Here is a 140,000-nt window from a genome sequence, read left to right on the forward strand (position 1 = left end):
CTTTAATAATTTTGCTTTTTTTGAACTCTATTTCTTTCATTGTTCTTAATATGTCTGTCCATATGTATTAAATCAAAAAACTCTTCTCTTAGATCAGTTTCTTCTAAACTGGGGGCACATTCTTTGTTTTCCATTTCCTGCAGGCTTCTACAGAAACTTCCAAAGCATCTTCCTATGCCACATTCTCTTCAGTTTCATCCTGTGTCATCAGTTGCACTTTCATATAGGAACTCACTGGCCTGTCACTCCACAGCACTGATTGTGTTAGAGTTGCCACTGTTTCCTGCACTTCCCTTGTTGTGCAACTCCAGCTGAACTTTTGTACTTGTTTGCTGTGGAAGGTTCCAAAGTATCTTCAAATGGCAACTGATCAGATGTTTCCTGCTCCACTGGTTTCTCCTTAATTTGGGGATCCATTGCTCTATCCTGCTGTGGTGTTATCAGAGTTAGATTTTTTGTCACTAAATCCTTTGCTTTGCAGGCAATCCATAACCTCAATTTCTATTTCTTTAATATTTCCATTACCAATCCTCTTTTCTACCCTTCCTCTTTGTTTTCTAACGTTTTGCATTATAAAATTTTCCATACCTGGATGTCTTTGTCTGTATTTCTTTTCAAATATCTTTGCCACTGCACTTTTTGTATTGATTAATTTGGCTTCCTCCTTTGTGTAAATATGACACCATATCAGCTCTGTTTATCTTTCCCATGTCCATATTTCTTTGTTGTACCGTCCCAAAATCTCTAGATTTTTATTTATATTTTCAAATTTCGTCAGTCACTTATTTTTCCAAACAATAGCTATATATATATATATATATATATATATATATATATATATATATATATATATATATAGGTTCATGTCATTTGATCGACGGTTCATTTCACTGACAGTTCATTTCACTGACAGTTCATTACATCGACAAGCATTTCCCCAATGTTGTGCGACCCTGGAGTTGATATATATAGTTAGGGGGGGTGTGGGGGCACAGCCCCCCACATTGGGGGGTGCATGGGGCGAAGCCCCCCACCTAAAATGCTTGTCAATGTAATAAACTGTCTGTGAAATGAACTGTCGATCAAATGACATGAACCCACATATATATATATATATATATATATATATATATATATAATGTTTTTCATAAATGTTTTGTATTAATGAACACAAATTTGCAGTTGAAGTTTTTCTTAGTTTATTTATTTAACATTTGTTAACTGAGAAAGTCCAACTTGGAATGAAGCCAATTTCAGCAGAGGCCCAGGGAGAAATGCTCCAGACACATGTCTTTGTAACATGGGAAGAAACCAGAGAACCTAGAGGAAACTCACACAAATGCAGGGAGGACATGCTGACCCCAGACAGAAGGTACCCCAGCTGAGAATTGAACTGGAGAACCTCTTGTTGTGAGGTGACAACACTGCTGCTGCACCACTGCACCGTCATTTTTTGTGCAAGTATTTTTCTTTCCTCTAAACTCTCTCAATCTTTTTGCATATATTCTGTATGGAAATTCTGGGCCTCTTGCATAATAGTAACAATACGTAATTTCTTTCTTATTCTAATTGTCCACTCTATCTTTATGGTTCTTTTTTGGCCTGTCAGTTTTTGTGATTTTTGAGGACTTCTTACTACAAGGGGGGGGGGGGCATCCTCCCCCTGAGCCTGGCCTAACCCCATTGTAGGAATGTTTCTGTGTCCTGAGGATTCTGTAATTTTTTCCAGTCCAGGCAACAGTGCACCTACCAGGATTGGGCACTTTTTTATCCAGGGACTTGTGCACCCAGCTATCTTTTTTTATTTTTTAACCTATTTCTGTCCATGATATATGCTATATAAATTAGTCTAAATATCAGTGTCAACTTGGTGAGATTTTCTAAAATAAAACAGGGTAAACCTCATTAATGTAGTCAACAAGACTTGAGGATGAATTCAATTCCAGCAATACTACTCTCCTTTGCTTGTTGACTTTATCATCTCTCCAACTGGAAACCCTTGAGGATGAATTTGCATAAATATTGCACCATATTATATAGATGTACAACAATGTATGTATTTTATTTCTTTCTACTGCCTTTCTCTCTACTTTCTTCACTTACTTTTCACACTACCCACTCTCTCTCCATTTGCTCCTCAACTTCCCCCACCTTCTTCTTACCAGCCTATCTCCTTACCTCCTCTGTGCATTTTTTTTCTTCATGTACATTTTTATCAGTGCCTCTTCTTCATCCTTCTCTGAGTTGCAGCTACCCACCGATCTCACCTATATATTTTCTCTCATCTCTTACCTCTAAATCCTCTCTCTCTCTATCAGCTCAATTAGGTATTTCTGTTTGATATTTACTATAAATCTTTTGGCTCTGTAACATACATATAACCTATCATAACTAATTATTAACTTAAAATCTTCTATTCATTCACTTGCTCTTTTTGTCCCGTTCACTTTTCCATATTTGTAACTCTACCTTAAAACTGCATTATAATGCCTTTCCTCATAATGTTTTTATTTTATTTTTTGCAAACCTACCTTTTGAATATTATAATTTTATATATTATATTTTGTTTAAAACTGTTCGTTGACTAGAAAAGTGTTGAAATGTAAAGCTTTTCTCCCTGGGCCTCGGCTGAAATTGGGCTCTTTTTTGCCTGGTTAACAAATGGCAAATAAAAAAATAAGAAAATAAATAGATATGGATAAAATAGATAGCTGTAGATATATATTCAGAGATAGAGATAGAGAGATTGATATATCTCTAAAAGATTCAGACACTCACTTTAATGACATCAAAGTGATTGAATACAAAACTGAAAACAGCTGAAAGAATAAGACTGACAAAAAGAAGCTGAACCTGCAAAAATAATTAAAAAATGTTTTTGCAGGAGGCACATGTCCTTTGCACTCCTACATTCCATGCTACTTATATATACCAACTCTTAAGATCACACAGCAGTGTGGGAAAAGGACAACTCCCTTAACTCCACTGTGAACTCATATTGAACTAACTTTGGTCCCACAACATCAGTTTTTTTGCAGAGTTGTAAATTAAACGCATTAGCCAGCTGACTCACATTTCTTGAAAAAGGTATGTCTGTAAAAGCAGTCTAAATTATACACACACACACACACACACACACACACACACACACACACACACATATATATATATATATATCATTTAGTTTTCTATAGTATAGCTAAGTAGGAGTGTGCAGAAACATTAATGTCTGAATGAAGTGCTGGTTATGAGTATGTGCAAGTGCTTGTGGGTTAAGGTTAGAGTAAGGGGATAGAGTTAGAGCTGTGCATGTTTTGTGTTGTTTAAGTTGTGTGTCCTTTTGTCTTGTGTAGTGATACTTTAAGGTTTTTTAGTAATGTAATGTGTAGTGTTAGTCTTTGGCCAGGGGTAGGGTTTAGGTTATGGTTCGGGTTACATACATGACTAAGGTTGTGCAGGATGGTGGGTGTTGGTGAGGTTCTGAATAAGTCTGAGTGAAAGGCATTATTGAAAGAAATAATCGTGCATAGAATGAGATGCAGTGTTGAAAATGGACAGTGAAGTAGGAGTACAAGGAAGAAGGGGAAGGGAGGGAGTGCAAGGGAAATGTTTTTGTAGGAAGCATTTAACAAAAAGAGAGTATTTTAAACATTTGGTAGTGTTACAAATTTCTGAATTTGGTGGTTGAAGCTGTAAGGAGTAGAATTATTTGCAGTTATACTTTTCAAATGGGGTGGACTGCTCCCTATGGTATTTCAGTAGTGAAGAGAGAACGACTAAATTATAAATCTGATTGTAATGACATTTATGTTTGCACCTTTAGGTGAGCAGTCCTTTGTTAAGATTACAAGGAATGGCACTGAGTGTTGCCTGGGGGTGGATGGATGGGGAATTTGGGGCTGGAATGGAGTGACATATTTAATAGCTGCCAGTATCATCATCTTCTTTTGGCTGCTCCCATTACGGGTCGCCACAGCAGATCAACTGTTTCCATTTCTTGCTGTCCTCTGCATCTTGCTCTGTCACACCAACCACCTGCATGCCCACTCTCACCACATCCATAAACCTTATCTTAGGCCTTCCTCTTTTCCTGTTACCTGGCAGCTTCATCCTTAGCATCTTTTTCCCAATATACTCTGCATCCCTCCTCAGCACATGTCCAAACCAAGTTAATCTTGCCTCTCTGGCTTTGTCTCCAAACCTTCCAACCTGGGCTGACCCTCTAATATACTTATTCCTAATCCTGTCCATCCTTGTCACACCCAGTGCAAATCTTAACATCTTCAACTCTGCCACGTCAAGCTCTGACTCCTGCCTTTTTGTCAGTGCCACTGTCTCCAACCCATATAACATAGCTGGTCTTACTACCCTCTTGTAGACCTTCCCTTTCACTCTTACTGGTACTCGTCTGTCACAAATCACTCCTGACACTCTTCTCCACCCACTCCATCCTTCCTCTACTCTCTTCTTAGCCTCTCTTCCACACTCACCATTACTCTGAATTGTTGATCCCAAGTACTTAAACTCATTCACCTTCGCCACCTTCTACTCCCTGCATCCTCACCATTCCTCTATCCTCCCTCTCATTCACACACATATATTCTGTCTTAGTAATACTGACCTTCATTCCTCTTCTCTCTGGAGCATATCTCCACCTCTCCAGGGTCTCCTCCACCTGTTCCCTACTCTCACTACAGATCACAATGTCATCTGCAAACATCATAGTCCACGGGGACTCCTGTCTGGTCTCGTCTGTCAACCTGTCCATCACCATTGCAAATAAGAAAGGGCTCAGAGCTGATCCTTGATGTAATCCCACCTCCACCTTAAACGCATCCATCATTCCCACCGCAGACTTCACCGCTGTCACACTACCCTCGTACATATCCTGTACCACTCTTACATACTTCTCTGACACTCCCGACTTCCTCATACAATACCACAACTCCTTTCTAGGCACCCTGTCATATGCTTTCTCTAAATCCATAAAGACACAATGCAACTCCTTCTGACCTTCTCTGTACTTCTCCTTCAACAGTCTCAGAGCAAACGTCGCATCTGTAGTGCTCTTTCATGGCACAAAACCATACTGCTGATCACTAATCATCACCTCCCTTCTTAACCTAGCTTCCACTACTCTTTCCCATAACTTCATGCTGTGACTGATCAGTTTAATCCCTCTGTAGTTACTACAGCTCTGCACATCACCCTTATTCTTAAAAATTGGTACCAAAACACTTTTTCTCCATTCCTCAGGCATCCTCTCACTTTCCAAGATTTCATTAAAAATCTAGTTAAAAACTCCACTACCATTTCACCTAAATACCTCCATGCTTCCACAGGTATGTCATCTGGACCAACAGCTTTTCCATTCTTCATCCTCTTCATAGCTATCCTTACTTCCTCCTTGTTACTCCACTGCACTTCATGATTCACTATCGGCACATCATCTAACCTTCTCTCCCTCTCATTCTCATCAACCCATCTAAGCATGCACAGAATGATCAGTGCCTCAAAAAAAAAATTAAATAGATAATATCAAGTTTGCTATGAATGAATCCTCTGAACTGATAAATGAATTGACTGTTAATTTGCTGCAGTGCTTATTTTATTGTTTATTTTTTATACAGTCTAGAGATGGGCCTATAATAAGCTACACAATTAATTGTGCTTGGGGCTGCAAATGTCTGCATAAAGCTGGGATGTTTGTTATCATCTGAAGAAGAGAACCTGCTCAAAATAATAATCAAGTAGTATGCAATTGGAAGTATTTTTACTTTATTGCAAGACTTTAGTACTGCAAAATGCTTGTGTTCCTTCATCTTATAGGGTGGAGACAAATTTAAGCATATTCAACAAGGACAGTTTTATGTGGTGAAGTTCAAGCACTCAGGTCAGATAAAATAGCAACTGCAACTAACAGTGGTCATCAAGATTATATAACCTGCCTAGTATGTTTGTGAATCAGTGGATGGAAAAAGTAGATTCCTTTTTCATTTTTAAAAAGAAGAAGAGTAGATCTGTCTCACAGGACTGTACATTTTGGGACTTTAGGAAGTTTTTCCGTGAAAAAGATTGTGTAAAGAAATTATGTTTAGTGCAAGCAGATGAGAAGTATTATTCTATTTAAAAATAAATGAGCTAAGCAGACAATGGGGGCTAATTGAGGCTACTCTTGGTGGAACTGCAATAGTTAAACAATAGCAAAAGTTCTGGAGAAGTATAAACTCAGAGCAACATTTAGAGCTTAGAAGCATAACAGTGGATTCTGCATTGTAAGTGTACTAAATTGCTTAAACAAGAGGTACAGTGTTACATAACTCTAAACACTGAGTAATGTTAGCAGCTTACAGCATCAACAGTAGGCTATATATGCCAATACCACTTAAAAAGACATGTTACCAAATAAAACAGGCAGATATGGCTGATCTTGGTCTTCCACAAGTACAGAATGAGACCCTTCTACTCTGACAAGCCAACTTAACAATAAGTCAAAAAAGGTATGATCACACAACTGTTATCTGTATCATCACATTAAATAATTACAAAAAGATTATCCAGACTTATTTATATCTGCAGAGCTGTGTGCTTGGACTACTGATGAAGGAAAGGGTTGGTTGTAGAGGACATAACGTTATAAAAACAATTCAACATATGTGAAAATGAGGATGTGGTATACAGTCAAAGCCAGTGATTTCAATTGCCAAACTACATGTAAGATAAGCTGTAATGATGTATGTCAAAGAATAACATACCCCCACAAGTGGCAGCCAGTTAGTCTGAGCAAGCCCAGAATGATCATTGCTTTAGAACTTTGAAATGAGCTGGTAATTTAATTGGTTGAAATTTCTATGCAGTGCTTGTTGTATTGTTTATTTTTATGCAGCTTACAGATTTGCCTACAGTAAGTTACCTTGTTAACTGTGCTTGAGGTTGCACATGTTTGCTGAATCGTGGTATGTTTCTTGGCAGCTGGGGAAAGGAACCTGCTAACAAATTCTGCCTACTTTGAGCTTTGAGAAGTGCTTTTTTTTTGCTGCGATGCAGCCATTCATTGTTCTTTCCAATATCCCAGTATCTCATCTATGATAAATGCAATGGCAGTCCACGGTCTTTGGAGTTTTCTTTCTTTATTTTGAAAAGTTACCTACTGATGCTTGCATTTAAATTGTTCACATCTAGATGGCTCATGCACAATATACCAGTAAACAGAATACCAATAAATATGCTTTCCATTAGTGTATTTGTTCAACTTGTTTGGAATGTTTATATGCAACATATCTGAAAATAGGACAGGAACGTGATTTATTAGAGTATTTGTTTTACTATGCCCACCATAAACAGAGTTTCAGTCTTATCTATACATAAAGGCATCTCATGTTACATTCATTTTTGAAAATATTTCTTTGTGCCAATCCCTCTAGCTTTCCTTTTTTGCCAGAATTTTATATTCTGCTCCTCTATATTAATTAAGTAGGACATTTAGAACACTTTATAAAGGGAAACTGAGTTAAAACATTTTATTTAAAGGTATGCATAAACAAACCTTCTTAGTATGTTGTCAAATGTCTGTTTGCATATTTTGTTGCGTACACATGCATTTTCATATTCTGTTGAGGATATGCCTTCTGGATTATATATAATATTTCAACAACTGTTTAATTCAAAAGAATATTCTGATTCACTTTTAGAGCAGTCACAAAAACGAGGTTTAAAAACTGTGGTCAAAATCTGAACACAATATAGTAATGGTTCCATGTATTAGCATATTGCATGAACTTTGTAGGATTCAATTTCATCAGCAAGATATTGTTGTGAATGCACTGTCAAAGCAAAGTTATTTGTATAGTTGTCATGCTCATAACTCTGAATTGTAAATCAATTGTCAGAAATCTGAGATCAAAAATATGTGATGACATTATCAATCTCTGAAGCACTGTGAAAAAGGCACATGATGAGGCTTTTGTTGCCCTAGATTAGTTCCTTGCTTGGTGGAAGAGTTGGTCTGGGAATGAACAGTGGTCAGCAATTTGTCCATCTTGAAGGGAGGGTACTGAGTTGGTCAAACACATGGGAAAATCCAAAAGGGAAGTTTCACACATGGGAACAAGAGCAACAATCCCAGTGATAGTCAATGTTCTCTACCTGCATTTTCATGTATAGAAAACATGCATCGGATCATAGCAAAGAGTGAACCATGGTAACCAGCCAACATGTGGAGAAGTATGAGAAAACTCTAAGCCACTATGGAGGGTTGCGCATGTCTAATGGACTCTGCCCCACCCAGTGGGACAAGCTACAGGTGGACAAAATGGAGAAAAGGATTCAGTGTTGATGGAGAGATAGTCACTGTGAGGAAGAATAAAATAATTAGTATTAGTAGCCATTAAAATAAATTAAATATTGCTCATTAGCCTGTTGTCTTTCACAGCTAAAACTTAAAAATATTAAAATGCTTATTCTAAGGAAAACTAAATTTCCTTTGAGTTATTTATAAACATGCAATGCAAATATATGCAGACAATACTATACACAGTAGTTATGGAAGCAAACACTTTGGTTGCTGTGCAAATTATCCATAACTGATGCCACATTTATCAATATTAATACATTTACATTACTTGCATTTGCCAGCTTCTGTAACTTTTCTAATTTGCTTAATGGTGCTCACTACATAGAAGGAGAAGGATATTATAGACTGAAAAATCACAAGAGACTGTATTTTGTGAAGGAAAATATTCCCACATACTCAAAACAGAGTTTCTTTAATAATGAAATCTTGTCATTTGAGTTCTGCTGTGTGAATAGTAAAAAAAATAATCCTTTATTACTTTTATGTAGTGCCTATAAAAAGAAATGTCAGTGCCATCAGAGCATTATTTTCATCTGTTGGCATTAATATTCCATTTGCATCAGGACTATGCAAGCAGTGTTATTGCCCAAGGGAATATAACTTATTCTGTGTGTTCTGTGGGAAGGAATAGTAGGTTTTATGAAAAAAGGTCAATAAATATTGCATGTGACAGATGTTTATGAAAATAGCATTCAAATTTCCCTGGAACATAGCATTAAGCAGCAGAAAACAACATTTACATAAATACATACATATATATTACAAGTACATGTGTATAAATATGTGTGTATATATATATATATATATATATATATATATATATATGTGTGTGTGTGTGTGTGTGTGTGTGTGTGTGTGTGTGTGTGTGTGTGTGTGTGTGTGTGTGTATATATATATATATATATAAATATATATATATATACATATATATATATATATATATATATATATATATATATATGAGTATATGTGTGTGTTTGTGTATGTATATATACATATACACACACAAAATAGGATATTGAAATAATATAACAACTGTAATGACTCTGTGTAAGTTCTATAATCTGCAGACACAGTCAGAGAGAATATGATAGCAGGCAACAATGACTTTGCCAACCTCGTTGGTCCAGCTGCCATAGATGATGTAACAGGTCTTAATATTTTATTACTTTAATAGTTCATATATGATTAGAATGTCATATCTTTTTAGATATAGGTGCAAAATATTTTTGGATGATATTCTTCATTGTTTTTCAAAACATACTGGGAAGAATCATTAATTTAGAGCACAGTATGCAGACATTATAATGATCTGAACATTAATTACCAACCTTCCAGATCAGTAAAATTCACATAACCACTGAGAATGTATAGAAGCATGAAGGCTTTGTAAATGTTTTAACATACAAGGATTATTATCTAGAAGGAAACAAATGATTCTTCCTGAAGATCTGTTAGTGGTGATATACATTTTGTTTTATTCATGCCTGAAGTACATGCTTTACCTTTAATTATGCACCCCTGAATTTGGGCAGGTCAGAAAGAACACCACATTGTGGTTCTCACTGCCATGATTTGTACTGGCTTTCTGTTTATTCAAGTACTGCATTCAATACTTTGATGTTGATGTTTCTAGTACTATATGATTTGGGTCACTCCTGTTCATTTCTTACCAACAATCCCACTTTCTTCCTTCTGCTCCTGAATAACAGCTAGTAGTTCCTGATGTCTGACTGGAAATACATGGAGTCAGATCTTTTCTATACTATGTGCTGTACATTTAAAATGTACTACTACAGGGACTTTGGCAGTGCCTCATTTTCACTGTCTTTAAGAGATAATTTAAGCCATACTGTTTTGAACAGATCTGTTAGGAGAATGATACTTATCTACTTTATTTTCTCACTTTTTTCCTCATGCACAGTGTAGCTGTGGTTGTTCAAAGTATGCTCAGTCTTAGTTCTTATTCTTATGTACTTATAACTTCTTATTTACCTGTCATAACTAGTTGTGACGCACAATAATAAATGTGATGGTAAAGATAAAGAAAAAAGAAGTGAAGGGAATTGACTGGGAAGTAGGAAGGTTGGGAGTACCAACTTAAAAGTTTCATTGATAGTCAAAAAGAAGCAAGAATATGTACTATAATAACATATTCAAAAAGGACTCTGTTCTGGAGAAAATGCAATCTTTTTTTTCATAGACTATGACATAGGCTAGTAGATAGACAAATAGAAAGACTACAAAAAAGGCTTGGAATCAAAAGTTATGAAAACTTTGACAATGCATTTTGCTGTCATACCCAGAATGATGCCTCTGTACAAACAGAAAATGATTGACTTTAACAACTGGCTTAGTTTCTGGAGTCATTCCAGGGGGATCCAGTGCCTGACAGCCTGGGAAGACATGATCGACAGACTGATTCTTTGTCAGAGATGGCCTGCATCTGTTTCACTTGGGCTTCAGGCTTCTGGCAAAGGTTCTTGAATCCCCCATAGTGCCTTTTTAGGAAAAGTGATGAGGTTAAAACTACCAACATAAAAATTAAAAAAAAAATGTAAATTAAAAAAGTCATGCTGCTAAACGCTAGGAGTCTAAACATGAAAAAGCAATCATTGCAAGCATTCTTAACCCTGGAAAATGCTGACATCTGCGCAATCACAGAAACCTTGTTCAAAGCTACAAAGAGTTCCCCAGCCTTACCTGGTTACTCATCCTATCATACAATCAGACCCCAAACTGTGGACAATAAAGCCAAAGGAGATGGAGTTTCAATATATATATTAAAGACACACACACCTCCAGGCTGGTGAAACAGTATGATGCACAGGAGACACTCCAGGTGCAGTTTACCATTGACAAGACCTCTATACAAATCATAGCAACTACCAGCACCCAGATCTGACTCAAGATGCCAAATCCACCTATCTGGACTTCTTCAAATCTATCAAGACTCAACCTTTTACCCTAATCATGGGTGACATTAACTAACCAAACATAGACTTGAAGAACTATTAACCAACATGAGTATCCACTGCAAAATCCCTGCAGTATCATCCTCCGTGGTAAGATCCCACCATAAAGTGGTCACTTTCGAAGTCACAATCTCCCCCAACTGCCCCACCCAGCTAGGGTCTAACAAAAAAACTTCTCCAAAGCTGATTACAGCCTCCTGAGGGATGGTATAAACAGCTTCACAGCCCCCTCCCACTCTCTAGGAACTGGCACCAGTATCCAAAACTATACCATAGCACTACATGTGCATTTATATAGATACATGGAATCAGGAATACCTGACAGGACTAAATCATCCTCTGCAAGGAAGAGTAAACCTGTCTGGTGGACAGCTGCAGTAAATAAACTCTATAACAAAAGGAAAAAATTGCTTTCTAGGACCAAAAAGGAGCAGGTGCCCAATTGGGACCAATCTCTCCTTAGCCTGAACAAGCAAGTAAGAGCACTAATGAAATCCTCCAAAGCCAACTTTGCGTCCACACTGGCCACATCTACTAGAGACAATTGTAAGGCCTTCTTCACATATGTCTGCAATCTCAAAGGAAGCACCCAGATCTGTTTAGAACTGGTAGTCAAGGACACCACATATACAAATGCCATAGATATAGCAAACTTGTTGGCTGACAGATTCAGTGAAAACTTCAACTCTCTGTCCCCCACATCATTAAATCAGAACATCCCCAGTACCTTCCCCTTCACCTTATATCTAGGGAACAAGTCATCACTACTCTCTCAAATGCAAAAAATACAGCTTCCATGGGACCCAATAACATCCCAGGCTGCATCCTACATGAACTCAGGCATGAACTTGCAGCACCATAAGGTGCCCTTTTCAACCAAAACCTGAGTACCGGCTTTGTCCCAGCTGAGTGGAGGACTGCCACTGTCATCCCTTTGCACAAAGGTGGAGCATCCACAGATACAGGAAATTATAGATCCATCAGTCTAACTAGCCTGGTCTGCAAGGCCATGGAACGGATTATCATGGACCTCATTAACAGGGACATTGGCAACCTCCAAACACTCAATCCCACACAGTTTGTCTTCATCAATGGGAGGTCAGGTCTGTTAAATTTGGTTGACTTCTTTGTGACAATCAACAAAGCCATGGATGAGGGGAAGATGGAGTACACTGGCTACCGTGACCTGAAGAAAGCGTAAGACACTATTCCTCACTCGGGCATAATAGATAAACTCTCTCAACTAGGCATCAATACATATGTTACCAGACTGGTAGTTAACTGGCTCACTGATAGAACTCACCAAGTCAAAATAGCCACCTCAAGCAGTAGACACATAATGAGTGGCATATCCCAGGGTTCAGTCTTGGGGCCTGTGTTATTTGGGATACACTTTTCTGAGGTGCAGGTCAAACCCAGTAGGCTATGGCTGATGAGGTTTGCAGATGACTGCAAGCTGGGCACTGTCATCAATCCCCCTAGTGATGTGGACATTCTCCAAGAGGGTCTCACCCAAACAAATGACTGGTGCCAGAAGCATGGCCTCAAGCTGAATACCAAAAAATGCATCATCATCCCCTTTGGGGAGAGTGATGTCCCCACAAATTATCACATTAATAATAATATCCTAAGCATACAATCAGTCGTGAAGGATTTGGGCACCCAGGTTGACAGCAACCTGACTTTTGACCACCATGTGGCTTCCAATCTATGGAAAGATTTCTACATGGCCCACCTCATAAGTAAGGGTATCTCATCCAGGGACAATGATGTCATAGAATCCCTGTATTCTGCACTTATAAGGCTCAACATTGAGTACAACACCCCATTCAGCATGTACCTTGCAAAGCACGTGCAGCAGATGGAGAGACCACAGAGGTTCCTCATCAAGAGAATCCAGGGCATCAAAAATCTACCATACACAAATAGGTTAAAAGCCCTATCCCTTGATTTAGTTTCATACAGACTCCTCAGAGGTGACATTTGTCTGGCATACAAGATGATCTCGGACCCCACCTTCATGGGAATGTTGCATATCTGCAAGTCAAGCTCCACTTGAGTAACCTGCACGTGCAGCCTCAACCTGGTATGTGATGTCAATAGGACTTGTTGGTGGGGCATATTTGTGACCCAGAGACTCCCGCTTCTGTGGACCAGACTCCCTCTCCAAATCAAGCACAGTACCTCTTTACCCCTTTTTAATGCAATCTGGATAACTGGATGGGAAACAGAAAATATATCGCTGGGATTCCATCCATGTCCCTGCTGGACAGGGGCATCGGGTGCTGACTTGTCTAAACATGTGCTAAACTCTTGGCTTGACTTATAAGGGCCTCAGGGCCAATAGTCTAGTAACTTCCTATGATCCTATAAGATGTATTCAGTGGGACTGAAAATCATTGATAACATGAAGTATGTGGAAAAGATTATATTTCTGTATTATATATTGTGGCTTTCCTGTCTATTAATTGCTCTTTAATCATAGCTGGGGTCAGTGTTAAATAACTTATCTTTAAAAGTTGGCTATGGCTGTATTATTTTTCTTCTTTTCTTTTCTTTTTCTTTTCCTGTCCATTTCAAGAAACTAACCCTTTTTTTTTTTTATATGAGACCCTAAAAATGCAACACAGAGAGAGAGAGAGAGAGAGAGAGAGTTACATTTGTTGGAGCAGTAGAAGTTTCAAAGGGTGGCCTCTGGTCTTGATTGTTCATAGTCCAGATGTTCAAAGTAGGGTTGTCACCTATCTTTTTTTTTTTTTTTAACAAATCCCAAGAAATAAAATGAATTGTCCAGTTTAACAGAAAACACCCTTCAAACTCAGCAGATTTACTATGCCTTTCTGCAATAAAAGGCACTATAAACCAGGAAAGGGGGTTGTTCCTCCTCCTCCTCCTGACATGACTGTGACATCACGGAATGGGTGAAAATTGGTTAGGGAGAGGGGGACTAGATGGGTGGAGTTAGGGGAGGTGAAGGGATATGGCCTTGATCCAGCTTCTATTTCAAAGTAGGATTGCCACCTTTCATTGCGGCTGAAAATGGACCAAGGCCACACCCAATGCAACCTCCCCAACCCCACCGATCCCCGCCACTCTCCATATCCACTCTCTGCCCATTATGTAACGTACAGAAAAGCATAGTAAATCTGCTGAAAAAAATTATGTTAAATCTGCCGATACCAGAGCTTGATCAGTGTTTTCCAAACTACTGGATAATCGGCTTGATTTCTGAGTAGTCCAGAAAATGGATATGTGGCAACCATAGTTCAAAGCATGCAGGATATGTCCTGTAGACACTTCTTAGAATGCTGCACTAATTGCAACTAAATACACAATCATCCATTTTTTTTTTTTTAATATTAAACGGTTCCTTTACAAGGTATATGCCCATTGTGCTGGCCTCTCTTTACCCCGGGCAAATAATTAAGGAACCTCAATCCTCACCAGTGACACTGGTGAGAGACAATCACTAAGAACAGGAATGGATTTACACAGTATTTTTAGATGCAGCTGTCTGCATAAAGCACAGTTTTCCCCAGGTGAACACAGGAAACATGCTCCTGACCTGGGACTGGACTATTTCTCCAGATCCCAAATAAAACTCACTCTGGAGCACTGCATCCCAGTTCCAAGTTGCTGACACATCCATTCTTGGGTATCTGATTTTCACACACACTCCTAGGAATTGCTGGCACAGATTTATTAGCTGTACCCCCTCTGCCCAGGGTATAAGGTCACTATGCTACCACCAGTCAACCACTTTCAGGCTCTTACAAGGATATCAAATTATGTTGAGTTAAAACAATATTAAAATAAATGGTAGAGTGTAACCAAAGTAGCCAGATTTTTCGGAGTGGCCAAGGCATCATTAAAATAAACACAAGTACTCTCAAGATATTAAAAGTATTCTCTAAAAGTCCAGCCACAATGAAAAGTATAAAAATATTTAATATTAAATGATAAAATAGAAAACAGGAGAATACTAAATATCTAAGTACAATAAACACCAGAGTTTCAATCACAGGTGAAATAAAAATAACATAGTTGGACAGATTCAAACAGATGCAGAAAAACAATACTCAGCTAATCTCACTATATTTCCTGACTGTCTAAAGAATAACTGTTCTCTAGCTAACTTAATTAATACAGCAAGGCAAGATTAAATGCTGAGATGCTTATTTCCACAAGGCAAGGTGATGAGCTTCTAACAGACTAAACTGAACAACTGAACTAACTCAACCAACTGACTGTGATAACTGACATAGATATTTATATCAGGTTCCAAAGAAAACAAAACAAGACAAACTGCTGTGAGATTTCCATCCTGTCAGTGCTGGTTATAGAATGATATCACATTTGATCACCTAACTCTGACACAATACTCAATCAATGTTTTCCTAAGAGCTGTTGAAATATTTGAAAATTATAGGACAATTTCAAAAACTTCTACTTTTCTCTTCCAGAATTATTGTTTAAGCATAAACATTAATCAGTTAGAATAATACTGTTGATACATTTTTAACAAATGCATGTGTACAAGTCAGTGTGACAGTCAAATGACACAAAACCACCCACAAAACTCCAGCTAACTATGCTGGCATATGTTATACATGCACTGCCCTATTCTCTCTAGCATGGATGGCAACACCTCACATCATCGCACCCATTTCAAGCTCCACTGCTATTGGTTCATGGAACATGAAGTGAATTGCTTAAGTCTACTTTCTTACTTCAACGTGAAAGCTTAATTTCAGTTAAAGAGACAGTAACAGAGTTTAGACAAACATTCTATTATAATCAAAGTGACCAAAAGTGATCTAAGTGGCACAAAGGTGGCAGAAGGATTAAATATCAAGTGCAATGTTTTTTTTTCACTATTTTTTGTTATAATTATGTCTTATACTTTAAAGTGGGCTTTCCTATTCTACAATGTGTCATTTTTACTTTAGTTACTTCAATGGACCTATATTTAATAAGTTTAATGAGCTGTTGTTGAGAGGAACTGTCCAATTACTTCCAGATTATGTATCATCCAGCCCCATATTCTGATGATGTATGGGGAGGGCAGTTCTGTAGTGGGTCAGCAAGTTTTCCATAGTCTGCAGCAGATTTTATTACAAGTAATTGGACAGCACTGTTATCACTTCTTAGTAACACCAATTTTCATAGGAATAAAGGCAGCCTGGACTCAACTATTTTTCTTGACCTGTCTAAAGCATTTAATATTCTATCTCATCAGAAGCAACTACAAAAACATATACAACTTGGATTCTCTAATTCTGTCACTGCTTGGCTCATATGCTACCTAAGCAATAGGTTTCAGTCTGAGAAATGACATTTCTCATACTTGTCTTTCATATCAGTGTTTGCAGGTGATCCTCAAGGCTCAGTACTTGGCACTCAGTTATGCAATACATTTAGTAATGATCTCTCAGAAGCCACCAAACAAGCTACAGTGGTAAACCATTATGTTGATGATTTCACCCTGATTTGTTCAGTGTCAACTGACTGCCAAAAAATAATTCTGGATTCCTTCTCCTCAACAGAATCTTTGCTCTCAAACTATCAGCTATTTCTGAATCTTAACAACAACAAAAAAGTGTAAACACGGATCTAAAAATAAAAACCTTTTCACAGTTACATCAATGATCAAAATCAAAATAAAGTTATTTACCAGAACTAAACTGATCACTATAGATGAGAACTTCACCTTCACATTTGATATTTATTTTCAAAGTGCTATTGGAAGAACACAAAGACCACATCACAAACGTGGTCTTCTGTACAGTGGGCATGTATAGCCTGTGTGCAAGATGGACAACTGGTGCCTAATTCCCTGTCCTAGCTGAATTTTATCATCATTTTAAAGTTCTCAGCAGTGATATTGATGTGTCTTTTTCTGCATTAAACTGTGTTTGATATAGAAAGGATGGATAATACATGGCTTAATCACTTTAAAGAAGCCAGCCTGTAAGGAAAGTTACTTAATTTTATTCCAGAAATCTTATTTACAATTGTGTGGCCTTCCACTAAATGGCCTTGTAGTTGTAAGCTACTGTCACTAATATGAAGATTTGGTTGGCAGCACAAAATGGACACTCTCAGGAGCAGCAAAAGCAAATGAATGCCCTTACTGAAAAGTCAGCGTTAATGGAGAAACAGTGTGAGCAACTCAGAAAAAAAGTGCATGACCTTGAAAATAGGTCTAAGTGCCAAAACATCTGGATACTTGGAATCCCAGAGTCAGTACCTGCTGACAAGTTTGCTATGTGGGTGATCAGTCTGATCAAGACCAAAATGATCCCCTGCCAAATTATTTTTCATGATTGCTAGAATTCATAGAGTGAGAATAAAAACAGTAAATGCAGCCTCCACCCCAGGCAGGTTTTGATAGTGTTCGAATTAGACAGTGCTAAAGAATTACTAGTAAGTTTTGTCCGTGGACATAGGGGAAATCTCAGGGCAGAATGGGCAGACAAAGTTAATGGATGATTTCTCATCTATCCTCTGTAAAAAAGGAAAGACTGGGAAATAGTTAAAAAACGTTTAATGCACATGGGTATCTTACATCTATTCTATATCCAGCTGTTCTTTCTGTAGCACTAGCAAGGAGGGTTTGGAAGTTTTTGGACAAAATAGAAGCCTGAATTTTTTTAAGGGAGGAACTGCAGCAAAAACAGATGATACATAGGGAGCGCTTGAGAACACAATCGGTACTATGAAAATTGAGTGGGGGACATCAAAAATGAAAATGAGATTAGAAATACAGATTTGAATATTCCCTTCGGTCCAGCAAAAAATATAGAGTTGACAGCAGGGAATCTTGCCAGCTAGATAAACCTGTTAAGGAAAATGCAATGGAGCATAAGGACCCATCTGTGGATGCCAGACCACAGGCTGCTTTTGACTTTGACTGAACATTGTTCCCTAGAAAGGAGAAAAAGCATGTAAATAATCAGGAGAAACTGCCCTCATCACAATAATACTGCTGGCGGGATAGACAGACAGGTTAGGAATAAATAATGCTAGAAAAGAGAATACATTTACAATTCTAACTTCCACAACAAATATTGCTGGTCAGTGTCTGGAGAGACTGAACAGACATTTTTTTTCTAATTGTGTTGATTTTCCGTCATCTAGAATACAGTAGAATGATGACTCAATTAAGATAATTTTGTGGAATAAATGACTATAAGCTGATTGACTGTTTTCTCTTTTTCTTCCTCTTCCACTAATTGAGTATTTCTTTTTTTGGGTACATAATGAACTGTAGCTCAGATGAAAACATAAATTGCCATATTTATCCCTCAAACTAGTTTTTAGATTGTCATATTTATCCCTCAAACTAGATTTCTCTTATCACTGCTTACAGTTTGTTTACCGTTTGGTTGCACCTTTTTATATATTTGTGCACTCGGTGTGACTAGGATGGATAGGATTAGGAATCAGTATATTAGAGGGTCAGCTCATGTTGGACAGTTTGGAGACAAAGCAAGAGAGACGAGATTGCATTGGTTTGGACATGTGCTGAGGAGGGATGATGGGTATATTGGGAAAAAGATGCCAAGGATGGAGCTGCCAGGTAAGAGAAAAAGAGGAAGGCCTAAGATAAGGTTTATGGACGTGGTGAGAGAGGACATGCAGGCGGCTGGTGTGACAGAGCAAGATGCAGAGGATAGGAAGAAATGGAAATAGATGATCTGCTGTGGCGACCCCTAACGGGAAAAGCTGAAAAATGATGATGATGTTCTTGTGTCCAAAGGTAAGAAGAAGGAATGTTGTTGAAGACACTGGAATGCACCACATGATGAAACTATTAATATGTCACTGCATTGCCTACTGTCTGTGGTTAAGACTGTAGGAAAGTGGTAAACACGTTATTGCTGTAGTTTTTATTTGATTATATTGGGGAAATGGTAAGTATTTGTATAGTATGAAATGCAAGCATACCCCCACCATCTTTTTTTGCTGCTGTTGTTTTTCAAGGTCTGTTAAAGGTAATGAATCTCTATGGATTATATACAGGATTTATTTTATTCATCCATTGTTGACCAAGGTATTAGTAGTTTATTTTCATGGGAGACCTGATGTGGTATTTAATTTTCTAGAGGAAATTTGGGCAGGGCATCAGAGAACTTCTACTACTTTTTTCAATAGATGCCATGTAATCTTCTACATCAACTTGAGCTACAACAAACTCAAGCAGATGGGGCCTCAGTTTAACATCTCATCTGAAGGACAGTGCACTCTTCAGTGCAGCATTCCCCATTATGCTGCACTTCAGTGTTAGCAATTGATCTACCTGGTGTGGGACTAGAACCCACAGCCTTCTGCATCAAAGATGAGTGTGCTACCTATTGTTCCACTGACAAAGTACAATGAGTGGGCACAGAATATGCATAGCACCGCCTTTACTGGTGGCAGTTGTGTAATGCCTGTCATACTCCAGCTTTACAGGACAGATCAACATAGCAGTCCAGTAGGGTGGTATAGGGACAGATTGCATCATGTCATGCAACTTGTCAGGAGCCTACACTTATATCTAAAGCACAGCCATCATGTGCTACTCCACACCTAGTATCAGTTATCCACTGTGTTTTTTTTTATTTATAATTACCTGTTTACACTAGAAGAAATCCAAAGAGAAACAAGGAAAGATCCATTTTTGCAAACCAAAACGGACAAATAAAGTGAAGGAAACAAAAGAACTACCCAGGCAAACAGTTGCTATAAAGGCCCTCATTGTTCAAATCTGATGAAACTGGCTTTGCCTGACATGCCTTGAAATGTGCAAAGTGAGCATACGGTTCCTATAAAGATATCAAAATTGCCAGCATGCACCTGAACTCAGATGCTATGTTTGGGGAGCCCACTTCAACAAGTAATCAGTTCAAGGCAGCTGGCCTTAACAGCAGAAGTCAGTTCTTGCTAACATAAAAGAAATAAAGACAGTTCACATAGCCTTGAGAGCCATCCTTATTTTGGTTAGGACTCTTACAAATCAACACGGACTATAGTCTTATGATATATAAACAAACAAGGAGGAAGTAAAGTTTTTCATTTTCCAGTCACAATTCAGTTTTCAACATGAATTCTGCACCAATCACCTGCTACTACCAACTCATGCTCCAAGTCTTCAGAATCAGTTGGTAATGATCTCCCAGGGATTCAGTAGACTCCATGCAGTCTTCCCAGGAAGCCTACGTGGAGCTTACATTTTAGTGAGATGAGTAGCAGCACTAATCACATATTCATGCTACTCATCATGCTTACATGAACACAAGCATGGTTTGCGGACCAGCAAGAGCAGTATGAGACATAAAGAAGAAGCATTCAAGTTTGTCTACAGGCAAACCTGCTCCGCGAGAGCACATGTACAGCCACAATGACAACCAGGGTTCATAAGTCTGAAATAACAGAGTAATAACACAGTAAAGAAATGTGTGCTGAGTACAATGTATATGAAGATACTTATTTGCTGAATGAAATAGTGGAGAGGGAGGGTAAATGGCAAGGGCAACAAAAGGAAAGGTACACTGGGCAGGGGAAGTATGCCAATAAAAATGTGCACAGACATGAATGATAAGAATGAATAAAGAGGAACAGGGCATGGTAAATATGGCAATGTCCCCAAGATAGGATATGTCATTGTATGACTTTCAGCAGCATAACATTAAGCACATATGTAGATAGCACAGGACATATTGCTGTTTATACCTCCTGAGAAAGCATACTATGATATGATCACACATGATAGTATATATGAGATGGTCACACAAGGTTAAATGTCAAAGCAGGTGAATGGTTGTGATATAAACATCACCGACATGATCACTGGGGAGGACATTAGCAAGAATGGTATATACAATGGGGATATGTGCATATTCTGAAGATCTGCAAAATGAGTTGCTGGAATATGACTCACATGTCAACATAGCTCTCAACCAACCAGGGACACATAGCAAAACACTCTGAAACAATTGTCAAAAGAAACAGACCCAATCATGGACACTTTTAAAATATTATGACCATTAACCTGCAGCATTGACAAAATATGTGATTGTAACATATAATGTATGTTCTTCCGTAACAGATGTGGTCAGTTGTACTGATTGCCAATATTTTATAAGGGGAATTCACCACCCCTTCCCCAAAAGTGACCAATTTTGAAGGGATTAAGAGGGATAGTGTTATAAGGGGAATTCACCACCCCTTCCCCAAAAGTGACCAATTTTGAAGGGATTAAGAGGGATAGTGTTAAACCTGGAGTCGAAATCAGGGGCACTCCTGGTGAGTTGAGAGGCTTTCATGACACATAAGCCACAACCCCTCCCTCAAAAAAATCAAACTCATGCCATTAATGTTGTCACTGAGCCGTATATTTACGGGTCTATATTTTAACATCTAAGTTTTTAAACATCGGATGTTATAATATTAAACCCGTAATGTCGAACGCTGAAAAAAGTGAAGGTGCAGGACATCAAATTCTTTCCCAGGCAAAGAATTTGATGGGCCATTGCTGTGGCTTTGCTGTTTTCAGTGCTCGATATGTTGGAATGTTACAGGTCAGGTTCAGGTAAGTGTGCGATTGTGTGTAGGTTAGGGTTAGGGGGCAGGTTAGGTGAGTTAGGTTTAGCGAGCGGGTCAAGTAGATGTACGGTTGTGTGGACGTTAGGGTTAGGGGGCGGGTTAGGTGAGTGTGTGATAGTGACGGACCTTAGAGTTAGGGTTGGGTTAAGATAAGTGGATAGCTACTAGTGTATGCAAAGTTTAGTTTAGGTTTAGGTGTAGGATTTTAAGTGTATGTGTGTGGATTGCTGTTTTTTGTGCGGGTTTGTGTTGTGTGTATGTTTCTCAGAATAGCGATTTTTTTCCCTGGGAAAAAGTTTGCTGTTCTGACTGTTCGATGTTTTCAGATTTCGGTGTTTGGGGTTCGATATTATAACATTCTATGTTTAAAAACTTCAATGTTATAATATAAACCCATATTTACTGGGTGCAACACAGAAAGATGCATCACACGTTCATCTAGTAACAAACCTTGAAGGGAAGTCTGCAGTGTCAAATCCTAATGAGTATGCATCCCAATAAACAGTTCTGTATGACCTGCCAGATGTGGGGCTAACTGTGCCATATGTGATATATGTGACTAAAGCATCCCTACCTGACAAAGGTATTGGCCATATGGATAACAACACATAAAACACCACACTATTATGAGTGAATTCCCTACACACAGCTGGGTATTGCATGCATCTACCACATGTCATAACAATGGATATTGTCTGAAGCATCTACAGTTGATGTGTCAATTAGAAATTGATCCATGATAATGAATGGTACAGCACTACATGAGACTGATAGCAATGCATCAGCTATGCCCATGTGCACAGAAATTACAGCAGTGCAAATTCAAGTGTCAGTGATTGAGGAAACTGTCACTGTAATATTGTACACACACCAAACAGTACATGGAGTACCCTCTATAAGTACATGTCAAACCTCAGCACATGTGCCACATGATCACTGTCTTCCTGACATTGCCAGTAAAAATGTTATACTGCCATGAAATCCTAAAATGTATCTATATGTGTTCATGCAAACTATCACATGGTAATAATGATGTGATGTAGTGGAACATCCATGACACAGTACAGTCACACTATAGCTGTACCTATGCTACAACTGGACTTCAAGCTCTACATCACCTCCAAACAAAACCTTGGGTATGAATCACATGTGACACAGTGTAACTGTTAACACAGTTATACAACTCTACTAATTTCACGTCATTACATCAGTTGCACATCATATTCCTTTATGTTTTCAGTAGAAATGTGTGGGTGAAGGCCTTGTTCCCATATATGGACACATTACAAATGAAGTGAATATGGTTTATGTAGAGCAGTTAATGGCACAAATGCTGACAGTCACATAGCGCTGCTGGAGAACACCTGTATAATGTTTGTGCATTCAACGACTTTACCAAGGCTGGAAGAAAATCACAAAATGTCATACATTTGCTTGTCTAACAGTATTACAACATGTTAATGAACCCAGGATTATGTGTCCATGTAATCACTATGACATAATAATGTTGTATGTCAAATAACATTTCCAGATGCTAGGCATACACATGAACATTTGCACCATACTGCAGCTGTCACTGTGATGGTTAAATGATAACTGTGCAGAATGTGGATATTCTCCACTATCAGAATACATAACAATACACATAGCATCATCCCATGTTAACAGTCCTCATGAGGCATATTACTACAGCTGTTAAGGAAGGAACATGTATCGAAATGGCAGCAATGGTTATCAGTACAATAGCTCAAATCCCAGATTGGAATATAGATTGTAGGACTACAGTACATCCACACCTTAACATAGCACATGTGGGTGTCAACAACAACAACATGTGCAATGTTCATGGGGTCATAGGAGATTACTAGGCTAAAGGCCAAGAGCCCATACAATCCTAGCTATTATTATCCCATTTAACCCAAATCGCTATCTTTAGGTAAGGGAACATAGTAGGGGTGCGTGCATATGTGTTTGATCCATATGTGACATGTGCATGGCTCCATGACAGAATTAGCAAGCACACATCCAGTGGTCCGCAGATGGCTTATAGATTCACAAGTTCATAGACGTTTAATAGGCTAATGACCACAAAGCCTTTTTAAGCCTAGCAATGCATCCCACATTTCTGGCAAGTTCTAATACCCTTGATAAGTGTAAGCAGGGGCCTGAGAGAACTGCTTCACAATGTGTGTGTACATCTTTGAGATGATGACATCATCAGTGCTCTGCAGAAAGTATGTTATGTGGACAGAGGTGAGCAGGGGATGTTGGATTCAGGGGGCTATGGAAAAGGTTCTCTGGAGTGGGAGTCAAATGAAATCATATTCAAAACATCATACAGTGAACATAATATCCTACCAACCCACACAAGTTGATTGATGTCAGTTGAACACCATACCTGTCTAGATATACAAGCTGGATTCTATACAACATGAGATTAGTGCTACTGCAGAAGTCTAAGTTACACTCTGCCATCATCAGTTTATACTGTGACGAAGATATTGGGAGGAGTGTCTGACATAGCTGTGGACTTGCATCCAGATGTAAAATTGTCTCCAGACTGATAGTTAAAGGAAGATGTGCACACACACACACACACACACACACACACACACACACACACACACACACACACACACACACACACACACACACACAGAGTTGTGAGATTAGAACTTCTACCTATCTAGCTACACAAGGTGAAGAACACAATACTTAACACTAGGGCCACCACAGACATCTAACTTTAATGCTGAGTGCAGTTTATAGAGGTTGACATCATCAGTGTATGCTGAAACGAGGATGTTGGGATGGCTTTATGAAATTACTGTGGAGTCATGTACCACTGTAAAAGTATCTCCTGAATGTTACTTGAGTGAGGTCAGCAATACCTGGACTCAAACTCATCTGACTACGCATACACCCTCTCAGACATGATGCATACATTGATTGCTGTGAGATTCTAACACTGATCAATCTACTTGTACAAGTTACAGAAGACAGTACTTAACACTGGCAATGCCACAGAAGTCTGATTTTAAGAGTGACAGAGTGCACTTTATAGAGGATGACATCATCATAGTCTTGTAAGTAGCATATACTGTTATAAGACTTATGTGCAAAGCCAGGACTTGTGATATGATTGTGTGAGCTCAATATGCAAAATTACATATAAAAACATCCTGACAACCTAGATCAAATAAGCTGTCGTGAATACATATTGCAGATGTTAGAAAGACATGTACTTGTTTTTCAAGATGTGTAGATGAGACAGACACACACACACACACACACACACACACACACACACAGTTGGGAAACACCAGCAGTGCAGTGATGGAGTTATGTGCCATTGTATTTGGATGAAGGCATGTCCACATTAATACAAGTTACTGACAATATCAACGGGATCTGATCAGGCCTGACCAATGTCCACTGTCATTATAAAACCATACCAAATGTTGCAATGCAGTTAGGCTATGCACTTCTGGAGGCCATTTGTCAATGGCCCAAGTACTGATATATAATTTGCAAGTGCACTGCTCCAAGGCACATGAGTATCCGAAACTATCTGTTAAGTCAAGCACGTTGCTGCCCTTCTCTTGTGTTTATGGATGCATTTCCATGTAGTAGAGAATTATAGCCCAGTAACCAGAGTTAGACATTTTATACACCTGTTCACAAAGCGCATCACCGAGAAGCTGATTTGAATATCTGATAGTAAAGTATTAGTGCATGCATGATTTGAATTTCAGGAATTCAAGTTGAAGTTGGGAAGTAGAAGTGTCAACTGGTGCTCATTGTCAAACTGTGTGTAAATAGTGACATACAATAACTGACTCAATTGGGGTTAACTACAAAATACATCTGTTTATTGTGAATGTTTCATGTGTCAGGCTTGCAAGATACTGTACGTTATGGGAGAAATTGTTGGCAGCTACTATGATGTGCAGGCTGTGGTCTGGTTTTGAAATGATGGGGCCAAAGTTTTATTACATAAATATTTGTTGGCCTTGCCTTCCCTGTTAGTTTGAGGGTAAGTGCCAGTCACATGTTGTTCTCTGCTTAAGAAAAACTGTGAAAAAGTTAATGGAGTATGCTTCACTTTGCGCAAACAGACTCAGCATTGATGCATCACCATCAGTACTCTGGACAGTACTGAATGTGGAAAATACACCTGCTGCCTAGCTTTCTATGAGGCACCAGGTGCAAGTGCAGTAAGCTCCAGGTCAAAGCACAGGTGAACTATTATTCAAATCCCAATAAATCTTTTTTTTGCAAATGGCGTCAGGATGTCATTAGCAAAGTAAATGAGATCAGGACTGAAAATGTGACTATCAATGACTACACTAACTTTTGTATCTTTCCCAAATTGTATCAGAAATGCCTACCACAATACATTTCTACAGGTAGTAGCAGTTTTGCAGACCTCATTGCAAATCACAGGTTAGTTGTGTGTACGGCTTGATAGAAATGGTATATATTTTGAAATGACTAGTATGACTCAACAGATATGCTATTTGTGTTGGGGTGGATATTCTGAAAAGTGTGTGCAGCATGTTTCTTCACGGTAAGGACAGTTTCCACAGCATTAGATGAACTTTTCATCCATCATCCTACTGAGTATGCTACAGTATGTTCTGATGAGACCGAGGAGGTGATGACAGACACAGAGCTGTACAGGATGTAGAAGGTACTGTCTTGGCATGTTCATGAACATCCTATTCGTTTGTTGGCATCACATGATTTCTCAATTGGAATATGTCCTGATCTGTAGCATGAATTGCATGAGATAAGGACAGAGGAGATATAGAGTGACAATAATTACTACATCCATATACATCTGCCTGAAGAAGATGTGGGACATCTGAAATATAATGATGCCATGTGGGGTTTGGTTTTTGACAGTTATATCAATTGTGGCCCATCTTACAGTTTACTTGATAGGTAGACGTATTATAATCATGTAGTAGAAGGGATAAACAGATAGATAGGCAACAGATACACAGGAAAGAGACCTCTAAAAACAGGCCTTAAGAGCATCCCCTACTGATTGGTTATAAGCCTTGTCAAGATGGAAACATGCATTTATACATCTTATCATCACCTGAACATGACAGAAAGGGAATCTTACAGCAGATTTTGAAACCTTGTACACTACAGGAGCACTGATGGTCTTGTTTTGGCTTCTCCCTTAAGGGGTCTTCACAGCGGATCAAAAGGTCTGCAGCTTGACAGTGGAGTTTTTACAGTGTTGAGTTGCCAGCCCGGTGGCCAACTTACACAGAAGGCACATGCACCTACCTGCCTTTAAAACTCACTTGCCTGCAGGGGGAACATGCAGACTCTGCAGAAAAGGTGTTCCAGCTGAGAATTGAACTGGAAAACATCTTGCTGTGAGGCGACAATGCTAACCGCTGCACCACTGCGGCCAACCACTACATGAGCACTGATAAACTATTGAATCAAGATAACATATTGGTATTATCCATCAGCAGAATCATGACAGTATGCAGAAACTATGACATGACCTATACATCCATCAGTTTAATAGATGCACATATGAAAAGAAGGGTGGGAGTGAAGGGGTGAATACAAAGAGAGACGGATACACACATAATATATGATGTAATGGAACATTCCTGAACATGTTTTCATTGTGTTCTCATTATTAACTTGCCATGCTCTGCAGCAGAAGGTGACTGATATAGGGAGTAAAGAAGGGTTAGGAGATGGACAACAAGCTTATGACAAGCACAAGGTTGGATAAATATTTCATAGTCATGTCGATGGATGTCACTTCAAATACTCTTTTTTGACCAGTATTCAATATATCCCCATGACAACTCATCACTGTGGCAAATGTTAAAATGTGGGTGATTACACATATCATAGACAAATAACATCACCCTAAGCAATGATGTGAGATGCATCTGGAATTGAACCGTTGATATTATGGGCAAAAACAATCTTTAAGTCAAGTGACTTATGTGCACTTTGTTACATCCAGCCATCTAAGAACTGTCAAAGTAACTGTTTCAAAGTAGTGCCTTTACTCTGCTTTAACTCTGTGTTCCTCTAATGCAATGAATTTAAGCAGTATTGGGTAGAAATAACCAGACTAGCGTGGCCAATGGCAAAAACTCACCAGGTTTTGGCATAGGACATTAACAGCCATTTCACTGTTGCATGGCATTGGTGTGCAATGCCAAAATCTGCACAAATGCAGAGGACAAACCATAGATATCTACTTCTTCACCACATTAATGTACACAGGTAGACAAAATCTGATGAAATTTGACTGCCACCAAAACATGGATGGGTGACAATTGAATGATGTTGTATAGCTAATTGGACCAAATCAAGTGTGTTGAGAAAACACATATGTGAAATGGAGAGTTATGTATGGGACAATTTATTTCAAAAGGAGAGGAATGCTGAGGAAGGGACCTAGGAATATGAGGTCAGGTAGGTAGGTTATGTGAGGAAGCAGGTGCAGACAAACAGAACATACAAGACAGACACAGGAATGGTGCTTGAAAGAAAAATTTTGGGGAGACACCATGACTGGCAATAGGTAGGGGGCATTGGAGGCACATGCCCACGAAGCATGGGAGCAGTGAGAATCTAGTTCTCCACTAAGAACTTTCGTCACTGTCCCCTTCCTCAGTTGTCTGTGAGACCACTTGACTTGGAAGTCTTTTTTTTTTTATTTTTAAGAACATCTACTGCACTTGCTGATGCTGGCACCAAGGCCACTCTCTATGAGGTCTTTCAGCATTCCTGGCAGCTCCTGGCTGATGACATAATTACTGCCTCCACCAGTATTCCCAGACGGTACCACTGCACCACCAGCTGGGGCACTGCTACCTGATGAGGATAGATCAGGAAAGGCAGGAGTTGTGAAGGTAATACTGCCATATTGCTTCCAGATCTGCTGGGTGTTGGTGCGACAGCTAGTGGAGGGTTGTCAGGCTGAGTCACAGAGGTTGGTCAACCTCCCTGTGCTGAAATGCATTTTTTTTTTATTTGGCAGAAAGGTATGACATCAGAACAGTAAGATTCCAGGTAACCAAAAATAGAGATAAGAGTTAGTAATTGACAAAAAAGAAAGGAAATAATTAGAACCATGACATGTCACATTCATTCTTTATTACAATAAATAACCATTTATTATTAACCTAGCAATAGAGTTTTCACACTCCCAAAAATGATTGGGAATTGTTACAGGTAATCCTTGGAATATGCAAATATCTCATAGATGCTTTCAAAGATACTAGAAAGTAAGTTAACAACATGGCATTAAAGCCAATATCTCAGCACTTCAGCTGTAGACATAGCACTTGTTGAATGTGAATCTATAGGTAAGTTCTGGGTATTGAAACTACACAATCTGAATATACAATTATACTTGCCTAATACAATCACCAAGAGCTACAGATGAAAGCATGCATGCTTGCTGTTATAGTCAAAGTATGCATGCTACTGATCTATGGAATCACAATAAAAATACAGAGTTATTTGTGCTGAAGACATACCCTTTGCCTCTCTGAGTCTTGCTAATCTCTCTGCATACACCTCACTGTTCACTGTGATTTCAACTGCTCCTGTAAACAGAAAATGAGAGAAGAGGAGACATGAAATCATTATTCATATCAGTCTTGGCTATCTACACCATTCCAAATCATTTCAAGTTGCTTTATCTGTATAGTTACACAACTGGGGTGGGGGCGGGGGGGTGTTAGCAGTTCTAAACGTATCTATCCACAGGCCAAGTTGTGCCTCTTAAGGTCACTGTAGTGGTGCCTACACTGAGCCCTAGTGCAGGATATGCCAGTTGCACTGGCGGCAGCCTTGGTTAGTTTGTTCCATACCTCAGCCTCATACTGTGAACCATTGTAGCCCCCCTGCAGCAGCCTCCAGCTTTAGCCCTTCACGAGGAGTACGACAAAGATTTTGGCTTCCTCCTTACCCCATTTCTGTGCCCTGAATTTGGCACCATTGTCTTAATTTCCTGCCATGTCTGTAGAGGTCCTCCAACAGTAGCAATGGTTTGGCACCAAACTGTGATCTAACATTTTAAGACCAGTGTGCAAACATGCACATGCATGCCAACTGCATTTGTGTGATGATGAGCAAAGAGAGACATTGCCAATCAAAGAGGAAGAGGGTTCATGAAACAGCAATGATGATGTGAAACTTGTTAGTTATCTTTGGCATGTATGATGCTATTCCTGGTCACACTTCGTCCAGTGGTCAACACTGAAATATTCCATGGCTTGGCTTTTAAGCCTCGACTTTGCAGGGATCAGTGTAAGGACTTGAACATATTTTGTTGGTACTTGCACACTGTTAAAAGTAATTTGCACAAGGATGGATTCAAAAATATGTTAAAAAAAGGCATACATTTCCAGAGGGGTGATTATTCTCATTATCACAGAAGAAGTGTTTGTCAACCATGGTCACTGAAGATGTACAGCTTAATGAGTGACTGTTGCTATACTTCAACTAGGGTTTTATGTTTGTGACATTAAAAGGTCCTGGTCCATGCATTCTCAGCTGTGGTGCAGTGCTAATGTCTGACAACATATTGGAAATGGATAGATTTGCATGACTTTAATAAAAGAGTTTGGAGTTATGATACATGTCTCAATACATATTGTTTTGCAGTTTTAACTGGGTTATGGGAAGGGTCTAGATGATTGTCAGTAAACGATTGTGTCCGTCAGACATATGCAAATCATTAGATAATCATCATTGTCATGCTAAACCAGTTACACACAATCAACTGGGGCTTGTATGTCAGTCATTAATGAGCTATGATACCTACAAAAGTATGTGTATGCAAGCAGTAATGATACCTTTCTGTCAGTCATGCTACTATACATAGCTATTGGTATAATCAAAGTTTTGGGAGCAATAACAGTGTGACACCCTTACTAAAATGTAGAGACTGCTGGATTTGAATTCTAGTTCACCTGTGTTCTGGCCGTGAAATCATTACACTTACACCTGGTGCCACAGGGAAAGTTAAGTAGCAAGTGTATTTTCTCCACTCAGTACTGTCCAAGAGTACTAATGGCTGCACATCTTGTTTGTGCTGAAAAAGGCACATCAAATTAAAATTTTCACTTTTTTCCTTAAGCAGGGAACCATGTTTGCACCTAGGTAGGCAATGCACAAATGGAAAGGCAATAGCAAACAGATATTACTTGTGTAAGTACTCATTATGATGTCCCTCATTAAAAATATCTACTGTGGAGCTCCAATCCTACTTTACCTCTGTCCCCTCATTTTGAGCTCCATGCTCGAGAGACAGCAATCTAACAGGTGTTATTTCTACAGTCATTGCAATCCATGGTGCTGACCGCTGTGCTATGCCACTAAACATGTTCATACTCTATAAGGTGATTGAAATGAAATGTTTCGCTTTTTCCTTAAGCACTGAACTGTATTTGTGCTCTGCTATGTGCCACACATACATGGAAAAGGCAAGACAAAAAAGGAAAAAGAAAAAAATATTAAAAAACATTAACCAATTAGACAGCTCTAGATTTGAACCACCACACTATTGCAGTTACACAACACAGTTGTAGTAGGTTTTCTCTCCTTGCTATAGACACAGCTTGGAAACAGCAATCAAAGAATGTTAGTTTGCAGCAAGGACAATAAAATGAAATAAGCACATTTAACATAGCACTGCAATTGTTACACAAATACAGTTTGCGAGGGTAGGTACACTTCATGCACATATTATAGTGAGAGAGAAGTATAAAAAGCTAAGTAAAAAGTTAAGAAATGACAACATAAAATCACAAATTCAGTACAGTAGAATATGTTTTAGTACGCTGCAGTTATTTAAGCTCTGGACCAGGTCAGCTGTACTATGTAAGTATACTGTACGGAGTATGCTTCTGAATAAAATCTTAATTAATACATACCAAGCTATACAAGTTTAACATCATTAATTCTGTAAAAGGTCTGAGCAAGAGGAATGCATATATCAATTTTCATAAAAATGAGCAGCTTGTTTAAATACACAGTAGTGAGATATATTGCTTAGAGTGACACAGCTGTAGGCCGCAGACACATGTAATTACATCTAAGGTATAGATAACACTGATACAGACAGATTATCAGGATTTTCACAAAGTATAACTAATTTAGAAAAAAAAAAAGTATTCAACACTATATTGGTGTGCACAGCAAGCAGAGGAGCTGGATGTGGTGTGTTGTGAAGGTTTGGAGTTAAACAGTTTAGGATTAGGGGATGCAACTTCTTAATGTAGACTAGTGAGGGGGGTTAGGGAGATGGAGGAAATGAGTAACAGGGTTAAAAGCAGGCAGGAACTGGATAGTGCAGGTAATGGAAAATCAAGTAGATCACCCCTGCAGGGCTGAGGTGGAAAATCAACTTGCTTGCCCCTGCAGGGCTGAGAGTGAAAACTAGCAGTGGAGGACTAAGGAAAGGTATGTGGAATCAAGCATTTAACTTTATTGAGTGGGGTTATCAACAATACACTTATGGGGGTGATTGTGCACTAAACCTAATTAATAGGGCTGGGTAGCTATTTTAATAAGTTTGCAGTAATTATTTAACTGGGATAAATAAGTTACTGTAAAATATTAGTAGGCTGAAATATAGGTAGGCAGAGCCATGTAGTCATGACTATGAGGAATTTACTTTAACCAGATATTGACCAGAGTTTAGACTGAGGTCAATTTTGGGAGCCCTACCTGTCGTGCACACTGTAGAATTAGAGGAAAAAATGCTCTAATCTCTGATTATGTATATAACAGTATTCACCTATGTGAAAAGCTTCAAATGGTAGATTTGTTCCTTTTCTTTTAGTGCGAGTCCTGTCCCATAACAAGTTAGCAGTCAAAATCTATTTTTGTTTATGTCCTGGAGGGGGGACTTCTAGGAGAAAATACCCCGTAATTACCTAGAAAAGACAAAACAGTAAGGTTATGAGTAGGAAAGAGGTAATACAGTAAAAGGTACAGAGAATACATAAGACGAGATACATAGTACAAGAAACTGGTATTCAAGCAGAAATAATACTTAACAGAATAAAGTCGTATTTTAAAGTGTGTGTGTGTATGTATATATATATATATATATATATATATATATATATATATATTCAGGTTGCATCCTAGCAATACAATTCAGTAAGCATTAATCTTGGTTACACAAGCAAAGCTTATGGTAGCACTACACAGTTTAAATAATAAATGCACCACTGATGCCACTCCTATTCCTATGAAGCCCTTGTACTGGCTTAGGACTCACAAAGTGCATCTGTCTTAGTAGACACAATATTAGCAGAAAAGTGAACCAATAACTCAGTTATATGCAATCATATCAAGATGCATGTAAAACAAACTGACTTTTGAACTAACTCTGCATCTATATCAACAGAATTATTAGTTTGCAGCAAAGACAATAAAATAAAAAAAACATATTTAACATAGCATTGCAATTGTTACACAAATACAGTTTGCGAGGATAGGTACACTTCATGCACATATTATAGTGAGAGAGGAGTATAAAAAGCTAGGTAACAAGTTAAAAAATGGCAACATAAAATCACAAATTCAGTACAGCAGAATATGTTTTAGTAAGCTGCAGTTATTTAAGGTCTAGACCAAGTCAGCTGTACTATGTAAGTATACTGTACGCAGTATGCTTCTGAATAAAATCTTAATTAATACATGCCAAGGTATACAAGTTTAACATCATTACTTCTGTAAGAGGCCTGAGCAAGAGGACTGCATATATCAATCATCATAAAAATGAGCAGCTTGTTTTAAATACACAGTAGTGAGATATATTGCTTAGAGTGACACAGCTGTAGGCCGCAAACACATGTAATTACATCTAAGGTATAGGTTACACTGATACAGACAGATTGCAACTTCCAAATGTAGACTAGTGGGGGTTGAGGAGTAAAAGGGTTAAAGCAGGCAGGAACTGGATAGTGCACCTAATGGAAACTCAAGTAGATCGCCACTGCAGGGCTGAGATGGAAAATCAACTTGCTTGCCCCTGCAGGGTAGAGAGTGAAAACTACCAGTGGAGGACTACAGAAAGGTATGTGGAATCAAACATTTAACTTTATTGAATGGGGTTATAAATGATACACTTATGGGGTTGACTGTGTACTAAACCTAATTAATAGGGTTGGGTAGTTATTTTAATACGATTTCAGCAATTATTTAACTCCAAGAAAACAGTCAAGTCCAAACAAGCTGTGCTAACTTTTATTCCATAAAAACAGGTAAAATGGTGATAAAACTGTGAGTGCTTTAAGGATAATCCTTCATCAAGCAGTGAAACAGCATTCATGACATCTATTTAAATAAATTTAGAAACATAACCACCAATCATCTCACTGCCCTCCTTTTCTTAAGGGCTGGTCTTAAAGGTATACATGTATTCAACCCTAGTGGATGACTTGCTGATAGCTCTATAATCCAGTGTAGTTCATTACACTCAGTGACATTCGCTATGTCACCCCCCCCCCTTTAATCACGAGTAACCTGTATAACCATAAATTTAAAGGTGTGTGTTGGAGTCTTAGAAGTATGCACATACAGAGCATTATGTTCATCTTTCTGTCTAATACTGTACAAGTGATGTATTCTAATTTTCAGTTTACAGTTGGTTTTCCGGGTCTATATTACATTGTCTAATCCCAGTAATGTTGAACACCAGAAGACCGACATGTAAAGCGTGAATGATGGTAATGGCAAATGTACAAAACCGCGAAACACAAAATGTTGAAGTGTGATGGTTGGCCCATCTATGGTATAGCTCTGTAAGGTAAGTGTGCGATAGTTACAGACCTTAGGGTTAGGGTGTGGGGTAAGGTAAGTGCATACATAGGTAATGTATGTAAGGTTTAGTGTAGGGTTAGAAGTAGGGTTTTGTTAAGTGTAGGTGTGTGGATTATTTGTTTTGTTTGGGTATATGTCTGTAGGGTAAGTGTGCAACAGTTACAGACCTTAGGGTTAGGGTGTGGGTTAAGGTAAGTGCATAGATAGTAATGTATGTAAGGTTTAGTGTAGTGTTAGAAGTAGGGTTTGGTTTGTGTATGTATATGTTTTATTTATTATGTTTGAGTATGTAGTATGTAGCACACGGTGGTGTTGGCCGACTGACGGTTCGAGATTTGAAAATTTGCGGTTTAGGGGTTTTGACGTATTAGCTGTTCCGGCTTTGTGTGTTGGTGTTATGGTGTCCAATGTTATCGGGATTCGGTAATGTAATATAGACCTGGTTTTCCCTACATAGTAACTGGGGCATGATTGACACATTGCGAAATTTACCACATTTTCCATGTGGCAGACTGCATACAGTTTAATATATATTCCTTTTTATTTATAGGGTGAACAAATCTATTTTTATCACTAATCATGAAGCAAGTCTTAGAGTGCCTGCAAGGAAAAGTACCTATTCTATCTGATGTTAACCTAGTTCTATTTCTCATTCCTGGTACTTTACACAACATGACTTTCATGTTACTGTTGCATCTAAAACCAAAACTTGCTTCTTTATCCACTATATTTTTGAATCTAGCCTCATTTATAGGATTTTCCAGTTTTGTTTAATTATTTCACAAACCCCATTGATATTGTTCCTGTATTGTAGCATAAGCCTATGTTTATTACTTTTTTGTGTCATTGTGTTGTTCTCATGGCTTTGTGTCTCATTGGCTTTCAACCATGGTCTAGACTTTCCCTTTCTACCTCTCTTCACTAGTACTAACCCCTCTTGCATCAAGTAGTTTGTAGAACCCCTTTGTACCATATGGTTCGGTAAACTCTCCAGCTCTTTTTCAAAGTTAGCTTCTTCCATGCATAATCTTGATGTATGTAAACCCTATCCCACTACTATGTTTTTAAAAGTACATCTAGGATGCATACTTGAAAATTCCAAGTAGTGATTGCTCCAACAATTTTTCTTGTATAAAGAGGTTGACATACCAGTCCCTACATCTTATAGGTTCATAGGTAGGTACAAGGCTATTGGCCCTAGGGCCTATATAAGCCTAGCCAAATGGTACCCTGGCTTTTGCCACCCAAGAAAATTATTTTCCTCTGCCATTGTCAAGCAGAGCCACATAAGTGATCCCCGGGGAGAATTTCCTATCTCCCATCCAATCATCCAGATTTTTCTTGAAGAGTGCTAATGAGGAGCTTTGTTTGATATAGATAAGTAATGTGTTCCAGAGTATGGGAAGTCTCTGGGACAGGACGCCATCCCTCCAGCATGTTCTGTTTAATGTGGTGACAAGATTTAGGTCCCTATAGTGTGTAGCTTGGAGGAATTGGGATTTCTTTAAGTGCAGCATGTCCAACAGCTCTGGGTTTGACATAGCTTTGTATGTTAGGCAGAGATCGCCTCTGAGTAGGCGATATGCAACAGAGTAAAGCTGGAGTTTTTTGAGACGGTCTGCGTAGGGCATCTGTTTGAGGCCGGTAATCCTCTTTGTGAGGTATTTCTGTGGCCTTTCCAGTTTCTGTAGCTGTATTGTGAGGTACATACCAAAAGGGGCATTGTACTCTATAATGGGTCTAATGAGTGATGAGTAGAGGGGAACAATAAGCTCTTTTTTCCTGGATGAGAAACCTTTTGTGATGAGGTGTGCCATGTAGAAGGATTTCCTGACTACTGTGGCGATGTGATTATCAAAGGAGAGACTACTGTACACCTGTGTCCCAAGGTCTCTTATCACACTTTCAGTGTTAAGTAGATTACTGCCTATGTGGTAGTTCATGGGTACAGAGTTTTTACCAAAAGGGATGACAATGCACTTTTTGGCATTGAGCTTTAGGCCATGGCTTTGACACCAGGCATCTGTCTCAGTGATGTCCTTTTGTAGGGTCCACATCATTAGGACTTTTGATTATGGCTCCTAGTTTGCAGTCATCTTCAAACTTTGTTAATAAAGATCTTCTGTGTTAGCCTGTACTTCAGAGAAGTAGATACCAAACAGGAGAGGACCTAGGACTGAACCCTGTGGTACTCCATTTTTCACTGGTCTGAAGTTGAATTTAGAGTCTGCTACTTTCACAGTGTGGGCTCTCTCAGTGAGTCAGTTGACAAGCCATCTTGGGACATAGGGATTTATACCTAGTTTAGTGAGTTTATCTATAATTCCAGAGTAGGGGATGGTGTCAAAAGCCTTGGCGAGATCTAGATAGGCTGTGTGAACCACCTTACCTTAATCTACGGCTTTGTTGACCGCTTCAAAGAAGTCTATCAGGTTTAGGAGACATGATCATTTGTTTTAGGTTTTGTTTTTAAAAATTTTTTTTAGAATGTAATTAAGCCTTTTACATTTATCAAATGTAATTATATAATTGATTGATTGGGTTTAGATGGGTGGGTATAAATATGGTGACATTCTGTGTATGTGTGTTATCTGATGAAGTCGCTTTCTAAGACGAAAACGTGTGTGCTATTTGTTGCCTATTTTGCACGTTAATAAATTTGTATTCAGTGCTTTTGTGAGTTCGTGCCAAAACTTGTATCCAGTACCTTATTGTGAGTTCGTATTTTGCCCTGGTGATATCGGTCTGGTTTGGCTGCTTTCTTTGGCGATATGCAACAGAGTAAAGCTGGAGTTTTTTGAGACAGTCTGCGTAGTGCATCTGTTTGAGGCCGGTAATCCTCTTTGTGAGGTATTTCTGTGGCCTTTCCAGTTGCTGTAGATGTATTGTGAGGTACATACCAAAAGGGGCATTGTACTCTATAATGGGTCTAATGAGTGATGAGTAGAGGGGAACAATAAGCTCTTTTTTCCTGGCTGAGAAACCTTTTGTGATGAGGTGTGCCATGTAGAAGGATTTCCTGACTACTGTGGCGATGTGATTATCAAAGGAGAGACTACTGTACACCTGTGTTCCAAGGTCTCTTATCACACTTTCAGTGTTAAGTAGATTACTGCCTATGTGGTAGTTCATGGGTACAGAGTTTGTACCAAAAGGGATGACAATGCACTTTTTGGCATTGAGCTTTAGGCCATGGCTTTGACACCAGGCATCTGTCTCAGTGATGTCCTTTTGTAGGGTCCACATCATTAGGACTTTTGATTATGGCTCCTAGTTTGCAGTCATCTGCGAACTTTGTTAGCCAAAGATCTTCTGTGTTAGCCTATACTTCAGAGAAGTAGATACCAAACAGGAGAGGACCTAGGACTGAACCCTGTGGTACTCCATTTTTCACTGGTCTGAAGTTGAATTTAGAGTCTGCTACTTTCACAGTGTGGGCTCTCTCAGTGAGTCAGTTGACAAGCCATCTTGGGACATAGGGATTTATACCTAGTTTAGTGAGTTTATCTATAATTCCAGAGTAGGGGATGGTGTCAAAAGCCTTGGCGAGATCTAGATAGGCTGTGTGAACCACCTTACCTTAATCTACGGCTTTGTTGACCGCTTCAAAGAAGTCTATCAGGTTTAGGAGACATGATCTGCCTTTTACAAACCTGAATTGTGTAGGTTCCAGGGTTTGGAGATTACCAATGTCATTGTATATAAGTTCCATGATGATACGTTCCATAGCTTTGCAGACCAGGCTCGTCAGGCTAATGGGGCGGTAGTTCCTGGGGTCCATGGTGGCTCTCTCTATGTGGAGTGGGATAACCATTGCTGTGCACCATTCAGTGGGTATAAAGCCTGATGTGAGGCTATGATTGAACACGGTACTTAGATGGGGTGCCAGTTTGTTCTGTAGTTCATGTAGAATGCAGCCTGGGATGTTGTCAGGTCCCATGGATGCTGTGTTCTTGGCTTTGGAGAGTGTGTTTTTCACCTGTGCAGCTGTGATTACAAGAACTTTGCATTCTTCCGGTATAGAGATGGGCCCTTTAGGAGGTGAGAGAGGGATAAAGTTAGCACTGAACCTATCTGCCAGGATGTTGGCAATATCAGTTGGTTCTGTATATTTAGTGCCATTGTGCTGTAACTCAGAGCAGATCTGAGTTTTGCCATTGAGTTTCTTGATATAGCTATAGAATGCTTTGTGGTTGTCTTTAGAATCAGTGGCAATTTTGTTTTCATAACTAGCTTTGCAGGATTTTATGAGGGATCTCAGCTTCTTACTGAGGCTGACCACGGAGTTCCTGCAATCATGGGATTTTACTCTTTTTTGCAACAGTTTCCTTCTTTTGCTGTAGAGTTTGTTTATGGCAGGGGACCACTAGATTTGCTTAATTTTTTGGGAGGATTACATATTGGTTCTGTTAGGGATTGCATGATCCATGCACTCATATAAGTGCTTATAAAGTGCATTTGTATAGGATTCAGCAGTCATACCTCTATTGTCCATCAGCATGGATGTTGTGAAATTTGCCACTTCTGTCTTAAGAAATGTGAAGTTGCCTTTGTAGAAATTTTTTTACAGTGGTTTTCTTAATGGGGGTGGGGTGGAGGTGGGATGTGGATGTCTAGAGTGATTTGCTTGTGGTCGGATCTCACTAACGAGGAATTGACCTCTGGTGTGGGACACCAGTTGTGCATGTTGGTAATGACCAGGTGTAGGATATTGCTGCCCCTGGTGGGGGTGTGGATAAGTTGATCCAAGGCATTGCAATTTATGAATTCCAGAAAATGTTGAGCACAAGAGTTGGTACATAAGTAGTTTTCCCAGTTAATGGTGGGGTAGTTGAAATCACCGATTATTAGGGTGTTAGGTTGTACTCTAATATCTTTCAGTGTATCAAGAAATGAGGAGTGGGAATCCTGGGGCATGGTGGGGGATCTGTAGCAAGCTACAATTTGGATTGCGGTCTTGCCCAGAGTTAGTTGCACTTGGATAATCTCGGATGCATTATGCTGAGCAACTAGCCTGGAGGTGTGGACATCTTTAATGAATATGGACACGCCTCCGCCTTTAGTGCTTCGGTCCAGATTAGGTGGCCGAAAGGTGTGGTATGAATTATAGCCTGGTAATGCAGGGGTGATCTCTGGGGCCTTGTACCATGTCTCTGTCACTGCACAGATGTTGATGTTCTCCATTTAAAGGAGTGCCTCGAGTGAGTGAATTTTGAGGTTTAGACTTCTAGCATTAAGTAGCATTCCCCTCAGATTTTGCTTGCTTGTACCTGCTATGGTGGTGAATTTGTCATTTGAATCTTGCCTAAAAAAGTTACTATAGGGGTGGCAAGAGCCTTAGTCAGTATCCAGAATCCCAAAGGTGACAGGTGCAGGCCATCTCTTGCAAAGCATCATGGTTTGTCAATCATGTTATCCAAGGCAGACAGATACTGGATCCCCTTAGAATGACACCAGAAGCTTAAAGTCAATCATTTTGTCCTTGTACTGTGGTATCATTCTGGGTGATGTCAGAATGCAACTCAGGGCTAGGTCATACCTGACTGGGCTACAAGATCGGACAGCTCCTCCATTTCTCTTTTTATATAGTCCAGGGAGGTACATCTCAGGTCATTTACACCAACATGGATAATGACAGAGTCATATTTGTACTTGTTGTGGAGTGATCCTGGCACCTGACAGGCAGCTGACAGAAACTTTCTCCTTGTTTAGCCTGGTGAGTGGAACATCAATTTGCTTGACTATACAGTCACCTATGACTAGAGTATTGGGTACGTTGTTATAACTTATGGGCTGTGGTTGAGTGGCACACTGAGTTTGTGGGCTATGTGTCATTTGGGCTGTGTTGGGGGGTGGAAGTTGCTTGCGTTTCTGCTTTGGAGGTTCCTGTTGCTTGGGTAGATATTTTTTGAGAGCCTCCATGAATGTAGGTGTGTGTTTTGTGTTTCTATGTGTGTGTTTTGGTGGTGTAGGTTTTGAGAGGCTATGTGATGAGTGTGGTGTGGTGCAAGTGTTTACCTTCTCCTCTTGACTGTCTATTCCAGTCTTGGGTGAAGAGAGCTTTGCTTCCAGTTTGGCTATATAAGTGCATCTCTCACAGGTTGTAGTGTTGGGCGGTAGGAGGAGAGGGTTGTCTGTGTACATGAGGCAATTGCTGCATTGACCCAAGATGCCCAGATTCATCCAAGCCCTAGTCCAGGTAACGCCAATCAGCCAATGACTATAAACAATTCACTCTCACTGAAATGCTATACTGGCTTTGGCTAAACTACGATGGCCTGGAACATGTGCTCAGACACATAGCCTCTACTAACAAACAACTAGGCTCAAAACACAAGTCTGAATATGAATAATGCTACACTACCAACACTAGTTAGGTAGAGAAAAAACTGAAGAAATGTTTAGACAGATAAAGGATCAAGGAGAATCTAGAAAATGCTTTTAACTGCAAAAAAGTTATATGATACACTCCTTAGCAGTAAATCAGAACAAAGAAATCCAACCAAATGCTTAACAATTGTAGAAAATTTATCGTTAATATCTCACACACAGTGAAACTAGCTAGAAAAGTATATGCAGACAATAAAAGTGCTATAAATAACTCATAAATAAGCAAAAAAGGATACTTAATGTTACATATCAGAGATTAGTTGCCTCAGAGCCCTTCCTCTGGCATCCTCAGATTAGCTCAGTGTGAAATGGCAGAAACACTCTCAAGTTAACTTCTTAAGTAACAAAGTTGAAACCTGAAACAACTTTGAAAAAAAGCTTGAAAGAACCAATGAGGTGCTTACTCAAAGCCATAGTCCAGGTAACCCCAATCAGCCAATGATCAGAAACAATTCACTCTCACTGAAATGCTATACTGGCTTTGGCTAAACTACGATGGCCTGGAACATGTGTTCAGACACACAGCCTCTACTAAAAATCTACTAAAAAACAACTAGGTCCAAAACACAAGTCTGAATATGGACAATGCTACACTACCAACACTACTTAGGTAGAGAAAAAAATGCAGAAATGTTTAAACAGATAAAAGATCAAGGAGACTCTTGAGAATGCTTTTAACTGCAAACAAGTTATATGATACACTCATTAGCAGGAAATCAGAACAAAATTTCCAACCAGATGCTTAACAATTGTAGAATATTTCTAGCTAATATCTCACACACAGTGAAATTAGCTAGAAAAGAATATGAAGACAATATAAGTGCTATAAATAACTGCAAATAAGCAAAAAAAAGGATACTTAATGTTATATAACACAGATTAGTTGGCTTAGAGCCCTTTCTCCGATTTCCCCCAATTAGCTCATTGTGAAATGATAGAAACACTCACAAGTTAACTTCTTAAGTAACAAAGTTGAAACCTGAAACAACTTTAAAAAAAGCTTGAAAGAACCAATGAGGTGCTTACTCCAAGCCGTAGTCAAGGTAACCCCAATCAGCCAATGACCATAAACAATTTACTCTCACTGAAATGCTGTACTGGCTTTGGCTAAACTACGATGCCATGGAACATGTGCTCAGACACACAGCCTCTAATAACAAACAACTAGGCCCAAAACACAAGTCTGAATATGAACAATGCTACACTACCAACACTACTTAGGTAGAAAAAAACCTGCAGAAATGTTTAAACAGATAAAGGATCAAGGAGACTCTAGAAAATGCTTTTAACTGCAAATAAAGTTATATGATACACTCCTTAGTATATAATAAGACAAAAAAAAAAACAACCATATGCTTAACAAATGTAGAAAAAATTCTAGTTAATACCTCACACACAGTGAAACTAGCTAGAAAAGTATATGCAGACAATAACAGTGCTATAAATAACTAAAAAATAAGCAAAACACATGATACTTCATGTTGTATATCACAAATTAGTTGGCTCAAAGCCACTCCTCCGACTTCTTCCAATTAGCTCAGTGTGAAATGGCAGAAATACTCACAAGTTAACTTCTTAAGTAACAAAGTTGAAACCTGAAACAACTTTAAAAAAAAGATTGAAAGAACCAATGAGGTGCTTGTTCCAAACAATAGTCCAGGTAACCCCAATCAGCCAATGACCAGAAAATTCACTCTCACTGAAATGTTATACTGGCTTTGGCTCAACTACAATGGCCTGGAACATGTGTTCAGACACAGAGCCTCTACTAACAAACCACTAGGCCAAAAACACAAGTCTGAATATGGGCAATGCTACACTGCCAACACTACTTAGGTAGAGAAAAAATGCAGAAATGTTTAAACAGATAAAGATCAAGGAAAGTCTTGAGAATGGTTTTAACTGCAAACAAGTTATATGATACACTCTTTAGCAGGAAATCAGAACAAAGATTTCCAACCAGATGCTTAACAATTGTAGAAAATTTCTAGCTAATACATCACACACAGTGAAACTAGCTAGAAAAGTATATGCAGACAATAAAAGTGCTATAAATAAGTCATAACTAAGCAAAAAAAGGATACTTAATGTTACATATCACAGATTAGTTGGCTCAGAGCCCTTCCTCTGACTTCCTCTGATTAGCTCAGTGTGAAATAACAGACTCAGAAGTTAACTTCTTAAGTAACAAAGTTGAAACCTGAAACAACTTAAAAAAAAAGGTTGAAAAAAACAAAGAGGTGTTTACTCTAAGCCGTAGTCCAGATAACCCCAATCAGCCAATGACCATAAACAATTCACTCTCACTGAAATGCTATACTGGCTTTGGCTAAACTATGATGGCCTGGAACATCTGCTTAGACACACAGCCTCTACTGACAAACAATTAGGCCCAAACCACAAGTCTAAATATGGACAATGCTACACTACCAACACTACTTAGGTAGAAAAAAATTGAAGAAATATTTAAACAGATAAAGGATCACGGAGACTGTAAAGAATGCTTTTAACTGCAAACAAGTTATATGATACACTCCTTAGCAGTAAATCAGAACAAACAAACCCAACCAGATACTTAACAATTGTAGAAAATTTCTAGTTAATACCTCACAATTAGTAAAACTATCTAGAAAAGTATATGCAGACAATAAAAGTTCTATAAATAACTCAAAAATAAGCAAAAGGCAGGATACTTATTGTTATATATCACAGATTACTTGGCTCAGAACCCTTCCTCCTACTTCCTCTGATTAGCTCAGTGTGAAATGGCAGAAACAATCACAAGTTAACTTCTTAAGTAACAAAGTTGAAACCCGAAACAACTTTAAAAAAAGCTTGAAAGAACCAATGAGGTGCTTACTCCAAGCCGTAGTCCAGGTATTCCCAATCAGCCAATGACCATAAACAATTCACTCTCACTGAAATGCTGTACTGGCTTTGCCAAAACTATGATGGCTTGGAACATGTGCTCAGACATACAGCCTCTACTAACAAACAACTAGGCCCAAAACACAAGTCAGAATATGGACAATGCTACACTACCAACACTACTTAGGTAGAAAGAAACTGCAGAAATGTTTAAACAGATAAAGGATCAATGAGACTGTAAAGAATGCTTTTAACTGCAAACAAGTTATATGATACACTCCTTAGCAGTAAATCAGAGCAAACAAACCCAACCAGATGTTTAATAATTGTAGAAAATTTCTAGTTAATACCTCGCACAAAGTAAAACTAGCTAGAAAAGTATATGCAGACAATAAAATTTCTATAAATAACTCAAAAATAAGCAAAAAGCAGGATACTTATTGTTATATATAACAGATTAGTTGGCTCGGACCCCTTCCTCTGACTTCCTCTGATTAGCTCAGTGTGAAATGGCAGAAACAATCACAAGTTAACTTTTTAAGTAACAAAGTTGAAACCTGAAACAACTTTAAAAATCATGAAAAAAATAATGAGGTGCTTACTCCAAGTCGTAGTCCAGGTAATCCCAATCAGCCAATGACCATAAACAATTCACTCTCACTGAAATGCTGTACTGGCATTGGCAAAACTATGATGGCTTGGAACATGTGCTCAGACATACAGCCTCTACTAACAAACAACTAGGCCCAAAACACAAGTCAAAATATGGACAATGCTACACTACCAACACTACTTAGGTAGAAAGAAACTGCAGAAATGTTTAAACAGATAAAGGATCAAGGAGACTCTAGAAAATGGTTTTAGCTGCAAACAAGTTATATGATATACTCCAAAGCAGAAAATCAGAACAAACAAATCCAACCAGATACTTAACAATTGTAGAAAATTTCTAGTTAATACCTCACGCACAGTGAAACTAGCTAGAAAAGTATATGCAGACAATAAAAGTTCTATAAATAACTCAAAAATAAGCAAAAGAAACAGAATACTTAATGTTGTATATCACAGATTAGTTGGCTCAGGGCCCTTCCCCTGACTTCCTTTGATTAGATCAGTGTGAAATGGCAGAAATACTCACAAGTTAACTTCTTAAGTAACAAAGTTGAAACCTGAAACAACTTTAAAAAAAAGCTTGAAAAAAATAATGAGGTGCTTACTCCAAGCCGTAGTCCAGGTAATCCCAATCAGCCAATGACCATAAACAATTCACTCTCACTAAAATGCTACACTGGTTTTGGCTAAACTACGATGGCCTGGAACATGTGCTCAGACACACAGCCTCTATTAACACATAACCAGTCCCAAAACAAAAGTCTGAATATGGACAATGGTACACTACCAACACTACTTAGGTAGAAAAAAAATGCAGGAATGTTTAAACAGATAAAGGATCAAGGAGACTCTAGAGAATGATTTTAACTACAAAAAAGTTATACGATACACTCCTTAGCAGGAAATCAGAACAAAGAAACCCAACCAGATGCTTAACAATTGTAGAAAATTTCTAGTTAATACCTCACACACAGTGAAACTAGCTAGAAAAGTATATGTAGACAATACAAGCACTATAAATAACTCAAAAATAAGCAAAAATCATGATACTTAATGTTGTATACCACAGATTAGTTGGCTGAAAGCCCTTCCTCCAACTTCCTCCAATCAGCTCAGTGTGAAATGGCAGAAACACTCACAAGTTAACTTCTTAAGTAACAAAGTTGTAACCTGAAACAACTTTAAAAAAAGCTTAAAAGAATCAAAAAGGTGCTTACTCCAAGCCGTAGTCCAGGGGTAACTCCTATCAGCCAATGACCATAAACAATTCACTCTCACTGAAATGCTATACTGGCTTTGGCTAAACTATGATGGCCTGGAACATGTGCTCAGACACACAGCCTCTACTAACAAACAACTAGGCCCAAAAAACAAGTCTGAATATGTACAATGCTGTACTACCAACACTACTTAGGAAGAAAAAAACTGCAGAAATGTTTAAACAGATAAAGGATCAGGGAGACTATAGAGAATGCTTTTAACTGCATACACTCCTTAGCAGGAAATCAGAAAAAACAAACCCAACCAGATGCTTAACAATTGTAGAAAATTTCTAGTTATTACCTCATACAAAGTGAAACTAGCTAGAAAAGTATATGCAGACAATAAAAGTGCTATAAATAACTCAAAAATAAGCAAAAAACAGGATACCTAATGTATATATAACAGATTAGATGGCTCAGAGCCCTTCCTCTGTAGGCATCACATCCAAATTATTCACCTCACTTAACTGTTCTTGACCTGGAGTAGATGTTAACCTTCTTTCTTCCACCATCCGAGGGCGCTGAAGGTTGCCAGTTCTTTCTTGTTGTTCCCTCGGCCAGGTAAAGATTTGCCCCTTAAGAAATCCTGGTAGTCCCTATGGATTTTTTTAAATTTTCATTGTCTGCAACTTGTGTTCAAACAGTTTGATGCTGTCAACAGGTTCTGCATATTTATTTTGATGGAACCCAGTAGTACGCTGTTCCAGTTGCTTTGGTATTTTCTCTATATAATTGCATAATAACTGCTCAACAGGAGAGAAATATTCTATCAAGAGCTGATTATAACGATAGCTAGCCTCTACATTAATCTGTTGCCAGAGTGCAAGTAAATCAGGGAACATCTCTTCTTGTGCTGGCATTGCATTGTACCCTTATGCCTCTTCATACTATTTTAAACTGCAAATATGCCTGCATATGAAACCTCTGCCATTGTAAATGTTTCATTTTCTGTGCCAAGCTATCAAAGGAGCTAAGCAAATTATTAAAGGTTTCATAGTAATTTCTCTCACTCACAGAACATAGATTAGTGGAAGATCCTTCATTATTTAAATCAATATTAAGCAAGGGATTTTGGCCAGATGCCATATCAAATTTAAACATATCCTTACTTGTGTTCAGTTGCAATTTATAAGGGTGATAGCCAAGATCAATATCTTCTGTTCTTTGCTCAGCCATGTGGATAGGGAAGAGGCCCAGGAACAAAACAGTGAATAAAAATTATTTCTTCCTTTCCTTAACTCATTCACTCTGGAGCAGCTCAGAAAAAGCTGCCTGCTTAATTCCACCATAGGAACAACAGTGCAGCCTGAGCTCATTTTCAGAAAATCCATTTCTAATACCATACAGAAAACAAGTGGTCATAACTCTTTAACTATAAGAGCCAGACTAAAAATGTAAACGCAAAAGTTGTTCAGCAGACACTGACCTTTCCAACAGTATAAATGTTGATAGTGCATATCAAAGTCATTATTAAATATTTGGCAAGGAATGTTGATATTGTGCATATGTTATACCTTTTTGGAAAAAAACAAAGCACAATATCTTGGTCAATGTACCATGCAGACCCATACAATTTGAATTTAATTTGTTATGGATGTCAGCTTTAAAATGATACATTAAGATGCTCCTTTCTTGAGATATTCACAGAAATATGATTAATATATTTTTTCTCATAATTGATAAATACATAAAGCATAATATCTCATCACCTGTAACAGACAAAGCCTACATATCAGTGTAGAAGTTGTGCATCTGAATGTCAGCTTCACAATGATGCATCATTTGTGTGGTCGCCATGCTCCCTTGCAAATATATCGTCATAATAATGAGAAGTATTGTAAATGTATAATTTTCATAAGCGTACAAGACTAAACAAACTGTTATATGTGCACATGTGTACAGTGCACAAACACAGTTCTTTTACTATATTGTAAGGAGTAACACTGTCTTCAAAATGAGGTATTACTTGGTACACTGACATGCTGCTTTGCAAAGTTATTTAGCAAAATATGAAAAAAAATCATAATTTCCATAACCTAAGTACAAAACAAAGTTTTATATCTGCACATGTATACAATATACAGACACAATTCCTTTACAATGTTGGAAACAGCAATACTGTCCTTAAAATGAGGTATTACTTGGCATATTCAGATGCTCCCTTGCAAAGTTATTTACCAAAATATGAAAAAAAAAATCATAATATCTATAACCTAAGTCCAAAGCAAACTTTGATATCTGCACATGTGTACAGGCACAATTGTTTTACCATGTTGGAACTATCAATACTGTCTTCAAAATGAGGTATTACTTAGCACATTCAGATGCTCCCTTGCAAAGTTATTTACCTAAATATGACAAGAAAATCATAATTTCCATAACCTAAGTCTGAAACAAACTTTGATATCTGTGCATGTGTACAACATACAGGCACCATTATTTTACCATGTTGGAACTATCAATACTGTCTTCAAAATGAGGTATGAATTGGCACACTGACATGCTCCCTTGCAAAGTTATTTACCAAAATATGAAAAAAAAATCATCATTTCCATAACCTGACTCCTAATAAAACTATCTGTACATGTACATTCAGAAGCAGTTGTTTTACCATGTAGACACATATTATTGTAAATATACACATTCTTGGTGTAGCCAACATACTGCTGAATGGGTACATGTAAAGAGAAAAAGTAAGGTAAGGACCGCCACTCCACTAATGAACCCAGGACAGGCATGGGACTTCAGTGGCAGGCAAGGCCATCTCATCTGTCCAATAGCTGTACTGGCTACCCACTCAGACAGCTGACACCATTGCAGTCTCATGACCTCCTTCAGTGTCAGCAGTCTGTCTTACCTATGCCTTTTCTCTTTACATGTGTCCATTTAGCAATGGACCTAAGGGATCAAGTTCTGTATTAGTAAGCCCTTCCTGTCATCTAAACTGTACACATGCCTGATAAAAGCAGACTAAAAAAAAAAAAAGTATTGCAGGATGGTCACTGACATATTAGATTGTACGTGGTAGCACTCTCCTGAAGCAGTTGTTCTTTCTAAGCATCCTCACCAGCTCCTTATCACAGTTATTTTCCAAACTCAGAAAAATATATTTTACAGAACCCATTTCATAATAGAGTTTTACTTACTATACTGGTCCTACTTGGTCATGGGTGTTTTCCATTCTTCTCACAAGCTGCATGCTACCAATCCTGCATAGCTCTCCTCACACCATTGTGGAGGTCGGTCAAGAACAATGCAATGCCCTCCTCAGTTAGGTGAATGCCATCCCTTCTGAACAGATGAACATCTTCCATGGTAATGCTGTCATGGCAGACTGTAGATCCACTGACCCTGTACATCAAGCCATGCATGAAAACATTCTGTAAACATCTGGCCTTGTGATCTGCCTGTTGACTGTTTGCTGATTTCCATATCTGTCAAGGAATTATATCAGACCACACAAAATGACAATGTGGCCACCAATACTTCAGGTGTTCAAAAATTGCTGTGATTTGAAACTGTAGCCTTCCGTGTGGTTGACTGATGACATCATTCCCTCCAATGTGCAGCACAAGAATGTCGGGCTCAGGGTAGATGGAACACTTCTCTTCCAACAACTGCAGGAGTCCGCTCCAATATATACCTCTTCTTGCAATCTAGTACACCTTTACACTAGATGTGGGGAAGCTCAAGTTGTAGTAGTTTTTACTTCTGGAAGCATGGCTGGCAACCCAGTGAATGTAGGAATGGCCATACACCCACACTCTCACTTGTCGCTCTCCTGCTCATGAAACCATGTCAATGTGACAAGGCCAAATGGACCTGCACAGGAAAGAAATGCAAACAGGTTACTACTGATGTTTGAGAGATGTATTAGCAGACTACACATATATGTATATCAGTAGCATTACCCGGTTAGCTAATCCAAATCTTCACTCCTATCCACAGTGGCATTCTTTTGATAAGGTACATAACCAGTGATGACAATGCAGAGGTACGTACCTATCACCCTTGACAACTCCAAATCACACACAATGAGTGATGCTTCAGAGGTACATACCTACCAGCCGTAAAAATACCAAATTACATACAATGATTGATAAGGGGGCACAGGAAGGGCACATGTAAAGAGAAAAAGCAGGGTAAAGACCACCACTCCACTAATATGCTGAGAACAGGCATGGGGCTTCAGCTGGTGAACATCTAAAGTGTCCCATACCTGTGCTGGCTACCCACTCAGACTGCTGACACCACTACTGTCTCACAATCTCCTTCAGTGTCAGCAGTCTGCCTTACCTCTGCCTTTTCTCTTTACATGTGTCCGTGCGGTAATGGACATAAGGTATCAAGGATGGATTTGCTGCCCTGACCTACATACATTTACTGTACCAGAGTGGAGGGACAGTGAAATGGCACATCACAAAAGGAAAAAGATGTACCTAGACTGCATACTCCAGTATGTGCATATTGTTAACAGAAATTATTCTTGAAAGCTGGATACATAAACAAAACATTATAATAACCATCACTGGAATCTGAGCTAAAGATAACCTATGCTTGTTACACCATATCTGTACTACAATATTCAGTAGTGTGACCATGTATGCACAAGCACTTCCCTGATACACAAATGCATTATTTCCTCTACCAACATCTTCATTAGTACATGTTATACACATGCCCTAAAATGAGACATTCACCCAAATGACCCCTTCAGGAAAAAGTTGAGATGCATACAATTACCAAAATTAAATGTTTTGCCAAATGACCCATCAGTAGCACTCCCTCATATGTGAAACCACCAAATGAAGCAGTCACCCAAGTGACCCCTTGAATAAAACGTTGATGTATGCACAAACACCAGAATGAAATATTTCCCAAATGACCATCCAGTCATATTTCCTGCCATGTACATGCACTGTAATGAAACATACAACCACTGTTTTGAATAGCACAAAAGCTGGCCAGTCAGCCCCTTGGGTCATATGCCTCACTACCATTCCATCCCCCCTGTAAAAAAGAAAAAAATGCAAAAAAAAAATCCCTTCTAAATGAACTACAGACAAAATATGCAGAATCATCACCCTATCTCCTAAGACAGACTGCTGTCATACTGATCACAAAGTGAAGAAATTGGCCTGGCAAGATATACACATGCATATTACACACACACACACACACACACACACACACACACACATATATATATATATATATATATATATATATATATATATATATATATATACATGTGCATATGTATGTGCAAGTACATTGTGTACATACATATATATCCATATGTATATATATATATATATACACACACACACACACACACACACACACACACACACACACGAAGAAAAACATGTGGTTCAGAGGGTAGGTAGATGATGAAGAATGAGGGGGGGTGGCTTGCAATGACTCCAAGCAGGGAAAAAACACAATCTGGCTTGTGCATTCATCAGTGTGATAATGACTTATACGTATGAGAATAACAGTGTCAGCTGCTGAGAGTTTTACCTGAACAGTGATAATGACTCAGTGCTTTACTGTAACTGCACTTATTGCTAATGTGATAAAGACCTGCCTTTCATTACTGCAAAGTTAAGCATGCTCAAACAAAAGTGATAATTGCTGCACATAACCTGTTGACTAGGCATTCATTATATTACCTTGTGCAGCTGTTATGGAACACAGACTCATTATCAGTAAGGAGAAGACCTGAGTAATTCAGTAAAATAGTATAACACTTACATATTACTCAGCCCTTCCTCCTACCTAAATTCCACACAGTATTGACAAAGCCGGGATAAATGCACAAAAAAAAATAGTAGCACCATGCTGTCAGTAGTCACCAGGTGCTAACCTTTATCTCACTCAGGCAACTACTGAGTATAATCACAAATAGAATAATACAAGCAGAAGTGATTTCTTGTCCATATTTGCTTACTTTACATTATACTACTAATTAGTGACTGGTAAATCTGATGGGTAATATGTTGGCATATTAGACTGTATTTACATTTCTGTGGTGTATTCTAAGTTATGTAACCCCATGTAATTTGCAGACTGACTTTCTATATGTCCCCAGTTACCCCTCCAGTCGTTTGCATTCTGTATGCACAAGCATCAAATGACACAATAAACTAATTTGCCCATCAGTCACTTCAGCAGTGAGACCATGTATGCACAAGCACTTCCCTAATACACAATGAATTATTTTCCCAAGCAACATCGTCATAATTGTATACATGGACCAAAATTAAACGTTTCCCCAAACAAGCCTTTAGTAACATTTCCTAGTATCTGCAACCACCAGCATGAACATTTCACCCAAGCAACCCCTTCAGTAGAATGTTGAGGTATGCACGATCACCGAAAATAAACACTTCCCCAAACGAAACATCTGTAACATTTCCTAGTATGTACAACCTCCAAAATGAAGTATTCACCCAAGTGAGCCCTTCAATATAATGTATGCACAGGCACCAGAATGAAAGATTTCCCCAAAACAACTGTTCAGTAGCATTTCCTGGTATGTACAAACACCAACAGGAAAAATTCAGAAACAAACCCCTAAAGTGCAGGTGGAAAATTGCTGCACATTGCCTGTTACATAGACATTCATTATATTCCTGGTGCAGGTGTAATGTAAGACAGAGTTATTACCATCTGTTAGGACAAAGACCAGAGTAATGGAACACAGTGAAGACAGTCAAACAGTGGAGAAAATATGGGACAACAGTGATATTGCAAAGAACTGGATGTCCCTCCAAAATTTATGAAAAGACAAGACAAACACTAGTCAGGGAGGCTGCCAAGAGACCTACAGCAACATTGAAGGAGCTGCAGGAATTTCTGGCAAGTACTGGTTGTGTACTACATGTGACACCAGTCTCCCGTATTCTCTATATGTCTGGACTATGGGGTAGGGTTGCAGGACAGAAGCCTTTTCTTACACAGAAAAACATCCAGGCCAGGCTCAAATTTGCAAAACAATACATCAAGCCTCCGAAAAGCATGTGGGAAAGTGTGTTGTGGTCTGGTGAGACCAGGGTTGAACTTTTTGGGCACATTCGAAAAGATACGTTGGGTGAAAAAACACCACTTTGCATCACCAAAAGAACAACATTCCCACGGTGAAGCATGATGATGGCAGTATCATGCTTCAGGGTTACTTTTCTTCACCTGGTACTGGGGCTTTTGCCTGTGGAAATAGTCAGCTCTAAATATTCAGGACCACAACAGTATGTAAAACTGCTCTAAGGGTTTGCAGCACATTCAAACTTGAACCTCTTTCTCAACCAGTACAATTCCAAAAATAACACCAAAACCAGAATATAGTAACAGAAATTAAACACTGCCATACAAAATAATGGAGACATCTGTTGCTATAGCACTAAAAGCAATATAAATAGTTACTGCCCACTAGTGTAATACTATGGCAGCAATATATGACTATTATGTAAAGCCACAAAAAAAGGACATGGCTGCTGCTTATCTCTGAATACATCAAAAAGGCAAGAGCAGTTAATCATAAATGGCTCATTGGTGATGCATAAATCTGATTTGGTGATATGGCAGGCAAATATAGTTGTCTTCCTGTCTTTATAGTAAGATTTCTACAGTTACTTCCAGAATTCCTTATTGAACAGTGGAGCATTCATTGTCCAAGTACTACAAGGGCCTCTCCTTGCCCTGTTACTCTTGCTATTAAAAGAGAGAATATTTTATTTTCGCAAAAATGGTGCAGTTGGGGAAAATATATAGAAATCAATGCTGAAATGGATGCCTAAAATATGTAGGTTGGTAGGAATTATAAAAAAATATGTAGTCATACTGTAGCTATGAAAGAAACTATAAGTATGATGCTGGTACACAATAATGGAAAGTGGTATTGTGAAATGTCTTATTGTTAATGTATGCAAACCCATGTCACGGATCAATAGTGTGGTAAATAAAGTTGTTTAAACCAAAAAAAAGAAAAAAAATCCTTTTTAAATGATATGGATCTAGTAGTAATAAACCTTCACAATAAATAAAGCTAGTCTACACATTTTATTGAACTTCAAAGCTAAAAACGCATTAAGACTAGACATGTTTATGCCATTGTTAGAATACAGTCTGACTAGAACAGCACCTGATTCTTCATATAATGTGCATACACTGTGACAAATAAGATATCACTTTATAAAACATTACAATAGTACGGATCATAGGTTCATTGGTAAATACTAGGCTAGTTGTCCTTCTCAAGCACCATAAGCATTCAGCTATTTACAACTTAATTCAGTTTTGCAAACTTTCTTAAATAACTGTACAACAAAGGCCATAACTTATTTGTGGTTGTCCATGGTAGAAAGCTTCCCCTGAAATGTTTAATTTCTGAAAGTGCATACTGGTATGGATAGCAGTCCTCAGAACCCATAACAGAATTTATATCAGCTTTATTCCCTTTAGTAGTTCTCTAAAAATGGGAGCTACAAGTGTGGGCTATACCAAGTAGAAAACAGATGTAGGGGTAATTATAGGATGTTAACAAATGTTTGGCTGAAGTCTGAAGGCAGCTTAATTTCACAGCACCCTATTACCACAGACTACATGGCTCATTCCAAATGAGCAGAGGAGCACCATGGCAACCAGACAGAAGAGGAAACAGGGGCTGCAGCTGCATGTGTGCACAAATTCTACTTAAGTACTAATTAATTTCTGATGAGATGAAAGCTATGTTAAATAGATCTAACACAAAGTGTTTTTTTAATAACCAGAAAAGCATATTGCAGCAACGGACACTCCATTTTTTTTTTAATTTAAGTAAAAACACATTCTTGCAAATTACCCACTGTGGAGTAGAAATAGACGCAAAACAGCCACAGATACGCAAGTATACAAAAATAGTAAAACGAAACACACATATCAGTTAAAAAAGAAACTCTGATTAAAACATAATCAATAACCAGAGGCTAGATAACCTCAAAAAAGGCCACAATTTGTGTTAATACTTCTGCACAAGAACCACAAATCTGGTCTTCATAAAAAACTAAATGAAGAGAGTTTTGCACAGAAAAGCGTATCGTAAACAAATTCTTCGGTTACCATGTTCATGAACAGAAGGAAATAAAGGAAGGCAACATCCAGCAGGGTGGTGCAGAAACAAACAAGTTGATGTCAAATAAGGGCCACCAGGCTCATCCGATCTGCTGAAATGTTCTTTCCACCTGACTAGCTACAGACTTCAAGCGATCTCCCACCTGTGCAGCGGCCCACTTGTATGACAACTGATATGAAGCTGTATATGATATTTAGATTAAAAAAAAATAGTAACCATGATGCAAAAAAAAAAAAAGCTGGCAGCATCCTACCTTATTCTGGATTGGATGAAATGGTCTGGAGAAGGGACTAGCACAGACAGATCTCTGGTGCTGGTCGTTTGGCTATAGAAGGACTCCGTTCAGTGAAGTGTCCAGTGAAAATAAATAGAGGGATCCAGCAATAAATTTTGCGCAAGCAAGAAAAGGGAATTTTTACTGTTGGATCCCCTATTTATTAGCCAACAACAAAGGATTTCTATGTCAGAGGTGGAGGTGTTAAGCTAGTGGTGTCTTGGATTGGACACAATGGCTTACTTGATTAAACAGACAGAAAATCAGCTTGCTATGAAGAGGAAAGTAGAGAGTGATTTGCAAGCCGATTTTCTCCAAAAACTTCAGTACAAACACCATGTAACTCCAGGCTGAAAATTAAGCTGACAAGGTACCTGACAAAGTTCAGTTACTTTTTCAACTTAATTTTCAACCATGGAGATTCTATCTGACTGCAAAGTTAACTGTGTTGGGAGAAGGCACTCTGGGTTAAAATAATGGAATTCCTATCTTCTCCTGCCGTGCTCAGTGTTAAGCACAGAGGCTCCATGAGAAGGTACTCAAGGTTAATGAATTAAGGACTCGCTTGCCAAAAAAACAATGTAAATCCAAGAAAACAGTCGAGTCCGAGCAGGCTGTTCTAACTTTTATTCCATAAAAAACAGGTAAAAAGGTGATAAAACTGTAACCGCTTTGGGGATAACACTTCATCAGACATTGAGATAGCATTCATGAAATCTAGTTAAATACATTTAAAAACACAACGACCAATCATCTCACTGCCCTCCTTTTCTTAAGGCCTGGTCTTAAAGGTATACATGTATTCAACCCTGGTGGATGATTTGCTGGTAGCTCTATAATCCAGTGTAGTTCATTACACTCAGTGACATTCATTATGTCACCCCCCCCCCCTTTTACTCATATGAGTAACCTGTATAACCTTAAATTTAAAGGTGTGTGTTGGATTCTTAGAAGTATGCACATACAGAGTATTACATTCATCTTTCAGTCTAATACTGTATAAGTGATGTACTATAATTTTCTCTAATAATATCAATGGGGTTTGTGAAATAATTAAACAAAACTGGAAAATCCCGTTAAGTGAGGATAGACTCAAAAATATAGTGGATAAAGAACCAAGTTTTAGTTTTAGACACAACAGTAACTTGAAAGACGTTGTGTAAAGAACCAGGAATGAGAAATAGAACTAGGTTAACATCAGCTAGAATAGGTAATTTTCCTTGAAGGCACTGTAAGACTTGCTTCATAATTATTCATAAAAATAGCTTTGTTCAACCCATAAATAAAAAGGAATATATATTTAAACTGTATGCAGACTGCCACATGGAAAATCTGGTGTATTTAGCAATGTGCCAATCATGCCCAGTTTACTACGTAGGGAAAACCAACTGTAAACTGAAAATTAGAATACATCACTTGTACAGAGCTTGACAGAAAGATGAACGTAATGCTCTGTTTGTGCATACTTCTAAGAATCCAACAGACACCTTTAAATTTATGGTTATACAGGTTAATCATGTGAGTAAAGGGGGGAACATACTAAATTTCACTGAGTGTAATGAACTACACTGGATTATAGCGCTATCAGCAAATCATCCACCAGGGTTGAATACATGTATACCTTTAAGACCAGCCCTTAAGAAAAGGAGGGCAGTGAGATGATAGGTGGTTGTGTTTTTAAATGTATTTAAATAGATTTCATAAATGTTGTTTCACTGTCTGATGAAGGGTTATCCCGAAAGCGCTCACAGTTTTATCACCATTTTACCTGTTTATATGGAATAAAAGTTAGCACAGCCTGTTTGGACTCGACTGTTTTCTTGGATTTACATTTTCTTTTGGCAAGTGAGTCCTTAAAGAGAGGAAGAGAGAATTTTTATTCACTGTTTTGTTCCTGAGCCTCTTTCCTTTCCATATGACTGAGCAAAGAACAGAAGATATTGAACTTGGCTACCACCCTCATGAACTGGACCTGAACACAAGTAAGGATAAGTTTAAATTTGATATGGTCTCAGGCCAGAATCCATTGCTTAATGTTGATTTAAATAATGAAGGAGCCTCCACTAATCTATGTTCTGTGAGTGAGAAAAATGACTATGAAACCTTTAATAATTTGCTTAGCTCCTTTGATAGCTAGACATGGAAACTGAAATGGTTACAATGGCAGAGGTTTCATATGGAGGCATGTTTGCAGTTTAAAATAGTACAAGGAGTCATGAGGGTAGTATGCATGCCAACACAAGGAGAGATGTTTCCTGATTCACTTGTATGCTGGCAACAGATTAATGTAGAAACTAGCTATCGTTATATGCTGTTGATAGAATATTTCTCTCCTGGTGAGCAGTAACTATGCAATGATATAGAGAAAATACAAAAACAACTGGAACAGCATACTACTGGGTTCCATCAAAATAAAAATACAGAAGATGTTGATAGCATCAAACTGTTTGAAAACAAGTTGCAGGCAACTAAAATTAAGAAAATCCATAGAGATTACCAGGATTTTCTTAAGGGACAAATCTTTACCTGACTGAGGGAACCACAAGAAAGAACTGGTAACCTTCAGAGCCCTCGGAATGTGGAAGGGAGAAGGTTAACATCTACTCCAGGTCAGGATCAATGAAGTGAGGTAAATAATTTTTATGTGATGCCTACAGAGGCTTTGGTCTCTGTAGAAGCAACAACCAGCATGATGAATCAGTCGCAGAATGTGGAGTCAGTAAGCACAGCACAGTTAGACAATTTACAAGTAGAAGCAATGCCTAAAACTTCTAACTTGATAGAAATGGGAAAGGGGTTGAATTGTCCTACTTTCCCGGTATCAGTGCACAAGAAGAACAAACACCAGAGAGGCCGCTCCCAACAGAGGGAAGTGGAGAGACAGAAAATAGTGGACTGACTGTTGTTGGTGACTATAATGTATTTAATTTATCTAATGTGGTTTTAAGCCCAGAAGAGCTACAAGTTTTGGGGATAGGGCTGACTTTTATACCGAGGAGAGGCTTGAAAGAAAGTGATGCTATTTTAGATTTACATATGTTTGGGAGCAATATAGCACTGAGGGAAATTTATGGTAGTAATATGAATGTACGAACAATGTTAAAACATCCAAGCACATTTGTACCAATAATACACCCCACAATACAAACTTTTTTAAGGACATGTGAATTTGAAATTAGAAATTATTTTGGTAAACGTTATAGTAAATATGATAACTTGAATGCTTCTGAAAAGGAAGCATTATGTTCTTTGATAGAAGACGAACTTATTGTAATTAAGTCAGCAGACAAGGGTGGGGGTGTTATTGTTTTGATTACTGCAGCATATACCTCAGCACTGAATGATTTACTTAAAGATGCACAAACTTATTTAAGTTTTTCTCCTATAATGTTAAGAAATTATTCTGTAAAGTGATTGCTAAACTTGAAGAACTTAAGGGACAGAGGTTGCTGGAACAAGATTTGTTACATTTTTTTCATATAGAGCATCCTGTGACACCAATATTTAAAGCGGTTCCAAAAATCCCCAAAAATGTTGTTCCACCACCCATGAGACAGACAATCTCAGGTAGGGGGTGGATAACAGAACATTTATCCATATGGGTGGAAACTAAACTGAAAATAGTGATGCAGTGTAACCCACGAATATTAAAAGTCACAAGACACTTTATGAATATGTTATCTGAGGTTGTAAAAACAAAACAATGACCAATGTATTAATGGTTCCTCTTGATGTTAACAACCTCTTTACTGTTATTAGTAATAACTATGGTCTAAATGCGATTAGGGAAGTACTAAAAGCAAAGAAAGTGTTTGATGGGAGAACAAACCAGTTAATTCTGGAACTTCTACAGCTCATACTTGAAAATAATGTATTTATGTGTAATGGAACATACTATAGGCACAAACAGGGTGTGGCTATGGGAACACTCTGTGCAAACTCATATGCCAACCTAGTGTTGGTGTATTGGTAAGAAATGAATGTATGCATTAATGATCAATAGTGGAGTGAATATCTACTGCATTATGTTCAATTTGTGGATGATGTTTATATTGTATGGTAACATAGTGAGGACGAACTGAGAAGGTTTGTTAAGCATTTGAGGACAACCACTATTTTTTTATGGTTCACAGTAAAAAGTGATTTAAATCCATAGATTTGTTGGATGTAAAAATAACCAAAGATGTAGGGACTGGTATGTCAGCCTCTCTATACAAGAAAAATTGTTGGAGCAATCACTACTTGGAATTTTCAAGTATGCACCCTAGACATACTTTTAAGAACATAGTAGTGGGACAGGGTTTACGTACATCGAGATTATGCACGGGAGAAGCTAACTTTGAAAAAGAGCTGGAGAGTTTACAGAACCATATGGTACAAATGGGTTCTACAAACACCCTGATGCAAGAGGAGTTAGAACTACTGAAGAGAGATAGAAAGGGAAAGTCTAGACCATGGTTAAAAGCCAATGAGACACAAAGCCATGAGAACAACACAATGATACAAAAAAGTAATAAAGATAGGCTTATGCTACAATACAGGAACAATATCAATGGGGTTTGTGAAATAATTAAACAAAACTGGAAAATCCTGTTAAGTGAAGATAGATTTAAAAACATAATGGATAAAGAACCACATTTTGGTTTTAGACGCAACAGTAGCTTGAAAGACATGTTGTGTAAAGAACCATGAATGAGAAATAGAACTAGGTTAACATCAGATAGAATAGGTACTTTTCCTTGCAGGCACTGTAAGACTTGCTTCATGATTAGTCATAAAAATAGCTTTGTTCACCCCATAAATAAAAAGGAATATATATTTAAACTGTATGTAAACTGCCACATGAAAAATCTGGTATATTTAGCAATGTGTCAATCATGCCCCAGTTACTATGTAAGGAAAACCAACTGTAAACTGAAAATTAAAATACATCACTTGTACAGTATTAGACAGAAAGATTAACATAATGTTCTGTATGTGCATACTTCTAAGAATCCAACACACACCTTTAAATTCATGGTTATACAGGTTACTCATATGAGTAAAGGGGGGGGGGATATATTACATTTCACTGAGTGTAATGGACTACACTGGATTATAGAGCTAGCAGCAAATCATCCAGCAGGGTTGAATACATGTATACCTTTAAGACCAGCCCTTAAGATAAGGAGGACAGTGAGATGATTGGTGGTTGTGTTTTTAAATGTATTTAAATAGATTTCATGAAGGTTGTTTCACTGTCTGATGAAGGGTTATCCCGAAAGTGCTCACAGTTATATCAACATTTTACCTGTTTTTATGGAATAAAAGTTAGCACAGCCTGTTTGAACTCGACTGTTTTCTTGGATTTACATTATTTTTTTGGCAAGTGAGTCCTTAAGGAGAGGAAGAGATCATTTTTATTCACAATTATTTAACTGGAATAAATAAGTTACTGTAAAATATTAGTAGGTTAAATATAGGCAGGCAGAGCCATGTAGTCATGACTATAAGGAATTTACTTTAACCAGATATTGACCAGAGTTTAGATCGGGGTCAGTTTTGTTAGCCCTGTCATGCATACCGTAGAATTAGAGAAAAAAAATGCTCTAATCTCTGATTATGTATACAACAGTATTCACCTATGTGAAAAGCTTGAAATGGTAGCCTTGTTCCTTTTCTTTTAGTATAAGACCTGTCCTGTAACAAGTGAGCAGTCAAAATTTTTTTTTTATGTCCAGAAGGAGGGGAGGAATTCAAGGAGAAAATTCAGTCTAATTACCTATGTGAAAAGCTTGAAATGGTAGCCTTGTTGTTCCTTTTCATTTAGTGTGAGACCTGCTCTGTAACAAGTGAGCGGTCAAAATCTATTTTTTTTTTTTATGTCCTGGATGAAGGGAGCACTTCAAGGAGAAAATTCCCTGTAATTACCATGTGAAAAGCCCAAAATGGTAGCCTTTTTGTTCCTTTTCTTTTAGTGTGAGACCTGTCCCGTAACAAGTGAGTGGTCGAAGTCTGTTTTTGTTTACGTCCTGGAAGGGGGCGGGACTTCAAGGACAAAATTCCCTGTTATTACCATGTGTAAAGCTTGAAATGGTAGCCTTTTTGTTCCATTTCTTTTAGTGTGAGACCTGTCCCGTAACAAGTGAGCAGTCAAAATCTATTTTTGTTTATGTCCTGGGAGGGGCTTCAAGGAGAAAATTCCCTGTAATTACTATTGGTGTGCACAACAAGCAGAAGAGCTGTGGAGTGAGTGTAGCAGGCATGATCTACCCTTCACAAAACCAAACTGTGTGAGATCCAGAGTTTGGAGATTCCCTATATCCTTGTTTATTAGGTCCATGATGATCTGTTCCATAGCTTTGCATATCAGACTCATCAGGCTAATAGGGCGATAGTTCCCAAGGTCTGTAGTCGCTCCTCCTTTGTGGAGAGGGATGACCTGTAGCAATGCACCATTCAGTAGGGGACAAAGCCTGAGGTGATGCTGTGATTGAACAGGGCACACAGGTGAGGTGCTAGTTCACTCTGTATTTCATGTAGAACACAGCCAGGGATATTGTCAGGTCCCATGGAAGCTGTATTCTTGGCCTTGGACAGTGCTGTTTTTACCTGTGCAGCAGTAATTCTGGGTGCCTGGCAATCTATTAGTATTGTGATTGGTCCTTTGGGGGGGAGAGGTAAAGTTGGCACTGAATCTGTCAGCCAGTATATTGGCAATATCTGTTGGCTCAGTACAGGAGGTACCATTGTGCAGTAGCTCAGAGCAAATCTGGGTATTGCCATCAAAATTCTTTACAAAACTATAGAAGGCCTTGTGGTTGTCTTTACTATCTGCTGCAATTCTGTTTTCATTGCTAGGTTTAGAGGATTTGATGAGGGATCTCAACTTTTTGTTGAGGCTGATAAGGGCTTTTCCAGTCTTGGGACTTCACCTTATTCCACATCAGGTTTCCTCCTTCTGTTGTTGAGTTTGTTTATGGCAGGGGACCACCAGATTGGCTTCCTTTTTTTGGAGGAGAGCTTCTTGGTTCTATTGGGTATGGCGAGATCCATGCATTTGTGTACGTGTTTGTACAGTGCATTGGTGTATGATTTGGTGGTCATGCAACTATTCTCCATTCGCATGGGAGCCATGAAGTTAGCTACCTCTGTTTTTAGGAGCCCAAAGTTAGCTTTGGAGAAGTTCTGCATGGTGGTTACCTTTGTGGGGGGGGTCGGATCTAACCAGGGAGGAGTTAACTATTGATGTAGAGAAACAGTTGCCCATGTTAGTAATGACCAGGTCAAGGATGTTGCTACCTTTAGTGGGGGTAAGAATGAGCTGTTCCAGGGCATTTGAATTAATGAATTCCAGGAAACATTGGGCAAGTGTATTGGTACATGAGTAGTTTTCCCAGTTAATGGAGGGGTAGTTGAATTTGCCCAGTATGAGTGTTAGGTTAGACCCTAATATTCTCCAATGTGCTTAGGAATGTGGAGTGTGAGTCTTGGACATTGTTGGGGACCTATAGCAGGCTACGACCTGAATCGCTGTCTTACTCAATGTTAGCTGCACCTGAAGTATCTCTGATGCGTTATGCTGGGCAACCAGTCTGGAGGTGTGCACATCCTTTATGAATATGGAAGCACCACCACTTTTGGAGCTTCATTCCAAGTTCTGGGCCTGAAAGCTGTGGAATGAATTATAGCCTAGAAGTGCAGGGGTGCTTTCTGCTCCCTTGAACCAAGTCTCTGTTACAGCACAAATGTCAATGTTCTCCATTTTAGGAGTGCTTTGAGTGAGTGTATTTTCAGATTTAGACTTCTAGCATTCAGCAACATGACCCTCAGATTGCATTTGTTTGTAGCTGTTATGGTGGTAATTTGGTCTTTGGAACACTGCCTAAAAAAGGCACTATAGGGGTGGCAAGAGCCTTGGCCAGTATCCGGAAGCCCAGGGGTGACAGATGCAGGCCACCCCTGGCAAAGCATCAAGGTCTGTTTATCATGTCATCCCTGGCAGACATATACTGGATTCCCTTAGAATAACACCAGAAACTTAGCCAATTGTTGAAATTGATCATTTTCTGCTTGTACTGCTGTGGTGGTGCTGTGGTAGCATTGTCGCCTCACAGTAAGACGTTGTCCAGTTCGATTCTCAGCTAAAGCATCTTCTGTGTGGAGACGTGTGAATGGGCGTACCTTCGTTGAAGGCTGTGCATCAGAGCTGGCAACTAGGCATGTAAAAATCTACAGCCAATCATTAACGGACCGGAGTTCCGCTGTGGCGACCCCTAACGCCGAAGACACAACAACTATGGTATCATTCTGGGTGACGGTAGGATGCTGTTCAGGGTTGACTCATACCTGCCTGGGCTACATAATCCTATAGCTCCTCCGTGTCTCTTTTCATGTAGTCCAGGGATGTATGTCACATAGGCCACATAGGTGCGTTGTGATACAGCATTCTGAAGAGCAGTAAGATGAAATTGCGTGGAATATAAATTGTCACAGATGTTCGTTTGCCTATATAATGTCAGCACTACTTGGCAGAGTGCAAACAGGACTCACAGTTGAAAATAAATAAACAATTTCATTACTGTAATCTTCATTAACATAAACAGTTTTGTCACCACTGTGTGCCACTACTGAGTGAGTGATGTATAATTGCCATATACCTGTTTCTGTTGCTGAAGCTGTAAATACAGTGACTTTGACCCCGTAACACAGTTTTTCTGGAGTTCATATCCATTCAGTGTGAGAGGACTGTGGTCATTTTTACTCCAGATGTAAGAATCACTGTCATCAAAAGTTTATATGCTTTTTATTACTGTTTCTTGCCTTGTGCTCTTGCTCACTGCTGATAATTGCACAATCAAACTTACCTGCTTTAGGAAAAAAGAAAAAAAAATGTTATTTTGACAGCCTTCTGTAGCACAAGTAGGCTTAGCGGTGATGCATGGTTGTCAGACCACTTGACAGTACTTAGTGGAAAAAATCCCCTTGTTAACCTACTTTTCTCTGTGACAGATGGTATAGGTGCAGTACCTATAGAAATATGCAGATGATCAAGGATTCAAATCGTGATAACATTTTTTTTATTTAATAAGGTATCAGAATGTAATTTCTAGCAATACTTTGATTAGGAAGGTAACATTACATATAAATGGCTATCATGATTATGTTTATTTATTGGTTTATTGGTTTATTGATTTATTGATTTATTGGTTTATTGGTTTATTGATTTATTACATTTGTTAAAAGGGTAATGTCTGAGTGGGCCATGAGCCCATTTTCAACAGAGGCCTGGGGAGAAAAGTGCCAAAACAGTAACAATAGTAACAATAATAATTATATACAAATATAAAGAACTGTGTATGTTGTTGCCTAAGTAAGGCTTGTGTTCCAATATGGGATTATATCCACATTGGACATCATTTTTGTTCTACCATCACTGTTTCTGCAACAGGAGTTTACAGGTATGTTTTGGTATACCTAGATTCAGGCAATGTTATCTGACATACAGCGAGATTCTTTATAAGTAATTACAGGGACATATATTCCTTGATCCATAGACACGATGTCCTGGTTTCACATAACCACACATATGACAAGTGGCAATGAACTTATATCATGGCACATTTATTGATCCCATTATAGCTTTGATTTTCTCAATGCTTAGGCAACTGTTCCAAAGCAACACTGAGTGACTATAAACATTTGTGTCCAATAACTGTTCTGCATGAAAGACATTCCCCTGATTTTACTTTATACATATAGAGTGACACAGGGCCCCCATCAATTTTAGCAGATAAAAGTTATGGACAAATAAAGTACAGCTGATTGAATGATTCACATAGGTGGAGATCAATAGCTGTGATAACATTTCCTCTGTGACAAAGGTGAGTAATAGCCATCTTGTTATTTGGAGGAATTGAACAGCTTGATGTTCATTTCTAGCATAGAGATTAATTGTATTTGAATTTACTGACATTACTCAACAACCATTACATCACTTCAGTACTATCCCTTGATTTGCTATACAAACACATGTGAACGTAGCTTTGGATATCCTGAAAGTACACATTTATTCTGCCAGTGTAATGGTGAGAGTACTAACCAATGTAATGGTGAGAGTACTAGCATGGCACATGCATTGAGACTGTGGTGTGTACACATGTGTATTCCAGATTTTGGATGGTATGTGTACAGAAATACGGAGAAGCCATTCTTGACAATGGAACATTGATATAGGACTGATCACATTTGTATGCACATTTAATTGCCATCAGTATGACATGCTGATATGACATTCATTCTCAGGGATTCTTTCTTAATTCACACATTAATTTCATTTAATTTTCATAACACATATTGCTACCTCCTGTGGCAGGTGCCAACAGTACACAGCTCTGGAGAATACATTGCATCATGGTGTGGGGTTTGCATCTGTTCTTATCTGTCAGCATAATTACTGTAAGCAAAGCTTTTGGGTTTCCCCTTCTTCAGTGCATAAAACAACTATTTGTAAAAAAAAAAAAACACTTTTAAATGTGTCATATGTTATATTTAAAAGTGTTTTTTTACAAATAGCATAATTACTGTGTCAGGCAGGAGTGGCTTATGCAAGGTTATTATGTATGCCGCACTCTGCTCCCACATTTATAACACCATACACAACTACATATGATATACATAATTATTATAATATTGTGGTGCATAATTCCCTTCAAGGGTGATCTTCGTCATACATGTGCTAGGCCTATTTGCGTGGCGTACACAGTTAATGCACACATCAGTGAGTGATGACATTGATGGCATGGGTTCATTTACTTGCAAAAGTAGATTGTAGCGTCTGAGTCATTCCTGTTTTCCAACCACTTATATGGATACAATGCACACTGTGCAGATATCCCATTACGTATGCACTGTCCTTGCAAACTGTCATCTCAACTCAGCATGTCAATGACATTCATTTGTCATATAATTCCCCTCTGTTACAATGTGATTTTGTGTATCTGCCACATCCTAGAATATCATGTCTGCTTTTATTTACCAATGTTTGCTCAGGAATTGTGACCTCCAGTAATTATTCTGACACATGTATTGTAAAGTTTTATTATTACAAAGTTGTCTTTGCAACATAAGCACCTTCACATTAATTATCATGCTAAAATTGGAACATTCGGCCTGTCCTCCCTTCTTGCAGCTTTCTGTATGCATCTCTGTGATTTCTGTGCACATTGTCCTGAGTACACTTCTCCTGCATGATAACCCATGTATAGTAGTTCCCCTTGTTGTTTCACATCCCCTCTTACTTACTTCTGTGTTCATCCTCTTCTTCTACTTTCAGGTTTTCCCGGTTAAGGGTCGCCACAGCGGATCACCTCTTCGCTCATGACTGTTGAGTTGCCAGCCCTGTGTTCATATATTTCATTTATATGCACAGTACACTCAGTACATTTTCCCTGCCTGTGTATAGCATGCATTATTTGCCTTCTGTAGCCCTTTGTGCTGTCTGTGTGAGCACACTTAACAGGTTTTCCCAAAGACAAGCTTATTTTCTTACTGTGTGTGCTGCTTGTGCTGCTCAGCATGTCTTCCTAGCCACCAACAGTTTTGCTGCTCATGGAAACATGTTTGAATTCATGCTAGCATGATGAGTAACATACATATGTTTTTAGCGCTGCACATAATCATTCTAAGATGTAAACATCATGTAGACTTGGAGTGAAGCCTACGTGATTCTTCATGAATCCCAGAGTGAGCCCCTCTAGATCAACTTCCAGGCATACATTAAAGTCTTTCACAGAAAAGTGGCAGGTATTTGTTACATGAACTATTGTACAAGGACTAGATTCCTTACTATGTCATACACCAAGGTTCTAAACTATTAATTGGATACAGAAATTAGTTATTCTTCAGGGTTTATGTTCCATAATCTCTGATTGTCTTCCAAACATCTCAAAGACAACAGCTTATCCTGCTATAAAGACTTATATACAAAAAAAATCTGACTTAAGACCATCAAAAAGACATACCTTTCCTCCTTGGGATTTAAGTTTTACAATAATGGTACCTTTATTTGAAACAGGCAATTCATCAGATTTGAGGTATCTCTCAAGGAATGTACTTTTCTGTTTTTGCTAATACTTCTGAAAGACAGATCTCAGAGTTACAAGTCCTTATGTAAAAATTGCCTTACTTATTATTCCATAATGAAATCATGCCTTTGGAAACCAAGGCAGTTCAATGCCAAAACTGGTTCCTGCAAAACACTCTTTAACCAGTTGACATAGTTCCTTGTAAACTGTAAAAGGAACAGAGATTGCATCTGCATCTGTTCAATGCTTACAGAAGCTTAGATACAATACAATGGACTAATGGTTTAAAAAAACAACTATATGTCATTTGAGTAGTAAAAACATGTCAAAATGGCTGATACACTGAATGGCCACTTAGTATGGTCAACACATTAAGGCACAGTGGGAGTTCATTCTAGCATGGTTGCATCCATATTATTAACATTATTTTAAGAATCCTTCTACTCATCTACTCAAGATACCAAATCTAATAACATGGCAGGTGACTCCTTGTTTTCAAATACCACTGGGAAATTCTGGAACATGTTGCCATCAGATCTAACTGCACTTCCCTCCTTCCCACTCTTTAAACAAAGGCTGAAGCAACATCTTATAACGAACTGGTTATGCCCTTGTTGTTACCCAGACTAATTGTCTGCATTCTTTTTTTTTTTTTTTGTCATGTTTCTATATCCTCCCTCCCCTTTTACTTTTTCAATCACTACTTACCCCTTAGTAGCATAAACTACTTTAAACAATTTCCTAAAAATTTAGGAGATGAACTATCTGTGAACATATTTGTTAACAACCTCACATACATTACTGTAGGAGTATCTTATTCCTTTCAAAGTTCCTGTATTTCTTAATTAGCTTATTTTACTGTAGCTAAGGCTCTCTACTGATTTCTAACGATTGTATTATTTTTATATTTGGTGTAACTATTTCTCTTTCCATATGGTATTGTTTCTTAGATAGTATTGACTTTGGAATTACTGTTCTCTCATGTACTGTTTGTCTAACACTTTCTTGCTTCCTTTTTCTCAGAAATCTGTACATTATAAACATTTAAATGTTACTGTGGAGCTTTTCTCCCCGGGCCTCTGCTGAAAATGGAAATATATCCAGTTGGACTAGCCCGGTTAAAAAATGTAAAATAAAATAAAATAAAAATAAATATTTAGGAAGCTGCAGCAGTGACTGTTATACACATTTTCAAAAACTCTCGTAGTCGTGTCACAGTCCAGATACAATGTATGTTTAACACATTGTTAACCACACTAGTACACTGAACAAAGGTTTATTTTCACTGGCAAACTGGGAGCACTGTCTGTTTATGCAGTGTTTTCATAAAGAGTCAAAAAACTGGAAAATCATGGTGGACAGAATCAAACCATGTACCTTTAGCCACAGGAAGCAGCTCATTAATAGTTTGTAACTTTAATCCTCTGCTGTTACTGCCAGATTGCTTTCATTGCTGCACTTCATGTGATCTTGTAGCCATACTTATCCTGTCGATATAACAGCACTGTCTGGGAATGGACCCAAATGTTATGATTTATTGTTACAGGGACCCTTCCAACAGAAGATAGCAAAGTCTTGTGTAACAATATTTACCATGACAGATCTTGAAGTAGTATCTGCGACTTTTAAGCTACCATCTCTCCACAACACCCCCAGGTCAGAAGGTATAAATAACTTTCTTCCTTCTTTACAACAATTTGAAACAATAATAATAATAATAATAATAATAATAATAATAATAATAATAATAATACTTTTTATTATTGCATTTAGCTTTTATGGTTTGGAATAGCCTGCTAAAATCACAATGACCTTTCAGGGCTTTAAAGGCCTTGAGAACCTGAAGAAGTATCCTAGTAATGCCACCTTTATATGGCAGTCTTGTGCACAACCAAAGTTAAAGTAAACACTGGCAAGCCATGCTGGTCTTTTCAGGGAGTGAGCAACAGATGGCGCAAACTGTAACCTGTAATGAAAACAAATAAGATGGATTACCCAAATTTTATGATAAACTGCTACACTCATCATTCTGCAAAGATTTTTCATGTTGGGAAGTACCCATATATTTAACTGTACTTTCACTTACCAATATCAAAACAAACATGACATATATGTGGACACTAAGAAAAGGCCAGTTAATCTTCTTGACATTCAGTAGGGCATAAACATGACAGTGCAACCTATGAACCTACAATGATAAAAAAAAAAACAAGGCCAATCCAGTTTGGTTAAAAATCAGTTTGATTATAGAATAATAATCATCCCTTCTTTGCAGTGCTTTGGGTGTAATGAGACTTTTATTTAGTTTAATGACAATTGGATAAGTGGACAGATTGTCACAGATTCTTTTCATCCATGATCTGGGCCAAAAGTGTAAGGTAAATGCAAAATATGTTGACACGATAGCTGAAGAAAAACCCATGCAGACAAGAGGTAAAGATGCAGACTCCACACAGTTAACAGAGATTGGGACTGAACCCAAAACTCTGGTGCTGTAGGGCAGCGATTCTAATCACTGATTCATTGTGCTACATTCTCAGTAGTGACACATTTTTTGCAGCTTATTTTTGCTTCCTCACAAATAACTGTTAGCAGGAACTAATTCATCCATTTGACCATCAGGTCTAGTGGACCTCACTTGGACCCTCTTGGGTTTACTTGATCCATGCTCTGGGGTTATGAGGAAACCAAGGATTCCAGGACAACACCATACTTCAAGTGGGGAGTGCTTTTCTTTCTATTTTCTCACCCTCTAAGCATGCCAATTACCACCCTGTAAGCAGGATATGCCTTGCATGTCCATGCTGAACTGCCCATCACGTTTGCAGAGGCTGATGTTGGCAGAATGTCCTGCACACCCTCAGGAAGTACTTCACACTTGTTTTTCTAGTCAGAAACAGGGAAATTAAACCATTTCAGTGCTCCCCAAGTGCATACATCCACCTCACCCCCCCCCCCCGGGATGGGCACGCCTGTCCTCTTATGAAACCATCTCAGACTATCAAGCCACTAGTTGAGCCCAGGTTGCCTGGGACATGGTCATTGCTTTATCCCTCCAATCCACAGCACTGGCAGTGACGCATTATGTAGATTCATACACTTGTATTTTCCATTGAACACAATCACATCAGAAACTTGCCTGGTTTCACAATGTAGGATATTAATTGTCATATGATGTTTCCCATGCTGAAATTCCAGAGATCCATAACATACCTCTCAACTGTACAGATTTTTTTCAGAATGTCCAGATTTTTGCCCCATATTTTTGGTCTGTTTCTCAAAAAAGTGCAGATTTCTGGCAAATCATTGAGGTTTGAAGTCAGAAAATAATGAGACATTTGAGTTTCAGATTTCATACTCTGAGAAAATGTATGATAATGCAAAACCTGCTATACTATCAACATTCTTAGTTTGTAAGACCAAAATTTAAAAAGTGTTCCTATTTTGGACCTTGGTTCCCCAGTTATTTATGGCTTTGTCCAGATTTCTTCCCCTAAGAGATTGCAAGGTATGATACATAATGCTTTGCTACAAGTCATTTTATATATCTCCCTTTCTGTCTGTCTGTCTGTCTCTCTCTCTCTCTCTCTCTGTATATGTGTATGTGTATATATATGGTCGTTATTAAGGGTGGATGACTTCCTAAAGGATACTATTATGCATTTCTTAGCATTTGGTTTGAGTCGGTGGCCCTGACACAAGTTAATTTTCTGTGTCAGCCCTTCCTGGAGAACATTAGTGTCTGTTGGGGATTCTATGACTACTACAAATTTGCAATCATCTGAAAATTTTGTCAGTCAGAGGCCCTTGACATTGGCCTTGACTACAGACAAGTAAATGTTAAAAAGGACCGGTCCAAAGACTGGTCCATGAGGTAGTCAGCTTGTGACTGGCTTCTTTGCAGAGGTGGACTCACCAATTCTAACTTCCTGGGTCCTGTCTATGAGGCAGCTGGCTATCCACCTGGTGACTTAAGGATTTATACATATCTTCTTCTGTTTGTCAATAATGCCCCAGTGAGGTATTGTGTCAAATGCCTAGGTCAGGTCAAGGTAGGCAGTCTGAACTGTTTCCCCTCATCCATTGCTTTGGTGACCTTTTCAAGGAAGTCCAGTAGGTTGAGTAGGCATGACCTACCTTTGACAAAACCAGTTTGGGTTTGTCCATTGTTCAGTGGTTTCGTATGCCATTATTGATCATTTCTGTGGTAATTAATTTCACAGTTTTGCATATGAGACTAGTGAGACTTATGGGTCTGTACTTTTAAGAGCCTGTAGATGGCCCACCTTTGTGCAGAAGGATGACTGTTGCTGTGGTCCATTCATGAGACACAAAGCCTGTTTGGAGGCTACAGTTAGACAGTGATTCCAGAGGTCTTGATAGGGCATGTTTCATGCTATTTATCAGGCATCCTTGGATATTGTCTGGGCTTATTGATGCAGTGCTCTTGGATTTAAAGAGAACATTGAGGACCTGTTCTCTAGGGATAGCATGGGGAGTTATGTTTAATGATATTTCATGAGGGGATGTTGACGAGGAGAGAAAGAGAAAGTAAGAGCTGAAAATGTTTGCCAGTAGGTTTGCTATATATTTTGGCTCAGTATAGGTGGCTCCATTAACAATGAGTTCTGCACATAAATATATATTGCCATTGAGGCTGTAGACATGGTTGCTGTTGGCTTGGGATTCCATACTTCACTCATATTTGGCTTTGGTATACTGTATTTGTCCTCTGAGTTGTTTGTTTAGTTTGATGAGAACAGTTTCACCCTGCTGGGTGCTACATCACCTAATTTTTGCCATGATTTTCTTCCTTCTCTTATACAGTCTACTGATGTGCTTTTACCAGGGTGGATTGTTTTTTGAGTTAGTTCTGTACGCCTTCCTTGTGGGTACAGCTGTCTCTATGCAAATATTAACATGCTTATATAGGATTCCTGTGAAATGTTCTGCATAGGCAGCAGTGTTGTCAGGGTTTATGGGGGTTTGAAATCTTGCCATATTATCATGTAATAGTAGGATGTTAACCTTAGAGTACTTCCTGAAAATTCCAGGTTTAACTGGGGTTATGAGCTTTATTTTTCCTTTAAAAGAGACTGTTTTGTGGTCTGGTCTTACCAGAGAGGACATTTATTTGGAGATGTGCAGCATTCTCCCAGATTAGTGAGGACCAGATCCAGTATTTTTGCTTCCCTGGTCAGCGTATTCATAGTCTGGTCCAGGGAGTTTGCTTTTACAAAATACAGAAATTTCTGTGGATGTACGTTTGATGTCATATATGATTATTAGTTAATAGTGAGGCAATTAAAGTTGCCCATGCATATGTTATTGGATTGGATGGTGAATGTTTCCAGTAAGCTTAAATACATGTTATGGGTTTACTGGGTCAGAGAGAGTCAAACGGAGGGACCTATAGCATTTAAGAAAGTAGTATGGGATTTTTCTCTCTGTTAATCTGAACATGGAGAAGTTCAAGTACAACATCCTGTTTGACAAGGCTTGAGGTATATTTATTTTTTATGTAAATCAAGAGACCTCCATGGTTAATCACTGTCTGTGTGATAGCTCTACTAAATGTGTGGAAGGCATTATTGCTTTGCATTGTTAGTGCACTCTCCATGGCTTTAAACCATATTTAAGTGACCGCACAAATGTCAGCATTCCCTAGGGTGAGGAGAGTTAGTAGGGAGTGGAATTTCTTGTTAGAATCATAATAGTGAGTATTAACATCTTCAGATTTTCTTGTTTTTACTTTGCTATGTTAGAAGTCCTTTCAGTTTGGCTTTGCCTAAAAAAGGCACCATGGGAGAGTACAGTGTTTAAGCTAATGTTCAAAAGCCTAGAAGGCAAAGGTGCAGACCATTCCAAGCAAACAGTATGGTCTGTTGACCATCTTCTTTCATGCTATCAAATATTGCTCTCGTTTAGAATGACTGGAGGGGGACACATTTCACTGGAGAATTATAATGTTCTGAAAGGAGCAGCAGTAGATGGCACATTTGACTCATCATATAGTAATTTATTTATGAGTTACACTGAACAATAGTATAGTTTTACTAATGAGTTATTTTCTATTATCATTTCTTTGATGATGCTCCTTCTGCTTGGAATGGATCCGACAAATTACTTGAACAGTTAATTTCAGAAGTATCAAATTCATTTGATTTGCACTTTGTGTAATGCATTCAAAAAGTAAAATATATTTCTTGATTTAACTTTTATTAGAATTACAGGTTAAGTAGTAAGTCCACAGACACAAAGAAGGAAAAGATGGACAACATGATTTTATCTACTGCAAGCTGCTATCCCCAAGGTTTTTCAAAGTGTGTTCCATTGTGAGTTAAGAGTGAAGTAAACCTGCTTAGACACTATGTGAGACTAATTGTGTATACCAGAGTTTTAACCATAGAAAAAATTATATTAATTGCAAACCTGTACTACATAGATTTACACTACTTCAGAACATTCTACAAGTACATAATATTTCTACTCGTATAATAACTCCATATGAAATCCTTGCCTTTGTTTGTGTAACTGTGTAAGCAGGAAAATGAGATTATTCCAGGACAGCATGACTTACTTCATGTTCCTTTTTCTGATTTTTCACTTGTGGTATAAAATTATTGGCCGGATTCACAAAGGCTTGCATGGAGTCTAAGAGTAGAGTAAAACTCCATGCAGCCAACATGTCTGCCGAGCGATCCAGGAACAGCTGGCAGGGGCGTGCAAGAGAGCTCCTAAAACGACTCTTACATGGACTAGATTATGCAAATGACCTCATTTGCTGCTGAACATTATGCAAATGAGGTAAATTTGCAATCCAGGAAACCCTAACCTGTCTGAGTAAGAGTAGTGTTATTTGCAGAAATGTACTCTATTGTCAACTGAGTACTGTTCTGAAAATAGCAAAACGGAGACATGACAGCTCCATAGAAGGGATGCATCCAGTTGAGGAAGCATACCAATGGCCAAATATATGGCCATTGGCAATTCTTCCCGTTGCAAAATAAAAAAAAAATATTTATTTTTTACCTCGATCTCCGAAGTTTAAGCATAGCCCAGCGTCACACAAGTGCTGCGCTGTAAAAACCATGAAAAAAAAATAAAAGCCACAAATAGGGATATTACTCTAAATAGCCAACTGCCATGCAAGTGAATGGAAGGCTGAAGACAACATGGCTACTGAGTAGAGGTTGCTAAGGGGGGAAGCTCAGTCTAAGAGATGTAACCAAGCATTAGTAGGCAATCCTATGCAAATTAGGGTAAGTATAGTGAATCCAAATTTCACATGGCATATGAGCAAAGTCCGTGGAGTGTAAGAGTAGGATAAGAGGAGTATCAGAGTAGAAGATAGGTGACATCATGAGGGGGGTAGGTATGAAAGAATGTAAGCTCATTGGAGCAGAGTGGCATGTGTTTGCTGTCAGTTACCCATCACTGGAAGAGGTGTGTCAACAGGTATCCTAGCTAAAGGCAAGAAATTGAAGGTGTATGCCGTGGATAACACTAAAGATTCTTGTAGAAGTGCCTGCAACATGTGTGCGCACCTGTAAAACAGAGTAAGACTGTGTGTGCACGTGTGCGCCTGTGTGCGTGAGTTTACGCTGGAGTAAGCATGTGTAAGGTTGTTGAAACCTGTGTAAGTGCATTTGCACCTGTGTGCGTGCATTTAAGCCAGAGTCAGCAAGTGTTAGGCCGTGTAAACATGTGTGCGCCTGTGTGAGCTTGTGTGCGCATGTTTGCGCGGCGTTGCCCCCTGTGGAAACAGAAAGGGAAAAGGAAGCACAACAAATAGTAGGAAGTTAACCAAGGAGAACTAGCAGAGCTAGCAGGTGAAAACAATCAGAATCAGCCAATTACACAGGCAGTACACGAGCCCAGCACTTAAAACTCTGCAAACAACTTTCCACTATGTTTTTCTCAGGGACACTGCAACACTGCAGTAAGCTAATAGAAGTGAAAACTGAAAAAGCTTTACTGAGACAAAGAAGTGTTAGGGGCTGCCATTGCTGTTATAAGGCAACATATGCAACATGCTGAGGGTGGTGACAATGCGAATCCTGCCGAGCAACCCACAGTGAGGAGACGGAGAAGAGTGTACAGGACTAGGGTAACCTACCAGGGGCTACATCAGCTGGAGATAGTGGAGCTCTATAGAGTGGACAGAGACCTCATGCAGCAAATTGTTGAGCTCTGCAGGCCACGCCTCACACACAGAACCAACAGAGGGAGAACCCATCCCAGTGGAAACCAACATATGTGTTGGCCTAAGAATACTAGCAACAGGTACCTTCCAGAGACCAATTGGTGATATGATGGGGATTTCACAGGCATCAGCATCCAGGGTATTGCACCAGTTCTTGAATGTCATGTCAGCACATGTCGGTGATCATGTATATTTCCCCAATTCCCATGAGGTATTGGCCAGCAATATGCGTCTTTTCCAGCAAATAGCAGAATACCCTGAGGTAGTGGGTGCAATAGACTGTGCGCACATATGCATCAAAGCACCAGCTGGTGAGCGGGGTAGGGCCTACTTTAGCAAAGGTTTCCCCTCCATCAACTGCCAGGTCATGTGTGATGCCCAGTGCATAATAATAAATGTGTGTGCTGGCTGCCCTGGAAGCTGCCATGATTCCCATATCTGGCATCTAACACAGCTGTACCAGATATTTGCCAGTGGGGACATCCCTCATGGTCACCTAGTGTGGGATGCTGGATATGCACTGGAGCTGTGGCTGATGACACCCATCAGAAATGGACTCACACCTGAACAGGAATGCCATAATGAGGCACACGCACAAACACGAAATGTAATTGAGCATGTGTTTGGGCTGCTCAAGTCATGGTTCCAGTGCCTGGACACATCTGGTGGAGCCTTGCAGTACTCACCAACTACATGTACCCAAATAGTCATGGTATGTGCTATGCTACATAAGATCCTGCGAAAACAGCTGCAGCAGGAGCAGCATAGGGCCAGGCCAAACAGCCCCCAACCATTGCCAAGGCCATCACAGGCAGAGCGTGACTCGGAGGATGAACAACCTGATCCTGCCCCAGTAGGCAGAAGGAGGCGTGCCAAGTATGCTTTGGCCTTGGCTAAAAGGCAACGCATAGCATATACACTGGCTCAGTAGGAACCCTGGAAATGATACCTCTCTCTGACTCACACATATAGTAAAAGGGATGCCTAACATGACACTACCTGTTTTCAAACATGTATAGGGAGTGTACTGTGTGCAAAGACATAGGCAGCCCTGCAGTACCACCTGAGGCATGATTGCCATGTTTTAAGCAATATAAAACAGTGCTAAACAGCTTTTATCACTATTTAGTATATGTAAATAAAATTGCACACACTAAGTAGCACAACTTTGGGCAATGTTGAGCAATAGTGGGCAACGTTCAGCAATGTTGGTTAATGTTGAGCAAGTTTGGTCAAAGATGGGCATAGTTGAGCAAAAGCAGGTAAACATGGTCATATTTGCTTTACTGTTCCTTAAGCAGTATGGTCTGCCCAGTATGAAAATATGAAGCAGTGACAGTCCTTGAACCCAGGATACTGTGCACTATAGTCACAGTGCTGAACCACTAAACCATGACAGTATTTCACTGGTCAGCCTGTATGAAGAAATGTTGATAAGTCTATGCAAAGTGTCTCATGGAAACCCTGCAGGCACAGCATAATCCCTGTAGAGTTATGACACAAAGGTGAGCCCTGCAGTAAAAATACAACTTGATTTACAACACACACATAGTATAAATGTTAATATTGGGTGTGTTCACACACGTCAACAAATGTAGTGGACTTCACACAGCAACAATCTGAAAGGTCACACTGAGCATGCGGACACACTTTAATAAATGAGGCAAATGTCAGGCAACAACATATTGAAAGGCCAAACTGGGCATGCTCACACACTTAGGCCATGTCTGAGTAGAGCAGTGGGCCACACATATCTGGCAGTTGCATATGTTAACCCAGGAACCTCTCCCAATTCACCAATCCTGACTTGTGCACACAGTGATATGACAGCAGACATATATATAATATATTGGAACCCTGTCATAATCAAATATGTACTACAAATACTTAGGTTGTTCATAGAAAGTTGAAAAGCAAAGAAAATAAAAAACCCAAAATCAGTATCATCAATAAACAATGTGCACTCCAAACACTATCCGATCCAGGTCATGGAAAGATCATCTGCGAAGGAGTCCATACAGAACCATGACACTTCCTTCAGCTATGTCATAAATAGCAATGTACACTCATATATGTCCTGAGTCAGGGCCAACTGTAAATGACTGACAATGCCAACATCCTGTCAGACAGGCCCATACATACATACCCACCTCCCACTGACAAAAGGCCCTATCATCATACTAGGAGATATCACATGTAGAATGGGTAAACAGCTCTTTCCAAAGCTGAAAACATGGCATCAATTGGATTACATTGTACCTCTATATGTGTCATAAGTGAACTGCAGAACAAACAGACCTTGCACCTGAACAGTCTGTTGAGCCTCACCCTCTCTACAGGATATGAAACTGTTGAATGGGTTACAGCAACATATGGCACACTACACAAGTGTTGGTGCACAACAGACTATGGGAACTATAGTCTTATAAGCCTAAGAAGTCTGACCTGCAAGGCCATGGAGTCCATCATGATTGAAGTCAGAAACAGAGCTATTGGAAGCCTATAAACACACAACCCTACCAACTTTGGTTTGGTCATGGGCAGATCATGGTTCCCAATCTGCTAAACTGTTTGCAAGGCAGCCACCCAGGACATACATCAATGAACTGAGCTACACACGTCCCACATACACTTTGCATAGCCCTTTTTCAACATCCCAGACACATGTCGTATCCACAAAATCAACAACCTGTGCATAAATATGTATTGTCATCGGATGGATTGGCAATTGGACCACAGATAGATCACACAAGGTAAGAATTGTGGAGTCCTGTTCAAGCTGGTAACACCTGCTGTACCCCATGGCTCAGTCCTGGGATTGCATAAAACTAAGTGCACACACATTACCATGTGTAGTCTGATGATGTCAGCATCCCACAAATATAGCAGTTGAAATGCAAACTCCCAGTAAAGTATATAGCATCGTGTTAATGCGTCTCTCCAGAATCATAGCATAGTTAGGCAGGGGTTTGAATCCTGCAATTGCTGTGTGTGTGTGGGGTATGTGTCTGTGTGATTTCCTCTGAGAGTATTGCCCTTTTTGGAGACTAGGAAAACACCTTAAAAGTGTTATATTCCTCTTTGGCAAGTCTGATGATGTCAGCATCATACAAATATAGCAATGGAAATGAAAGCTCCCATTAAAGCATATAACGCTTCGTGCTAATGCGTATCTCTCCAGAATCATAACATAATTAGCTAGGGGTTTGAATCTTGCAATTGCTGACCGTGTGATTTCCTTTGCGAGTATTACCCATTTTGGAGACTAGGAAAACACCTTAAAAGTGTTATATTCCTGTTTGGCAAGTCTGATGTCAGCATCTTACAAATATAGCAGTGAAAATGAAAACTCCCAGTAAAGCATATAGCGCATCATGTTAATGCGTATCTCTCCAGTATCATAACATAGTTAGGAAGGGGTTTGAATTCTGCAGTTGTTGACTGTGTGTGGGGGTATGTGTCTGTGTGATTTCCTTTGAGAGTATTGCCCTTTTTGGAGACTAGGAAAACACCATAAAAGTGTTATATTCCTCTTTGGCAAGTCTGATGATGTCAGCATCCTACAAATATAGCATTGGAAACGAAAACTCCCAGTAAAGCATATAGCGCGTCGTGTTAATGCATATCTCTCTAGTATCATAGCATAGTTAGGTAGGGGTTTGAATCCTGCAATTACTGAGTGTGTGTGCGTGATACTGTTGGTCAATGTGTTGTGGGTTTAGCGTTTACTACTGTATGACAGATCAGTATAACAACAGTATGTGCATTGCACACTTCAGGTATCTGTGTGGCAAATACATATATGTACATGTGACCTCAATTAGTTCATAGGAGTGAAGCCTGCTTTCTACATGAATACATCTGTTATCTATGACAGATTGTGCTGCTGCTGCTTCTCAGACTTTCAGTCACATATGTATGCTTGTGACAAGGCCAGCCACTGTAGTGATCTGTGGCATAGGTCATCTGTGCCACACACACACCCATGACAGTTTCTATAGAATAGTGTGAGTGACGGTTCATGCCTGGGGTATATTTCAGACATGTTCAAACACAACAAAGGCTGTCAACAATGGACATTCATTATAGGTGTACAACAACTTTGTGGATATGCATACAGAACCCTTATTGCTTATGTGATACACAGAGGGACTTCAGAATACCTATGGAAATGTGAATACCAAAGGACAGATGACATAACACTTGGGCTGTATGTACACATCAGTACCCGTTCTACATGTTTGGGGCTACCACCTATGTGGTACTGTTGGGATGCTATGTTTAGTAAATGTGGATGACTATGCTATATTTGGCTTACAGCTTTACAGCATGGGTTGGACAACAGGTATCTGTCTGTATGATACCCTTGTGGAGGATAAGTGTCTCATCCGGAGAATGCATTGTAGGCCATTGTATGCATTTCCAGATGTAGGTGGACATATCTCTAGTGTGTTTGTTTGTACCTAAGAGGGCTATATGCCAAACAGGAGTGGTCCCAGGAATGGGTGGCGGTCAATACCACTGGTTACTGGTATAGTATAGTACCAAAAGGATCCAAATGCTACTTAGTTTCATACATCTGTGTGTCAGTTGTCAAGACATCATCTAACGATTGGTTATAGTCAGGCTGTTGAGGTTGCATATACTACCAGAATGCAAACCAATGACAGATAGTAACAGTATCACCCACAGCATAGTGTCAAACAATGTCATACACACATGTGTACCCACGTTAAAACATATGTGTATTAAAATGCATACTGGCCACCAATAGAAACTATGAAGTGTTGACACTGTGTAATACAGGGCATGTCACCCTTCCCATGTGTCCACTATGCACGTACATGCAAGACAGTGCACCTCCACCATGTTCGCAAATGCACACCTGCAAATCTGTACTGCACACATCACACATGTACTGTCGAATCACCAACACATGCTGCAAAAACTACACACATCAGCCAAATGGCACATGGGTGGACAATACATTTTTGGAATAAACACTGTTGTAAACAATACTATGTTGATAATCATAGCTTTAATGCATCATGCCTGCTCAGATATACCTACAAGGATATCATGACACTGTACTGTTGACAACATGCTAACATTGCTACACTGCTATAAAGTCACCCTGTGCATCAGCACCATGTTAGCCTGTTCCTGCATCAATGTTACAGATGTCAGGAGGTGGCACAGTTTCATCATATGCACAGGGTGTGTTGTTGGTTTGCCAGAGCCCGACATTGACCCATCCAATTGACATGTGTGTGTGTGTGTGTGTGTGTGTGTGTGTGTGTGTGTGTGTGTGTGTGTGTGTGTGTGAGGGACAACAGTACACATGGGTAAATGTTGATGTAATGTGTGTGTGTGTTAGTCCTAGGTGTTTGGATTATGTGTGTGTGTCTGCATGCACACAGTTCCACCATGTGGCTGCCATATACGGGAGGTTGTGGGACAGCCACAGACTGTACCTGCCAGGCTGTGCAGATCACTGTCTGTAGCCACGGACACAGGATCTGTGCCTGGCAGGGTGCAACGGACAGTATCATGTACTAAGCCAGACTGGGTACTATCATCAGAGGCAGAGGGATGTCGACTGGACCCATGTCCCTGCTGGGACTGGCCAGAGCCATGTGCATGTGGTCTTCTATGATGGTCTATTGACAGCCCAGCTCCAACATTGCTGGGGCTGGTACTGCCACTACGGGAGCGGCTGTGACTTATGTGTTGTCTGCAAGAACTGCCAGCCGATGATGTTACTGGCATATGTCCATGTTGACATCTCGGCCATCCTGCACTGTCCTGGCACATGGACACGACATTGTGGAGGACATCTAATGTCTCCCGCCAATGTCTATCAATGACCTCATTGTAGTGATGGCCTGCACCGGCAAGGTCACGGATACTGTCATTGATAGCGGCGTTATGGGCCCTCTGCACCCTCAGTCCCTGTCTGGTGTACCGTTCCATACATGCCTGTGCCTGCATTACAGCCCAGAACATGCCTGAGGTTGTAAGACCTGTGGGGGCACATCTGCCAGGGTCATTATGACTAGCAGTGCTCCCACGAGAACCCCTGGGCATCCACCTATGTGGTACAATTCCAGGAATCTGGGTATGGCTGCTGTGAGGGGATGCATGTGCCAGAGATACCACACTATCCTGGTCAATGTCTACTGTATGCTGTCCCTCAGCTAAGGCCATTGGTGATGAGGGATGTATTGGCAGTATGAATGTGTGCATAGATAGTGTGGAAAGCTGTATACTGTCAATTGGCGGACCAACGACAGACCCTGTCAAACCTGCCTGTGCCACAACACATGTTTCATCATTTCCACTATTTGTGGCAGTGACTTCAGGTTCCCTGCTGCACTCAACCAACACAACCTGTGAGAGGGAGACAGGAAACACACTTTACAATCTGTACATGATGTTAGCACACATGAACACATGCACACATGTATGCATGCACACATGCACACATGAACAGGAATGCATGCACGCATGAACGCATGCGCACATGCGCACATGCGAACATGCACACACGAACACATGCACACACAAACACATGCACGCATGCACACATGCACACATGAACATGAACACATGCACGCACGCATGCATGCATGCACACATGCACACATGAACACAATTACACTATTCACTAAAGTAGATACACACACACACACACACACACACACACACACACACACACACACCAACAGCAATACAGAACATACCCATTAGTGGTTGATGTTGGAGTACAGTAGTCCCATCACACATGTCAGCATGCAAGATGTGTGTTGCTCAACAGCATGCAGTGCGAGTGTAGAGAGTCCTTATTAATAACAGTATACATGTCTTTGATGCATGTATGTTGTTCAATGATTGGCCTCACCCTGGAACACAATGTGTACATGGACACAACATTGTTGTGCAAGTATTAAATGCTTTTCAATGTCCTGTGCACCATCACTCACAGGTATACATACCATGGCTGGATGCACACAACTGTCAGGTGTATAGCAATGAATACTATGTGTTGTACTGTAGTTACTGTAACTAGATGTAGTGTAGTACCATGAGCCATCATCAGGCAGCATCATGTGGTCACTCAAGGCCACTAATGTGTGCCACACTGACAACTATCTTGCTGTACCTGAACTGCAGCACTGTGGCTACATTAACCATTTCAAAGGCAGTTGTTACATGGGTGTGTAAGGTGTTCAATAGGGAGCATTGCCTAACATGAATGTGTTGTTTGTTTTGCACCATCCCATGATAGACCTCTACCACTCAGGTATAGTATGTGTGCTGTGTGGATGACATTTGGGATACTGGAGTCTGACCTTACAGCAGGTGTCTAAATACGCCATGTGTATAATATTAACATGTACTGCATATGACAAGGTGGTGTATGTTGTGTGCATGTATATTGGCTCTGCCTATACAATGTCCACTACAGTGTACCACAATTGTTTGGGATGCTCTCTGTATAGCATGTGTTTGAGGCAGCTACTCATGTTACTGGGATGTGCATAGTCCCACAGAAAACATGCAGAGCATGCATTATGTGTAGGTGTTTTACATGTGTATATGGCCTATGATTCACCTATGACATGCACATGTTATTTGCCATATTAAATGTAGAACACTCATCAGCATGGGTCTGCTGTCTTACTGTCACACCAGAGGGACCTACAAGGATATGAGACAGTTTGTCAGTGTAAACAACTATGGCATTGCTGCTTTGAGTTTGCAATTTTACAGTAGTACAATGGTTGACAGTCACAGGCATACAGATTATGTTCCAAATTGTCAGTATTGCACAACACCAGGCTCCACATCTTCCAAATACACAGCACACATCTGACATATGCATGTTCTAACAATCGAGCTAACAGTAGTCTTCATATATGCCATGTTACATGCACACTCCAAGTCAACTTGCTGGGTGACTCCGGCCTCCATGATGACACATGTCTGTTGTAGTGGTTGTCCAGGAGCCACCACACTGAGGAGCAGCTCTACCACTCTGGTGAGGGGCGGATGTGATGCTGCACCACCACCTGTGGCAAGCTGTTGTCTGTGGACATCGGAGGCATGCTGCTGGACATGTCTAATTAAATCACTGCAGTGATGGCGTATCTGCTCATAAGTCCGGTTATGCATGCCTATGTCATTAACCCGACGGACAACATCTTGCCACAGTGCAGTGCACTCATGCTGGTCCTGGCTGGTTCTGGAGAGCAGCAGGATGTGATGTTGTAATAGGACGGATATAATGATTTCCTCCTCTTCAGGGGAATATGCAGGGTTGCGATGGTAAGACAATAAAACAATTATTGTGAGCAAATCATGTGTCACACTTAACATTCTAAAGTACAGATATCAATGAAATGCCACATATAGCAACCTATTGGCTGTCAGTAGATACACACTTTTAATAACACACTGCCTGACAGTGCCTGGCACATTCTATATATTAAACCATGTTCTGCCCAGCAACAAAGTGAAACAAGTATGTAAAACTATACAACAGCACATGGCACACTGTATGTGACACAATGCACCACCTAGCCACAGGAGGTATATATGAAGCTAATGCATACAGAAATATGTCATCCATTGAAATGATTGTAAAGTACAGTTACAGTACTACCAGTACACCACACTACTTGTTGATAGCAAACTCCTAAGTAACATATGTGCACATTCATCAATATAGGTGGCATACTGCTGTACTACACTATACATGTTGTTAGATATGCACTTATATCTGTAACACACATATGACCGAGGCCATGTTACAGGCATACCCACACACACATCAGACTTACCTACAAGACAGAAAGGTATGGCAACCCAGATGAGCTTTACCTGTGTACCATACAGTACTGTGTGTCAGCACTTACAAAACCTTATGCCTGAGGTATGTAATGTGTGAGGACTACAGGTAACAAACAAAACAGTGTTTCCAAGCAATGTGGATATACACCATACTGTGCTGTTTAGGCCTAGAGCTTCAGGTAGTACTACAGTCCATACGGGATTTGTATTCACTAGTGTTAACAATCAATAAGCATACATGTACTGCTTTAGCCTACAATGGCACACTCCAGTCAACACCATGGGACTACATCACACCGTATGCCATACTGCTTTTTCTGCCTAGCAATAGCATACATATATTTTGCGGGGATCAGAACTAGAACACGACATACCATGATATAAACAGTTTCCCACTAGGCTATCACACATATACACAACGTTGACACATTCACCTACACATTCACCATCACACTCAGTCAACCTCACATAGCAATTAATGCAACATGTACATGCATGTGTGTATCGGGTCCTAGGTAGTGCATAGGCTATTAGCCGTAGGGCCTATAGAAGCCTAGCCATACAGTACCCTGCCCTTCAACACCCATGTAATTTAAGTTCATGTGCCCCTGTCATGCAGAGCCACAGAGGTGATTCCCAGGTTGTATTTCCTATCTCACATCCATTCATCATGATTATTCATGACGACTGCTAATGAGGACCTTTCTTTGCTATTGATAGGTAGTTAGTTCCAGAGTATGGTATGTGTCAGAGATGAGAATGTACCACTCCAGCATGTTCTGCTTTTTGACATTACAAGGTTTAGATCAGTACAGTGTGTAGCTTGTAGGGATTTTGATCTGTTTACATGGAGCATGTCCAACACCTGTGGGTTTGGCATAGCTTCATATGTTAGGCAGAGGTTGACTCTGGGTATGCAGTATGCGACACAGTGTAGCTGTGGTTTTGGAAAACAGTCTGCAAAGGGCATCTGTTTGAGTCTGGTAATACTCTTTGTGGTGTTTGTGCCTGGCGTCTACAGTTGCTGTAGATGTCTTCTGAGGTACATACCAAAAGGGCCATTGTACTCTATGATGGGTTTTATAACTGATGAGTAGAGTGGAACACTGACCTCTTATTCCAAGGATTACACACCTTTTGTGATGACATGTGGACCGTACATGAAAATATGCACATAACAACCTTCACCAACATATATATGTCCACCCTTCACAAACAGTTGCAGTATGTCCCTTGCTCTATGCACATGCTAAGATGCTAATATATCTGAAGCATAAATATTGCTACATATGTGTGTGCCATACACACACAAGGTACACGCTGTAAGTCCGTAGATCTCACGGATGACCTATTGGGCCTTGCTACAACATGAACAGTTGTCACATGTGTGCATAACAGTAATATTACAGGGAGTATTTATAGCTGCTAATGCTACATTACTATACTAGCCTGGTACAGCAGTTGCCAATGCTAAGCTACACATTATATGACTATCATGCATGTGTTACTGTCACATCCAGGTTTATATAGCTGTTTGCACTACTCCCCCAGACAGCCATTATACGCAGTACTGTATAGAACATAAATGACATGATTGGATGTTTGACATTAAATGCTGAGCTACATATGTCACAGTTATGTCCCACTGCACACAGCTACACAGTAATTTGTCCATGGCAGTAGTCATGCATGGCATCAGTGCATACATACCTACTGCTGCCACGTATGCATGTTTCAAATTATTTACAGTACTCTTCATAAACATCTACTACTTGCCAGTAATCACATATGTTTTATACCTGTTTGTCACTTTCAGGTCCGTCTGTGTATGTTTTGACATTTTTTTTTTGGTGTTACTTAAGTAAAGATTGCTTTTACTTAATTTCCTTTGGTTATTATTTTTTTTTTTACTTAATATAATTGGTTGGTAATTCAGTCAAGTCTTTTTACTTAATTAAACTTTTGTGTTATTAAGTAATAATTCTTTTTCACTCCTCCCCAGTTTCAGTGAAACTTTAACATGTGCAATGTAATGATTGCATGTGGGGATAGCAAGTACAGTGTGCTTTTATAGGTATCTGCACATGTGCATGTGATGACCTTTGCACCAATTGGTGTCCAGCATTTGGTAAATGCATATAGCCTGCTGTGTGGTAATTGGAGTACTCACTGTCATAGCAACCCAATGCTATAAATTGCTAAGTTTTGTAGGTGTAGCCCTTTCAGATTTCCAGAGTGGGGCCCATGCTTGTCTGCTGTGGGCACTGTTGTTTAAGTCAGAAGGTTGGTATACTTCTTATATCTGAAGCTAGAGGTGTAGACAGTGATGTACATGTATTCAGACCTGACTGTTGCCACTTCCAGTACAGAGCTATCAGTGTAGAGTTTAACTCACCCCTACAAATGCTTACACAAGATATATGTGAGTATGTAGTTTTTTTTCTACTTATGTAATTAACTGCCATACAAAAGTAGTCATTGAGAAGTATTCTTTTGACACATGAACTGTTTGTGAACTGTTATACTGTGCATATTGATGTACTCACTTCTGCAGGGTTTGTGTATTTTTATTGTAGACATTTGCACAGGATTCTCAGGTAAATTGGACAATTCCACTACTGAGTATGTCTACCTACATCCTTGATTGACCCTAAACACACATATATTTAAAATTTGGGGGGGGGGATGCAGACATACAGAGAGCATTACGTCATATTGTGTGAGTGTTATCTTACTGGACTTAAAGGACTGGTGTGTACCTGTTAGTTTATCAAGGCAGGTGGTCTGTCTGCATAGTTCCCAACTGTGAGCCTATCCAGATGGTAGCCAGATGTTAGCCTGCTCTTTGTCTGTGCAACCCACAGGTGTTTTCAGCAATGGTACAATGGCATTGTTACAGTCAGTTGCTACCAGTACATGGCTACATCCTTTGGTATTTCTGTGTTGTATTCCTACATAAGGGTATGCTTGTGTAAGTCCTCCCAAAGCTATTTGCAGAGTGTGTAACAGCGGATAAGCTGATATGCCTGTGTGTTTGTGCCTCTGCCAGGCCTATGAAACACTCAGCTAGATATTTGCTTGGAGTCAGGGATAGGTAGTTAAAAGTGAGGTACACCTTTATAGAGACAGTAAGTGTAGAATTGAGTGAAGCAGTGCATATGGATTAGTACTCCTTTTATGAAGTACAAGCGGTGTCTACTGTTATTATTGTTATTATTCACTGTGTAATACACCACCTCTCTGACTAATGTCAGTACTATTCAGAGGGATTCAGAGGGACACAGCTAAAATATGTTTCTCAATCAGGGACATCCCTGAAAAGTAGTCACAGTTAGGAAGTATGACCTCTGCCTTGATCACATATGCCAGTGTTTGTCCTGCTATGATACTGTGTGGGGGTTGTACAGTGCCTCTATAACATTATTTGCTGCTAGAATGGCTGCTTCTCTTATCACAGTCATGTAATGCAATTCCACAACAATTGCTGGTAAAGATCCACAGAGCAATCTTTGTGTTATGGCCTTCCTATTTTTCCTTTACATTCACTTATTATATTGCATGATATATTTATTTCAGCACCAAGTTATTATATATCTGCTGTGGCTTAGTGGTACTTCATGCAGTCAAGTGTGTACAAGGTCTGGGGTTCGAGGCTGACAGAGGTGTTTTATTTTGCTGTTGAGCTGAATGAGGGCCCTGATATACAGAGTGATTAAGGCACTTTTAAGCAGTTGTAAGCGGGTTTGTGCGAGGTTTCACGATGCTTAGCGATGCTAAGCTTAGCGCACACATGCACACACTCGCTCAAACTCGCTAACTACTGCTTAAAAGTGCTTACTCCTGCTAACCCCCGTGCTAATTTCTTTGAAAGAAAAGAAAATGGGGAGATAGGAAAGTGGTGAAAAAGGGGGCACAAAAAGGGAAAGACAGTTGGGAAACCAGCTCAGGATGTGCAGGACGGGTGTAGGGAAGGTCCATAGCTGCCCATTTCTTTACCAACAACAGCTGTGCATATGTTACAATTTTGGAGTGAAATTTGAAACCTTCCACCCCTGAGAGAGGGGTGAGGACAACAAATTATGTTGTACTGCCAATCCTAATTATCAGCTTACATGTCCAGCAGACATGTGTGCAAAATGGGCAGCTATGTATGGGGCGTAATTTTTTTGTGGGAACAGATTGCCCTTTTTTTTTTTTTTCGGGTAAGAGTGGAATGTGTGGTAGAGGAAGTAGGTATATTTGTGGAGGTAGGTTCGGTAGGTAAACAGACAAGACAAACAAGATGCATACAGGGGCAGAGTATGACACATGGGGTGGGTGAACACAATTGACGGGGATGGATGTTTGGAAATCGCAAGCCCATGAGCTCACAGATGGTAACAGTGGGACTGAGATCCCCACCCATGGGCAGTCACCACTGCACCTTCACAGCCCCGAGGGTGGCTGTGCTGGGGGCTGTGTAGGAAGGGCAGACTCACCCGTGAGTTGTGCCACTCTCACCTCGAGCTGGCATAGGGGATCAGTGACTAAACACTGGATCTCCCTATGCACCACAACACGAATTCTTCGGAGTGTGACAGGTGGCCCTTCTCTGCCCACACTTGCAGGGGGGGAACAAGCCCCATCCCCTGCAGTGCTTCCACCCACAGGTGGCACAGGACCAATGGAGGAGGGTAGCCCGGGCTGGGCACCAGACCTGCTGGTGCCAGGAGCAATCACCAGCTGAGGAGGGACAGGTGGGTCCGCTGAAACCGGCCTTCCCATACGTTCTGTGATTAGGTGTGTTTAATTACAACATAGACAACAGCATTCCAGATTAGTTGTAACAGCATGCAGTAATATTCCCATTAACCCAACACACCAGGGTTCCAACAGTTGAACAGCAAGCATAACACATGCATATATTGACAGACAGTGGACATTGCAACAACATGCAGGGATGATTGGTGGCAACAGGCCACCAAGATTGTGGTGTTTTAACAGGGCACATGCACCAAAGTAAATGCAGATATTTATAGAACAATGGGACATATGTCCCAACAAATGTTTTGAGATTAGACATACCCATTGAGGTGTGGAATTGCATTGTTTATGCACATACAGTAGGGTGTAAAAAGAAACCTCCATTAACATCTTATAAGTACTTTTACTCTACACTATATTCCTATTGACTGCAGGTGTATATCCCCTACATGTATTATTACATTAGGCAACATGCATTAGGTTGTGTAATGGGTTTGGCTAGTTTATTATATACCTGACCTATATCTGACATACTAACTGTCCAAGATGCAGATGTTACTGCTACATATAGTATAAGTATACATATGAGTATAAGTATTTTGGAATCATTTTATGACATTGTATCTGATGAAGCATAGTTTAACTATGCGAAAGCGCTTATTCTCTGTTTCCAATAAATGAATTTTTTACATATTTCCATCGTGGATATTTTCAGTGTGTCAGGAGCTTGAGTTGGGACTACTCTATAGAAGGATTTACTCGTGGTGACTGTTCTCACTTTTTGGACTTCATTACTACCCCTTCTTGTTTTTGGTGAGAACGTCTTCGGTATTGAGTTGTGTTTTCTACTTTTACTTGTTACTGCTACATAGTTATATTTTTGTATTTATATTTATGTATCTACATATCTGGATGTGTTTACGTGACATTTTCAGTTACATTTCTACAGAACCCTACATTTCATGTAGCACACTCACATTTCTGGGGAACACATTGACAAGCTACACATGTGCCAGATTTACCTATGCATGCCAGCCATTTACCGACTGTTGAAGACTGTATATATGCTTCACAGCTACTGGCACTTCCTTCATCCACTTTATATGGGACTGCCCAACTGTGGGTTGACAGCACTTAATACAACAGTACTATTTATTTAATGTAAGGGTACAAAAACATTTCAAAGTATTATACCTTTATTAATTACATTACACACTTTTCTACAGGCTCTCTCATTTATTTGATATTACAGTGCATACAGAAGACTTATTCAAGACATATACCTTTATTAATAGGTTACAACACTATTTTTCAGGCTCGCTGACTTATATATATATGTATATATATATATATATATATATATATATATATATATATATATTCATATATATATATATATATATGTATGTATATATATATATATATATATGTATATATATATATATATATATGTATATATATATATATATATGTATATGTATATATATATATGTATATATATATATGTATATATATATGTATATATATGGTTCTACCTGACTTGCCGACAGCGCAGAAGACCGACATGAATCCAGCTCCAGAAGATCGAAAGTGAAGAAGACCGGCCAATCGCGAGTGGCAGAACTGTCGACAATGCAGAAGACCGACACGACGGATGACAACACCAACGCCGGATGCCGACATGGGGAAAGGCTGTGTGAGTATGCGGTAGTGACGGACGTTAGGGTGCAAGGCAGGTAAGTGTGGAGATTGACGGTCTGTGGGGATAGGGGTGGGTTAAGTGAGTTAGGGTTAGGGAGGCGATAGGGTGGGTTAAGTGGGTTAGGGTTAGGGAGAGATAAGGGCGGGTTAAGTGAGTTAGGGTTAGGGAGCGGGTAGGTAAGTGTGCGATAGTGACGGACCTTAGGGTTAGGGTAAGGTTTAGTGTGGGCTTGTAAGGATTTTGGTGTGCTTGTGTTGTGTGTGTGGTTTGTGGAATGGGGATGTGAATTGTTATTGTGGTGTGTGCAGTGTATGGGGTTTCGTGTTTGTGTACCGTCGGTTATTTCGTTGTCGGTTATGTGTGGTTTCGTGTTTATGGACTGTCGAATATGTGGTGTCGGTGATGTGGTTGTCGGTGTTGTGTGGTTTCGACTATGTCAGGTAGAACCATATATATATATATATATATATATATATATATATATATATATATATATATATATATATATGTATATATATATATTTATATGTATATATATATATATATGTATATATATATATATATATATATATATATATATGTATGTATATATATGTATATATATATATATATATGTATATATATATATATATATATATATATATATATATATATATATATATATATATATATATATATATATATATATATATATATATATATATATATATATATATATGTATATATATATATGTATATATGTATATATATATGTATATATATATATATATATATATATATATATATATATGTATATGTATATATATATATATATATGTATATATATATATATATATGTATATATATATATATATATATATATATGTATATATATATATATATATGTATATATGTATATATATATATATATATATATATATATATGTATATATATATATATATATGTATATATGTATATATATATATATATATATATATATATGTATATATATGTATATATGTATATATATATATATATATATATATATATATGTATATATGTATATATATATATATATATATATATATATATATATATATATATATATATATATATGTGTATATATATATATATATATATATATATATATGTATATATATATATATATATATATATATATATATATATATATATATATACATATATACACACACACCAGAAAAAAACTTGTTGTACAGGAAAAAGATCAGCATACAAATTGCTAAAATAGACTATTGTCATAAATTTTAATGTAAGATCCATGTTAAAGATCACTTTGCATTCTTATTAAAAACAAGAAAATAGGATTCAAGCTGGTATTGGTTGTACTCATTCCCTCCAGTAGAGCTCTTTTGAGTGTGTACCTTTAACTCATAGTGGGCGTGGCTTCAGCATATAAAAATTTAAGTGATCACCTTACATGTTTAACAAATACCCATTGACAGAGGTCATATATCAATACAATTGTGTTTTGCTATCATGTATGCTTCAAGAAAAAATTTCTGATACCTTGTATGTAACATGGTTTTGGAATTATTAATGCAAGTATGAACAGGCAATATTTGACGCCTAGAGGAGCAGTAGGGTGTAACTGCAGCAACGCCTGGAGACATCACGCGGCTATAATGAGTTAAACCACGGTTCATTAAGTAAAAGCAAAAGATGAGCACTCTCACCCTTGTCGGAGCTTTGCCAGATGTAAGTTATACATGTAAGAAACAAGTAATATATGCTATTCTATTTTCCATATAAAAAGCCATGTGAATTACAATAAAAGCATCAGTCTAAGAGCACGTAAAAAGATCACTTTCAATGACATTGATTACAACACAGATGCATACTTACCACCAACAAGCACCACACCAAGTACAAACCATACAAATGTCACCAAAATAGCTGAAATACCATCCTTGTAGAAAATGCACAGGAAAAAAGAATAGAATCCAGTAATTTATTAGTATTAAGCGCTTTCATCTCCTGTAATCGACTTCATCAGAATACAACTTCCTACTAGAGATGCATACTTAGTTTGCACTTCGATTTGGATTTGGTGCTGTTTTCCCCAATTCTAAGTAAGTACAAATCCAATGGGCCCTATTTACCATGAATAGCACTGTTATCATGTGCATGTCAGCTGTACACATCAAGCTAGAAAGTAATCCCGTAGACTTGGTGTAGCTCTTTGCCATGAACTCCAAAACCTATTGGAAGACAGCCACCATCACACTTAGAAAAAAGCAGTGTTAGAGGCTGCTGCTTTCCTCTTGCATGTGTATGTGAAAGTCTATGCTGCTGCTGCTGATAGACCTCAGCCAAGAGAAGGGTTTTCAGACCCTGTTTAACATATAACAGACTACATGATATTATAATATTAGACCAATACACGGTTGATAGCGAAACATTTCACAAACTCTGCAATCTCTGCTGCTCCCACCTCAGGCCCAGGGGAAATTGAAGAAACCTATACCAGTGGAAACGAAGGTAAATGTAGCATTAAGAATATTAGTTACTGATACATTCCAGAGGGGTGGCATAAGCCTAAACCTCCAGAATATTGCACCAGTGTCTCAGTGTTATGCTGAAACATGTAAGGGAGTAGATCTGTTTTCCACACACATCAGAGGAGAGAGCAAGAACAATGCAAGAATGCTATGTTGTAGCACACCTCCCTGAAGTTATGTGGGCCACAGACTGCACTCACATAGAAATAAAAGCTCCACCCATTGAACAGGGAAGAACATACACCAACAGGAAGGGGATCCACTCAGTGAACTGCCAGGTTGTCTATAATGTCAGAGAGATTATCCTCAATGTGTGTGCAGGCAATCTAGGCAGTTAGCATGACTTACACATATGGCACACCTCACAGCTTCACACAAGGCTTGCTATGAGTGATGTTCTACAAGGCCATCTACTGTGTGATGCAGGTTATGCACTAGAACCATAGTTCATGACATCCATCATAAATGCACACATGCCTAGAGAAGAAGGATACAATGATACTCACTGCCAACTAGAAACTTCATACACTGTGTTTGGCATGCTGAAGTCACATTTCTGCTGTCTAGAAACACTGACATTCTCACAGTATGTGCCATGTCACACTATCAGTTGAGAAAACAGCTGCAATAGGCACAGAAAGGGCCAGGGCCACACATTCCTGGACCACATGCGGGCCAGCACTTCCAGCACATACAAATATAGATTCTGGGGGACAATCTCCAGCTGCAGAGGGAGCTGACAGACATAGGAATGCCCAATATACCCTTGCCCTGGTTAAGAGACAAAGGATAGCACACACACTCACCACCTAAGAGCAAAGGATAGCATATATACTTACCGTCTGAGAGGCAAATGATAGCACACACACTTACTAAAGATACAATACACATAACAACCTAAGCACATAAAAGAAATTAAAATACCAGTGAATCAAAACTCAGTTAAACTAAAAAGCAAACAAAGGGATCCAAACCCTTAACAATAATATATATAATTGAATTAAGTGCTTCTGTCCCAAAATTCACAAGACTTCATCAGAATATAATTCAAATTAAAAAAAACATATAAATAGTTGCAGTAATTGTACACATGACCAATCTGGTCCAGTAAAATCACAACATTTAAAAACATAATGAATGATTTATGCACTAAATTGAAACCAGTGAATAGAAGTGCAAGGATATACTGCTACTACTATAAAAATGTAAATATTAGAACTGATGCCAGCCAATATCTACAAACTTTACTTCTCCATATAATGGATGTGTACCGATAGCATCAGACAGAGACAGCCCCAAAGGACATAACCCATACCTGCAGTAATGTAAAGGTAGTGTGGAACCTGTAGTATATGAAGAAATGTGTAAGAAGATAAATGTAACTGATACACCTGCATACTGTAAGTCATAAATGGACTCAAACAAAATCTGATGTATTGTACACAATAGCCAGCATCAAGACAGTCACCTACCCAGTGTACACAAACCAGTCAACAGGACAATTATATCAACAGTTTCACAAGTACAGCAATAAACAGGAATACAATGTCACTGGTATGAATGCATGAATTACAAAAAAACATTCTGAAATGAGCATATAAAAAAATTCCAAATTTTCTTATGTAATACTCAAGCATAAAATCAACATAGTGAGAGACTTCTGTTGCTCGTTTGTCTTTAATACAAATTATGAGAAGGCTTTGGGTTTCGTTTAGATGCTTCAATGCATAGAAACACATCAGGATGGATAGCAGCATCATTAAATATGAACAAACTAGTTAACAGTCAGCTTACATGCATACATGTTCACATCTTAACAGCTAACTACAATATGGAAGTCTGACTTGCACGTGCTCAGTATTTATACACTTGTGCAAGCCCTTGGATAACTTCTTAAAGAAATGTACACACATATTGATCTACATCCTCCCTCTTAAAAAGATTGCCCTTTATGCAAACTATGTTAGAGCTAGACATGCATTACTATATACAATGGAAACAAAACCCAATGTTCATGTCCACATTGCTTCATAACTGCTAGAGGGTTTAGAGATTCGACCATATGTCATAACATAACCGTTGGAACTACATTTAGCAACAGGGACAGTCTCTATTGCACAAGTTGTATCAGAAACATCTGGATTCATCACAGAATGGGAATGTCCTCTAGAACTTCATCTTGAATTGGAACACCGGATAACTCACTCTGACATAAAGAGTCTTTTTCACAGGCTATCTGCTGTTCTATAGGCTCAAACACTGGTTTCAAATGTTTCTGATTCAGCCTGAAGATTGCTCCATCTGATTCCATATTGTATGATCTCAGCTCTGGACAAATATTCTTCATGACACCAATCCAATCATAACCTTTGGACATTTGCATCCTTACCACGTCTCCCTCTTGTAATGGATTTTCCTCAACAGATTGGCTTTCACTATTTCCTGATTGGTAATGTGGCTCTGGTTTGTCTCAACAGAAGTCTCTGAGCAGGTTAACCAAGATGTTTATCACAAGGAATATTTTCTGAGATTTAAGAGATTCAGGAAAACATCATTTTTGTCTTGTTTGGACTTCTCAAGTAACTGTTTTCACTTTGCACTGCGCATTCTGCCATTCCATTTGACTGCAAGTACTCTGAAGTACTTGTGATTCAAGTAAAATCCTATTCTTCAGCAAATCTTTTGAACTGTTGGCTTGTAAAGTGTGTGCCATTGTTAGAAATAACTTTGTGCTGACTCCCATGTGCAGCAAAATGATGCTTCATTTTCATAATGACTGTACACGATGCTAGGTTAGGAAGTAAGTGAATCTTGAACCAATTGGAGTAAGAGTCTATTAACACCAAATAATGGTGACTATTCCTCTCAAAGATGTCTGCAGCTACTGTCAACAAAGGTAGTTCTGGAATCTGGTCAAGCTGAAGTGGTTCTTTCTGTTTATGTGGCTTTGTATTATTACACACGGAACAAGATAAAAGTGCTCTCTGAATGTCTTGTGACATAGAAAGCCAAAATACAAGTCCTCTTGCCCTTCTTTTGGTAAATTCGGTGCTTGAGTGACCACAGTGCAAAATAGTAATGTATTCTGGTCATAAGGACTTTAGCACAATTACTTTTGCACCTTTCTTAATGATAACTTTGTCAGACAAAATATCATCTCTGTATGGAAAATAAGGGTGTACCTCTTGAGGTAAACTAGACTGCTTTCACAGCCATCCTTGATTGATAAAGTGGTTGAGCCTTTGTAAAAGTAGATCTGCAGCTGTTTGATCTCTTAGTTCATTAAGACATGTAGAAGAAAAGTTATGTACTCCCATGACTTCAAAATCATCCATCGAATGAGAATCTTGATTTTCATTCTGTTCAGTGGTATTCCTGGGCGATCTGAATTCAACAAGATAAAGAAGTTTGTCTTTCTTATAGAAAAGACTGAAATTGTACTTTTGTAATCTCAGCATCATGTGTTGCAGTCAGGCTGGAGCTGAATGCATTGGCTTTCTCAGGATTGGGACTAATGGCTGGTGATCTGTTTCGATCTGGATAGGTCTACTTTAAACATAATCATGGAACTTCGAACATGCAAACAGAATTGCCAAAGCTCTTTCTCAATCTGGGCGTACTACTGTTCAGTTTGGGTAAGAGCTCTTGATGCATAGGCAACAGGTTGATCCTCTCATAGAATGACTGCACCAAGACCAAATTTCGAAGCTTCACAGGAATGTGTAACTGGTTTGTGAACATCATAGTATCTGAACATTGAAGGGCTAGCAATTCTCTGGTTCAGGACATCAAATGATCTTTGGTGTTGCTCTAACCAAGACCATAATATTATCTTTACATGTCAGCTCTCTGAGCGGTGCTGAAAGTTGGCTCAAGTCTGGAATGAACTTGCCTAGGTAGTTGACCATGCCAAGAAAACAATGCAGGGCTTGAACATTGCCTAGAGCTGGCATCTCAAGAATGGTTGTTTGCTTTGAAGGATCTAGCCATAGGCCTGCACTTGTAAATAAATGACCAACATAAGAAATTTCTTGTAGTCTGAACTTACATTTGCATGGATTGAGCTTAAGATTTACTTGATGTGCCCTTTCTAGAACTTTTCTGAGGTTTCTGTCATGTTCAGCCTCATCACGATGTCCTACCAGTATGTCGTCTACTATGATAGCACAAGGATACCTTGAAAAATTTTACTCCATTGCACATTGAAAGACTTCACTTGCAGAATGCATTTTAAATGGAATTCTCAAAAATCTGTACTGCCAAATGGGGTACTGAATGTAGTGAGTAATGAAAAATTCTAGTCAAGTTGAATTTGCCAAAATGAACTCTTTGCATCTAAGACAGAAGAAATAGTGGCATTTGGCCTCAATACTGCAACTTCTTCGACTGTGCACATTGGATGATGAGGTCTTTTTAGTGCTTTGTTAAAATCTCATGGATCAATACATATTCTGATGTCATCCGAGCTTTTCTTATGTGCTACCACCATGGAAGATACCCACTCAGGTGGATTTTCAACTGGACAAATCACACCTTCTCGTACCATTTTATATGACTTGGCTTTGACTTTGTCCTGCATGGCTACTGGAACTTTACATGCTGGCCTTATAACTGGACTGACCTCTGGGTCTAACGTCATGGAGTACACAACTGTAAGTTTGCCTAGTTTGTCTTGGAAAAAATCAGTGTAGGTAGAAAAAATGTGCTGGGCAAAATTAAAGTAGTGGTCTTTTAAGCTAACGTGATGAATTTCCTTATTAAATGAAAGCAGTCCCATTTTCAAAGTGTCTCTTAGCCCTAATAATGACTAGATCGCCTCTTGACCACGTAAAATAGTAAGTCGTAGCTCCTTCCAGCAGAATGACAAGAAAGTGCAACTGAGCCTCCGGTCTGAATTTCTTCACCTCCATAAGCAACAAGTTTTGCATACCTTGGCAAATCAAGCCTTTCACCTTTACATACTCTAGCAAATGTTTCTGCAGACATAACATTGCACTTAGAGCCTGTATCAATGTTGAGCTCTATGAGTTTGCCATTTTTCTGAACAGTACAAAATGCTTCATACTTTGCCCTTAAATCAACTGCATTGAACATTTCATGAAGCACTGACACACCATCAACATAAATAGTGGAGTTGTCACTATCTAACTGATCAACTCATTTTGCAAAGTGTTCCCTTCTAATAAAATAATGTGGGCCATTTGATTCACAAAATCTTTTGAAGTGATTTTATTTATTGCATTTGTGGCATTGCTGACCAAAAGCTAAACACTATTCCCTTTTAGATTCATGGCTTCCATTACAGTTATGACAGGTGATAATAAAACTAGGTTGGGCCCTGTGCTTTGAGTTTGCTGAGTCACTCTTATGCTCCACTGAGACTGCGCAGCTTCTGGAACTTGCTAGAAAGGTCTGGAGTCTTGAGGTAAACTAGACTGCTTTCACAGCCATCCTTGATTGATAAAGTGGTTGAGCCTTTGTAAAAGTAGATCTGCAGCTGTTTGATCTCTTAGTTCATTAAGACATGTAGAAGAAAAGTTATGTACTCCCATGACTTCAAAATCATCCATCGAATGAGAATCTTGATTTTCATTCTGTTCAGTGGTATTCCTGGGTGATCTGAATTCAACAAGATAAAGAAGTTTGTCTTTCTTATAGAAAAGACTGAAATTGTACTTTTGTAATCTCAGCATCATGTGTTGCAGTCAGGCTGGAGCTGAATGCATTGGCTTTCTCAGGATTGGGACTAATGGCTGGTGATCTGTTTCGATCTGGATAGGTCTACTTTAAACATAATCATGGAACTTTGAACATGCAAACACAATTGCCAAAGCTCTTTCTCAATCTGGGCGTACTGCTGTTCAGTTTGGGTAAGAGCTTTTGATGCATAGGCAACAGGTTGATCCTCTCATAGAATGACTGCATCAAGACCAAATTTCGAAGCTTCACAGGAATGTGTAACTGGTTTGTGAACATCATAGTATCTGAACATTGAAGGGCTAGCAATTCTCTGGTTCAGGACATCAAATGATCTTTGGTGTTGCTCTAACCAAGACCATAATATTATCTTTACATGTCAGCTCTCTGAGCGGTGCTGAAAGTTGGCTCAAGTCTGGAATGAACTTGCCTAGGTAGTTGACCATGCCAAGAAAACAATGCAGGGCTTGAACATTGCCTAGAGCTGGCATCTCAAGAATGGTTGTTTGCTTTGAAGGATCTAGCCATAGGCCTGCACTTGTAAATAAATGACCAACATAAGAAATTTCTTGTAGTCTGAACTTACATTTGCATGGATTGAGCTTAAGATTTACTTGATGTGCCCTTTCTAGAACTTTTCTGAGGTTTCTGTCATGTTCAGCTTCATCACGATGTCCTACCAGTATGTCGTCTACTATGATAGCACAAGGATACCTTGAAAAATTTTACTCCATTGCACATTGAAAGACTTCACTTGCAGAATGCATTTTAAATGGAATTCTCAAAAATCTGTACTGCCAAATGGGGTACTGAATGTAGTGAGTAATGAAAAATTCTAGTCAAGTTGAATTTGCCAAAATGAACTCTTTGCATCTAAGACAGAAGAAATAGTGGCATTTGGCCTCAATACTGCAACTTCTTCGACTGTGCACATTGGATGATGAGGTCTTTTTAGTGCTTTGTTAAAATCTCATGGATCAATACATATTCTGATGTCATCCGAGCTTTTCTTATGTGCTACCACCATGGAAGATACCCACTCAGGTGGATTTTCAACTGGACAAATCACACCTTCTCGTACCATTTTATATGACTTGGCTTTGACTTTGTCCTGCATGGCTACTGGAACTTTACATGCTGGCCTTATAACTGGACTGACCTCTGGGTCTAACGTCATGGAGTACACAACTGTAAGTTTGCCTAGTTTGTCTTGGAAAAAATCAGTGTAGGTAGAAAAAATGTGCTGGGCAAAATTAAAGTAGTGGTCTTTTAAGCTAACGTGATGAATTTCCTTATTAAATGAAAGCAGTCCCATTTTCAAAGTGTCTCTTAGCCCTAATAATGACTAGATGCGCCTCTTGACCATGTAAAATAGTAAGTCGTAGCTCCTTCCAGCAGAATGACAAGAAAGTGCAACTGAGCCTCCGGTCTGAATTTCTTCACCTCCATAAGCAACAAGTTTTGCATACCTTGGCAAATCAAGCCTTTCACCTTTACATACTCTAGCAAATGTTTCTGCAGACATAACATTGCACTTAGAGCCTGTATCAATGTTGAGCTCTATGAGTTTGCCATTTTTCTGAACAGTACAAAATGCTTCATACTTTGCCCTTAAATCAACTGCATTGAACATTTCATGAAGCACTGACACACCATCAACATAAATAGTGGAGTTGTCACTATCTAAATGATCAACTCATTTTGCAAAGTGTTCCCTTCTAATAAAATAATGTGGGCCATTTGATTCACAAAATCTTTTGAAGTGATTTTATTTATTGCATTTGTGGCATTGCTGACCAAAAGCTAAACACTATTCCCTTTTAGATTCATGGGTTCCATTACAGTTATGACAGGTGACAATAAAACTAGGTTGGGCCCTGTGCTTTGAGTTTGCTGAGTCACTCTTATGCTCCACTGAGACTGCGCAGCTTCTGGAACTTGCTAGAAAGGTCTGGAGTTTACCAGTAGATGCTGCAGGGGTTACAGCTGCCATGTGCTTGGGCCTATTTCTTTTGACCACGTGTTGCATACTATCAACATGACCTTTATGACTGTGTCTTCTAGAGCTGCTCTCATTTGCAAGCATATTTGTGCGCCTTTCAAGTTCATATATCTGGCAAATCTCAATGGCCTTATTTTAAGTTAAACCACTGTCAAGAAGCAAAATCTTTCTCACAGCATCATCTTTTATACCACACACAAGTTTGTCCTTTATCAATTCATGATTTGAGTCACCAAAACTGCACGTTTTAGCTTTATTTCTCAGGTAGGTTATATATGCTGCAAACGTTTCATCAGGCTTTTGATCCCTTGTGTAAAATAAGTGCCTCTTCATTGTAACATTTGTCTGGGTTACACATTTCTCAAAATGTATGTTTTAGGCACTCTGGGTCCTCCCAAGACTCAGCCTGTACAACAATATGACGGTTTTCCCCTTCATCAGCATAGATAGCGGGTGCATACACAAATGAGCATTCCTTTTCTATAGCATCTGACCAAGCTAAATTAAGAAGAATGAATGTGATTGAAAGATGGCCGCCATTCTGTAGACACTGCATATCTACAGCTCTTCAGATACTCGGAATAAAAATTAACCCTGAGGATATACTGCAAGCTTTTCTACACTAATTGTTGGCTAAAATTAATCTACTACAACTAAATATCGCTTGAGAGAAGAAGGAACCAGAGGGAATTAAACAAATTAACAGGATTGGACCTGATTGACTGACTGAGTCTGAACAGAGTATTAAACAAAGGAACTGTCTGAGTAGTAACCTTGGATATTTACCATTCAGTTATACTAAAGATCTGCTTTGCTCCACAATGTCAAAAGAAGACAAAAGTATGGAAACAACAACAACAAAAACCAAATTATCAGAACTTCAGTCACCAGAAAAAGATTTAACAACAAAAAGGCAGAAGATTACAAAACAGCAGGAACTTTCAAAAGCTGGAATGAAAAATAAACCGTATCAACTGGCTAATATGGAAGATATTAAAACTGCTTTGTTACCCATCCAAGAAGCTTTGGAAGAACTATCAAACCAGGTACATTCTTTTGGTGCCACATGCAGTCAAATTCTCGAGAGGATGGATAAATCAGAAGCCAGAATATCTGAAAATGAGGACAGAATAACATTGCTTGCAAAAAAAACAGACATTCATGACCTGGATATTTAGTGTATGCAAAATAAAATTCTGGATTTGGAGGCACGATCCAGAAGGAATAATATAATATCAGAGGAATTCCAGAATCTATCCAATACAATGATTTAACTTCTGCCATTACACAAATACTTGAAATATTGTTCAATGACTCTGACATAGCTAAACAAATAGTTATTGAAAGAGCTCATAGAGCTCTCAGAGAAGCACAATCCTCAAACATACCTAGACCAGTATACGTCAAAATACTCAACTACCAGGACGTAAACAAAATAATTTTAACTGTTAAAAAAATGGAGGTTATATTATGTGGCAGAATAATAGAGTTTCTATGGCCCAGGATTTAGCATTGCAAATAAGGCAAGCTAGACAAGCATTATCCCCATACTGTAAGTTCCTCATTGAAAAGAATATCAAATTTCAAATGAAATACCCTAACACACTAATTTTTACAGTCGATGGCTCCAAATACTCCATGTCTACAAAAAAAGAAGCAAAAGTTACCTTTTTGAAGATTTTTAAGTCCCTTCCAGCTTTGGAAGCTTGATCTGGCCATACAGTCCGTTTGCAGCAACGTGGATGCTGGGATTCCATTCTTTCTACGTCACGAGGCTTTAAAATCCTTTCTTTGTTCTCTTTTCTTCACCAGGCCCCTTGGTAAATGTTTACTTAGTTTCTTTTTACAACTCCAGCTCGTCCACGAAGATTTTCCGAACTTTTATGGCTCTTACGAACTGAGCCCCTTCGCGAAGCAACAGGAAGTCCTTTGGGTGCTGCTGAGGGTCCGCTTTCGTGGTGGTGCATCCGGAAGTCCGTCCGTTTAATGGTTCCCCCGTCGCGAGCTCAAAGACAGGATTACAAGCTCAGGAAGAAGGAAGATCTCTGTTGAGGAAGCAAAAGCTATTTGGACTGTAAAACGAGCATTCGTGGACATTTAAAGTATGTAACATGTTTTTCTTATTTAAAGGGAACTGTGAATTCATTCAGGTATGATTACAATTGAATTAATAATGTACTGGCTTAAAATGTGTTATTTAACTGATTGCTTAGAAGTATTATAGCTTTACCATAGTTATTCTTTTTCCTTAGGTATGTTATGCTGAATGTTGATGTGTTTATAACCTTGTAGTATACTTTATTATTTGTTTTTCCTATATTACTGATGTGTTTTAATACTGCAAATGTTTAGATAATAAGGGGATTTAGTGTTGGGATAATTAGTAGATAAAGAGACCATGAGACATTATATTGTGGGCTCTCCAGGAATGTGAAGGTTATCTTGTTTATATACTGACATGTGGTTCTGATTGTTTTGAGGACTGTGTTACTCAGTCATCATTTCATAAATGTATCTATATTACCCAGTAAAGTGAAGTTATAGTCCTATTTTTATTCACCTTATTTGCTGACATTACAATTCTAGGTAATTTAGACTATATAAATAAAGTCAGATTTAATATTATATTTAAATGTTAAACATTTGCTTTCTCTGTAGTTCTTTTTCTCTCTTCTAACTAACAATACATATGGTGAATTATCTTTAATTTAATAATGTTACTGTTTAATAGGGGTAGTGTCACATACTTGATTATTTTAGATTTAAATATGGTTGTTAGATAACTTAATGAGATACAACTAATTAGTATAAGTAATAATATATGAGAACTATTAGTGAGGTATGATAGTAACTATAAGTGTAATGAAGACCATTTACTTGATAGGTTTAACTAAATAGTGTGTTCAAGAGCTGTGGATATTTATCAGTGTTTATTAGGGAATGTTTTGGTTAGGCTTTGTAGAGTTAGATGTAGCTTTTATAGGTTTTTTGCATGTTTTTGATGTTATATTTTGTAAGATAAAGAATAGATGTTTAGTAAGGTTATTTACCCATAAAAGTTTTAACAGTGTAAAAAACCTATGTATGTCCTGGTCCAGGGGAATAGTGGATAGGCACTGGTTAGGGATGGGATGTCAAGATTGCTTCCAGACAATATATATTGTGCTATTATACTCGAATTTAGTACTGTTTCTCAATTTTAAAATATCCTTAAACGAATTAAAGATCTTAGTATGTGGATAATAGACTCATGGAATACTAAAGGGCTCCAGAACTTGAAAAAAAGGAAATTATTTCTTCATTTATTTCTCCAGTCAAAGGCATATTTTATTTTATTACAAGAAACCCACTTGACCAATGACCAATGGGCTGTCCTTAAAGATAAGAAATGGATTAGAGAGGTGGTCGCTTCAGAAGGGACAACTAATAGTGCAGGAGTGGCTATTATTATTAAAAATCAGTATCAAGAGAAAATTCTAGATTTTGAAATAGACAAAGAGGGAAGATGGTGTTACGTGATTCTTTCATCTACACTTTATGACAAACCTGTGGTACTTATTAATGTATATGCCCCATGTACCAATCAACAACTTTTTATAGCATCACTTTATTTTATCCTGAATCAATATAATAATTGTTATATAATAATAGGAGGTGATTGGAATACATATCAAGATCCCAAATTAGATAAATCAAGTTCACATAGGTCCTTTAATAATCAAGCAGTGATAGCATTAAAGGAACTTAAAACAGATTTTAAATTATATGACCCATTTAAATACACAAATAATCAAATAAATACAAATAACTTTACATTTTATTCAAGTTGTCATAAAATGTGGTCTATGATTTATTTTTTCCTAATTTCAGATGTACTAATTACTTTAGATCCCTGTGTATCTATAGAAGCTCGACACTTATCGGATCATTCTAGAATCACATTCATTTTTAACAAGGACACTAGAAATAGTATGCATCATAGAGGTTATAATTGGTCTCTAAATCCGTATTTATTAAATAAAGAAGATATAACTAAAGATGTTCAAGAGACCTTTAATCATCTACTAGTTAATCTTTCTAAACACCGGCATCCATCTGATATAGAATGGGCAACGACCAAAGCACAAATAAGAGGAATCTTTCTTCAAAAGGCTACTTATTATAAGAAAATACAAACTGGAGACATACAAGAATTGGAAACTAAAATTAAGTTACTAGATCAGGATTTAATTGGGAACTATAGTAAACAAACTGAAACAGAGTTATTAAAATGTCAAAAAGATCTTTTTTTACTACAAAATAGTAAATTGTCATTTTATGAACAGAAAATACTGGTAAAATACGCTAATCATATTCAGACCCCATCAAAAGCACTAGCTCGTATCATTAATCAATCGAAAATACCTTCTCAAATTTCTGAAATACAGTTTAATAATAAAAGATATACCAATACTGAAGACATTATGAATACCTTTGAATTAATATTCTCTCAAATCTATGGCGAGCATCAGGAATTACTTATAAATAAGAGTAATAATGATTTTCTGCAGAAGATTATCTTTCCGAAAATTGGTGATGATTCTCATGAGAGTTTAATCAAACCAATTTCCTCTGAGGAGATAACAGATACAATTAATAATTTGAAGCCACATAAAGCTCCAGGACCGGATGGTTTGACTACTGAATTTTACAAAACTTTTTGTGATATATTGGATAAAATACTTCCACATGTATTTAACTATATAATTAATAATAAAATTAATGATCCACACTTTAATGCTTCAAAAACAATTCTTATACCTAAAGAGAAGGCAGATCTTCAAAATCCGGATAATTATAGACCCATTTCACTTTTAAATATAGACATAAAAATTATGACATATATTTTAGCTAATAGATTGAAGAAGGTAATAAACCTAATAATATCTGATGAACAAGCTGGTTTTATAAATGGCAGACAAACTACTGATAATACTTTATCACTTCATACACTAATTTCTTATGCCACTCATAGAAATCTTAATGTTTACGCACTTATAATTGATGCTCAAAAAGCTTTCGATAGAGTTAATTTAAAATTTTTGTTTGATATTTTATCATATTTCAATATACCCCAAGACTTTATTTTAACATGAAAAAAGTTATATAATAATCCCTATACAACTTTATACATTAATAAAAATTTCTCAAAAAGAATACAAATTAAGAATGGTACCCGTCAAGGATGTCCGCTATCTCCTATATTATTCAATTTATACTTAGAACCACTATTTCTACATATTAAGCAAAATATTTATCATAATGCTCCAATAATATATGGTACGAAAATATCCATGGCTGCTTTTGCTGATGATCTTAATATTTCCTGTACGACGCCTGTTTCAGATACCAAGAAAATATTAAAAGCAGTGGAAGATTTTGCAGAAATATCTAATTACAAAATAAATTAAAAAAAAAAACAATTTATTTCCTTTAAAGATGCCTACACCGTTTTCACTTTTACCATTGGTAGGTCAGTTAAAATCCGAAGAAAAAATAAAATATTTGGGTATTGTTTTCTCAACAGATAATAGAGACTTTTATGTAAATAATGTTAAGCTAATTTGGGATCATATATTGTCGGATTTAAAAAGATGGAATAATCTGAAATTACCAATAATGGCAAAGGCTTCAATTATTAAAATGAATGTACTCCCCAGAATATTATATATTTTTCGAGCTACTCAAGTCTCAATTTCTAGGAAATTCTTTAAACAACTTCATACGGAATTAGGTAGATTTGTATGGGAACCTAGAAAAACTAGAATATCTTATGATAAACTGATGACTCCGAAAAATAAGGGTGGTTTAGACTTACCAAATTTTGAAGCATATTATTTAATAATAAATGCTAATAGAATTCTAAGAGTGGTTAACTTTGATATGTCCAGTACTAAATGGTCACCCAAGTGGTTGATTCTGAATTACAAACATGCTGTTAGATTGGGTATTAATTTTAAGGCACTACCTTTTTTAAATAAAGATACCTTTAAAATGTACGCTTTGATGGAACATATTAGATTATATATAATATCAATACAAAACCTGTTTAAATCACTAAATCTCTTACAGTATATGATGACTTTCCAACCATTTCACAAGAACCCGAATTTGAAAATCGGTAATCAATTGATAGATCTTAAAAAATTCCCACTTATAATTGATCTAACCATACTTGATTTATATCCTTTTCTTGGTATCTCAATACACGACATGTTAAGAGAGATGAGCCTTCCTAACTCTTATTTAATTATAATGAGACAATTAAAGGATCTTTCAATAAGTTATTTTAGTAATTTCAAAATTAAAGAAGAAGACTTAACCATTTGTTTAAACTTATGGCAAACTCTTATGCAGGACTTCAAATATATAACGGCTTCATATAATTTGATAAAAGACGTGAAATATAATAACCAAATACTCTTATCCAAATACTGGAAGGATAAATTATTACCAATTGATGATAATAAAATATTGAAAGCAATTAATTTAATCTTAAAATCAGTATCTCTTCAAAAGCTATTATTTACTCAGCTGATGATATTTAATAACGCTTATTACACTCATCTCAGTCTGCAGAAATTCAACTCTAAAAATTCACCTAAATGTCCATATTGTATCGATCAAACGGCTGACCTTTTACACATGTTCTGGAGCTGTAAATGCATATTCAAACTTTGGAATTCTTTAAAAATTCAATTACAAAAAATGGGTTATCAACAGTCCACACTTTCTTGTAAGTTTATGATTCTTCATATTCCTCCGAATAACTTGGACAGATCCCAAATGATCATACTAATAAATATTTTCTTGTTAATGAAGCTTTATATAGCTACAAATTGGCTGAATCCATCTCAGACTTCATGGGAAAACTTTAAAAGTATAGCGATAAAACATATTTTAGCACATAAATTACTAATTAAAGATCATAAGAAAAATATAAATAATACAAAAATATGGGAGCAAATCTTTAACATTGTGTTAGCTTAATGTTCTAATCCATTTTTCCCCGGGAAGTACATACTTAATATGGAGGTTAGTATAGATAAACCTTATATTGATACTACATTATTTTTTTAATACCCTTTTAGAATTTTATCTTAATGTATAATGATCTTATGCAACTGTTGGAAGCATTCATGTATATAATGTACATATGTTGTAGTATTGTATTAACAATTGGAAAAGAATAAAGATTTATTATTGAAAAAAAAAAAGAAGAATGAATGCCGTTGTATGGTCATTTTTATCAGAAAATGCAGCCTTCAGGAAAATGTCATATTCTTGCTCAAACACCCTCCAGTTCTTAGCAATATTTCTGTCAAACACAAATGCACTAGGCTTTCAAAATCTGTCTGCCATGCCCACAATGTATACACAAACACACTGAAAATATGGCCCTTGTAATTATGTACAAACAAACTGTTCTGTGAGTTTGTAACAACATTCAAATGCACAATAAACTCTTCAAAATACTTTACTTTGTGAAATATGCTCTGCAATGGCTGTACTTTGTGAAATAGCTTTACTGTAACACTGCATAAACATGCGAACGCTTTATGCACTTCTGAAAAGTTGAATATCTTAGCTTAATATGAAAAATACATATGCCTTGTGAAAATACAGTCATTTCCTTATTTCATTCGTTTTATGCAATTCAGACTTTATTTCAAATATTTTTGTAGTAATTTGAATACTTTTAACAATATTTATTTTATTTATTTTATTTTACATTTGTTAACCAAGTGGGTCTGACTGAGCCGAAAACGTCCTTTTTAAGCAGAGGCCCGGGGAGAAAAGTTCCACATAGAAAAATTACAGATACATCCTGATATTTAGACATGATCAGTATACACACAAATTACAATGGACATGTTTTTACAGTGGTATGCAGCACCTCAACAGTTACAATGGAGAGAACAAACAAAAAAATACTAATTTAAAAATAAAGGTAATTAATAGATTTGTGGTGTACAGCTAAAATTTGGAACATAGGGAGAATACATACATAGTACACAGGTACAGTACATTCATTGCAGATTAGCTAGTGTTTGTGAGTAAGAGTGGAAACTATTATCATGTACTCTAGGTTTAGTATGTGTACCTTATCTGCTTTCACTAACCTGGAGAGCTATCATACATATCTGTTTATGCGAATATCATTTAGAATGTTTTGTATGCCCCTTTTCATATTTTGCAATTAGGAAATAGTGCTGAGCAAGATTTGATACCGGAAATTTATTTCTGACCTGTTTTGTGAAGTTTACACATTTTTGGGATGAGCTTCTGCTGTATATTCCACCAACTATAACCAAGTGCCTCTACTTTATTTATTTATTTTATTTATTTGCAGTTGGTTTACCAGGATAGTCCATTGGGCCAAATGAACCCATTTTCAATGGAGTCCTAAAAGCTCCAAATAAGGTTACAGTAGGATTTACATCCATATTACAATAATTACAAGAATTTTACAAATACAGCATACAATATGTGGTAGACAGAGTACTGTTCATATTACAGTTAGAGCAAACACTTTTAGGAAGAACAACTGGTAATAAACATTTTAGATGATACAGGCTAGAGAAGGTAAGCATTTCTATTTAGAAAGTAAGAAACAATTGCAACAGAGCAGACGTGAGCATTCCCACTGGGAAAGTAGATGAGAGTGAAGAGATTTTGAATGTAGATAAAGTTTAGGAGATTTTGAAGGTGAAATTTAAATGCAGGAATGAGGTAGAGAGTGATTTTAGTGGAGGGTGTTAGCATCCCTAGTTTTGATGTGTTTTTTATGTTGAGTTGAATGTGAGAGTTGAATTTAAGGTGCCTGTCTATTTGAGCACCAAGTAATTTAGCATTGGACACCTATTCCAGGATGTGTTGTTGTGGCTGTTAATAAATATTAATTAGTATTGATAAGAGATATGTTTGGTAATAAATACCATTTAGTTTGTTTTTAGAGGCATTAAGAACAGGTTGTTATCTTTCCAGAGTTCAGTCAGTGGAAGAGAAGGCAGTGTAGCTTTTGTAATGTAATAGGGAAGGACCAGTGCAGATGATAGTTGAATCATCTCTCCGTATTGGATATGGATAGAGAATGGAATAGAGTTGTGGAAGTTAGGTCGTATATGAATAGCAGAGCAGAGGACCCAGGAGACCTGGAACTCAGTTAGGGGGGTGATTAGAAAAGAGGATGTGACTTTTTTTTATTTTCGAACTATATATATATGATATATAGCTAAGAAGCTAGAACCAGGACAGTGAGAGGAGGAGGTTTGAGTTGAAAGTAAGTTTTTAGAAGGAGCTAGTGAGAGAGATAGTCAAGTCTTGAAAGAGGGATCAAGAAATAGAGAGAGACAATGTATTACCAGTTTTACAGTTTCTAGGAAGGAGAGGAGGGCTGGAGGCTTGCTGTGCTGTGGCTGGCGCGGGTGCTGAACCGAGCTGGAGTGAGCAGAAGCAGATAGTAGCTGTAAATGCTCTACTCATTGTGGCCATGTTGTCTCATGTTTCGTGCTCCTTTAGATATGCTGGTTCTGATTTCAGGCCCTTTAAATATGCCGTGTCTAACATCATGTCATTTTAGAAATCCCACTTTTGACACCATGTTGCTCGGTCATCTCTAATACAAATAATGAGAAGGCTTGGGGATTCGTTTAGATGCTTTAAATGAAAACTTCTCCACTCTGACCCCCCCAATCAGGACATCCCCAGCACCTGCCCCCACCCCTTTTCTCTAGGGAACAGGTCATAATTGCCCTCTCAAAGGCAAAAAATACAGCCTCCATGGGACCCAATAACATCCCAAGCTGCATCCTACATGAACTTGCAGCACCATTAGACACCCTATTCCACTAAAGCCTGAGTACCGGCTTTGTCCCAGCCGAGTGGAGGATAGCCACTGTCATCCCTTTTCATAAAGGTGGAGAACCCACCAATCTGGGAAATTATAGACCCATCAGCCTAACTAGCCTGATCTGCAAGGCCATAGAATGGATTACTATGGACCTCATTAACACAGACATTGGCAACCTCCAAACACTTGACCCCACACAGTTTGGCTTTGTCAAGTGGAGGTCATGTCTATTAAATCTGGTCGACTTCTTTGAGACAGTCACCAAAGCCATGGATGAGGAGAAGATGGTGCACGCCGCCTACCTTGACCTTGCCAAAGCTTTGAGACTATTCCCCACTATGGCATAGTAGACAAATTCTCTCAACTAGGCATTAATCCATATGTCACCAGATGGGTAGCAAACTGGCTCACTGATAGAAAACACTTAATCAAAATAGGGGAAGCCACTTCAAGCAATAGACTGTAACACACGGTGTACCCCAGGGATTGGTCTTGGGGCCTCTGTTATTTGGCATATACTTCTCTGAGGTGCAGGTCAAAACCAGTGGGCTATGGCTGACCAAGTTTGCAGATGACTGCAATCTGGGCACAGTCATCAATTTCCCAAGTGATGTGGAAGTCCTCCAAGAGGGTCTCACCCAGACAAATGACTGGTGTCAGAAACATGGCCTCAAGCTGAATGCCAAAAAATGAATCATCATCCCATTTGGGGAGAGTGACATTCCCACATATTATCACATTAATAACAACGTCCTAAGTGCACAGTCATAGTGAGGGATTTAGTCACCCAAGTTGATAGCAACCTGACTTTTGACCACCATGTTGCTTCTGTTGTACGGAAAACTTTCTACATGGCCCACCTCATAAGTAAGAGTATCTCATCCAGGGACAAAGAGGTCATAACATCCCTGTAGTTTTCACTTATAAGGCCAATTATTGAGTACAATGCCCCCTTCAGCATGTATCTCACAAAGCAAATGCAGCAGCTGGAGAGACCACAGAGGTTCCTCACCAAGAGAATCTAGAGCCTCAAACATCTACCCTACAGAGATGGGCTAAAAGCCCTGTCCCTCTACTCAGTTTCATGTAGACTTCTCAGAGGTGATCTCAGACCTTACCTTGATGGGACTGCTGCATAACCGCAAGTCAAGTTCCACTCAAGCAACCCATATGTGCCACCTCAACCTGGTCTGTGATATCAATAGGACTTGTTGGTGGGACAGATTTGTGTACCATAGACTCGTCCATCTGTGGAATAGACTCCCTCTGCATATCAAGCAGAGTGCCTCATTATCCGTTTTTAAGCTGAACCTGGATAACTGGATTGGAAACAGCAAGTACACCCCTGGGATTCCATCTGTTTCCCTGCTAGACAAGGGCTTTGGGTGCTGACTTGTATAAACATGGGCTAAACTCTTGGCTAGGCTTATAAGGGCCTTATAGCCAATAGCCTAGTAACCACCCATGATCCTATAGTCCTATGAATATATAGAAATAAACACATCAGGATGGATAGCAGCATCTTTAAAACCAATGAACTAGTTAACAGGCAGAGCTTACATGATAGATGTTCACATCATAACAGCTAACTACAAAATGGCAGTGTGACTTGCACATGCTCAGTATTTTTACACATGTACAAGCCCTTGGATAACTTCTTAAAGATATATACACACATATTGGTCTACAACTCCCTTTAGCTATCCACTCTGTGCATCAGACATATATGCAACCCTAAATCAAACCCAAATGAACAAAGGGCATGCACGGCACAGTCATCATTATTTGCATGGGTGGGAGGCAGGAGCCCAAAGCTAACACCAAAGTAGTGAATGTGTGTGAATAAGCAACATGGAAAATTCAGTAATGTAGGGAATATCTCAGTTACACTAACAGGGGATGTATGCTAGTCAATATTAAGGTTTGCTTAGCTTGCATGTGTATGAGATGGTATGAGCAGTTTTTGTGAAAATGTGAAGGTGTGTTTGCATGAACACAGTCAAGCTATGTGTCAGTATTATGTACTGGATTGTCAGACAGATGTGAGCCACGCATGGTAGAGTTGTCAGTTCAGTGTCAGCACTCCTAATCATGCAAACTGCCTCTTCCAGGAGTTACACTGCCACTTTGACATACCTGGTTTGAAGTGGCAGTGCTGCCTGAGTAGAGTGATGTCTGCTGGATGACCTCTGTCTTTATGACTACATCCAGGACCATGACCACATGAGCCTACCATGTCTGGATGTGGACACCTCAATCACTGATGGAGCAGGGAAAGTAGTGCTACTACAGTAGTGGAATCTGGCTTGCCCACTTTGGCTAACACCAAAGGGTAGTGCGTTTTACAGACACATGGAGGGATTGTGATCTTCGATAGCCAGGCATACCAAAATGAAATACATAAAAATCTTATATGAATCAGGTAACTATGAACAGGTATCCCTGAACCAAATCAACATAGGACATAGAAGGATTGACCTAGTAATTGAGGAGTATTTATTAGATAATCGAATAACTAGTGAATTATATGAGTTTCTAAGAAATGAATTTCCTATACTGTCCCATATTATAGGGATACCAAAGATACATAAAAATTTAGAACATCCGCCCTTTAGGCCAATAATATCTGGTTCAAAATCCAAAACTTTTAAGTTAGGGGTAGCAATCGATCATTGGATGAAACATATATATACCAAAGTGAATCACATAGTGAAAGATTCATGGGACTTTTTGAGTAAATTAACCATGGAAGTTTGGGAAGAGAATTTGGTTTTCCTTACAGTGGATGTACAAGATTTGTTTTCCAGTATACCTGCAAATACGGGACTGGAATATTTTTATAATAGTATGACCAAATATTCAGGTTGTAGTTGGGATAGAATAAATTTAATTATGGATATGATGGGACTTGTTCTCGACCATAATTATATCTTCCACTCAGGGGAATACTTCAAACAAGTTCGTGGAGTAGCTATGGGGGCCTCTTGTGCCCCCATTTTTGCAAATTTGGTTATGCTTGAGTGGGAGAATATGTATATATTCCCCAGCGAATATTATCAATACATAGGGTTGTATACAAGGTTCCTGGACGACATGTTTATTTTATGGAAAGGCCCGGTTGAGATGATACCAGCTTTTATTGAATACCTTAATAAAACCACGGAATTCTTGAAATTTACTTATCAATATGATAAAGTTGGAATAGCATATTTGGACACATGGATAAGCAATACAGGACAGGGGTTTGCGTCAAAGATTTACAGAAAACCAACGTTTTCAAACGACTACATACATTTTAGTAGTTGTCATCCAGCACACATCTTCCGTAATGTGGTAAAGGGCCAAAGCATACGAGTAGCCAGAATGTCATCCACCAAGGAGGTTATGATAAGTGAATTGGATGCAGTATTTAAATTATTTTATGATAGAGGATACCCCAAAAATATGTTAGTAAACATTATATCATATGTTAAGACTGAATGGGGACATAAATATGTACCTTTGTTAGGTAAAGGAAGTACATTATGTACTAATATTAATACAGATCGTGATAACAGAGTATGTATTATAAGGTTCAATCCTTATACCAATATAGTGATAGAAATTCTGAAAAAACATTGGGAATTGATTTCGACATCAGTATCTATTGGTCACATAATAGGTACGAAACCATTAATTGTATTTAAAACATTAATTGTATTTAAAACAGGAAACAACTTGAAAAGGATGATTGAAAAAGGAAAAAAGGGGCAAATTGGTACAAGTAAGAAGGGAACAATGCGTTGTGGTGCTTGTAGTCTATGTAAAAATATAAACACCAATGTTAAGATTAGGTTAAAGAACATAACTAGATCTATAGTATTCCCCAAAAAAGGAAATTGTAATACACAGCGTATTGTTTATATAGCTACGTGTGTAAAGTGCTCCGCGTATTACATAGGAAAGACTGAGAGAAAATTTAAGACGCGTATATATGAGCACCTGTATAGAATCAAGAAAGGAGACTCTAAGAACGCATTGAGTAGACATATTATAGAGAAAGGTAGTGATCATACATTTAATTTTGCCATTATTGATCAGGTTGAAGTGAGTGATAGGGGTGGCAACTGGAAAACATTTTTGGCTTGGATGGAGAGTAAGTGGCAAATATGTTTAGATGCCACGTCTCCACCAGGGATAAACGATCATATTAGTATAAAACCTTTTTTAGTTTTAGAATAAAATGAAACTTTTGGTTATACATATTTTCATTGGATTTGTAATAGGTCAATGGGAATGTGCAATCAGGGTATCCTAGTAGTACATATATATATATATTAGATCTTGTTTAGAAGTAGGTATTTTGTATTGAGTATAGTTTTTTATATTAGTAGAATAGATTTAGTTTTTGATTTAGTTTTTTATGTTAAAGCTACGTAGGAGTTTTATCAAATTAATGTTAAATCTTTGAATCTTTGAATCTTTGAATATATATATAATCAAATATAGTTCATTAAATATAGTTATTTATATGTACAATTTATTGTTATATATGTTTTTAACATTATTGTATGAAACGGAATTTTATCTTTATTTTTGGCGCCAAAAATGATTTAAAAGGAAACGGAATGTGAAAGCAAATGGTTCTGATGAAATCTGGTACTGCAGATGAAAGCGCTTAAAAATTGCTATCAGCTCTGTATCTTGTTGCTGGCGTTTTTACATTAAACCTGTGTTACGAAGGAAGACCGTGGTATATGCTTGGTTTTTTCTCACTGCTCGAGTCCAGGGGATCTGTATCAGCCATTTTTTGGGAGTTTGTTCCTTGATTTCTGCTGCTTATTAATAGTGAGGGATTTAGTCACCCAAGTTGATAGCAACCTGACTTTTGACCACCATGTTGCTTCTGTTGTACGGAAAACTTTCTACATGGCCCACCTCATAAGTAAGAGTATCTCATCCAGGGACAAAGAGGTCATAACATCCCTGTAGTCTTCACTTATAAGGCCAATTATTGAGTACAATGCCCCCTTCAGCATGTACCTCACAAAGCAAATGCAGCAGCTGGAGAGACCACAGAGGTTCCTCACCAAGAGAATCTAGAGCCTCAAACATCTACTCTACAGAGATAGGTTAAAAGCCCTGTCCCTCTACTCAGTTTCATATAGACTCCTCAGAGGTGATCTCAGACCTTACCTTGATGGGACTGCTGCATATGTGCAAGTCAAGTTCCACTCAAGCAACCCATACGTGCCACCTCAACTTGGTCTGTGATATCAATAGGACTTGTTGGTGGGACAGATTTGTGTCCCAGAGACTCGTCCATCTGTGGAATAGACTCCCTCTGCATATCAAGCAGAGTGTCTCATTATTCGTTTTTAAGCCCAACCTGGATAACTGGATTGGAAACAGCAATTACACCCCTGGGATTCCATCTGTTTCCCTGCTGGACAAGGGCTTTGGGTGCTGACTTGTATAAACATGGGCTAAACTCTTGGCTAGGCTTATAAGGGCCTTATAGCCAATAGCCTAGTAACCACCCATGATCCTATAGTTCTATGAATACATAGAAATAAACACATCAGGATGGATAGCAGCATCTTTAAAAATGAATGAACTAGTTAACAGGCAGAACTTACATAATACATGTTCACATCATAACAGCTAACTACAAAATGGCAGTCTGACTTGCACATGCTCAGTATTTATACACTTTTAAAGCCCTTGGATAACTTCTTAAAGATATATACACACATATTGGTCTACAACTCCCTTTAGCTATCCACTCTGTGCATCAGACATATATGCAACCCTAAATCAAATCCAAATGAACAAAGGGCATGCACAGTACAGTCATCATTATTTGCATGGGTGGGAGGAAGGAGCCCAAAGCTAACACCAAAGTAGTGAATGTGTGTGAATAAGCAACATGGAAAATTCAGTAAGGTAGGGAATATCTCAGTTACACTAACAGGAGATGTATGCTAGTCAATATTAAGGTGTGCTTAGCTTGCATGTGTATGAGATGGTATGAGCAGTTTTTGTGAAAATGTGAAGGTGTGTTTGCATGAACACAGTCAAGCTATATGTCAGTATTATGTACTGGATTGTCAGGCAGATGTGAGCCACGCATGGTAGAGTTGTCAGTTCAGTGTCAGCACTCCTGATCACGCAAACTGCGTCTGCCAGGAGTTACACTGCCACTTTGACATACCTGGTTTGAAGTGGGAGTGCCGCCTGAGTAGAGTGATGTCTGCTGGATGACTTCTGTCTTTATGACTACATCCAGGACCATGACCACATGAGCCTACCATGTCTGGATGTGGACACCTCAATCACTGATGGAGCAGGGAAAGTAGTGCTACTACAGTAGTGGAATCTGGCTTTCTCACTTCGGCTAACACCAAAGGGTAGTGCGTTTTACAGACACATGGATGCCAACCCTCCCCCAGCAGATGTTCCATCATAAGTACTGCCCGATTCAGTGTGTCACTCATCCTGTCAAAGGATTCACCCACACAGTTGAGGCAGTCATGCATGTCATATTGCACCACATTTAGGACTCACATTATCTCTTCTGAGTCCCTGCTGGAACATACCTGCACCTCCATGATGGCCCAGTACATACGACTGGTAGCACATAATGACACACCAGCATCAGAAGGATTGTGGACAGTAGACTTCCTCCAAACACCTCTAGCAACACTCCTGTGGTTACAGGCAGACTCAGCTGGCTCTGCAGCTGCAGTAACCACTCTGCCCTGATCTACAGTGTCACCCTCAGCCTGTACTTATACCTAAGGTCTCAGTGGAATGGGTATGTGTAGGCATGCTGACTCCGTACAGAATAAGTCCAGGGGATGTGTAAGTTACAACCTCAGTCTCAGACTGAACCTCTGCATAGCCTGACTGTGCCTCTATATCACCACCATCATCATCAGAGACTACTGATATTCTGACATCAGGTGGTATGAGTTCTACACTACCACTGTCAGGATCAATTGTGATAATAAGCAAGAAACTCAAGAAGGAGAGAAATAGTGACTAGAAATGATCCAAACTGCACTCTAAACACTCATGTTAAACAATTTCAGATGCTAAAAACTTATAATACTTACTGTCCCACCAGACTTGCATCTAACTTTTTAACTCGACAGGCCCGTAGTTGTGAAGCACCACAGAGTCTACCTCTAAAATATATTTGCATTGTGTACATGTTCCACATTTTAACATTCTACGACCATACTCAATAACATAGTAGTCCCTCTCCACCATGTTTTTTATATGTGTCCTTTTGATATACTATTCTTGGTGCTTGACTAATAATTTTAATGTAGTCAGGATCTGTCCTAAAAATACACCAGTTTTTTTCTATGATAGCCCTTATATCATAGAAATCTCTGTTAAATGTCAAAATTAGAGCTCTATTATAACTATCATTCATAGTAGTAACCTCAGTGTTCTGGATTGAGGATGCGTTATTCTCCTTAGCACCTAATAAAGGAATAAAATGACCAGTTTGTCTTTTGTAAGTTACCTCTTGAAAAATATTGTCAAGAAAGGAATTAGGATATCCCCTTTTTTGAAACATAGTTTAAGATCCCACATTGTTGTTGAAATTCAATTTTGTCAGATACCATTCTAGCCAATCAAACACACTGCCCATTTACCAATTACTTTTTCTGATGGTAAGGGTGACAGCTAATATAGTCTAGCAAAGTATTGGAATAAGTTGGTTTCCTATAAATATTTGATGCAAAATTACCTTTAACTCTGTCCTTTGAAATACTTATATCCAAGTAGCTAACACTATCATCTGAAATATCCATGGTGAACTTCAAAAAGGCAGTGGTAATGTGAAGGTATCTAAAATCTCATCTAACCTATCTATATTCTCAGTCCAAAAATGACTATGTTGTCCAAGAATTGTGCATAAAGTGACCAAGATTTTGAATATTTGCTGTTTTAGACATAGTTGTGTTCCCAATGGGCCAAATCTATATTTGCAAAAGTGGGGGCACATGTTGCCCCCATGGATACCCCTTTCTTTTGCCTAAATAGTTGTCTTTCAAAAACAATAAAGTTATTTTCTAGTACAACCTCCATAAGGGTTGTTAAGTGTGAATATCTTACTATGGTCCAAGTTGATATAAATGTTTAAATATTAAAAAAAAATGATACCAGCATTGCGAGGTATTACTGAGAAAAGATCAATGACATCTATAGTTGCAAATATAAGGATGTCACTATAAAGCTCCTGGGTTATCTTACCTAGAAAATCCCATGAGTCTTTCCTATGAGATTACAGTTTCTGGCATGGCTGGCCACTGAATTTATGTCAGTGAGCCCCCTGCTGTCATATGCTTTTTCTGGCAATATATCACCTCTGCTTCTATCAAGCAGGAAGGATCCATGGCTTCAATGACGACCTTGTTCTCTGCATCACTGAGTGGAGGCTTATGTGGAATAGATGGTCTGGGGTGCCATAATCCTGCATGATATGAAACAGAAAAAAGGCAAAAACACAGGTGTAGCACATAAAGAAATTATTCTCCTCAAATAAAATTGGTGCACTCATCCTCAAAACAAAATAATTGAACACACAATGCTTATTGCGGACTACACAAAAGCTAAAGGAGCACAGCCATCCCAAAAAAAGAAACATTGCAATACATTAACATTATATCCGTTATGTTAACATTTCTACAATGAGGACAACAGTTGTATAACTTACTACTGGATGGTAGTATTATCCATAAATAGGAAAAATTTAAAAGTAGAAATGCCAAGACAATTTAATTGTCCACAGCAATTTCAATGTTGTGGAGATCATAATGGAATATATGGGAAGCCTAAAACCTCTGTTAGCTATACGTGCACAACTCCTTGAATGTGATAATAATGACAATACACTTGCCTGCATTAACTGGTGAAATTCATAGAACAAATGACTCCACCCTTATTTTCTCAGCTACATCTCCTGCAGAATTGAGGTATGCTACCCAGTCTGCCTTTAATACCATAGAAAACTGGCTCTCTGAACTTCGATTGATACTAAATCCCCCCAAAAAACTAAAAAGCTGTTGTTATTCCCCACACACAAAGGTTTGCTGTTTTTTCATTCACCATAAATGCAAAAGATGGGCCTATAATCCCCCCTGATCCCTCTACAAACCTACTAGATGTCATTATTGATAATAACCTAAAATTTGACCTACACGTAAACCAATTGATCAAGACTGTCAATAAGAAATTTGGGTCACTATATAGAATTAACGCCTTCTTAACCCCTCCAGCTAAGATTGCCATAGCCCACTCTTACTTACTCTCAACCCTTCTATATGCTTCCTCCCTTCTCTCTAATCTAAACAAGTCTGTACTTAATAGACTGTCAACATGTTGCAATCACATTGCCAGGTTTGCCACAGGTCTGCCTTTTAGAACACACCACTGCATCAACCTTAAACAACTTGAGTGGTAGAACTTCCCAGTCTTATTCAATTTAACCTCCTGACTGTAGCCCAGAAAATCCTCCATAACCCAGATAAAACACCAGCTCTTAAAAATATTATCACCCCCTATAACAATCCAAGACTGCTTAGATCCTCAAACAAACTACTAATTCAAACTATCAAAACCAGCAATGCATAATCAGATATGATAATGATTATTCTGCTGGAGTTATAACTGCAAGAAAAGAATGTCTCCCTCTGATAAAGGAATTGAAAAAAAGACAACTTAAAGTCCACTTGCTGTTCCCTGCAAGAATAAAAATATTTTTTACTGAAGGTCCTAAAACTTTTGACACTCTGCAAGCAACAGTTTCTTATCTTTCAGCTAATAAAACCTTGGATAATGTGGAAGAAATGGATTTCTCCCAATTTGGGGTTAAGCGTCACTTAGAAAAAAATGAATGGAGCACTGCTGACAAGAAGAAGAAGAAACGATAAAAGACATATGAAAAACACAAACATTATTGTCTTCTATTTGCTCTGTAAGGCAAAAAAGTTCTTTGAAAGCATTCATGCTTTACACGTGTCAGTCTTTGAAACAATATAAATACAAGATAAGCAGGACATTTTATAACTAAAGGAAACAACCTTAAAGAAAGCAGGGTGACATATCTTTCTCTATTACAGTGTAAATACTTACAGTCATGATTTTTCTAACTCTAAATGATGTTTAGATAGTTCATTTATAAATTACCTGCCTTTTACTGCTAGTATAGAATATGATGTATTTACACTGACATATTAATGTGGTGTGTTTAAATGAGCATGATTCCTTTTTATATTATTTACACTAAGCTGCATGAAATATCTAAACTGATGTATTTAATACACATAATAATATATAAAAACTGATAGTAACAACTGTCAAAAAGTGCCTTAAAAAGTAATCATCTATTCTTTGATGCTAAAAGTGCCTTTTTGACTAACAAACAACTGTTTGGCTTGTATATCTGCCCTTAATGTTAAGAAAACTAATAGAAGTTTAATGAGCTGGTGTTCAGTTTAAAAAAAGCCCTAAAAACTTCACTTACTTTGTTTTTGTCTTCCCGCCATGGTCACGAGCTGGGAACTCTTATTTTACCACCCCTGAATGAAGGTTCTTCAGTTAGAATCCATTATAGTGTGTTAAACCTTCTAACAGCACAAAATGAAAGTAAACAGTCATGAGTGATGTCAGCACTAAAACAAGACAGTATGGGTGTGGTGTCAGCTCCTAAGCTACTTAAAGTAATCAACACACTATTTATGAGATGGCAAAGTGCTTTTACAGTTTTAACAAATATTAAAAGTACACTGAAGTACCTAATGAATTTAGAAGGTATCAACACATACATGACATTTTATTATATTGTAATATTTGTTATTCATTTTGAATTGTACACAGAAACAGCACACAAAGCTTAAAAAGAAGTATATCACTTGGAAGAAACTGTATGAATAGTTAACATATACAGACTTTACTATAATCTTTTCTGATAAGATCACCCACGTAAATTACTATAATTTAACTTAATTTTATAAAAATTTAATATATTTAAGCCCTTGACTGGAACTATATAACATATTTGTAAATGCACTGCAGCTAGTGTACTCAATCTTAAGGATAGTAAGCCAATTAAGGTTCATGAATGTAGCTATGTGTTATTAGGCATTTTAAGGGTAAAAAGGAGTTGCTGTTTAATTATCAAGATACTCTGTAAATATTAAATTGTTCAAGTAGCACAATCATTAAGCAGTAATGAGCAAGAAAAAATCTCAGTCTTGCTTATGATATCGTTTTTTATATATATATATATATATATATATATATATATGTATAGGAAAGAACTGCTGAATTATAAGTATGCTTTTATTAAAGGCAAGTTATATTAATATTGAACATCCTCACTGAAAATAAATGGTTGTGTAGAGACACAGTAACTCCCATTATATAACCAAAGCTAAAGAGATTGTCTTGTATGTCTAAATTGATCAGCCTTGAACCTTAGATTGCAAATAGACATGCAACATACTTTTACTTATAATACTGAATATATATTATATAACATCACAAACGCTAAAGCCATTGTCAGCTACATCTCATATCAATCAGCATTAAAATATGATTTGAATAGCATAGGCATTTACTAACATATTGCTGTTGGTACCTGATATGCATATAAGTAACAGGTCTAATTTCTGTCTATGAAAGTAAATACCAGGCTGTGTGCATTTGTTAATTATGAAACTAGAACGTGCTATCTATTCTTTTTAATATCCTATAGGTATGTACTTGTTAGAGACACACACACGCTGCAAAGCTGGTAGTTATTGTATATTCATTAGTATATTTCTGACTGCAGTGTTATAAATATATGGTGTGGACCACTTGAGTTGAGAATATGTCTCTATATTGGGCATGGTCTCTGTTTGAACATTGTATATTATCTATAATATGATATGGAGTACCCTCACTAAATTCAAAGAAGCCACAATAGAAACAAATATTTATTAAAAATGGAGAATAGAAGGATGAAGAGAAAAATGAAGGAAAATGGTTGATGGCCATATAAGGTTATCTTTTCCTGTGTATGTAGAAGAGTTGACAGTAATAAGTACCAAACAATTGTGTTATAGCATATTTAAAGCCTATTTTGCTTCTCATATTTTCCAGCCTTACAGTTATAACGCTGCAGATAAATCCTGTAATATCATAAGGCGTATGAGTTGCTATTTGACATATGACATATGTGGTGCACTAGCGATGAAATATGCCAGTGGCACTAATAAATATATAGGAATTGCTAAGCAATATAGTCTTAAACTATATAATACCAATGCCAAAAACAAATTAGTAGCATTCATACCACTAAAATATGACTTTTTGAATTAAAAGAAAACTATGAGATTACTGATAAATGACAATACAAATGTAACGTTATATTCATTGTTATGGATACTTTCTGATTTAATCAACTTGTGGCATGGTTAACTGATGCATATAATGCTTAACATTTTTTTTTTTTATGTATGTATGCATATATGTGTATGTATGTATGTGTGTATATATATATATATATATATATATATATATATATATATATATATATATATATATGTGTGTGTGTATGTATATGTATGTATATGTATATAGATGTATATATATATATATATATATATATATATATATATATATATATAGGTAGACTATTACAATAAATTTGATACCTATGAATGCCACTCACACTACAAGGGAGATAGCAAGCATATTATTTTTAAGATGCATAACCGTTATTGCTACACAAAAGATATATTAATATAAAAGATTTTCCTTTACAATTTAAACAAAACCAAATAGTTAAGTATTAAATCTATGTATAGTTGCGTTGCCTTAGTGTTTTATAAAATATTAAAAATAGATAAAGACTGTATTTAAGTAATCTGTTAAGACAGATACATGTATACTTAAAAGATATATAAGATACTTTTCATTATAAAACTACCATATGGGGGCGGGGAGGATGCTGAAATGCAGACTTAGAGAGATCGCTTGAATGATTAGATCATTCAAGGATGAGATGTTTTTTCTCATGGAGGGGTTTGATGGTTGTTTATCTTATATTGTTCTCAGTTAGGATCTTGTAATTTACTTTTATTGGGTGTCTATAATCTATTGTAATACTGTTGGAAGAAGAAAGAACAAGTCATTCTCTTCATGTACACACATCTACACATTGTTACGAGTATATGAATATGGATAAAAGCAAAGCTAATATAAATCCAATTGCAAAATGTATATCTCTTAATGTAAATGGTTTAAATAATAGCTGCAAAAGGGGAAGTCTTTATAGATATTTAAAGCTATGTGAAGCGCAACTAGTATTTTTACAGGAAACACACTTTACACAGGAAGACATAAATAAAATAAACAATAAAAATTATACAATTCTAGTAAGTTCCGCCTATAATCAGAAGCGAAGGGGAGTAGCAATTTTGTGGAAAAACACTACTTTAATGCCTAAAATCATAAGCACGTTCCATGACAACTCAGGAATGTTTTGTCTAGTGACAATATCTATCAATGAAATGATATATACATTAGTGAATATTTATTGGATACCAGGACAAGGTGTTAGAGTGGCCAAACAACACTTAGAAGACATTGTACAATATACCAAAGGCAATTTAATCATAGCTGGAGATTTCAATTGCATTATAAAAGAAACTGAAATACTAAAACTACACGTAAGAGATCACCTTTAACAAAGTTGTTATCTGAGTTTGTTGAAACTTTTAATATAGTTGACATAAATGAGTATGCTATCCCAGATTCACTATTCTTTACACATTTTTCCCATAGACATAATACATACTCTAGAATAGATAGAGTGTACATAACAAAGGATTTAACCTCTAAATTAAATAAAGTCAAGACAATTGCATGTCCATTTTCGGACCATAACACCATAACGTTTGAGATAGACTTATGTTTCAAGAGAAGGATATCAGTAACAAGAATACCATCTTACATAACAAATCTCAAATATTTTAAGGAATTTTATATTAAAGAGTCACAAACATTCCTAGATATCAATCTTACAAAAGATGTATCTGAAATATATATATGGGATGCATTGAAAGCATACCTATATGGAAGAGCGGTGGGATGGTATAAAAATAAACAAAAACAGTGGAATAAGGAATTAATGGAATTACAGTCAAAAGTAGATAATTTAAAGCTTGATATTCAAAATGGAAACACCAACTTAATAAAAGAACTAGACGATACTAAAAAAAAAATACTCAGAGATGCTACACCACAAAACAATGATCAACTTAGAAAAAATTAAACTATGTTACTATTCAATGAACCCTAAAAACCAACGAAGAATAGCAAATAGGACTAAAAAGATTATTAAAACAAATCAAATCAATGAAATACATAATATAGAAACCAAAAAGAAAGTATCTGATTTAGAAGGAATACTAGAAGCTTTTAGGCTATTTTTCATAAACATAATAATCAAAATGAGAAAACAGAAACACATTCAGCATTGAAAGCTTTTCTCAAAAACAATGTTAAAGTTAGGTTATTAGAGGAGCAGGTACAACTAATAGATAAACAAATAACAATGACAGAACTTAAAGCTGAAGTAAATAAGCTAAAATTAAACAAAGCTCCAGGTATAGATAATACACCCCAGAAATGTTTAAATTACTATCAAATGAGGCTTTGCTGTTGTTATTGAATGTCTTTACATCAGTTAAAAATGGTAAAGACATTCCTCCTTCTTGGAAGTACACATTAATATCACCAATTCTGAAACAAAATATAGATCCCAGTGAATGTTCATCATACAGACCCATTTCACTTCTTAATATAGATTATAAATTTTTTATGGCAATACATGCTGCTCAAAAAAAACAATTACTACCACTTTTGATAGAGGAGGATCAAACAGGTTTTATAAAAGATAGGAACACTTATGACAACATTAAAAGAATTATTTCCTTAATTGATTATATAAATGTCACAAAAAACAAAATGAATGTTATTAGCTTAGGCATAACTAGCGCATTTGATTCAGTGAACTGGGATTATCTGTGGTTAGTTTTAGAAGAATATGGCTTCTCAAACAACTTCACTTTGTTAATAAAATCATTATATGAAAAATCATTGGCTTATATAAAACTGGGATCTTGTCTGCCTAAATCTATTAAAATAACTAAGGGCACAAAACAAGGCTGCCCTCTTTCTCCGTTATTGTTTGCGCTAGTCATTGCACCCTTAGCAAATAATATATGTATGATAAAAATATTGAAGGAATACAACTAGACAACAGCCTAGAGCTTAAAATTCAACTTTTTGCTGATGATATTTTAATTACCTTAAAAAATAATAATAGCAGTTTAAAAGCATTATGGGACTCAATTCAAAACTTTCAAAACTTTTCAAGTCCTAAATTTAATGAGAACAAAACAAATGTATTGCTTATAAATACTAATAAAAAAGATCTAAATAAAAAATACCATAAATATATCTCTACCGATAATATAATTAAATACTTGGGAATTATAATAACTAACAACCTAGATACTACAATTGAAACAAATTATAAAGAGACCTTAAATAATATTAAAAATCTAATACAGAGATCGAATAAATTCTTCTTTTCAATGGAAGAAAGGCTTTATATAATTAAAATGATCATATTTCCAAAAATTCTTTATGTCATACAAGCTTGTTCTTTGCCACCAGCTAAATCGCACCTAAAACAATTAAATGATTTAATGGTAAGATTCCTATGGTATCCAAAAACAAGGATAGCTATGAAGTATCATCTAGATGAGTGGGATATAGGTGGCATAGGTTTACCAGACATAGAAATATATTTGCATTCATCCATTATTAAAACAATATCATTATGGCTAAATACAAAATATACATCAAAATGGAAGCTAGTTCATGAGAGAATCTGGTTAAAATCAGGATTTGTAGTAGCAAATAAGTATACAGAATTCATACCAAACAATTTTCTATGGCTGATGAAGGAATATATGATGATACATAAGAATAAAAATATAAGTTCCAAATACATTACTTATACATTAAACATTTTCCAAAATCTTATTAATAGCAATCCTGATATTAAAGCATGGTCATTTCTTTTATATCCAGTAGCGTACACACAAGGTAATATAATAACATTTAATATGGAAGTAGTCAACATGCTTAAAGAAAAGGGATTAATATATTGGCATCAATTGCTAAACTCTGGAAAACCTCTGACAATAGACCAGATTAAACAGAAATTAAATATGGAAGATAGTTCGTGGTTACATGTACAAGAATTAAGACAGTATATATTAAGCAAACAAGAAACAATGCAACCATCAATAAGACAAAATGTTCCTAACCTTATAGAACATATAATATTACTAACGAATCAACCCATTACTGGAAAGGGATACTTATCATCTATTTATAAAACAAACAAAAAAATAAAAATGCATAATAATGACAAAATATGGAATTATTATAAATCAGTTAATGGACATGTGCCAAATGACAAGAGATAAAAAACTAATTCTTCTCTCTCCAAAGCAGACATCACTTTCATTACATTGGAGACTTTTTACATGGCAATTCATACACAGATCTTATGTAACCCCTCATAAAATGGAACTTATGTTTAAGAAAAATATTGGCTGCTGGAGATGTGATTTATCAATAAAAGCAGACTGGCAACATATGTTCTATGAATGCCATTTGATTAAACCATATTGGGATAAAATAAATTATTTTCTGCAAATGGTATTCAATGATAAATTCCAGATTTCCAAATCTGTTATTTTGTTTAATGCACCTGTACCCGACTGTGTGCCAAGAATAAAATATGTAATCTTATGGACTCTCCTCGCTATTGCAAGGAAGAACATTATATCAAACTGGAAATCCAAAGCTTCTCCAACTTTTAAGCAATTCATGAATATGGTGTCAGCAGTATCGCAATTGGAAATGAACACTATTAAAGGAAGAACTGAAAGAACTACATCATTATACATAGCATGGCAAAAAGTAACTGAAATACTGGAGAATAATGACTGCAGCAGATTATAATCAGGAAACAATTGTATAGAAAGTCAATTATATGTCAACAATAGACACCCTTGTAAATACTTTATTTTGGTTTTAATGTTTGATATTTGTTTAGAGGTTGTAGCCTACCTTTTTTAAATAATTTGTAAACACTTTATTGTCAGAAATAACCTGCATTCATGTTTTCTTGTTTTTGGAAATGAATAAAAATATTAAAAAAAAAAAAAAAAAAACAGCAATGCAGCCAGTGACTCTCTATTTGAAACCTCTGTTGGCAGAGTCTGGAACCTACTCCCAGTTGATATTACGTTGCTCTCCTCTATAACCCAATTTAAAACCAGACTCAAACAACATCTGGCTCTAAACTGGCTTTGCCACTACAAAAAGCCTGGCTAACTCTTATCTAAAATGAGAATTATTTCTCAAAATACTGTTAAAGTGTCCCCTGTGTTTAACCTAAGGGAAATGTTATCCTGTGAACTTGCTTTTACATTCTTTGTATATATCAAATCTGTAAAATGTCTACATTGTTTATAACTGTTTTTAATTGTAACTGTCTATCTTGGAGCTTTTCTCCCCGGGCCTCCGCTGAAAATGAACATGATTGAAGTTGGACTATCCCAGTCAACAAATGTAAAATAAATAAATAACATAAATGGTAACGTAACAAAGAAATGTAACCAGACCATACAATAACAAACTTTGAAAGGACAGCAAGAACTAATATATGAGTATAACAACAGTGAATGAAAAAATGCATACATATATTAAAAACTGTTTCTCATATGGAAATGCATTTCAAATATGAAATTGTAAGCAATTTATGAAGAGGACAAACATACCTTAGGAAATAATGCAGTAATGTATGGAAAAATATCCTCCAAGCAAATACCAGCAATGGTATATCTATATCAAAGCAGTCTCTCTTCCTTCCACTTACATAGCAACACCATTATTTTTACATAGTGTGGATTCAGCCCTCTGAGCACTGTGAAGATGCAAATAGGTTCATAGGTTCATAGGTAGGTACTAGGCTATTGGCCCTAGGGCCTATACAAGCCTAGCCAAAAATGTACCCTGGCTTTTGCCACCCAAGAAAATTATTTTCCTGTGCCCCTGTCAAGCAGAACCACAGAAGTGATCCCCGGGGTGAATTTCCTATTACTCATCCAATCATCAAGATTTTTCTTGAAGAGTGCTAATAAGGAGCTCTGTTTGACATAGGTAGTCTGTTCCAGAATATGGGAAGTCTCTGGGACAGGAATCTATCCCTCCAGCATGTTCTGTTTATTGTGGTGACAAGGTTTAGGTCCCTAGAGCATGTAGCTCGGAGGGATTGGGATTTCTTTAAGTGGAGCATGTCCAACAGCTCTGGGTTTGACATAGCTTTGTATGTTATGTAGAGATCGCCTCTGAGTAGGTGATATGCGACAGAGTAAAGCTGGAGTTTTTTGAGACGGTCTGCCTAAGCATCTGTTTGAGGCCAGTAATCCTCTTTGTGGGGCATTTTTGCGGCCTTTCCAGTTGTTGTAGATGTCTTGTGAGGTACATACCAAAAGGGGCGTTGTACTCTATAATGGGTCTAATGAGTGATGAGTAGAGAGGAACAATGACCTCTTTTTTTCTGGATGAGAAACCTTTTGTGATGAGGTGTGCCATGTAGAAGGATTTCCTGACCACTTTGGCAATGTTATTATCAAAGGAGAGACTACTGTCCACCTGTGTCCCAAGGTCTCTTATTACATTTTCAGTGTTAAGTAGACTAACACCTATGTGGTAGTTCATGGGTACAGAATTTTTACCAAAGGGGATGACAGTGCACTTTTTGGCATTGAGCTTGAGACCATGTCTTTGACACCAGGCATCTGTCTCAGTGAGGCCCTTTTGTAGGATGTCCACATCATTAGGAGTTTCAATTATGGCTCCTAGTTTGCAGTCATCTGCAAATTTAGTTAGCCAAAGACATTCTGTGTTAGCCTGTACTTCAGAGAAGTAGATACCAAACAGGAGAGGACCCAGGACTGAACCCTGTGGTACTCCACTTGCCACTGGTCTGAAGTCTGATTTGGAGTCTGCTACTTTCACAGTGTGGGTTCTTTCAGTAAACCAGTTGGCAACCCATCTTGTGACATAGAGATTTATACCTAGTTTAGTGAGTTTATCTATAATTCCAGAGTGGGGGATGGTGTCAAACATCTTGGCGAGATCTAGATAGGCTGTGTGAACCACCTTACCCTCATCTATGGCTTTGATGACTACTTCAAAGAAGTCTATCAGGTTTAGGAGACATGATCTGCCTTTTACAAATCCAAACTGTGTGGGGTCCAGGGTTTGGAGATCTCCAAAGTCTTTGTTTATGAGTTCCATGATGATACGTTCCATGGCCTTGCAGATGACGCTCATCAGGCTAATGGGGCAGTAGTTCCCGAGGTCTATTGTGCCCCCCCCCCTTTGTGGAGTGGGACAACTGTCACTGTGTGCCACTCAATGGGCACAAAGCCTGAGGTGAGGCTATGATTGAACATGGTACTTAGGTGAGGTGCCAGTTCATTCTGTAGTTCATATAGAAGGCAGCCTGGGATGTTGTCAGGTCCCATGGATGCTGTGTTCTTGGCTTTGGAGAGTGAAGTTTTTACCTGTGCAGCCATGATTACAGGAACTTTACATTCTTCCGGTATAAAGATGGGCCCTTTAGGGGTGAGAGGGGGGTAAAGTTAGCACTGAACCTATCTGCCAGGATGTTGGCAATATCAGTTGTTTCTGTATATTTATTGTCATTGTGCTGTAACTCAGAGCAGATCTGAGTGTTGCCATTCAGATTTTTGACATAGCTATAAAATGCTTTGTGGTTGTTTTTAGAATCAGTGGCAATTTTGTTTTCATAACTAACTTTGGAGGATTTTATGAAGGATCTCAGCTTCTTACTGAGGTTAACCAGAGAGTTCCTCCAATCGTGGGATTTTACGCTTTTTTGCAACAGTTTCTTTATTCTGTTGTAGAGTTTGTTTATGGCAGAAGACCACCAGATTGGCTTCCTTTTTATGGAGGCTAGCATCTTGGTTCTGTTAGGGATAGCATGATCCATGCACTCGTGTAAGTGCTTATAAAGTGCATTTGTGTAGGATTCAGCAGTCATACCTCTATTGTCCATCTGCATGGGTGTCATGAAGTTTGCCACTTCTGTCTTAAGAAGCGTGAAGTTGGCTTTGGAGAATTTTGTTACGGTTGTTTTCCTAATGGGAGGGTGGGGGCAGGATGTGGATGTCTAGGGTGATTAGCTTGTGGTCGGATCTGACCAACGAAGACTGACCTCTGGTGTGGAACACCGGTCACCCATATTGGTGATGACCAGGTCTAGGATATTGCTGCCTTTGGTGGGGGTGTGGATAAGTTGATCCAAAGTGTTGGAATTGATGATTTCCAGAAAATGTTGAGCAAAAGAGTTGGTACATGAGTAGTTTTCTCAGTTAATGGCAGGTTAGTTGAAATCACCCATTATTAGAGTGTTGGGTTGCACCTTAATATTTTCCAGTGTATGAAGAAAAGAGGAGTGGGAATCCTGGGGCACGGTGTGGGGTCTGTAGCAAGCTACAATCTGGATTGCGGTTTTGCCCAGAGTTAGTTGAACTTGGATAATCTCGGATGCATTATGCTGAGCAACTAGCTTGGAGGTGTGGATATCCTTAATGAATATAGACACGCCTCCACATTTAGTGTTTCAGTTTGGGTTTGATGGCCAAAAGGTGTGGTATGAATTATAGCCTGGTAATGCAGGGGTGCTCTCTGGAGCTTTGAACCAGGTCTCTGTCATTTTAAGGAGTGCCTCGAGTGAGTGCATTTTGAGGTTTAGACTTCTAGCATTGAGTAGCATTACCCTCAGATTTTGCTTGCTTGTACCTGTTATGGTGGTGAATTTGTCATTTGAACCTTGCCTAAAAAAGGCACTATAGGGGTGGCAAGAGCCTTTGCCAGTATCCAGAATCCCAAGGGTGACAGGTGCAGGCCATCTCTGGCAAAGCAGCGTGGTCTGTCGATCATGTCATCCCAGGCAGACAGATACTGGATTCCCTTAGAATGACACCAGAAGCTTAGCAAATTGTAAAAGTCAATAATTTTGTCCTTGCACTGTGGTGTCATTCTGGGTGATGGCAGGATGCTACTCAGGGCTAGGGTCATACCGGCCTGGACTACAAGATCAAAGATCTCCTCCATGTCTCTTTTCATGTAGTCCAGGGAGGTACATCTCAGGTCATTCACACCAACATGGACAATGACAGAGTCATATTTGTACTTGTTGTGGAGTGACCTGAGTGCGTTATGTGGAGGATCCTGGCACCTGACAGGCAGCTGACAGTAACTTTTTCCTTGTTTAGCCTGGTGAGTGGAACATCAGTGTGCCTGACTATAGAGTCACCTATGACTAGAGTGTTAGGTACGTTATGCCTTATGGGCTGTAGTTAAGTGGCACACTGAGTATGTGGGCTATGTGTCATTTGGTTTGTGTTGGGGGGTAGAGGTTGCTTGCATTTCTGCTCTGGAGGTCTCTGTTGTTTGGGCAGATTAGTACTGAGAGCCTCCGTGAATGTAGGTGTGTGTTTTGTGGTCCTGTGTGTGTGTTTTGGTGGTGTAGGTTTTGAGGGACTATGTGATGAGTGAGGTTTTAAGTCATTAGCACTACAAAATACAAAAAAATCTCACTTGGTGTAAGGGAGGAAAACATCTAACCTTGCTTTTTCATTTAGTTGACTAAACTTGCACCTTGTGCACATAGAAAATAAGGCAACAAGGTAGAGTTTATCTACTCAGTACTGCCCAGATTGCTGATGGCCCTGCATCACTGCTACGCCTGTTTACACTACAGAAATGTAAATAAACTTTTCATGTTTTCCTTCAACGATGAACCCTGCTTTCTAATGGTGCACAGATCGAGAAGGTAAGCACAATTCATTTTTGAATTAAGCTTTTGCCCTATCATATCAAAGGTAGACTCAAACATGCAAAGTGCATATTTGCAAAAAGTTAACATAGAATAAATCTGTTCTACATTTAATCTCAATCACAGCATTTTCTGGCTGCTCTCTATTTGTGCAAAGGTTGGCAGGGAGCATCTCTGAACACCACTGAACACTGTTACTTCACATTCCAAGTTCAACACCTCAAAGTATAATCATCCACGCACTAATTCTTTGCCAACATCTGCTCAAAAAGTTTATCAGCATTGGGCTTTAGGAAACGGTTTTGAATAAAGATAAGTATTGTTACTGGATTGTATTACTTCTTACTGGATTGTATTACTTCATTACATACAGTAGAAGCTATAGAGTGTGCTTATGCTGTGTAACCACTTTTTAGAAGAAACATCAAAGTAATACACAATTATATTGTTATCCATTGAAATGTGCAGTGTCACAGTTGCAAAATAAATCTTGAGTGGTTCTTGTGTTTTAGCAAACCTTCATTAGCTTATGATGTTAGGTATATAGTTCAAATCCCATCATTACTGCTTAGTCAGTGCACATGTTGTTAACAGTGTTGTCACTCGCATTTGCTATGTTCATCTGTAGATGTTGTTTCCTCTTACAAAAGTTTATTGTAAATTTCCTTTTGAAAAGTTCATTGAAGATTGATGATGTCAGTTGAATAGATTGTCCTTCCATATCAGTTGTAGTGAGATGCCTCCTCAGGACTGAGGAAATGAGATGATGGAATATATGTTGCTGCCTAAGTAAGACCTGTGTTCCAATATGGGATTATATCCACATTGTACATAACTGTTGTTCTACCATCACAGTGACAATGCCAAGAGGCCACAGGTGTGTTTGGGTATACATCAAGCAATTTTGTCTGACATACAGCAAGATTATTTGTAAGTAATTATAGGGGCATATATTCCTTGATTCATACACATGATGTAATGCTCTCACATAACCACACATATAACAATTGGTGATGCACTTATACCATGGTATATTCATTATTCCCACTATGGTGATGATCTTATCAACACTTAGGCAAGTGTTCCAAATCAGCATTGAGTGACTGTAAACATGTCTGTCCTTAACTTTTCTGCAAGAACGACATCCCTACACCAATTCTGCATTGTATATATATATATATATATATATATATATATATATAGAGAGTGGCAGATGCCTTCTCCATCCATTTTATCAGATAAAAATTATGGGCAAATAAAGTAGAGCTGATTTAATAACTTCACATATGTGGAGTTCAACAGCTGTGATACCAGTTCCACTGTGGCACATCTGATTAATAACTATATTGTTACTTGGAGGAGTTGTACAGCTTGATGTTCAAATGTTCAGTTTTGCAAAGGGAATCATTTTATGTGAACATAATGACATCATACCACAACCATTACATCACATCAGTATTATCCCTTGATATGTCAGAAGAACACATGTAAACATAGCTATGGATTTCATGGTAGTAGACAGTGGTTCTGCCATGTCATGGTGAGAGTACTACTGTGCAACATGCATTAAGTACTGCAGTGCACACGAGTGTGCACTAGTTCTTGGGTGGTATGTGTACAAAACTACAGAGAAACCTCCCTTGACGAAGGACAAAACTGATGATTTTATGTGCATGTGAGCATACACAACTAATTGCCATCAGTGACATGCTGATATGACATTCATTATCAGGTATTCTTTCTTAATTCACACATTAATTTTAGTTGTTTTATAAAAATATCCATAGCTACCTCCTTTTGCAGATGCCAGCAATTCACAGCTCTGTGGAATTATTTTTAAGAGGTTCTGTCCTTATTGCTTGGCTTGGAATACCTCTAACACCATCTGACATAGAAAACTGATATGAGTATATTTTTTGCACTTGCTATAACCATTTCAGTGATGTTTAATAATTTTGTGCTTAGCATTACAAAGTTTGCATGTTAAACTGGTTTTGGCATGCTTCTGAACATTTACTCTTTATTTCAGTGATATTTAATAATTCTGTGCTTCTTGTTGTAAAGTTTGTATGTTAAACTGTTTTGGCTTACTTCTGAATACTTACTGTGGCTGGCTCCATTTGATTTAAGTGAAACATAGCTATTTGTGTCCTTATCTGATTTGCCAGAGGGTTAGTTTTTCATTCTGCTACTATAACAGATTCACATATGTGCAAGATTGTGCTCAATTTTAAGAATTCCTATCCTTGTTTCCTGGCTTGGAATACCTCTAACAGCATCTGACATACAAAGCTGATATACATATATTTTTGCACTAGCTATAACTGTTTCAGTGATATTTAATCATTCTGTGCTTAGTGTTGCAAAATTTGTGTGCTGAACTGATTTGTGACACACTTCTGAATGCTTAATCTGTGTTTCAGTGACATTTGATAAATATGTGCTTAGTGTTGTAAAGTTTGTATGTTAAACAGTTTTTGGCTTACTTCTTACCACTTACTGTGGCTGGCTCCATTTGATTTTCTCTCCCACCTGCCCTATAGTTGTTGCATTCTTAGAACTTGGTGGCTTTTGCTTTGCCCGCCTCTTATTAAACATTTGTTATTGGATACTCCTCCCAGTCCCATCGCATTAGCCTTTCTAATGATTACAGTGAGACTGTTTGGGAAGACCCACCCCTTTAGGTCTTAATCTTAAATTATCCTTTGTTTCCTCCCTTTCTACTTGACAAAAAAACTCTTAAATGCTTTTCAGCTGCTTTTACTGTATTTATACTGTGGCTTTTCCTACTTTAATAGTTTATTTTGCTTTTTGTGCTGTTCTTATAAGTGTTCAATTGCATTTACACCGCCTCTTTTATTACTGCTTGTTAGTAGCCTGATTACATTGATAACATTGTTCTACCGAGTTGCTGCTTTATACTGTTGTTTTGCTGTCGTGACTGTGATTTTAAGCACTTTAAATTTCAAATACCTCTGCACTTAGCATAGGCTAGATTCAGTCTTATGGAATCTAGACTGCCTTGTCTTACTTGAGCACTTAAACCAGCCCATCACTGACATACTGAAAGATCTGAGGCATCTGCTGCATCCAACTAACTATAAGTGCCTTTTTCTGTTATTATATTGCACTCTTAATTAGTATTTGCATTCTACTGTCTGTCTGAAATGTCAAAACTCCTTCTGGCCACATTTTACTGCATACTGTACTAGTATGGCTGTAGCATACCCCAGTTCCAGGCTTACTGTTTAACCCCTGAGCATCAAATTCAAGCCATCTTTGTTGGATAAGGCCTTTTTGCACCTTTGTCGGAGAAGAGTGCTGTCTGGCTCCCATCTAATTGAGGGTAATTGGACTAGAGCTCAGAAGTGCAATCTTATTTACTAGTTTGAGTTAAAAGAGTTATTTCTTATTTTATATAAGCGACGCGTCTGTGCTTCTTGCGTGTAGTGGTAGTCACCATTGGTGGTTATAGTAGCAAACATTTTGCCTGTTAAACTTTCCCTTAGCACTTTGTTTGTGACACTCCAGAGGTTTTTCAGGGCTCAAGTCTACTGTCAGATAGAACACTAAGCCTAGCCTCAGAGGTTCCAACATACCTCTCACCCACTAGACATTCCTAAGTGCGACCTCTCCTCTTGACCATATAAATTTACTTAACACTATGGATGTACACCATGGTTTTGGGTGACTTTAACTACCCATCCATTGACTGGGGAAATTACTCATATGGCAACTCACTTGCCCAAATGTTCCTTGACTTCATTAACTCCAGTGCCCTGGACCAACTAGTTGACTCCCTTACGAGGGGTGCCAGCATCCCTGATGTGGTGCTTACCAATATGGAGAACCACTGTAGCACCCCATTGTGAGGTTTTCCCTGGTGAGATCTGACCATAAATCAGTCTCTTTCGAAGTTACTATCACACCTGACCCCCTCATAGCACAAACTGAACAAAAAACTTCTCCAAAGAATATAACCTCTTACAGGATGGTATAAATAGCTTCACTGCACCTTCACCCTCAGATGGCACTGACAACTATGCCAAGTTGTACACAAATGTTTTATACAAACACCTGAACAACTGCATTGACTCAGCCATACCTGATAGGACCAAAACAAGCTCCTCAAGGAAGAGCAAATCTGTCTGGTGGGCAAATGGCATTAACAGGATTTACAATAAGAGAGAGAAATTGCTGTCTAAGAGTAAGAAACAGCGAGCCCCAAACTGGAACCACTCCCTTCTCAGCTTAAACAGGCAAAGAAGACTCCTTTAAAGTCCTACAAAGATAACTATGAATCCAAATCCTCAACTAAGGACAACCTTAAGGCATTCTTTAGTTACAGCTGTAACCTAGAAGGAAAAGCGCAGATTTGTGCCAAACTGGTAGGTAATGATACCACATATACCGAGCCTGTGGACATTGTTAATCTGTTAGTCGACAGGTTCTGTGAAAACTTCACTCCCCTTTCCCCACCATACTTACCGCAAAACATCCCTACCACCTGTCCTCTTCCCTGTATCTCTAAACAGCAGGTCATAAACATCCTGTCTAAGGTCAAAAACACAGCATTCATGGGACCTGAAACCATCCCAGGATGCTTCATACATGGGATCAAACAAGAATTAATAATGCCATTGGGTACTCTTTTCAGTCAAAGTCTAAGCATTGGCTTCATCCCAGCTGAATGGAAAAAGGCCACCGTTTTCCACTTGCACAAAGGTGGTGCTTGGTGGTGCTTCCATTGACCCCAGAAACTATAGACCTATTAGCCTGACTAGTATCATCTGCATTATCTGCAATGCCATGGAGAGAATCATCATGTATCTCATCAACAAAGACACTGATAACCTCCAAACACTTGACACTACTCAATTTGGATTTGTCAAAGGGAGATTGTGCCTGTTAAACCTGGTGGACTTCTTTGAGACAGTCACTAAGGCCCTTGATGAGGGGAAATCTGTACATACAGCCTACCTAGACTTAGCCAAGGCTTTTGACACTATCTCCCACTCAGGCATATTTCTCCGAAGTGCAAACTAAAACTAATGGTCTGTGGCTGACAAAGTTTGCTGATGACTGTAAACTGGGAGTGGTCATAGAATCTCCAAACCATATCAACATCATACAAAAAGTTCTTACACAAACAAATGACCTGTTGCCAAAGTCAGGTCCTTAAACTCAATGCAAAAAGATATATTATCATCCCGTTCAGTAAGAGTGATGTTCCTGCTAACTACCACATCAGTAACAATACCCTAAGTATGCACTCAGTGGTAAGAGACCTGGGAACACAAGTTGACAGCAACCTTACCTTTGATCAACATGTCTCCTCATGGTAAGAAGGGCATTTTATATTGCTCATCTCATAAGTAAGGGCATTGCCTCCAGAAAAAAGAAGTTATAACCTCTCTGTACTCTTCCTTTACCAGCCCAATAATTTAGTACAATGCTCCTTTTTGCATGTACCTTTCCAAGCACCTGCAGCAATTGGAGAGACCACAAAGGTCCCTCACAAGGAAAGTTCAAGGTCTTCAGCATTTGTCCTTTGAGGATTGTCTGAAATCACTGTCACTTTATTCTGTTCATACAGACTATTCAGAGGTGATCTCTGTCTTGCATATAAAGCAATCTTTGACTTTGCTTTATTGGAAATGCTGCATATCCATAAGCCAAATGGTACATAGGTCACTTACTCTAATGGTCTTAACCTGGTGTGTGGCATTAATAGAACCTGCTGGAGGGACAGATTTGTCTCCCAGAGGTTATCACACCTTTGGAACAGACTCATGCTTCATGTCAAGCAGAGCACCTCATTGTCCCTCTTCAAATGCAATTTGGACGATTGGATGGGCGACCATAAATTCTCCCAAGGGGTTCCCCTTATGTCCCTCTTAGACAGGAGTGATAGGTGCTGATCATGGAAATTATGGTAAAACTTGGCTAGGCTTGTAAGGGCCCTAGGGTCAGCCTAGTAACCTTCTATTATCCTAAAATCCTATACATCACATCGTAGTATTTTGTTTGCATCTGTGCTTATCTCTCTGCACAGAAACTGTGTCAGGCAGCAGTGCCTTATGCAAGGGTATTATGTATGTCACACTTTGCTCCCACATTTATAACACCACACAGCTACATACAGGATACATAACTATTAGAATATTGTGGTGCATAATTCCCTTCAAGGGTCAGCCTCCTCATACATGTGCTAGACCTATTACTGTAGTGTATGCAGTTACTATACAGCTCAGTGGCAACATTGATGGGAGGGGTTAGTTTCCCGCATAAGGAGAGTGTGATTTTTGAGCCATTTGTATTTTCTGACATGTATTACTGACGGAATGCATGCTATGCAAATATCCCATAATGTATGTAATATCCTTGCAAACTGTTATCTCACTTCGGCATGTATGACATTCATATCTCATGTAATTCCCTCTGTTACAATGTTAACGTGTGTAAATGTCACATTCTATAATATCATGCCTGCTTTTATTTACCTATATTTGCTCAGGTAGAGTGACCACCATTAATGTTTATGACATACATATTGCACAATTTTATTATTGCAAGATTGTCTATGTGACATATGCATTTTTAAATCAATTATCATAGTACAATTTGAGCATTTACCCTCCCCTCCTATGTATTTCTTTATACGTCTCTTTTATTTCTGGGCACATTGTCCTTAATACACTTTCCTTAACAGGTAACCCATATATAGTAGTCATTCTTGCAGCTTACCCTACCCTTTTATTTATTTCTGTATTCATATGTTTCCTTTATGTGCACATTGCACTAAGTACAATTTCCCTGCCTGCCTAGTACAGCTTGCATTATTTGCCCTATGTAGCTTTTTGTGCTGTCTGTGCAGGCATGCTTAACAAACAGGTTTGCCCATAGGCAAACCTGTTTATTTATTTATTGTGTGTGCTCGTGTTGTTCACCATGTTTTTCTGGCCACCAACACTGTTACTGGTCACAAACCCTTGCTTGTATTCATGTAGGTGTGGTGAGCAGCATGCATATGTA

At 38.1% G+C, this 140,000-nt stretch overlaps 1 long non-coding RNA gene across 1 annotated transcript; it reads right to left on the minus strand.

Moving 5' to 3' along the window:
* Window positions 1–7,109: 7,109 nt before the first annotated feature.
* Window positions 7,110–102,174, minus strand: LOC122801367. Its single transcript, XR_006364694.1, has 4 exons — window positions 102,079–102,174; window positions 32,726–32,864; window positions 29,457–29,525; window positions 7,110–8,349 (listed from the first exon to the last, which is right to left on the minus strand). It is a non-coding gene; the product is annotated as an uncharacterized LOC122801367 (long non-coding RNA).
* Between the last annotated feature and the right edge of the window lie 37,826 nt (window positions 102,175–140,000).

The sequence above is a fragment of the Protopterus annectens genome, chromosome 4.part1, assembly GCF_019279795.1.
Source record: "Protopterus annectens isolate FY-2018-M chromosome 4.part1, PAN1.0, whole genome shotgun sequence".
NCBI classification, from domain to species: Eukaryota; Metazoa; Chordata; order Ceratodontiformes; family Protopteridae; genus Protopterus; species Protopterus annectens.